Raw genomic sequence first — 144179 nt, forward strand, 5'->3', positions numbered from 1 at the left:
TTATGGCAATATTAGGGTTGTGAACGCTTTGACGAATGTGCACCCATCCGTATTGTCCATTCTCTTCATCCCAAACTTTGGCCCTGTAATAGTAACAAATCGTCGTTCTTGGCAATTTCATGGTGGTTTTAAAATTATTGTGTTTAATCCTGAAAATATTAGTGAATTTTGATGAAAATGTCTAATGCTGCAGATATTTTAAACAAATTCAACATAAAAAATTCTTAAGAAATTTTCAAAATGCATTGAAAATAAATCTTGAGAAATTAAAATGGCCATCTATATGTCAAAAAAGGTCCAAAGTATATAGAGAATGTTCGGTTGCACCATTGTCACTGAAAATTTACTCTTTCAATAAAATTAATCTTACTAATGAATTATATACTGTTTTACATTGTCCATTATGCAGTTGTTTGAGATAAACCTATAGGTAGTTTTATACATAATTTTATCTTTTGAAAAAAATTTGTTTAAAGCAATTGGTTGAAACGCACTCGTTTTTAGCTAGAAATAGCTTTTAATAGATGGAAATGCCAAAAAAATAAGAAATTAAATAATATTGTACCATTTAATAATATAATATTATCTATAGTATATTTATTGCATGTAAGATAATATAAGAAAATTAATTGTCATACAAACAAGTACAATTTAAGATGATATTACTGGTTATCTCAAAATCAGGTGCTAGTATCATGATTTGGATAAAAAGAAGAATGGGTTTCTATGAGTCAGCCGACTCATACTATATATATGCGGGCCCCCTCTTAAACCATCTTAGAAATGGATTTTTAATCTAAAATTGTAAGGATTCATGATCTAAGTTAAGATGATCATGAACATAAATAAAAAATAAAAAATAAAATGTTTGATATTTAAAATGTGATTTTTTGAAAAACATTTTACACGGTATAAACATGGCGAGCGTTTTACAACGGACTCTTACACCCGCCCACTCATGAATGATTTTTCCTAAAAAGAGCACTTTATTTCTTTTTTTTCTAAAAATCCCATGATAATATCACGCGTTTGAAAAAAGGAAGAATATCCATTTATTTTCTCTAAAAATCACTGGCTAATATCAAGCGTTTGGAGAAAAATGAAGATATTTCCTAATAGTGCGTTTCTTTATTTCTTTCTCTGTTTTTTTTGAATGCTAAGGTACGATTTCCAGTAACAAACATATAATTATGAGAAAATGATGCATTACTCAAAAATAAAAAGATAGGTGTGTTTACCTATACATATGAGCATCAATGGCCGTTGGCTCATCATTTGTGTCCACAAGGCAACCCTCACTGACCCAACAATCACCGCAGGAATCCAATTCCCATCCTTCAAGTCGCCCTTCCTATTAACATTATTCCCAAATAATTTTGTGACTCCAAGTAGATAGAGAAAAGCTAGTTATAATATCATTAACAAAATAAAGTTCATGACAAATGAAATGTCCGAGCATTTAAGATTTTAAACACGTAAGATTTCATTTTTGATAAGATAGAGATTGTTGTTGCAGATATTTTCCATATGTTGATAGTAAAAAGCAATGTTTTAAAGCTAACAGATTTCCGATCCGGATTGTCGATCTAGATAGGAATTATTTAGGACCGAACTGATTCCACGATGGTATCGTTTAGGCCCTGTTCCCACCGAAACCCGCCCCGAAATAATTGAGAGAAGATTAAGATGATAATAATGGACATTGAAGAGAAAAAAGAAAAAGAGATGAAGAATTAGAGAGGGTATCCTTCTTTACCTCTATGAATCTCCTCAATGCCTCAATTGTTTGGGCTCCCCTCTCTTTAGCCTGTTGGGGATGGGTCAATATGTTCATGCGTAGCTCGACAGACTCTGTGGGTTCCTCCAATTCTTGAATAAGACTTCCAATCCCTTCATTGGAGCCTGCCAGCCTCATTCTGACCATTTCTATTATGATCTTCACCACCATATAGGCACCTAAAAAATGCACCAATGAAAACTAGTAATATTAAATCGAGATGGTATATTATGAGATCATTTATTTTTTATACAAGGAGCTCACAATTGGTACTACCCATTAGATATTAAATTGGATGGCTTTGAGTGTGTCACAAAGTTTGAGAATTTTTTTTTTGAACTTGGAGTCTAGGGATTGACAAAAATGATTGTGACTTTCTTGTATTAAAAGTAAATGGTCTCTTTGTATATTTTTCTATTAAATCATGATAAAAAACAATAAGACCAACTTTACATGGGCTATAGAGAACATTGGCTAATTTATAAAAACTTAAATAATGGTATCTCTAAAGTTTCTTATTTATCTATGGAAAGGTATATAATGAAAACATTTCCTTTTGATACAAGGATTTCACAATAATCATTGACAGTAAGATTTGAAATCGTGTGGTTGAGGATGTGTCAATGTTTACACACAAAGTCCACAACAAAATTTCTCGAATGCTGTGAAATACTTTACTCTATTGAATTTCACATCTAATTGCTAAAAAGTGATTGTAACTTCCTTGTACAAACAATAAATAGTTTCATAACATAGGGAACAAGAGAGTAGGACAAAGTACACAGCTCCATTGCTCTCTCTCTCTCTCTTCAAGTTAGGCCAAGCCAAAAAAATGAAAGATTAAACAAGCAATCAAGTTGAAAGAAAAAAAAAAAAAGAGGTTGAAAACAAGAAGCAAGAAAGAAAATAAAATTGAGAACGTTATTTATTATTTGTTGTCCTTTTTAATTTTTTTTATCCATGTTTATGATAGAGGTCCCTCTCTATGGGGACCCCTTTTTTAAGAAAAATACTATGATATTTATTTTTTGAGCTTTATTCTTGTTCTAGGATTCAGGCTTGAGATCCAATGGTTCGTAGTTGATGATTGTAAGACTACATCTCAAATCCCATTCCTTTTGTAGAACCATATAAAAAATGCTTGTTCTTCTCTAACTTTACATTGTTTCTAGTGTTTTCGTTCTCTTTTCTTCGATTAAAAGCATTAGGAAAAATCTCAAAATATCTAGTGAGAAAAAATACACACAAGCACAATTCACGTAAATTTTAAAACTATATTGTTTTGTGAAAAATCTACAACAATATTTCGAGATTTATAAAGAAAAAAAGCAAATATTTGTCATGAACGAGGAGGAAAAAAGGTACCATCGTCGAGGAAACGGTTCTCCTTGAGTGCACCATGGCCAGTGGTCTCCATCATGAGATGCGTCTCCACGCCCGCTCTGTTGAGCTGCACCCCCTTGTCGATGACATTCCGGTAGCCGACACGATACAAGCAATGGTTGCCGCCCCTACTTGTTATGAACCGGGTCAGGGCAATGCTGGTTCGCGCGTCTGTCACTATAGTGGAGTCAGGATGTTGAGAAAGCACAATGGTCGACATGAGAGCGATGAGTCGGTCGCCGTTAATGGGGTTCCCCTTCTCATCAACCACGCCGCTCCGGTCCACATCTGTGTCGAAGACGATGCCGAGGTGGGCATGGTGCCTGAGCACTGAAGCCTTTGTTGTGGCCATGGCTACCTTGTCTTCAGGATTAGGAATGTGGTTAGGGAACATGCCATCTGGATCGAGGTTTAGGCTGCCTCCTGTGTCTGCTCCTAGTTTATCAAGGACCTCTCGGGCAAAGAAGCCCCCTGAACCATTCCCAGCGTTCACCACTATCTGCAACATAGAATCCACTGACATGGTCACAAATATTTCTATTGTTTTAAAAATACTTTAAAAATGTTATGGGTTTTGTTTTTTATTTTTTACTGTAGTTTATTTTTGGGTAATAATGAAAAAGAGTGATTTATATAGGGATCGTAAAATTTTAGGTAAAATACAAAATGCTCCACTTGCAAGTGGAAATTATAAAGAAAGTAAGTCAACCCATTTCTTCTTTTTTTTTTTTTTTTTTTCAAAATTGCCATCGATTAACCCAAATCTTGATTTTTTTTTTTTTAAAAAAAAAAAATGGGTTGACCGACCTTCTTTATAATTTTCGCATATAACCGGAGCATTTCATATTTTGCCTAAAATTTTAGGATCCATACTTAAATCACTCTTAATGAAATGCCAACCTCTTTTTTAAGAAAACCAAATGCCAAGCATTTTTTTTAGAAAACCAATAACTTTTATTCATGGTCAAAAGGCCCAAAACACTTTTCAATCTTTGCCAAAATGATAAAAAACACATTAAAAAAATCTCTTATTTTTTGAAATTTTATTTATTTTTTTGATTTTTTTTTAAATACCTAGCGGGACCACCAAAACCGCCCAAAACAAAATCGGCCGATACCCGGTTTCAATTTGACGGGCTGGTACCAAGTTGGACCGGCCGAGTTTGCAAACAATGGTTGAGAGAGAGAGACCTTGAACCCTAAGAGCGGAGTATCATAGTGGAGGGGATGGTTCACCCTCTCCTTGATAATGTTGCGAAGGTGCTCTGCATACACCCTCATGAAATCCACACTGCTCACCCTCACCCCAACCGTGCTAATTGCCCTTGGCTTCTCATTGCTACAGTAAATGGCAGCAGCCTTATCACATATCTCCTCCACGTCTTTGGAATTCAATCCACCATCAGCTGTGAAGAACTTCAGCCCATTCCTTGTGAAAGGTAAGTGAGAAGCAGTCATCTGTAATATTTCCCAACAAAATTTTGTTAAGAAAACCAGAACTTAGGGAGATAATATGGAGTATGAACAACATAAGTATTGTAATCAGGATTTAATGTTCTTGCGGTGTTGTTTTAAGCTTTGGTTAAAAAAAGCCAAGAAAAAATCAATTGGATTATTCTTAACATTAATATAAGGGTGGCAATGGGCTGGACGGCCTGGCCCGGCCTTAAACATGGCCTGGGCCACTAAATTTGTCCAGAGGATAATCTTGTGCTTAAATCCAGCCAAGTGGCTGGGGTGGGCTGAGCCTGCACTAGGGAACATGGCTGGTTTCGGCCTTTTATTTAATGAATTTTTTAAAAATGGTTGCTTTATTCTGGGTTTGGCTCAGCCCGACCCATTAATAGGGCCCAGCAAGGCTACTTAGGTCATGAGCAAGGCTGGGCCTCAAGGGTGCCAAGCCGTGCTCTAACAAGCCCTCAAGGGTGCCAAGCCGTGCTCTAGCAAGCCTTGGTCTTGCTCAAGCTCGGTGTATTGCCGCTCTTTCATTTACACCTAATAATGCCTTTAGGGAAAATACATTGTGCTCATTAGGGAGCATAGTGAAATTTAGTTCCCACTAGTGAGCATCCGTGACAAATCCAACATGAGTTGACTGTGGAGGAAGAACCATGAGGTAATCGTGTAACCGCAAGATTTAATGAAGTATGCTCCCTAGTAAGCGCAGCATACACTCCCTAAAGTATCATATCAAAAGGTATCAAGTATCATATCAAAAGATATAATTATTATCATCGGAGCTTTTTTTCAATTGTTTGACGTTCGATAATTTCAAAAAATATGTACAGATAAATATAACGTAGGACCGACCAATATCTATATATATATATATATATATATATATATATATATATATATATTTCATAAATTGAGACCTGAAAGTATAACGTGCTCTAGCAAGCCTTGGTGTTGCTCAAGCCCAGTCCCTTGCTGCTCTTTCATTTACATCTAATAATACACTCAGGGAAAATAATTTGTGCTCATTAGGGAGCATAGTGACAGTGAGACTATTTGGTCCCCCCTAGTGAGCATCCATGGCCAAAACCAAAATGAGTTGACTGTGTACCATGAGGTAATCGCATATCAAAAGATTTTATGAAGTATGCTCCCTTGTAAGCATACACTCCCAAAATTATCATTTTAAAAGATATTATTATCATCCCTATGTCCAACTTTTTGGGGTCAGCTAATTTCAAAAGATTTGTAAGGAAAACTATAATATAAAATCCAGATTCAACCCAAAAATTAAAAATATCAATATATTTCATAAATTGGACACAAACCTAGACCCAACCTGTCGAGTCCAATCTTTGGACCCATACCTGGACCTTGGGAGGGGTCTACCCGTCAGGTCCCAGGTTGGTTCGGGTCTTTTGCCACCACAACTTAATTTAAAGAAGAAAAATTTTTCTCCTGGGATTGTATACTGTGAGACCATTTATCTTTAATGTAAAGAGGTTACAAGTACTCCTAGCCATTAGATGTCTAATTGGGTGGCTTGAGGTTTGTCTCAAAGCACAAAAAATTTGTCTTTGGACTTTAAGTCTAGTCAAAGACACACTCATATCCATCTGATTTGAAATCTGACGGCCTAAAGTATTAAGACCTCCTTGTACTAAATGCAAATGATCTCTTTGTATATTTTTTTTATTTCTCCTTTACTTAAGTAAATGAAGATTAATCAAAATGCATATGACATACTAACTATTTAACATTTTACCCTTTCGTAGCCATCCCAACTTAAGACCATATGTTTTCTATAGGTATTTTGAAATTCAATCAAAAGATATTGGTAAAGTATTAATTTGTTGAGTAATTTGATAAATTTCCCTTAAGTAAAATAGCATATAACCAAAATGCCTCAATCAAGCCCTATCTAAAAACCTCACCATTTTATCTCAAACATAAAACTGATTTTTTCACCATATTAGGAACTTACCATGATGGATGCATCATAGGAAAATGAAGGAAGTATGGTGCTCATGAAGCAGGCAGGGGTGGTGGCGAGGCCAATGTCGAAGGCCTCACATCCGGCATCGCACAATCCCTCGAAGGCCGCAGAGCTCAACTCAGCGCCGGAGATGCGGGGGTCTCGCCCAAGGGAAACCCTCAAGGGGCCAGGATGGTCCTGCTTCTCCGCCACCCATAAGCCAAAGCTCTCGGCAAGAGCCCGCACTGCTTGTGGAGTCAAGTCAACCTCCTTTCCTTCCTCGCCTTCTAATGCGACACCCCTCACGTCCGAGCCATTCTGAAGCCTCCTAATTTTCGCTGCCGCTTCCTCTTTCTCTTCTCCTTTTGCTTCCTTGGCATAAACACTGGAAGTGGTGGTTGCCTCAGTTGATACCATCCGGAACGTCTTACTTCGCTGGAAAATTTGGATCCTCCGGGGTCTGATAGAGAGAAATGGAGATGATAGCACGTGCAATCTCGAACCATTTTGAAATCTGGTGATCTTAACACCATTGTTGTCATCCTCTTCTTTTGCCAATATGTTTGAGGCCTCTGTGGCCTTGATTGATAACTGCCGGAAATCTCCAGTTGGCCAGAAAATTTTAACGTCCCGGCGATGGGCCGACAAAGATGGGCGTGTAGTCCATGTGTAGTTGCATCTGAGAGACGTAGAGGTGGAGGAAGAGGAAGAAGAAGAAGACATGGTTGTGATAGTTGTCTCAATGTGGGCGTCTCATAGAAGATATAAGACGATAACACGAGGTTGATGGACCTTGTGTTCTTTACATTGAAATATCTCAAAGACCTAAGTAGTTTGGACACTACTACATCGATTATGTTGTATATATTTTGTGGTGTGAACAAAAGATGAGGGTCGAACCGTAAGATTATTGGCGGGAACGAAAGAGTTAGAAAGCCATGGGATATTTCTGTTAAGTTTGTATAGCATGCTCCCGAGGGATCATACTGTACGCTTACTCTCTTGGGCAAAATAGTTATTTGGGAGGACTCATGTGACATTTTAGCATCTACACAAGAATCAACAGTGGGTATTTTAAAAGAAAAAAAAAAACGATTTTGAGTTTCAAAAATTTGGAGGTTCTTGTTTAATCTTGAGACATTAATTTTTTTAAGTTTTTTCACAGTATACATGGAGTCCATTTACCTCTAGTAGATGGAGGTCGCAATTACTTATAACCATCCGATGTGAAATCTGATAGATTGGGTATGTCACAAAGTTGGAGAAGATTTCTTTTGAACTTTGAGCTTGTTCTATGAAATAAATGCAGTCAAGATTGATTCTGACCACCTTATACTAAAAATAAATAGTCTCATTATATATATATATATATATATTTTTTTTTTCACATAGAAAGTAAATTTTTTAACTTTCTTTTTTCTCTTTCTTCTTTTTGAGGTTGGTTGCTAGATAGAAGAGCCTACATCCAGAGAATTTGGGGTCTAAAGGTACTCCTAGCTTGGGTTTTCAAATGCTACATCCACAAAGTTTGGGGTCGCAAAAGTGCTCTTAGCTTGGGTTTTACTAGAGGGAGCAAATGGATAGTGTGCTCCCATGGGAGCACAAAATCATTTCACCTTTTCTATTGTACCCAAGGCTTCGAGGTAGGGCAAAAAAAAAATCAACGAGACATATGGAGTACTATACGCTCACTTGTGCATGGTACCACCACGGGCATATCCACCTTCCATTGCCAATGACTAATGGCAGGGATGAATGGTACTATGAAGGGTGTCCGTGGTCAAAAGCTAAGGTGAAACTCCACCCGTCATCATCGGGAATAAATGGTGGATGCATTCGTATTACACTAAACCATGCATCGGTGTTCAGTGTCATACTCCTCCAAAAATCTCTTATCGTAATCTTAGAGGTTTCTAGACGTTGCTATCATGATTTACTACATAACAAATATGCTTTCTTTCTTTTGGAAAAATTTTATACAAATGTGAGGCTTTAAACAATCAAATTAGGACACACCTCAAAAATTTTATTAGAAGAGGTTGTTTGATGCTCAAATATCCTCAAATTGATCATCTCAACCTATCGACATGAGAAAAAAATGGATTTCAAGTTTTGAAAATAGTGCATATTGTAATGCATTTTTGGACTGTCAATTTTCAAGATTTTCAAGTTTTCGTTGATCTCCTCAATCTACACTATTTTTTAAGCTATAAATATTATAATTAGTGATGAAAATATATTTTAAGGCTATTACCAAGATTTCAAGTACTCAAACGACATTTATCGATACTATTTGAAAGTGCGCTGTACTTTGATTGTTTAGAACTTCGGCTTTATACAAACCGCACCCCTTTCTTTTTTGAATTATTTGAACGGTAACAAATATGCCTCTGTCTTCAAGTATAATAGATATTAGAAAATGGCACGTGCTTTTTGTGAAAAGTGGTATAAAAACAGTACAAAACACGATTTTTCCCTCCCTTTTGTGTGCTGAAATATCAATTGTAAAAATTAAAATGAAGACTAGAAAAATGCAAGTTCTATCTAATATATAAAAATTATACAATAAGACCGTTTAATTTTGGTACAAGAAAATCATAATCTCACTTAGCCTTTGAATTTACGTTGCGATTGTTGTGCTCTGGACGCGATTGTTGTGCTCTAATATCGTTTGTTGTGCGCGGAAGCAATAAACCCGATGGGTCAATATTTGACAAATAAAGTATGATAAATAACTCATGAAATACATACCACAAGAACGTGGTTCACCCAAAAGGACTACACCAATGAAAGTTACAAGAAGATTTTGGAACAAATCTTGACAAAAACTAAAGTTGAGCAAATCCTTTTAAACCTACTGTCATTGCTCTTCCAAACGGTACTACTGCCGATCTCTCATCTCTATTCCATAGCTATACCAATGTCTAGGAAATGGGAATCGCTTCGCTACGAGAAACTAGCCTTTCAATCTTAGGGAGTCCAAAAGAGACATCATCATGTTCAAAGGAAGCTCTCTTCTCTAATAGGAAATCACATCTTATGCACATGAGCCTCTACCTCCTTCTCTCTCTAGAGGAACCACTATACCCATATGGTGACCCAAATTGTACACACCAAAATTTTCTGCACTTTCATCCCCTGTATATACTTAGGAATCCACACAAAATAGGAAGTTATTGATATAACATATATCTTAAAAAACCAAGAGATAAATCGAAGTGTCCTAATCTTTTTGGATTTCATTTCATTTAGGAAACTTATCAATAGCAATTTCAATCCTACAAAATATGGGAATATCTCAATCTCACAATTATGAGAATATCTCAATCCCACAAATATGGGAATATCTCAATCAATCCCACAAAATATGAAAATATCTTTATGTGGGTGATTTTGGATAGCACAAAATTCAACAGCGATGTACTATTGATTGTGCTTAAAGTTTAAGAATATTTTTTTTGCTAAACTTTATGATACAATCCTAGCTGTCAGATTTCACATCTAATGGTTAAAAATGATTGTTACTTTGTGTTATGAGTGGTTTTTACATAAGTATCATATCTTGTTTCCTCAATATCATGCAGCTAGAGGTATGATAAACATCTTGACCATCATGCATTTAAGTTTGGGAAATGTTTTTGTGACACTATATTTCAAGCTGAATGACTTAGAGATGGAGGACTCGAAACTTTGTGTGAGATGGATGGAGGAATCGAAATTCTGCAAAATCATAATAGATATGAAAAAATAAATTTGGTGCCAATTGTTCTCACAACATTAGTCATGACATTAATGACAAGGTCATGAATGTCTTTTAAAACATCTTATAGTTTTTCATTCTCCATTGAAATTAGATCCATTAATTTTTTTGCACTATATTTGATGTTTGACTTTTCAATTTTTATAGTATTTTATTTTTAAGTGCGGTTTAACTTGGTGAAAAGTAAGGGCGAGTCAGAGAAACCCTTTTATAGTATTGATTTATAAGAATGTGAACGATAAGCTCTATAAGCTAGTGTTTCTAAAATCGAACCGGAATGGTTGGCTCAAAAACGGTTTAATTGGTCTAACCAGTAAATTTGTCGATTTAACCATTCTAACCGGGCAAGTCTCGGGCGGTCAAAAAAGTATTGAAAAAATAAAAAGATACAAAAAAGGGTCTACTAAAATATAAGAAACATATAAAGATTGATTAAAACAAAAGAGATTCAAATAAAGTTGAAAATTAATGACAAAATGGATTTTAACGAATTGATTTTTGAATTAAAGTGAGTATTAATAACCAAAACAATTTTTAGTTTTTGCCATAATGTAAAGACTATTAAAAAATGCATTACAAACCAAATTCCTTTTTTTTGGGAATTTATACACATTTTTTTGAATTTTTTCTTTTTAAATACCGGTCGATCACCAAAACCGCCTAAAACCGGAATTGGCAAATGGCCGATTCAGATCAAACTGGGCGATTAGCGGTTAGAACGCTCGATTTTTCCAACAATGCTATAAACTCTTTGGTTCATATCAACTTGTGAGTATGAGAAATTATGCCATGATGCTTAGCTGTACAAGAGATTTTGTCTCGAGGTCTGTCCGCTAGTTGACAGCTATAGTAAACACCCAATGGCCTATATTGAATACGTGGCACTTCAGTGGTCAGGATTGGATTTAGTATTCAAATTTTTATTTCTTTTTATAAATTCAATTCATTTGAAAAATTGAGTGTCTACTCTTGAAAAATAAGCCAACTTAATAAAAATATTTAAAAAAATAAATTACCACATGAGTGTTTTGGTCAATTTATTTATTTTATAAATAATGTTTTGAATATTTTTATTAGGTGTACCTTGAAGAGAAGATTGGACGCTTTAAATTTCCAAAAATTTGAATTTTTAGAAAATGATTAAAATTCAAATATGAAATATAATTGTGACAATCAGATCAACCCATATTAAATATGGACCACTGGACTTACACTATTCTATCGGCTAGTAGGTTTATTGGATCTTTTCCCTTTAAAAAATTGTATGATGTACTATTGATTTGGATTTCATTTACATTTAGAATGTCATTAAGACTTTTATTGGTGAAGATGGAAGGAGAAGCGTTGGGTTTTTGGAGAGAAGGATTGGCTTCTTTAAAGAGATCGGTGATGATATGAGTTATGTGGAAAGAGAGGTGGATATTTTATGGGGATTGAGATGAAGATATTTCACCCGTTGGCTATGGCTGCTTCTGTGAGGTTTTTAGTGAAGAAAGAGGTGTCTTCATCTTTGTTTGATTTTGTTTTGGAAAATTGTTTCATGCGACGGGAGACTGGAAGCGCATTTCTATATTTGTAGTCCCCGAGGTAGAAAACATTCATTTTAAAGATAGATGCAAATAGGTGATTCATTTAAAAATAATTGAAACGAATGGTCCGAATGTTTTTTTAATAGAATTATTATTTTTAATTTTAAAAATTTATTTATTTTTTCATATTCATGATCGTCATATTAGAGATTATTACATCATAATCATCATAGCCTTTTCCTAAATAATTGGCATAAGCTAATGATAAGTTTTAGTAAAATTTTAAGTTGGCTGCTTACCTAACACAACTCATCCTCTTTCCCCCGGTATGATATGGGTTAAAGGAAAGTTTAAGGCCATCACCCTTCTTTGACCATGTTAAAGATTACATGTCCTTAAAAATTAGGTAAAAAAATCCATCACAAAAATAGATTTTTGGGAGGTGACTCCTTTCTACATGGACTCATACAAACCGTGTCCTTTTGTTTTTAGTGAGACAACAAAAGCGCCATGGAGTGATTCTTGGGGCCTCTTGAATGGTGGGAGGTTTTTGGGTTTGTTTTCTTCACGGAAGACGAGGGAATGTTGATTATGGTGATATTGAAAATCACCTGCATAAGAAAATTCTATATTATTGGGATTGATATTGATATTGAAGAGTTTCTATATTTATAAAGATTTATGTTTTGTAGGATGTAACATTTCTTGTTTTTCGGAGACCAAATAACACAAGATATTTCCTAAGGGAAAGTATATAATGAGACCATTTACCTTTTGTACACATTTCCTAATGGGATATGGATTCTATTTGTTATGGGATTCATAACTTTATACCTATTAAATGAGAAAGAAATGAAAAAATGTGCCCTATAGAGGTAAGGCCTCTTGCACATAGGAAGAGGAGGAGGAGGAGCATAGACCTCTTGCACATAGGAAGAGGAGGAGGAGGAGCATATGAAGGAGTCTTTAGAGAGAAAAGTGAGGTTCCAGTCAGAGAAACAATTAGCCTGCAAGGAGAGATATTTTTTTTTCTTATAGAGAAGTTGTTCTCATGAAGAATTTGGATGGTATCCTCTTTGTAGAGAGAAAATTGGTTTCTCTTTGCTCTTGCGTCTCTATCTGGTGTGTTCGGTAATAGTTCTCAGAGTATGAAAGAAGGATAAATGATAGGTGTTATTGGTCTGGAGAGTAGTTTCAAGGATTGTTCGACTGGGTATTGTCGATGATTAGTAAGATACATTTCGTATCTCAAAATCCGTGATGTAACTCTTTTCGGTATAGTGGATTTTAGTTTGCCATGCCTATGAATATAGCTATTTGGTGTGAACCACATAAATCCGAGTATTTTTTTTACAATATTTTTTTTTGTTTTATTTTTTTTGCTTATTTCAAATTTTATTTTTCTCGCTCTTTATTTGCAAAAAATCAACTCGTTGGATTTTAGAGCTTCCACACGCAACAACGTAGCCATCATTGCCTGCATAAGAGAGAGAAAGAGACAGAGAGAAGCAGACCGGGTGTTTAGGCTTTTCAGTTTTGAGAGAGAGAAGAGACGCATTTAAAGTTCGAGCTTTTGGGTCGGTCGGTGTATGGTCCGACCAACCTCGAAAATCGCTGGACATCTTCATATAGCCCTAGCCCGGCCGAAAGTTGGCCTAAACCTGATCCAAAATCTAGGCCCTGCCCGATAGCCTCTAGCCTGGGCGGGACCATTGGCACTCCAAAATGTAAGTTAGGGGCATTTACTTGAGATGTAGCTATAGAGGGAGAGAGAGAGAGGGAGGGGGAGGGTGTTATGTCCCAAGTGGTCATTGTGAGGCCAATACATGCCATGAGAGAGAGTCCGGTAAGGCACATCCTGGAGAGATGACTTCATACAATGTGTATGGGAGAGAGGGTATAGTGTATAATCTGGGAATCAAGAGACATGACCATGGCAGAGAGAGAGAGAAGATGATAGTAGAACCGAGAGATAGACTACGACCTCATGAATGTAGATATGTTTTGTGCTTTGGTATTTTTTATAGAATTATGGTAGGGTATGCATGTACATGAGTATTTTTATAATGTATTCAATGTTTTTTAACACTCAATACCCTTATCCTATTATATAACAACTTTTTTGTCTAGGGGTATTTTAGATAATTAATCAGAGATAAAATTAAAATTCTCGATCGAAAGAATATATTACTTATAAGGAATGATGACATTATTGTGATATGACTCCCATGGAGCAATGACTGCTTCTTATCATAAAAATATCCCATTTACTCCTCATAATTACGAAAAGTGTTGTCTCTTAAAAAAATTTATATTGTAAAACAAATGTATATGAGTGTCCAAAATACTTGAGTACATTAATTAAACGGTTATGTTAAGGTGCTAATACTATAGAGCATTTTACAATTGTACTCAACAAATTTTAGACACTTACATACCATTATTTTGTAATATAATATATTTTTGGTAAAGATACTTTTGGTCATTAGGAGATGTGTGATATCATTCACATGGGGTGTGACATCACCTACATAGAGCATTAAATGTTTTATGTGAGTGATGTCAAATCTATGTAGATGATATCACACACTCACATCTCTCCTAATGACCTAAAATATCATTATTAAAAAACTATTTAATGTAGAAAACAATGTTATAAAAATATCCAAAATTTGTTGAGTACAATTATAAAAGGAAAAATTGCATATATCCCCTAGCCTTGGACTTTCTACACAACCTCACCCCAACCAATTTTACTTTTGCAACTTTTACCCCAAAAAATATTTTTCTAGCAAATCCCCCCCCCCCAAAGTCAAAAAGTTATATTTATTTAGACCAAAATGCCCTTGTTAGTACAAACTTGCGTCACATCCTCGTAAAATACGCAACCAAGAGTTGACTATCGGACCGTAGTAAACGATTGTCGAACCGATGTAAAGATGTGCGGGACCGAGGTAAAGATGTGCGGGACCGAGGTAAAGACGCGCCAGACCGAAGTCATCATGTGCCGGACCGTGTAGAACAACTGCCGGACCCCATCAAAAATTTGTCAGATCGAGGGCACCTAGTGCCGGACCGCATTTCCTTTTGCCGAACCGACAACCTAGACAAAGAAACAATTGTCGGACCGCGTGCAGCTAGTGCCAGACCGCTATCCTATTGTCAGACCGAGACCACGACTGGCAAAGAGAGAGGTACTTTATCTTACAAGAGGCCATTTTGGTATTTTTTACTTTTTTTTTTTGACTTGGGTGTTTATTTGCTAAAAAAGTATGATTTGGGGTAAAAGTTGCAAAGAAAAGTTTTGTTGGGGGAAGGTTGTCTAGAAAGTACAAACTTGAGGATATCTGTACTTTTCCCATTATAAATTGCTCTGGCCCTTAATTAAATATTCACCTATACGAGTACTCTAACATATCCCTTTTTTATAAGGGTGCGGTTTGTATAAAGGCGAGGCTTTAAACAATCAAAATAAAGCCTACCTTCAAATAGTGTCGAGAATGTTTGTGATAGCCTTAAAATATATTTGTGATAGCCTTAAAATATATTTTTATATCTAATTACAAAATTTAAAGTTTAAAAAATAGTGTAGATCCAGCAGATTTATGAAAACTTGAAAATTGATGGTTTAAAAAGGTATTACAAGACACTATTTTCAAAACTTGAAATCTATTTTTTTCTCATGTCCATGCATCTTGATACCAAGCTGATCAATTTAAAAATATTTGGGCATCAAAACAACCTGTTCTAGTGAAATGTTTTATGTGCGCCCTAATTTGATTGTTTAGAGCCTCACACTTATATAAATTTTGTCCTTTTCAATATAGTGTCTCGGCACGGGGCTTCTAGTGAGTGTATGGATGCTGTGAGCGTGAATTTCTAACGAACCCACTTCCAAGTTCTAACATGCCTTGCCTTTGACGTGAGAGAATGATGAAATATGTAGGTACAAATAATATTTGAGATTGCTCTTCTTTTTTTTTTTTAGTAAAATGGAAGAGCAATCTCAATTTATTTTTTATTTTTTATAAAAAGAGCATTCTCAATAACAACGCTAATAAAATTGCTCATAGTTTTATATTTTAAAGGCCTTTTATTCATCGGTAATAACAACGTTTGATTGTTCTCACCCACATTACCATTTTCGTTGAAATCAAAATCGCATTCTAAACAAATTGACATGCTAATACCGCACATCATGTGGCTTGTTTTTATAAAATCGGATGATACGTTTTCTCTTATTAGGGCACATTTGGCACGGGTAAAACTATTTGAGTAAAAATATTTCTAAAAGGGTGCGGTTTCTATAAAGTTGCAACCTTAAACAATCCAATTAAGACGCACTTTATAATTTTATTGTAAAAAATTATTAGAATTACCTTAAAATCTATTTTCATACCTATTTAGAAAATTTAAAAATTTACAATTAGTTAAAATCAAGTATATCTATAAATATAAGAGAATCTTGAAAATAAAAGGTCTAGATAATGTGTTGCAAGATGCACTATTTTCGGGACTCAAAAACTTTTTTTTTTTTTTCATATTCATACATCTCGATGTCGAGATGATGGATTAGAGGGTTTTTTCAACATTAAAACAACATTTCCGATAGATTTTTGAGGTGCATATGTGATTCTACATTTTAAGGTTGCAACCTTATTAAAACTTTTCCCTTTTTAAAAAGCTCCTTCATGTGATTATATGTGTGATAAAGTTTCACACCAATTGGTCACACAACCAGTGTTTGAAAAGTCACCGAGTCGAACCGGACTCGCCCTGTTCGACACGTCGGCACTCCCTTGTCGGTTCCACCAAAACAACAACCAACCTGAACTGCACCGGAAAGGCCATCTCCCTAGCGACTGTTGAAAGGCCTGCAAATCATCCTCATCCTCATCTCGGTTCGACACGGGAATCGGCACCCCGTGCTGGTTCCACCAAACATCCTCATCCTCATCTCTGTTCGACACGGGAATCGGCACCCCGTGCTGGTTCCACCAAACATCCTCATCCTCATCCCTGTTCAACATGAGAATTGGCACCCCATGCCGGTTCCACCAAAACACGAAGAACCGCCCATGTCCAAACATTCTCATCCTCATCCAGGCTCGACACGGGGAATCGGCACCCCGTGCCGGTTCCACCAAACTACAAAAAACCTCGCATGTGTGCCGATTCCACCAAAATAAAAAAAACCGGTTCCACCAAACATCCTCATCCTCATCCCGGTTCGACGAGAGAATCGACACCTCATGCCGGTTCCACCAAAACACGAAGAACCGCCCATGTCCAAACATCCTCATCCTCATCCTGGCTCGACATGGGAACCGGCACCCCGTGCAGGTTCCACCAAAATACAAACAACCACCCATGTGTGCCGGTTCCACCAAAATACAAAAAACCACCCATGTGTGCTGGTTCTACCAAAACACGAAAAACCGCCCATGTCCAAACATCCTCATCCTGGCTCGACACAGGAATCGGCACCCCGTGTCGGTTCTACCAAAATACAAAAAACCGCTCATGTGTGCCGATTCCACCAAAATACAAAAAACCACCCATGTCTAAAGAGATCCGGACGGGAACCGACTGCCCATGTCTAGAGAGAACCGGACGGGTTCATAGCGATAACATGTCTAGAGAGAGCCGGACGGATTCGTAATGATAACTTGTGAAACTCGCCGAGTCACTACAGTTACACAATCGATTTCAAGTGCTAAAAATTGTTAGGCCAAAGTCTGTAATTTATTTAAAATTTAAGAGCATATTTTTATTGCCTCACGTTAAGCGCGCATGGAATCTCAGTATTGAGAAGCAGCCTGCAACGCAACCAACGCATCTAGTAATGCCCCTCCAGTATGCACACTTAGATTAAAGATGTGGGATAATTACCACATGCACGCAAAATGATTATAATATTTATACACTATTGGCTTTGGCTCTTAAATTTTTCTTATAAGTCCCGACTTCGAACCCCTTGGGCGCCATCCCTTTTTTTGTCCTCTACCACAAATTTGTCCAAACAAAATAAAGTAAAAGGAAAAAATAAAAAAATAAAAGGTTTTTTTTTAAAAAAACACCTTTTTTATCCTCTACAAAAACCAAAATAAAGTAAAAGGGACAAATAAAAAAGAAAAGGTATTTCAAAAACAAAGTATAAAAGGAAGAAAATAAAGTAAAAATAAAAAATAAAACAAGCAAAAAAAATGTAGCACAACATATTCTTATTTTTTTGGATTTGTTATTATTTGTTTAATAAAATAATTATAAAATATAAACCAACTATTTTACTTTCAATATATAATATCATAGTTAATTAGGTTGTAATAATTTGGGTTTGTTTTTAGCGGATTAGAGTTTGCCAATTCAAGATTTGTATGATGTAAATTTAATGGTTAACATAATTTCATATAGGGAAATAACATCTCAATATTCGTAAATTGATGAAAAAAATGAAAGTTAATAATGCAATAATACCCCAATTTTTTACTGGATTCCTAAAAAACAACATTTATAATGAAATTTAATAATTTTTTTGAATTTTTTTCAAAGCTTAATCCGACCGATTCAGTCGATTCCCGATCCGGATAGCCTATTCACTGATCCGGATTGATTTTTGGAGTGCCCAATCAAGGGCACCGGTTCGTTTTTTAAACCACTGGTCACAACATATTTTTTTGAGAAAAGTTTGTATAGAGCTGTAATTCCTCATATTATTTCATGGTAGACCCTCTTTCCGTTTTACTTTCAAGGAGCATAAAGAAATTCCTAAAGATTTCACCGTACCCCGTCATCTCTCATCTCCCTTTTTTATTGACTTTTTACCATAAAAATTAGCCCTAATAAATATTTTTACATCATTTCACCCCAAAAACGTTTTTAACCTTCTTTTTCTATTCCACCCATTAAAAAAGTTTATTGGTTAAAATGATACAAAAGATTTGTTGGGGCTAATTTTTATAATCAAAAGTCAATAAAAGATGGAGATAAGAGATAATGGGGTATGATGAAATCTTTAGAGGTTTTTTTTATGCCGCTTGAAAAAAAAGGAAAAGAATGTATACCATGAAATAATACGAAGAATTAGGGTTTTATATGAAATTTTTCTTTTTTTTTTTGTACTAGTTGGTTCAAACGTATTTTTTCGTACTAATTAGCAGCCAATTGATGTGAGAAAACTCCAATATTTAATCACATAAGGGAGTTTTTTTTACAGTAAAAACCTTTTGTTGAAGTATTGTTAAATGATTGGGCTAAAGAGGCTAAGAATTTATTTACCAAAAAAAACAAAAAAAACAGGGTTGTAGAGGCCTTGGCCCAGGCTGAGACTTGGCCTTGTCAAAGACGAGTTTGGCAAGGTCACATACAATGAAAGAGAAATTAAGAAGAAAAGGAAAAAGAAATAGGATTAGGCTGAGCTAGACCGGGCCAGTACTATGGGCCCCAAGCCTTGCCAACCTCAATTCTATAATTTTGTGGCCCAAGCCCTAGTTCTTTGGGGCAGAATTGGGCCACCTAGTCCGTTACCAGCCGATATGCTATGAATATTTTTTGGAGACCAAACATTTGGGGTTGCAGCATGTAGAATCTAACAATGAACTTCATACAAAAATTAAATAGGACTCTCTATGTTCCTCGAAAATACTAATGTGCCAGATTGAACAAGAGCTATCCAATTTTTGAAGGGCAAGATCTCGGTGTTGAAGAACATCCAATCCATTATGTTTCTTAAAAATATGCGTCCCAAATTTTAAATATGAAAAAATCTCTCAAGTGACACTTTCGCCCAAGGAAGTTGTTATACAATGTGCAACAAAAACATGCTATAATCGAGGTGTTTCTAAAATACTTTTTAACTATCGAGAACAATTGTATTGAATAATTGGAAAATATTATTGTGCGTCAGGGGATAGAATACTATATTTACGTCCCTTGACGCACCAAGCATCCATCTTAAAGATGGACGCAAAAAAATGGCGCCGCCACAAAGGATTAAAATAAATGGTAAAAAAAAAGTTTAAGATCCTCACCCTTCTTTAGATAAATATTAGAGATTATATATATTTAAAATATTTAATGCAAAATCCATCTCAAAAAATAAATAATAGAGAGAGAATACATACCTTCATATGAGAACGCAGACTCGTATAAACCGTGTCCTCTGACAATATCATTTCTACTCATGAAAATGAACGGCTAAAAACATGCAACGCATCTTGCATCCGTAGTAAGTGTATACTACACGGAAGTCCATTTGGATCTAGGAGAAATAGCAATATTAACGAAAGAGCGGGTCATTTCCATGACGCAGTCCGCATTAACAAACGCCTCCATACACTTCTGCACAGCGTCAACAAGAAAGTGGCTCCCATCTTGCACGAAATTTGGTGGAAAAGATTACAAAAACCCAAATACTACACTTTCTACGGACTTGTTCTAACCCTTTTTTTTTTTTTTTTCCACCTTTTTTTTTTTTAAATATATTTTATATGCAAATACGCCCAACTGAAATTTAGTGGAAAAGATTACAAAAACCCAAAGACTACACTTTATACGGACTTTTTTTTTCACTTTTTTTTTTTTTAAATATATTTTCTATGCAAATACCCCCAACTAAGATAAAAAGTAAAAAAAATGGCTAAACTACCATCCCTTGCTTTTACTTTAAAATGCCTCCCTCTCTTTTTTCTCACCAAAATAGGGGCTTTGATACTGTGCAAGTGCGGTTAGGCAGTAGGGCTCCCATTGCTGTCCGGCAGTAGGGCTCCAGTTACGGTCCGACATTAGGGCCCTCTCTCTCATCTATCTCACCAAACTAGGGGCTTTGACACTGTGTAAGTACGGTCCGGCAGTACGGCTCCAGTTGTGGTCCGGTAGTAGGGCTCTAGTTACGGTCCAACATTAGGGCTCCGACATTGTGTAAAGTACGGTTGGGCAGTTGCAAAAAGCAATCTGATAGTAGATGTTACTGGATTACAGGGTTCCAGCACTAAGTAAAGGGCCGGCAATGTGATGTGCGCTCCGACATTGTGCTATTGGGCTCTGGCACAGTCCAGGTTTCAGTCTGCTAGTTGTCTTAGGGTGGTCTGGCACTTGTGCGCTCCGGCAATGTGATGTGCGTTCTGACAATATGCTACTGGGGTCCAAAAGTCAACGTCAAATTTGGCCAAAATGATTTTAGTGTTTGAGAATGGCATTTTGTCTAAAAATAATGAATTTTTTCTCTTGAGGGTATTTGCATAGAAAGTTTGTTTCGAAAAAAAAAAAGAGAAAAAAAGTTAGATTGGTTTGTAATTTTCCCTAGAAAAAAACGAAGGAAAAAGCCTTTGGCTTTGCTTTTCCACATCAATAACAACTCCGATGTCATGGCCTTGGTGGAGTCGCCATGTTTTAAGTGAAGATATTATATTTCCTTGAGTATACTGTTTATTTACACCCTGAGATAAAACCTGTTTAAGAAGGAAAAGGTTTATATAAGGTTGCAACCTTATAATGTAGAGCTATGGATGCACCTCAAAAATCTATCGGAAAAGGTAGTTTTAATGTTGAAAAACCCTTTGATTGATCATCTCGAGATCGAGATGTATGACCATGAAAAATAAAAAGATTTTAAGTCTCAGAAATAGTGCATTTTACAACATATTATCTACACCGTCCATTTTCAATATTTTCATATGTCTATAGATCTACTTGATTTTAACCATTTTTGAAATTTAAAATTTTATAATTAGATATAAAAATAGATTTTGAGATAATTCTAAGAACATTTTACATCAAAATTATATGCCATGATAAATTTTGAAGGCGCACCTTACCTCTACAGCTACCCATGTAAGAATAATTTTAAGATACGATTTCTATGAGTCCATGGACTCATATGTATAAATGAGGTCCCCTTAATAATTCATTTTTGAAATGCACTTTACTCTTGGTTTTAGAGAATACATAATCTTCAACATGCAGATTATTAATCTGTAAAAATAAATAAATAAAAAACTAGAATGATATTTTTAGAAAAAAATATTTGAACGGTTGATTTTACTTTTGGAGGACTAATATTTATGGTGTAGATCGACACTTTCTTTGGTGGATGGTGTAGATCTCCAAGCCTGCATAATAACACTTGCGGGCTTGATGGCACCAAACAATTTTCTATAATTTTGAGACCCTAAATTTTAGGATATAAACGTTCTAACAGATAAATTAATTTTAATAAAAAATATTTTTAATTCCCTCAAAGTGCTTGAAAAAAATAATGTCTCAAGATTGAATAGAAATCATCCAATTTTTAAAGGTGAGATCTAACTGTTAAAAAACTCATATTTCAAAATTTGTTTTTGAGAAATATCATCCAGTGATTATTAGGTGATTACCAAAACTTTAGGTTAATAAAAAATCTCCCAAATAGGCCGTCTACCTGAAGGAGTAGAAGTAAACCATACTCTCGAGGGAGAGGGAGCGTGGAATACATGCCCAAAAAAAAACAAACAGCAAATTGAGAAAGTGAGAGAAGTAGAGAAAGCAGACAGAATTAAAGACAGCAGAGAGAGAGAGAGAGAGGCGGAAAGCGAGAGATACGTTTGATTGTGTTTACAAGTCACCTGTTTTTTTCACTTCTGCGATTCATGCTTCTCCCGCATATAGCAAAAGCAGTTGAAGTTTGCTTGGGCTCTACAAATTACACGGCAGGAAGCAGTTATGAGGAGAACCTGAATAGCCTCCTTCAATCCCTCAAAGCCAATGTCCCCATCTCCAGAGGCTTCAACTCCACCGCCTCAGGCACGAGCCCTGATCGAGTCTTTGGCCTTGCCCAGTGCAGTGCAGTGCAGTGCAGGGCTGACAGCACCACTGCCTAGTGCAGGGACTGCATGAACATGATCACAATCGATGCCCTGCAGCAATGTCCAAACAGGAAGAGGCGATTTTTTAGAACGATCCCTGACTCCTTCGCTACTCTGATTCCGATTTCATCGGATCAATAGACGGGAGGCGATTATACTTTTAGACCGTCCAATGTCTGTGAATTAAGACTATACTTTACCAAAAAGAAAACAAAAAAAAAAAGTGAGGTTTATTTGACTATCGCATTCAAGAAAGAAAACAAAAAAAAAAAGTAAGATTTATTTATTGGAGTATCACATCCAATGAATGACAAAGAACACTTTAAAATTAGAAGGATTTTAGAGAACACAAACTCTTATACATCTAAATTGGAGCCCCAATCACAATTTTATGGCTAACATGGTTTTTATATTGTACACGGTTTCTATGAGTCCATGGACTCACATGTAGAAATGCGGGCTCCTTAAAAGTTTATTTTTTAAATAGAATTTAATCCTAATTTTTAGGGGATATATAATCTTTAACATGTAGATTATTAATCTGTAAAAATAAATAAATTTTAAGTATCAGAATAGTATTTTTTAGAGAAAATATTTGAACAGTTGATTTTTTTCTTTTTCTTTGAAGAATTATTATTTATAGTGTAGATCTACACTTACTTTGATAGATGGTGTAGATCTCCAAGCCCGCATGGTAACAGGTACGGGCTTGGATGCACCAAACATTTATCCTTTTATATTAGGTATTTTCTAAGGAAAAAAAAGGGTGCATATAGGGTTGCAAGCTCAAAGTAAGGTGCACACTAAAAATCTAATGGAAGAGAGTATTGCAATGTTGGAAAGCTTTCTAACCAGTGTTTTAAAAAACGCGCCCGGTTCGACTCGAAAATTATGAAAAGGGGACCGGATCGCCTAAAAAATCGGAAATCGTCCGGTTCTAGAGAGAACCGGACGATTCTGTACAGTGAATCGTCGATTCACTATACGGAATCGGCGAGTCCGTATGGATATTTTTTTTTTTTTTTTTTTTTTTTTTTTTTTTTTTTTTTTTGTAATTCATGATAGATTTTTTTGTAATACTTGATCGATTTTTTTGTAATCCATGATCGAATTGTTTTTGTTTTTTTGTAATCCATGATCGAATTTTTTGGTTTTTTGTAACCCATAATAGAATTTTTTGTAATCCATGATCGAAATGTTTGTTTTTTTTTTGTAATCCATGATCGAAATGTTTGTTTTTTTTTTTATAATCCATGATTGAATTTTTTGTTTTTTGCTTTTTTTGTAACCCATGATAGAGTTTTTTGTAATCCATGATTGAATTTTTTGTAATCCATGATCGAACTGTTTTTTCTTTTTTTGTAATCCACGATTGAATTTTTTGTTTTTTTTTGTAATCCATGATCGAATTTTATGTAATCCATGATCGAATTTTATGTAATCCATGATCGAATTTTATGTAAGCCATGATCGAATTTTATGTAATCCATGATTGAATTTTTTGAAAATTTGTGATTTTTTTTTTTTTAATCCATGATCGAATTTTTTTTTGTAATTCATGATAGAATTTTTTGAAAATTTGTGATTTTTTTTTTAATCCATGATCGATTTTTTTGAAAATTTGTTATTTTTTTTTTAATCCATATTATTCAAAGAGAAAATGAGAGAGATGATGATTCTGAGGCCACCCTATCCCAGCCATATTATTCACATATCGAGTCCCAACAGCAACAGTGTAGGGATGAGCACGAAATACTGTAAATTAAATGCTGAATGGCGGTTCATGCAGGGAAAGAACATATCAATATTCGCATATTCATTCAAAAACATGAAAATTCTTAATGGAGTACCCTCATTTTTTATTGAATTCCTAAAAAAAAATATTTATAATGAATTTTAATACTTTTTTTGAATTTTTTTTAAGCTTTATACTGACCAATTCACCCGATTCCCGATCCGGATCGCCGATTCGCCGATCCGGATCGGTTTTTTGGAAGCCCGATCCGGGTCACCGATCCGTTTTTTAAACCATTGTTTCTAACTAATCATCTGGACCTCAAAATGTATGGATATAAAAGAAAAATAATTTCAAAATTAAAAAATAATGCTTTTTGTAACAAGCTATCTTAAAATTATAGTTTAAAAATGTTTAATTATTTATGGATCTGCTTGATCTGTATGTATTTTAGAACTTTATACTTCATAATCAGGATTAAAAATGGTTTTGAAGTCATCATGGTGTCTCTTATACCGAAAGTATACACTCCAATAAATTTTAGAGTACCTCATACAAACCTTGGCCTTTGTAAAGATAATCTTGTTATGAATGTTTTTTTGTGTGTGTGCAGTCTTTGCAGGGCACACTTAATAAAAAATATTTATTAAAGTAAAATAATTTGATCAAAATACTTTGAACGTTACCTGGGCATTTTGGTTTTTATCTTAAATATATTCTTTTATTTTAATTAGGTGCCTCTTGCAAGAAGGGGATGCCTCAATCACCTTATGAGATTTGTAAAAGGAAGATTAATGATCAAACACTCAAATAATCTCGAGTCATTTGATCATATACTCATTCAGCTAACTTGTGATATTATGATAGGAGTTGTGCGGCAAGCCATTACAGGTTTCCTTTTTTGAGAAAGGCAAAAGATTTATTTCCATGGGAGCATATTATCTGTTTTCTTCCTCGAGTAAAACTTAAAGTACGAGTTATTTTCGGATATGAACCTCTTCAATCCATTGATTAAAAAAAATAATGTCTCATGATTGAATGTTGACTATTCAAGTTTTTGAGGGTAAGATCTAAGCGTTTTAAAATTTAAAATTCGATTTTGGTTTTGATAACGATCATGTAGTGATTCCTCACTAGTTCCCAAAATTTCAGATTAAAAAAAAAAAAAACGTTCGGTCTTTTGCCCAAGGGAATACAGGGACATTATGCTCCTGCAGGGGCATGTTATACACCCCCTTTGCGGAAATAGGAGAGATTTGAAGTTTTTAATTGAGGAGTTTACTGGTGGTGGAAGCGTGTTGGTCAAACTCTGAACGTCGAATCCCGCAAGAGCTTCGTTACTGTTGTTCAAGGAAAAAGTATATCTGCAACACGTGTTTGATTACTGTTTACATAATAAGCATACATTATATTTAGGAAAATGTTCATGTAGGGTGTGTTTGACACATTGAGGTTTTGGGAGTGGACGGGGCTCTCCCACAAAATATAGAAGTTGGACTGAGAGGTTATCCAAAAATGAACCCATTTTAACATTAAAAAAAAGCTATATGGAAGTGGGACATTTAACTCCCACTTATAAAGCACGCCCGTATGGTTGCAACCTTAAAATGTATAATTAGTGTGTACCTGAAACATCCATCGTTAAAGGCTATTTTAAAGTTGAAAAACAATCTCATTGATCATATCGACATGGAGATGTATGAATATGAAAAAGAAAAAAAATAAGATTTTGAGTCTAAAAAATAGTTCATCTTGCAACACATTATCTGAATCATCTATTTTCAAGATTTTAATGTGTTTATAGACTTACTTGATTTGAATTATTTTTGGAATAAAAAATTTTAAAATTTGAGATGAAATAGATTTAAAGGTCATCTTAAGAATTTTGAACACCAAATTGCATCTTATGATAAAATTTGGTGTAGCACCTTACTTTGACTTCATTCCTACAAGTACATATAATTTCCCTAATATATTTTACTTGTATCTGTATGTAATGGTTACATGTATTCTGAGTACGTTTTGCATGGTTATATGTCAGTGAAGTCAGATATTTATAGTTTTGGGGTTTTACTATTGGAAATTGTTAACGGGAGAAAGAATTGTTTATTGGCGTTAGTTTTTCTTGAGAATTGTTTCCTTCCCCTGGTTTCTATGTTAATCTGCCTTGAGCTCACGTGGATGCTTTTTGGTTAAAGAGAGAGAGGAAATCAATATTGAAACCACTGGTTTTCAAGTTTATCAGATCTGATATGTGTGTTTTTTTAGAGAGTGAAAGAGAGGAGAGAGATGATACAGAGAGAGGAAATTTTACAATTTTGGGTTTTAGAGAGAGAAGTGGAAGTTTGAGAGAGAGATAGAAATAGGTGTTTTGGGAGAAACGTGAAAGGAAAACAGAAATGTTGAAGGCTTTATTTTAATTTTTGTTTGGGTAAAAAATTCATGATCAAAAGAAGTTGTTATTTTTGTTTTTGTTTCTATGTTAATTTTATCTTTTTGCTTACAACTAATATTTTCAATCTTTGAGCTTCAAGAGATACAGAAGTAAAAAATGGAGGATAAAGAGATATTTTTCCAAAAAAAAAGGTTTATCATAGTAATTGGACTAATTGTCGTACATATAATAATATTTCATTTCTAAAATTATTCATAGTAGATTTTTAAATTGTCATGAATTTAGTTTTCTATATAAAATTTCATCTATTAAAATAAAGTTTCTGCTTAGGAAAACGTGAAATTCGAAAAATATTTCATAAATTAAAATATAAATTATAGTATTATTTAGCATCCCTAAAATCCAATGTTCCGAAAAATAACCTAATTTGAACTTTACCCCACGGCGCATGAACATATTGTGATTTCTTATTTTCACATAAGGATATATAGGTTTGTGATGGAAAAATATGTTAATTCTATTATGGAATAAAATATAGTATTAATGGTTATTTATCAGGAAACATATATGGTATTTCACATAAGAATATATAGGTTTGTGCTTTTCTTTCATTTTTGAAATCCTCTAGTTTATGTTGAATTAGTTTTCTTTTCAAGGGTTACCTTCTTGAAACTCGTGGCGTAATTCTGGATGCACTAAAAGTTTTTGGCTTTATCTCTCTATTTCGTAAAAAATCTTAGAAATTTGTATTTAAAGCAATATCCTTTAAGGATAAGGAAATTTAGTACGAATAGAAAGCAATGATATAGCTTTAATTTTGAGCCTTTAATTTATTTTTGTCTATAAAGTGAGAATATCTCTCTTCTTTCCCCTCCCTCCTTCTCTCTCTTGAGGATTGCTTCCTAACTTTGTGATTTTTGCTTCTTTTTGTTTTTTTCTATTTTTAGAAGATCTACAAATAAAATCGAAATGAATCGGACCTCAAAAAAAAAGAAAAGAAAAGAAAAGATTTATTGTCTATCTCTCTTAAGAATTGCAAATAGACCTTTTAGACTTTTAGTAGTATATATTTGTTGATCTTCTTCCTCGGGTGAATATGTTCTATTATTATTCATTGAATGAAAAATCTTCGAGGTTTTTAAAAAATAATTTAACGAGTATCATTTGAAACGAAAAATATAAAATGAGACCATTTATTTTTGATACAAGGTGATCACAATTCATCTTGACCATTGCATGTAAAATTTGATGGCTGCATTTATTTCATTGACCAAACTCAAACTTCAAAAGAAATTTTTTCGAACTTTACATCACACCCAATCTGTCTGATTTCACATCAGATAGTTGTAAATTGTGACCTCATTGTATCAAAAGTAAATTGATATACAATCCCTTTCCAAAAAAATAAATTAAAAAAAATTTAAAGCCTTCACCAATATTAGAGATTATATATACGGATGCAAAATCCATCTAAAAAATAATTGATAGAGAGAGGACGCGTACCTACATGTGTTAGGTACGAATGGGCCAAGTCATATAAACCGTGTCCTTTGACAAAATCTTTTCTATCTATGAAAATGAAAATGAGTATGAAAGGCTTAAAACATGCAACGTATCTCGCATCCCTAGTAAAAGTCTATTTTGAAGGCTTCACTGTGCGCCTAAGGCCATGAAGGACACAATAGCAATATCAACGAGACAAGGGGGGGGCTTAATTGGTTGGCTCTTGATGATGATTCACAAAGCTAGGTCTTACCCTCAATATCTACAGTAACTGACTCAAGTCCGCATTAAAAAACGCAGCCAAGGTCTTCCGCGCAACCGCGTCAACACCAAAGACAATTCCTAATTACTCCCTCGCGAGTATACTGTTCATTTGTTCTCTCAAGTAAAACTCCAGTTAAGAATAGTTTTAGGACCCCAAATTCTGGAGATATAACCTTTCTAACACATGTAATAAAGCATGATTCTTAATTACACCATCTAAGTGCTTGAAAATAAATAATGTCTCAAAATTAAATGAAAAATGACTAATTTTGAGGGGGTGAAATCTGAGTGTTTGAAAACTCAAATTCTAATTTTTTTTTTTTTTAAGAATAATCATCTAGTGATTATCAAGTGGTTGAATTTTAGTTTGAATAAAAAATATCCAAGTAGGTCATATAACCGTGGGAGTCGAAATAAACTTTATTCGAGGGAGCGTCGTATGCCTTATTCAAAGAAAAGACAGCAGTGAAAGAGAACTAGAATGAGGAAATAAATAACACAGAAATAAAGAGAGGAGAGAGAGATGGGTTTGATTGTGTTTACAACTCTCCTGTTTCTTGCACTTCTGCAATTCACTCTGCTCCTGCATATAGCAGAAGCAGAAGGAAATGAACTTTGTTTGGGCTCTACAAATTACACGGCAGGAAGCAAGTATGAGGAGAACCTGAATAGCGTCCTTCAATCCCTCCAAGCCATGGTCCCCATCGGGAGAGGCTTCAACCCAACCTCCTCTGGTGTGGGCGCTGACCAAGTAGTCTATGGCCTCGCCCAGTGCAGGGGTGACACCAACGACGCTGAGTGCAGAGACTGCATGAACACGTCCACAACTAATGCCCTGCGGCTATGTCCGAACTCGAAAGAGGCGACCTTTTGGTACGATCATTGCCTCCTTCGCTACTCTGATTCCAATTTCATCGGATCAATAGACCGGTTCCGTTACTACCTTAAGAATGTAAACAATGTATCTGATCGAGAGTCCTTTAACAAGGAACTTGGTGGCCTGATGAGAAACCTGACGTCAAGGGCCATCTCTGACCCGCTACTATTCGCATCTGGGACAACTTTGTATGATCATTTTGTTACGCTTTACGGGCTGTTGCAGTGCACAAGGGATCTCGACGCCTCGAGGTGCCAGAGCTGCCTTGAAGGCGCGATAGCGCTCATCCCGAATTTCGCCAGTGGTAATGTGGGAGCTCAAGTTTTGAGTGGGAGTTGTATGCTGCGGTATGAAACATATTCATTCTTCACACATTCCCCTCCACCTCCACCTCCACCGCCACCGCCACCGCAGGCAACACCAAACTCTCCGCCGCCCCAAAATCCCACCCCTCCAGGTAAGCCAAATACTCTCTCACTTAAAATGCCACCTCCTATGCTTCACAGTGATGAATATTGGAAGAAATTCCTAGTATAGACTATAGACGTAGCATATAAACCGTGCAGTATATGCAATTTAGACCGTCCAATGCCTGTGAATTACGGTGAGGATGAATCACATCTCCATTTATGCTGCCAATTGTGGAGAAAGAGTTCATCGCTACCGTCCATTGATGATAACAAGTTTGTGGATGCCCGTTATGGGGCAAAATGGATTATTTTCCACGCAACAATAGTGCTGGTTATACATTCAAACAAAACACAAAAAAGCGAGGTTTCTTTGACTAACATGGTTTTTATTTTGGAAAAATGATTCGATAGGGCTGCAGCCCTATCAAAATAAGGAAAGCCCCAACTCATAACTCATTCGAAATTCCAATTCACGTATTGGAAAACCTTTATATGGTTCATTTTGACTTGAATATTATGGTTGTGAAAAAAAAGAAAAAGAAAGATATTAAACTCTAAAAGTAGGACGTTTATTACAACAAATTATCTAAGACAATCTATTTCACCATAAAAAGTTAGGTCCACAAATCTTTGCATATTTTTAGTGTTGGAAATTGATTTTACAGCCCTCAAAAGAGATTTCTGATAATGCTGAAAGAGCTTTCCGAATGAGGATTTATTTTATTTTTATAAAGCCTAGGCCTTATAGAAACCTCATCTTGTTATTTAATGTATTTTCTAAACTTGGAAAACTTTCTAAGTGAACATATCAAACTCAATATGTATGGATACAAAAGATTTTTTTTTTTTCAAGTTTTAAAAATAATGTATCTTGTAACAAGTTATCTAGAAAGTATAGTTTCAAAATTTTTTTAAGTGTTTATAGATTTGCTTGATCCGCACCTATTTTGGAACTTTAAATTTCATAATTAGGATATAACATGAGTTTTCAAGCCATCGTGGTGTCGAAGGTTCACACACCTACAAATATTAGAGTATAGTATGAGGTGGGTACCTTATGCAAAACTCACCCTTTGTAAAGAAATTCTCGATATGAAGTTTTTTTGTCATGTCCATTCTTTGCAGGGCACACTTAATAGAAAAATATTTATAAAATAAAATAATTGATCAAAATACTTTGAATGTTATAATACTTTGAATATTATAGAGGGCATTTTGGTTTTTATATTAAACACATTCTTTCATTTTTATTACGTGCCTCTTGCAAGATTGGGTATGCTTCAGTAGCCTTTGAAATATGTAAAAAGAAGATTAAAACTCAAATACTCTTGAGTCAACCACCTCATGAGAAATATCTAGATGAAGAAGCAACTACGTGTTGCTTTCTGCAAAAATTTGTCAAAAATAAAAGAAAAGTGAAAAAGCAAAATGCACTATGAACCACATTACAAGTAAAAAAAATGGAATATATATATATATATATATATATATATATATATATATATATATATAATAGGATAATCTATAGCTCACAACTCTTTAAATTACAAAAAAGTGTATATATGTATGCATGTAGGACGGAATTTGGAAAATTTTGATTTACAGCTAAAAAAACTCAGAAAAAATTTAAAAAAGGAAAGCTACAGTGGAGCACATAATAATAAAAAATTAGAAATCATCATCAAAGAATCAAAATTATGTATAAAGTATATAAAAACATATTGATACATTGGTTCAATAAAAAAAAATTAAGACTTTTCATTTTTTTTGTATGTCTGAGTTTATACCCAGGAGACAGTATAGCAAGGTGCCAAGTCCGAGTAACTTTGCCGGAGTTCGATTCAACTCAATTGAGTTTAAACCCTTGGTCGAAACAAATTGTTCATCATGTCATAATATATTCTGTATTTTTATCTTTTGAAATTTGAGGTCGAACATTAAAAATTCTTGACATCCATTAGCATCCATATTTATCCTTAATTTTATTGATCCAGGAGTGGAAGACATTATATTCATATGTGATTAAGAATTTAGTACATGCCATGTATTTTAAAGCTTTTATCGTTATTAATAGATGAAGTATATCTCTTATAACTGTTGCTAGTTTTTCATTGAATGGTATGCATGACTAATCGACTGAACTGTGAACACGTCTAATTTGAAGCTCATATAATAATTCAAGTGTGAAACTGTTTCATTCTTGATGCAGATGGGAAGAAAAAATCACCCACTTTAAGAATTATCACCATGGCGACAGTTATCCCTAGTGCAGTTCTTCTACTGGCCATATGCCTGTTTTGTATATGTAGAAGAAAGACTAGACAGAAAGGTAGGCAGGTAGATTGGGTTAGTTCGTGTTAAGTGATTCGAAATCCTTTACTCTTAAGTTGATCTGAAGAGAGGAGTAACTCATGATGACTGCCATAGTTCTATTCATTATTTCTTTATAGGAAGGAATGATCTATTCATTATTTCTTTATTGTTGTTTGGTTTGATAGGAAGGAATGATCGAAACGATATATCACTGTTACTTAATGGAAAAGAGACTTCAAATGATGGGGACGGAAGAGAAAGAATCGGACATGGTGGAGTGGGAGGAGATGAGAATACTTTATTCCTCTTTCATTTAGATACCATTGTAGCTTGCACTAACAATTTTTCTGAAGAAAACAAGCTGGGAGAAGGAGGATATGGTCCTGTATACAAGGTAATTTGAGAAAGTCCTATTTTGGATTATCTAGTTTTGTGATGTTTATCAATAAAGAAAGGAAGATAATTCTTCACAGGGAAATTTGCAAGATGGGAAAATGGTTGCAGTAAAACGACTTTTAAGGAGTTCAGGACAGGGTGTAGAGGAGTTCAAGAATGAAATCATGTTGATTGCCAAGCTCCAACACAGGAATCTTGTGAAGCTCCTTGGATGTTGTTTAGAAAGACAAGAAAAACTTCTGGTTTATGAATACATGCCCAACAAGAGCCTTGACAAAATCCTATTTGGTTTGAATCCTTACTCTACATTGATTTCATGGTATTCACACACATTCACATATATGCATATGAAAGGAAAAACTTCATGTGAGGCCTTGGTTTTACATTATAAGTAAAGCCATACCTCAAATTTCATCGGAAATTGTAGTTTCGGTGCTAGAAAACTCAAAGTGATCATTCATACCTTGACAAAATTTTTTGAATTGAAGCCCTAAAAATAGTATTTTTTTTGTAGCAAATTATTTGGACCATTCATTTTCAAGTGTTCACATATCCATAAGATTTGCACTAGTTTTAGAGCTTCAAATTTCATAACTAACTATATTCGACATTGAGGTTTGAGGTACTGCTTTCCTTTTTTATCATAAGACCTGGGCCTTATGCTAACTGTGTCCTATATAGAATATTGAAATAAGCATAAACATGCTTGAGAGAGAGAGAGTATATGTTATTCACATGAAAATATTGAACAGATCCGGAAAAGCGCCTACAACTAGATTGGATGAAGCGCTTCAACATCATTATGGGAATTACCAAGGGGCTTCTTTATCTCCATGAAGACTCTCGACTAAGAATTATTCATCGCGATCTCAAAGCAGGCAATATTTTGCTGGATAATGACTTAAATCCTAAAATTTCAGACTTCGGAACAGCAAGACTCTTTGGACAGGATGAAACGCAAGCCAATACCACCATTATTGTTGGAACCTAGTAAGTAAGTAGTTCATTCCTTAGTTATATTAATTTTAGGCAAATGGTTCTCCATTGTCTGAATCTTACAAATAGGTGAAACCCAGCTTCATTTCATACTCTTCCCCCCCCCCCCCCCCCCCCCTTCTCTCTCTCTCTCTCTCTCTCTCTCTCTCTCATTTGCCGCATGATTAGTTATAAGAAAAGGCACAACTGATTTCAAGTGAGAGGGAGAGGAGAAACGTTTCTTCAACAATTCCTAATCTTATAGTGTAGTATCTGATTAAGCTACTAAGTGTCGAAACTCTAAAGTAATAATTTAGGATGTAGTAGAATTTATGCATCCTTGCGTTGGACACCCTTGATTATGCATTTTATTTATTTATTCTTTTGATTGTTTAGCTCTAGTTCAACATTGTGTTACATCGCTGTTTTTCTTGTCATGTACGTATAATTTCAATTTTGTTTTTGGTAGTCCAGTGGGGCTTGGGGGCGTCCCTCCACCCTGACCACCTAACTTTGAGCTCGTTCCTACATGTACATATAATTTCCCAAATGTATTTTGCATGTATCTGTATGCAGTGGTTACATGTCTCCTGAGTATGTTCTGCACGGGCATATCTCAGTGAAGTCAGATATCTACAGTTTTGGAGTTTTGCTATTGGAAATTATCAGCGGGAGAAAGAACAATGAACGACTACCATCAGAAGAGAGTCAAGGACTGGTAGAATATGTAAATACTACATCTTCCTCATGAGCCACAAATTCTTAATTTTAAGGGAAAAATCATTTTAGGGGTCAAAACTCCTTATAAAACTATTTAGGGAGTGAAAAAATCTGTATTAGCGTTAAACTTATTTTTTTCTACTCTTCATTTCACTTAAATACTACCTCAAGAAATATTTTCAGAAACACCCAAATTGCCTATATTTAGCTCTCCCAACACCGAACAAAGAAAAACATTTCCGTAACTTGATCCACCTTGAACAAGTAGGGTACTCCCTTCATTTGGTTGGGGCCTCTTAGGTTGATCAATTTACTGTTATGCCCTTGCTTATTTGATGTTCTTTAAGGAGGTAACGTAGGAAATTTAGGTATTTTGAAAGATATTCTTCTTATTAAGCAAAATATGAATTAAAAAGTAAACCCCCTAATGTTAATTAACATGTTTTGACCCCCTTAAATAATATTTTCATTATCCTATTTTTCCTCTTTCTTGCTATAAAATGTTCAAAGGGAACTAATGGCTCAAATGATACAGGCATGGCATTTGTGGTCTGATGGGAGACCCATAGAGTTGATGGATCAATCTCTCGGTGAGACATGTCCAAGAAACCAAGTTTTGAGATGCATACATATTGGGCTTCTTTGTGTTCAAGCAGATGCAACAAATAGGCCCAATATTTCTTCAGTGGTTGCCATGTTGGGAAATGATTCTTTGAGTCTCAGTATGCCCATGGCCCCGCTTATGGTTTATGGGGATAGAAACATTACGAGGTCGGATATATCTATAAATTATACAGAAGGAAACTCCGTAAATGAGGTCTCAATAAGTGCTATCCATGGTCGATAATTGAGAGCATTGGACATTAACTTTTCAGCACTGTTATGGAACATGTTTCCGTGCTTTTTTTTTATTGAACTTTGGGTTTTTATGGTGATGCATTTTTTTGTGATTTTTTCGGCTATACGTTTGTGCTAAACTTACTGGAGGGGAGTTGAAAGAAATATGAGCACCCCTGTTCATTTCATGCTACTAAGTTGTTCCAGTAGAGAACTTTTGTATTAACTAGAATATGTGTTGCCATTTCAAAAAAAAAATTTCCACTTGCTGGCATAGGACCATGTTAACTTATGTAAAACACATAATAACGTGGAAAAATGTAGTATACCCTGTATCGTAGTGAACGGGCACTGTTACCCAACATCCACTATTCATATTTATCACAAACGGTGGATGATGCACTATCACCCAATTGTTTACTCCACTCAAAGCATCGGTGGTGAATGTTGGGTAAGAGCACCTCATACGAAATATAATATCACGATATAGCCCTCTTTTATACGCACACTAGAGAGGGAAAGCTGCTCCGTATGTGTTTTGAGTTATACGATTTAGATTTGTTTTCTCTCATCTTTAACAAATTCTCGGTCGCATTGATAGCTATCACAGGAAAAGATAAAAGTTTTAGCAATTCTGGTTGTTAATTTAGGCATTTCACCTAATTTTAGTTGATATAAATGTCGAGCATTTTTTTTAATGGGGATTGTATATTATGAAATCATTTATTTATAATAAACGGAGGTCATGATTAAACCTGCATATCAAATGTTATTCATCAAATGTTATTCAATCGCCTGAGGTACATGTCACAGGTTGGGAATGATCTTGTGTATTTTAAATGGAAAAAGTTTATATAAGGATGCAACCTTATAATGTAGAGCTACGGATGCACCTCAAAGATCATCGGGAAAGGTAGTTTTAGTGTTGAAAAACTTTTTGATTGATCATCTCGACATCGAGATGTATGACTATGAGAAATCAAAAGATTTTGTCTCAAAAATAGTACATTTTATAACATATTATCTATACCATCAATTTTCAGGACTTTCATATGTTTATGGATCTACTTGATTTTCACTATTTTTTAAAATTAAAATTTTATTAGTAGATATAAAAATAGATCTTGAGATAATCATAAGAACATTTTACATCAAAATTACATACCATAATAAAATTTGAAGGTACACCGTACCTCTACACCTACGGATGCATCCGTATGAAAACTGCACATATACAGTGTATTAGAGCCCACACATAGTTCTATGTACTACTCTCTATTGTTTGTTCTTTTACTTTTTAGCTTTAAGAATTTCCCTCGCTTCTAACCTTGCAGTCTCTGCCAAGGCAGCCAAAGGCCCACTATTGGGCCTTTGCCATGCACCTGAAGGAGGAAAAGATCCCCTCTGCAATGGTTTTTTAGCATCCAAAGAAGGAGAGAGGCTTGGAGAGATAGACAGCAATTCATAATTGGGTCTTCGGCCATGACAACCAAATTATGAAGAGAAAGTGGGAGAGTATCACGTAATTTTAAAAAAAATTACGTTAAGAAAGATAAAAAATGGATAGACATGTAATAACAGAAACTATTCGGTACATCTGTAATAACGTAAAATATAACAGATATATGTGTAATTTCTCAAAATAAAAAGAGATCTAAATGTTAAAAAACTCAATTTTTATTTTATTTTTTGAGAATAATCATCTATTAATTTTCAAGTAATTCTCAAAATTTAAGATTGAAAACAATTCTCCCAAATAGGTCTTTTGACATGGAGTAGAACTAAACTATAATATGGGAGAGCACAATGTATATGCTCTTATATGCAAGAATATAATTTTTTTATATAAAAGTAGGGTGTGCCCTTCGTTCTCTTCTTTTTTTCTTTTTTTTTTTCTTTTTCTTTTTCTTTTTCTATTTCTTTTTCTATTTCTTTTTTTTTTTTTTTTTTTTCTTTTTTACATAATTTTGGTTGGGAACAAAGGGGAATCATTTCCAAGAGCGAGTCTGCTTTACCAAAACGCGTCACGGATAGGGGCACACACGCTAGCTCTTACATGAATCAAATGACACATCAAAAGTCAAAAGTCTTTGTGACGACTTATCTCTTCATCAATCAAGACCAAGAGCTCAAAAGTCAAAAGTCTTTGTGACGACTTATCTCTTCATCAATCAAGACCAAGAGCTCTGCAGCTCTTTCCATCCAAAAAAAAATAGAGAGAGAGAGAGAAGACAGATTAAAAACAGCAAATAAATTGATGCAGAGATTAGAGACAGACCAAATTAAGAGATAGAGAGCGAGAGCAAAAAAGTAGAGAGAGAGAATAAAGACAGAAAAAAAAAGGAGATAAGAGAGATTAGAAACAGCAAATAAATAGAGAGAGATGCGTTTGATTGTGTTTACTACTCTCTTGCCTCTTTCACTTCTGCAATTCACTCTGCTCCTGCATATAGCAGAAGCAGAAGTATATGAACTTTGTTTGGGCTCTACAAATTACACGGCAGGAAGCAGGTATGAGGAGAACCTGAATAGCCTTCTTCAATCCCTCAAAGCGGATGTCCCCATCTCGAGAGGCTTCAACGCAACCGCCTCCGGCACCAGCTCTCCCCGAGTCTATGGCCTCGCCCAGTGCAGGGGTGACACCACCACCGCCAAGTGCAGAGACTGCATGTACACGTCCACAACTGATGCCCAGCAGCTATGTCCGAACAGGAAAGAGGCAATATTTTGGTACGACGAGTGCCTCCTTCGCTACTCTGATTCCGATTTCATCGGATCAATAACCCAGAATCGATTATACCTTTGGAATATATACAATGCGACGGATCCAGAGTCCTTTAACAAGGAACTTGCTGGTTTAATGAGGAACCTGTCGTCGAGGGCTATCTCTGACGCACTACTATACGCATCCGGGAACACTGTGTACGATAATTTCGTAACGATTCACGGTCTGTTGCAGTGCACGAGGGATCTCGATGCCACAGAGTGTAGGAGGTGCCTTGAAGGCGCCATTGGCGATATCCCGAGTTGCTGCGATGGTCGAGTTGGAGGTCGAGTTTTGGGCGGGAGTTGTTTTTTGCGTTACGAAACATATTCATTCTTCACGCCCTCCCCTCCACCGCCACAGGCCACGCCAAACTTGCCGCTGCCTCCACCACCGTCTGAAGATCCCAGGCCCGCTGGTAAGAAAATACTCTCAGTGAACATGTCCCTGCTTGACTCTCTAGTAATTTCATAACATAATACTGTCATAAACAGGGAAAGTTGTATCTCCGACACTTTAGTTGCACTCTGTGCTTTCCAATCCCAACCAGAACTTAAAAAAGCCATTGACCATTTAAAAAAAACCAAAAAAGGGTAAAAGCAATGTTATCAGATCGAAGCTTTCGTATTTTAACAAAATGGGTAGGAGCAATGTTATCAAATTCGCCCAAAGAGGTCGAAGCTTTCGAAATACGCATAAATTGAAGAGAAGCAAGTCTCGTACTACCGGTTCGGTCAGATTCGGCATGCTTTGATCAGATTCAAGTATGCGCTTTGATCAGATTCAAGTATGCTTTGGATTTACTTTGGGTCTGCTTCAGCTAGCAAAAAAAAACAAAAAAAAGTTATATAAAAATATTTTTATTTTTTAATTATTTTTCATTTATATATATAATTTATTTATAATAAATAAATAAAACATCCAAAGTCTTCTTCTGAATGGGCCTATGCGCCGAATTGCTTCATTTTTCTCACTTCGCATAAAAAGATTCTAAAGCGAATCCGACAACGGTGGGTACGAGTCTTCTTCCCCACTGAATTACCAAAAAAAAAATATGAAGTAGTTAGGAATTATGAAGTATAGATGTAGCATATAAACATTACAGTATATGCATTTTCCACTATCCAATGGCAGTGAACAACGGTGGGGATGAATCGCATCTCCGTTTGAGCTGGTAATTGTAGAGAATGATTTCATCGTTTCCGTCCATTCACGATCACAGTTTGTGGATGGTCCTCAGGGAGCAAAATGGCTATATTTTCCCGTTTTCATGCATCACTAGACTTTCCCAAAAAGAAAACAAAAAAAAGTAATTAGGGTCCATTTTGTTGACTATCGCATTCATGAAGGTGGTCCCAAAAAAATATTTATTTATTTGGTTGGGTATGAACATTCATGTAAGAACTCCTTCAAAAGTACGAAAACTTTATACAGTCAAACTTTTACGCGTGGTCCTGCCCACCCATTTGAATTGGCGCCACCATCACAATTTACTTTGGGTGAGGTTTGTACATGGTTCTCTCTTTTACTACAGGGGTAGGGCAAACATATAAAATTTGCTTAGAGATATTTTTTCATTGTCAAAATCGTGATGATTGTTTGAAAATATATTTTTATCCCTATTTTGGTTTCAAAAATAATACAAACGTCGATAAATACTTAAAATCTTGAAAATAGATTGTCAACATAAATTTTTAAAAGATGCACTCATTTTTAGACTTTAAATTTTTTTTTTTTGTTGTGTCCATATATCTTGAGGTCAAAATGATCAGCTGCAAGGTTTTCCAACATCGGAACACTCTCTTTTGTAGGATTTTTGTGGTCTACCTTACTTCAATAGTATAAGGTTGCAACCATATATAAACTTTTTCTTCTATTTTATGTCGTTTCGAGTCCTTTAGAACTTGGACAATGCATCCAAACTTTCACCCACAGATTTATGTTGTATTGCTAGATGAACAATTATTCAGATTGGGTATGGATTTGAATTGACGATTCAAAAAATATTAAAAAATAAATTAAATTAAATCAAAATTAAATTAAAGATTCATAGCATCTGAATATAGAGGGGAACCTACACAAATACGAATTTAGCAAAAAATAAAAAACATATCTAATAAGAACGTTTTAGGGGGAATTCAGGACCCATACCGTCCAAAACAAGTTTGACCCTAATCAATTCTCATCTACATTGGTGATTCAGATAAAAAATTATGTGGTTTTAAAACATTGGTCTTTTCTAAAGATAAACTTGATATGAAATCTTTTGTTCTGTCCAATTTAGCATTTTAAAACCCAGTGATTTTTTATCCGGATGGCCATTGGTCAAGATCAAGCCATGTCTAGGGCGGTATGGGTCCTAGCCCAATTCTCCCGTCCCTTTACATAATCTTCTTCACATTTTTAAGCATATTTAATGTTTCTTTTAAGTCCCACCACCTATATACTTCTATTTAAATTTTATTTTATTATTAATGTTTTCTTGATCACATATTTAGGCTTATCTAGGCTTGATCCAGATCGCCAAGCCTACAATTTGGCATAGATCTGTGGGTGAACAATTCGTCTCGACGATCCAAGTGTCTAAACACTAGTACATTCTTTGGAGGGGCACACTTAGTGATTAAGAGGAATAGTAAAATAAGTTGACCAAAATGGGCATTTTAGCTTTGGATGCGGTTAGCATGCAGCCAAGCCCACACTTGTAGAAATGTAGGCCCCTTAATAAATTTGTTTGTGAAATAAAATCCTATCTTAATTTTCTATAGCAATTTTATCGAACATTGTGACACACCCAAGCTATCGGATTTCACATCGGATGATTATGAGTAATCACAAATCCTCATTACAGAATCAAAATCAGTATTTCGAGGCTCGGCCGAGGCCACTTGGACTCAGCCTATTAGCTCGGCCTCGTCCTAAGGGTGAGGCGAGTTTATCCGAGTAGGTTATACCAATTTTTAGATAGTAAAAGTGTATTGGCGTGCATTTGTGCGTTCTTTTTACATTGGGGTTCGATTCCCTCAAAGGTAAGGCACTTTTCTTTTTTTTTTCTTTTGTTTTCGGTTTTTCTTTTTTTTTGAGAGGGGGGGTTAAATGGAGAGCATATGCGCGTGCTTTTTGAATAGTGTGTTCATAGAGAGCAACATACAAAAGCTAGATGAGTCGACCAATACAACACTCAAAGCCTTATTTATTATATTTCGTCTTCATTGTCAATTCTTTTTTAAGTGAACATGATTGGAGCGAGTTAGTCAGACTTGGCCGAGAAACTCCAAGTACTATGACCAAGTCGTGTCTCAAAACACTGATCAAACTAATAAAGTTTATATGAACATATCTATACATTGATTTAGTTAAAAAATGAAAAAATATGATTCTTTTTTTTATATGTCGAAGTTTGATATGGGTTGAAACGGATTGTGCTTATCCAGCATCTCGTATCATATGTAGTTTTTCAATCATTTAAAATTTCAAGTAGAACTTCACAAATTCTTGGCATCTATCAGCATTCACATTTACCTTACAATTTCACTGGATCAAGGAGTCAAACAATCATTTTCTCTTGGATTGATCTATGATAAGAATTTAGTACATGCTATATATTTTCAGTTTATCTTTGTCCATAGATGAAGCGTATCTCATATCACTCTTGCTAGTTTTTCCTTGAGTAGAATGTATGACTAATTGATTCAACTGCAAATACATGTCTGATTTGAAGAAAAAATGATTCAAGTGTAAAATGGTTTTATTCTTGATGCAGATGAAAAGAAAAAATCATCCACATCAAGCATTATCATTATCGCGACAGTTATTCCAAGTGCAGTTCTTTTACTAGCCATATGCCTGTTTTGTATATATAGAAGAAAGACGAGACAAAAAGGTAGGCAGGTTTGTTGGATTAGTTCATTTGAAGTGATTTGAACTCCTTCATTCTTTAGTTAATCTCAAGAGAGGAGTAACTGGTGATAAATACCATGGTTCTATTCATTATTTCTTTAATGCTGTTTGATTTGATAGGAAGGAATGATCAAAGCCATGTATCACTTAATCAGAACGAGAGATCAAATACTGGGGACAGAAGAGAACAAATCGGACATGGTGGTGTCGGAGGAGATGAAAATACGTCATTGCTTTTTCATTTAGATACCATTGTAGCATGCACTGACAATTTTTCTGATGCAAATAAGTTGGGAGAAGGGGGGTATGGTCCTGTATACAAGGTAAACTTGCTTCTTTGAGAAAGTCCTTCGCAGATTAGCTAGTTTTGTGATTTTCGTCAATAAAGAAAGGAAGATAATTCTTCACAGGGGAAGTTGCAAGATGGGAAAATGGTTGCAGTGAAACGCCTTTCAAAGAATTCAGGACAGGGCTTAGAGGAGTTCAAGAATGAAGTCATCTTGATTGCCAAACTCCAACATAGGAATCTTGTGAGGCTCCTTGGATTTTGTTTCGAAAGACAGGAAAAACTTTTGGTTTATGAATACATGCCCAAAAAGAGCCTTGACACCATCTTATTTGGTTTGTATCCAAACTCTACATTGATTTTATGATGTTCATGCGTACATTTGCATGTATAAGAGGAAAAACTTAATGTAAGGCCTAGGCTTTAAAGTTGTACCTCATATTTCATCGGAAATTGCAGTTTCGGCACTAGAAAACCCTCAAAGTGATCATCCGCAACTTAAAATATAATAGATCGGAAACCATAAAAAAGGTATGTTTTTGTGACAAATTATTTGGACTATCCATTTTCAAATGTTCACATATCCACTAGATTTGTGCTAATTTTGGGAAATTACATTTTGTAGCGGGGTTTTGAGTTATTGCTTTCCATTCCCATCATAAGACTTGGGCTTTATGCTAACCGCATCCCAGGCTTTATGCTAACAACATCCTATTTAAAATGTTGAAATAAGCATATATATGATTGAGACACAGAGACAACATGATTGAGTCAGAGACAACAAGCATCTGTTATTCACATGAAAATATTATGCAGATCCAGAAAAGAGCCCACAACTAGATTGGATGAAGCGCTTCAACATCATTGTGGGTATTGCCAAGGGACTTCTTTATCTCCATGAAGACTCTCGACTAAGAATTATTCACCGCGATCTCAAGGCTGCCAATATTTTGTTGGATAGCGATTTAAATCCTAAAATTTCAGACTTTGGAACAGCAAGACTTTTTGGAGGGGATGAAACTCAAGCCAACACCATCAATATTGTTGGAACATAGTAAGTAATTCATTCCTTTGTAATCTTAGTATTCAAGCAAATGGGTTCCCCATTAACTCAATCTCAGCTCTCTCTCTCTCTCTCTCTCTCTCTCTCTCTCTCTCTCTCTCTCTCTCTCTCTCTCTCTCTCTCTCTCTCTCTCTCTCTCTCTCATTTACTTGCATATCATTAGTTGTAAGGAACAATTGATCTCAAGTGAGAGAGAGCAGGGTGGAAAAGAGAGGTTGAGAGAGGTTTGGGACACAGTGTTAAGTGAAGACATTGTTTTCTGTATCCTTGCATTGCACACCCTTGATTAAGCATTTTATTCATTCTTCATTTCCTTATTAGTTTTTCTTCAGCATTGTGTTCGATTGCCTCTCTTCTTGTCATGTACATATAATTTCTTTTTTTTGCTTTTTTTTTTGGTAGTTCAGTTGGGGTTTGAAGTCCTACTTATAATTGGAATAGGTCTCAACATATCATGTTGGGCCACCCTGACGAACTAGCCTTTGGCTCATTCCTACATGTACACATAATTTTTCTAATATTTTTTACTTGTATCCATATGCAGTGGTTACATGCCGGTCGAGTACATTTTGCAGGGGATTATCTCAGTCAAAACAGATATCTATAGTTTTGGAGTTTTGCTATTGGAAATTGTTTGCGGGAGAAAGAACAATGAGCCATTGGAAGGGAGTCAAGGACTAGTAGAATACGTAAATACAACATCTCTTCTGCCTGAGCCACAATTTCTTAACGTTCAGGAGAAATAACATTTTAGGGTGTCAAAACTCCTTATAAAATAAGGGAGTGAAAAGATTTTAATTACCACTAAAGTTTTCTTTTTCCCATATTTTTCATTTCACTCAAATACCATGTCAAGAAATATTTTTAAAAATGCCCAAATTGTTCCTATTCAGTAATTTGATCCACTTTAGACAAGTAGGGCCCTCCTGTCATATGGTTGGGACCTCTTGGGCCGGTCAATATTCTGAAGTGCCCTTGCTTATTTGAGGTTCAGAAACTTGAATATGAACAATTCTAAGATTTTGTTTTTTAGTTTTTAAGGAGGAATGAAAATTAAAAAGCAAGTCATCTAATGTCAATTGGCATATTTTGAACCTTTAAGATTTTTAAGGGGTTTTAACCCCTTAAATAATATTCTCTTTATATTCGATTTTTTGTTTTTCTATTTTTTTTTTTTTTTTTTCCTATTGCATATTAGACAACATAAACTAATGGCTCAAATGACACAGGCATGGCGGTTGTGGCATGACGGGAGACCCATAGAGTTGATGGATCCATCTCTTGGTGAGACATGCCCAAGAAATCAAGTTTTGAGATGCATTCACATTGGGCTTCTTTGTGTTCAAGCAGATGCAACAGAAAGACCCCCTATTTCTTCAGTGGTTGTCATGTTCGGAAGTGATTCTTCGAGTCTCAGCTTGCCCATGCCCCCACCTATGGTGTTTGATGATGGAACCAGTACAAGCTCAGATGTATCTGCAAATTACAGAGAAGGCAACTCTGTAAATGAGGTCTCAATTACTGACTTCGACGGTCGCTAATCGTAAGCATTCGACATTAACTTTTCAATAATGTAATAGAATATGTCTCCTTGCTTTTTGTTTAAAATTTGAATTTATGGTGATACTCTTTTTGTGAGTTTTCAAGGTAAGTTTTGTAATATATTTGTTAAACTTATTAGAGAGGAGATGAAACAAATGTGAACACCACTCTCTATTTGGTACTACTAATTTGTTCCAGCAGGAAACTTTTGTATTAAATGGAAGTGGTTTATGCATCTCAAAAAAACTTTTCCATTTCTCAACATAGACCCACATTAACTTGATGTAAAACACATAATAACGAGGGAAAACACACGGTAGCTGGCATTATGTGGAAAGAGACCCTCTTACCCCGCATCCTCACCCTATATATATATATATATATATATATATATATATATATATATATATATAATTGTTCTCAACGTTTATAAGCGAAAATGAACAGTGATTTCGTCTACCCTCATCACCATCTAAATTTCATCGCATGGTCACAGTTATCCGGTGGTGTTTTAATTTTTCAGTTTTTTTTTGTACAAATCCAAGTTACTTGAAATTTAGAGCATATGTACATTTTAGTGAGGCGCACTTAATAAAATTATTAAGAAAATAATTTAAAAAATATAAATTGAAAAACATAAATCAAAGTACTCCAAAAAATTTACGCACACTTAGAAACACTCATGAGTGAATTTCTACAGTATAACTCTAATGACTTGTCATTACCTAAAATCTATAATACAGCTACAACTGTCTGGATGTGGTTTAATTAAATAATTTTTTTACAAATCAGACACATCTGAAATTTAAATCATGTGTACATTCAAATTTTTTAAGTAAATGAAAACTTAAAATTTAATAGGAAAATAGGAATTCATGGAAAAATAAGAACTACTGAGTTATAATAAGAATTTTATCTCATTATATGGAAGAAATAAATTGCAAACTAGGAGAGAACAAAATTAGTTATGAATTATCAAATAACATTTAGTGAACATATAAACAACTATGAAGGGACTATTGTAGTACAATATAATTAAATAAAAATAAAATAAATTATTTTCATTTACGTCATATTTTGTAAAAAAATTTGTTATTAATTTTCATAACTCAAGTATTACGCACCACACATGTCATTAGCCAGTTAAAATGTAAATTGCCACATGAGTGGCGCTTGTGAGACATTATTAAAGCACCCTCTTCACTTGAAAATCATCTAAGCAAACATATTTTTAATCCGTATGAGGTATAAAAGTTTTAGTTTGCAAAACATGCACACAACTGCGGAATAATTATTGGGAAAGTGTTCTTTGCTACCACTCAACTTTCCAACAACTTACTTGCACCTCCGGAACGGTTGTTGCCTAACTATGAGAAATCCAACGGCTGTGTTGTGCTGCCCAACAATGGGAAATCCAAGTGCTAGAACGAAACTATTAAATTTCAAGTAGTTCTCAAAATTTTAGATTGAAAATAATCCTCACAACTAGGTCTTCCGACGAAAGGAGTAGAACTAAAACTATGCACCCAAGGGAGCATAGTTTATATATTCTTATATTTAGGAATATCATTATATTCTTATATTATTCATTTCCATAAATAAAGATGTGGTATGGCTCTTGATAGAGCAGAGCTGTAGATCAGGATTCTAATGTCTTGACTCCAAATAGTTTGAAAAAAAGCTAAAAAGATTTCCACACCAAAAAATGCACCCCATAAAACATAGGATGTGGTTTGTATAGAGTCGAGGCTCTAAATAATCAGAGTAGAGCACACCTTCAAATAGTGTCGAGAAATATGGTTTCAATATTGGAAATATTTATGATAGCCTTAAACTATATTTTTATCTCTAATGATAAATTTTAAAACTTTTAGATCGAGCAAATCTATAAAAATATTGAAAATTGATGGTACAAAAAATACGTTACAAGATGCATTATTTCCAAAATTTGAAATCTATTTTTTTCTTATGTCCATGTATCTTGAAGTCGAAATGACTAATTTGAAAATATTTAAGCATTAAAATAATCGATTCTAATGAAATTTTTGAGATAGACTTTAATTCGAATGTTTAGAGCCTAGTCTCTCTATAAACTAAACTTTTTCCTAAAACGTGTGCAAGACACAATAGCAATATTTACAAGAGCTAGCTAGCATGCTTTACCAAAAAGCGTGAGTACAAGGGGGCACAATCCCAAATTCTTAAACGAATTCAAATAGCAAATCAAAAGTCAAAGTCTTTGCGACGACTTATCTCTACCTCAATCGAACAAAAGCTCTTTCCATCCACAAAAATTCATAGGGAGAGAGATTAAAAACAGCAAAATAAATAAATTGGGACCGGGTTGTTATGCGTCCAAGCCCACAAATGTAGAAATGCTGACCGCTTAATCAATTTTAATATGAAAAAAAATAAATTTAAAAAATTAAAAATATTAAGCAAACATTTGAAACGTCAGTTTTTTGTTACTTTTAGAAGGAACACGGCATGCATCCATTTTAAAGACGAATGTTTTACATCTTTTTTACTCCATACATACATACATAAAAAAGCGATCCAGCCCGCATGAAACAATTTTACAATAAATTGATACATATATTAGAGACACAGAGCATATAAAGAGAGAGAACAAATAAGTAAAGAGAGATTAAAGACAGAGTGCAAATAAACAGAAAGAGAGGAGAGATCCGAAACAGCTAAGAAATAGAGAGAGAGAGATGCGTTTATTTGTGTTCATAACTCTCCTATTCAGTTCAATGCTGCAATTCACGCTTCTCCGGCATCTAGCAAAAGCAGCTGAACTTTGCTTGGGCTCTACAAATTACACGGCAGGAAGCAGGTATGAGGAGAACCTGAAAAGCCTCCTTCAATCCCTGAAAGCCAATGCCTCCATCTCGAGGGGTTTCAACTCCACCACCTCGGGCACGAGCCCTGACCAAGTCTATGGCCTTGCCCAGTGCAGGGCTGACACCACCACCGCCGAGTGCAGCGATTGCATGAACAGAACCACAACCGATGCCCTGCAATTATGTCCCAACAGGAAACAGGCGATCTTTTGGGACGATCAGTGCATCCTTCGCTACTCTGATTCCAATTTCATCGGATCAATAAACCGGAATCGATTATACCTTTGGAATGTAAACAATGCCTCTGATCGAGACTCCTTTAACCTGGAACTTGGTGGCCTGATGAGGAACATGACATCGAGAGCTGTCTCTGACCCGCTACTCCTCTATGCATCCGGGAAGACTGTGTACGATAATTTTGTAACGATTTATGGGCTGTTGCAGTGCACGAGGGATCTCGATGATGCAGAGTGTAGGAACTGCCTTGAAAGCGTGATTGCCGACATCCCCAGCTGCTGCAATGGTCATGTCATATCGGAGCCCAAGTTTTGAGCGGGAGTTGAGTTGCATACTGCGGTATGAAACATATTCATTCTTCACACCCTCCCCTCCACCGCCACCACTGCCAATGCCAAACTCACCGCCGCCACCCGCTACGACAAACGCTCTGCAGCTACCACCGCCACCGGCTACGACAAACTCTCTGCAGCTACCACGGCCTGAAAATCCCACCCCTCGAGTTAAGCGAATATTCTCTCACTTCAAATGCCACCTCATATGCTTCACTGTGATGAATATTGGAAGAAATTCCTAGCATAGACTATAGATGTAGCATATAAACCGTGCAGTATATGCAATTTAGACCGTCCAATGCCTGTGAATTACGGTGAGGATGAATCACATCTCCATTTATGCTGGCAATTGTGGAGAAAGAGTTCATCGCTACCGTCCATTGATGATAACAAGTTTGTGCATGCCCGTTATGGGGCAAAATGGATATATTTTCCACGTAACAATAGTGCAGGTTTATTTGAATATCGCAATCAAGAAAGAAAACAAAGAAAGTAAGATTTATTTTGTTGAGTATCACATCCCATTGAATGACAAAGAACAAATATTTTAGAGGGGAAAAACTTTTACGCATCTAAATTGGCGCCTCAATCACAATTTTATGGCTAACATGGTTTTTATTTCGGAAAATGATTCGATAGGGCTGCAGCCCTATCAAAATAAGGAAATCCCCAACTCATAACTCATTGGAAATTCCAATTCACGCATTGGAAAACCTTTATATGGTTCATTTTGACTTGAATATTATGGTTGTGAAAAAAAAAAAAAAAAAAGGATTTCAAACTCTAAAAGTAACAAGTTTATTACAACAAATTATCTAAGACCATCTATTTCACCATAAAAAGTTGTGTCCACAAATCTTTGCATATTTTTAGTGTTGGAAATTTATTTTACAGCCATCAAAGAGATTTCAAATGATGCCGAAAGAGCTTTCCGAATGAGAATTTGAGGTGAGGATTTATTTTATTTCTATAAAGCCTAGGCCTTATAGAAACCTCATCTTGTTATTTAATGTATTTTCTAAAGTTGGAAAACTTTCTAAGTGAACATATCAACCTCAAGATGAATGGATACAAATGATTTTTTTTTTTTTTTTTTTTTTTTAAAAATGCATCTTGTAACAAGTTATCTAAAAAGTATAGTTTCAAAATTTTTAAGTGTTTATAGATTTGCTTGATCTGCACCTATTTTGAAACTTTAAATTTCATAATTAGTATAGAACATGAGTTTTCAAGCCATCGTGGTGTCGAAGGTTCACACACCTAGAAATTTTAGAGTATAGTATGAGGTGGGTACCTTATGCAAAACTCACCCTTTGTAAAAAACTCACCTTATGCAAAACTCACTGATCTTTAGAGTTTCTATGTTGTCACCAAACCTATATATATATATATATATATATATATATATATATATATATATATAATGGGATAATCTATAGCTCACAACTCTTTAAATTACAAAGAAGTGTATATATGTATGTAGGACGGAATTTGGAAAATTTTGATTTACAGCTAAAAAAACTCAGAAAAAATTAAAAAAAAGGAAAGGTACAGTGGAGCACATAATAATAAAAAATTAGAAATCATCATCAAAGAATCAAAATTATATATAAAGTATATAATAATTTGCATCAATGGTCTTATCCTGCACTTTTGCTTTTTAATACATGGTCAATTAAAATCCTCTTCAAAATTTCCATCATGCTGAATAAATAAGTCATCAGAAGTTCAGCAAAAGAGTTTTAATCATGATGTTACTGCAATAGTATATTGAATGCATGGGTTCTTTGAAAATTTGCAACACACGTATTCTTGCGGTTTATCTTTTTGAAAAAAAGAATGGTTAATCATACTAATTAGACTAACTGTCCTAGACATAATAATATTTCATATTTTTAAAATTATTAGTATTTTTTACTAAAATATTCATGAATTTAATTTTCTATATATAATTTCATTTATTAAAATATTATGAAATAAATTTTTTTATCAGGAAAACATGAAATTAGTAAGATATTTTAATTTAATATCCCTAAAATCCAGTGTTCTAAAAAATACGCAAACTTGAACTTTACCTGAGGCACAGGAACACGTTGTGATTTCTTCTTTTCTATAAAAGGATTTTTCATGATTTTTTTTGTTTTGTATTCTTTTATGCGATATAATATAATTTTATGAAATATATTATTGAGGCTGTGCTGATATATTATTGTAATATAATAAAAAAAGATATCATTATATTATGTAACATAATATAGTGTTAGAAGTTACCTATCAGGAAAAATATATGGTATTTCATAGAATAATATATAGGTCTACGCTTTTGTTTCATTTTTTAATTCCTCTGGTTAATTTTGAATAATATTTCATGGCAGGGGTTAGCTTCTAGAACTCGTAGTTTAATTCTGGATGCATTAAAAATATATGGCTTTATCTCCTACTTTCTTTAAAAAATACTTAGAAATTTGTATTTAAAGCAATATCCTTTAAGGAGAAGAAAAACTATTATAAATAGAAAGCAATGATATCTAGAAGGTTTAGTCCTTAATTTATTTTTGTCTGTAAAGTAGTAAGACTATCCCCATGTTGAGCGTTTGAGAGTGTTTTGCTTTTTTACCAACAAAAGGACAGGCTCGAAAACAAGAAGCAACAACTAGCCCAGGGCGGTGCTAACGTGCTTCGAAAACAAGAAGCAATGACTAGCCTAGCGTGGTGCTAACGTGCATTCATTTTCTTGCAAAAAACAACAGGTAGCCTCCCACGGTCCTGCGGAGGACGTAGAGGCCGCACTGTCGTTGTTGGAGTGACAAACCATATCCATGCTTTCAATCAATTAACGTGCTATGATAGCTATAATTTTGAGTCTTTAATTTATTTTTGTCTATAAAGTGAGATTATCTCCCCCCAACCCCCTCCCGTTTTTTTTTTTTTTTTTCCTCTCTCTCTAGGATTGATGCTTCATGCTTCCTAACCTCATGATTTTTCTTCGTGTTGTATTTTTCTATTTTCAGAAGATCTACAAATAAAATCAAAATCAATTGGTATGAATATGACATCAAAAAACAAAGGGGAGAAAAATGATTCATTGTCTACGTCTCTTAAGAATGCAATTAGACCTTTTAGTACTATACATTTGTTTGTCTTCTTCCTCCAGTAAATTTGTTTTATTATTAATCATTGAATTAAAAACCTTGCAGGTGCCTAAAAAATAACCAAACGAGTATTTTTGGAAAAAATGTTATAAGAATTTTGAACCATTCAAAATTTGAGCTGCCTAGTTTTTATAGGAAATGCTCGTCCTGTAAATTTTAAGTGGATCACAATGTATTAGTTCCAAAACCTGTGTGCTCCAATTGGTTCACATTGTAAAATTACCCTCTTAGATATAACATTCATATATTATTTAAATTTAATTTTGCTGGTTGATAAGTAATATTGCTTATTTCTTAAATAATTCTAGAAATAAAATTTTATTTATGAATTTCCATCTAATAGAAGAAATATTGTGAAATAAAGTCTCTTTCTAGGAAAGGCACGTCTATGAAGAAACCCACTAAATTTATGCTTTAAATAAGTTAAATATTTATCAATAGAAATTCGTGGGTTCCATCTAATTACAATTCAAAAAGACTCCGGATCAAGCACATGATCACAAGAAATCCTATTCGAAAACTCTGAAAACTAAATGATATTTTCCCTAATTTAAGTATTTTTTATTTATGTATAATAGTCGACGAGAACTAATGTCTCAAATGAATAGAAACATGGTAGATGTGGCATGACAGAGACCTATAGAGTTGATGGATCCATCTCTTAGTGAGACATGCCCCAAGAAACCAATTTTGAGATTCATTCAGCTTCTTTGCATCCAAGAAGATGTAACAGATAGTCCTCCAATTTCTCCAATTGTTAAGAATTGATTCTTCATGTCTCAGATTGCCCATTCCACCACCTATGGCTTATGATGATAGAACCATTACAACATCATATGTATCAATAAATTACACTAAAAGCGTTTTTATAAAAGAGATCTTATCATGTATTTTTGGGTCTATCCTTTGTTTTTTTTTAGCTTCCCAATTATACTTATCATACCTCCTAACAGGTATTGTACAGGATCTGCGTCACACATGGCCAATCCACCTAAGTCTACTCCAGCTCATCTTATCGTCTATTAGTACCATACCTAAATTTTTTTGAATCTATAAATGATAACTCAGTTACTCAATTCCATGGTTGCTAATTGTAGGCATTCGACATTAACTTTTCAATAGAGCATGTCTCATTTGTTTTAAATTTGAAGCTCACTTTGTGATTTTTTGGGTTGAGCTTTATGATATATTTGCTTAACTATAAGAAGAAAGAAAATAAATGTGAGCACGCTTGTTTATGTGGTGCTACTAAGTTTTTCTTTCCTTTTCTAGGGTTTATCTAGTGTTAAAAACTTCTATATTAAATGGAAAAGCATACTGCATCACAATAACACTAATTGTCTCGCCTTAACTTAGTGTGAAAACAATACAAGGGATTGTCTATAAAGAGACTATTATCTTTTGTACAAAGGCGTCACAATCACTTTTGTCCCTTAAAGTTTAAAATGGGTGGCTGTAAGAGTGTCATTAAATAAACACAAAATTATAAAAAAAATCTTCAAACTTCGATACTTATTCTAAACCATCCAATTAGACATCTAATAAGTGGAAGTAGTTGTGACCTCCTTGCAGGAAAGATAAATGGTCTCTTTATAGACAACCCCAATATACAATAGCTATAATGTATAGAATCATAAACTCTTACCCAATGTCCACCTTCCACATTATGAACTATTGCCACTGTAATCTTACGAAGCGTAGCATGCAGTCCCTAATAACAATAGCCCTTGAGTACTTTATTGAAATTTGAAACATGTGATCGTCCAAAGGTGATTTTCACATGCAGCATGTGCGATTAACTTTCATACAGAATTGCATATTTCTCGAAATTGTTATTTCATACTGCTTCTGTGGTGCATTTCTTCTATTTACTCCAATAGGTTAAACTCAATCTAGGAGTAATTTTTATACAATCAGAGGATTATGAATCACTCATGCCAAATAGGATGAATCAGTGCTATCAACTCTAGGTGAAGTAGAGAATTGCTTATAATGAACAAGATTTTTCACCTAAAAACAATTGTAACTAACGGTCCAAGTGTTTTCTTAATATAATTATTATTTATAGTTTTTAAATTATTTTTTCATATTCATGATCTCCATGTTAAAGATTACATATTCTCTAAAAAGTAGTATCAAATTATATTTTAAAAATATATTTATTGCCAAATCCAAATTTCTACATGTACAGGCTTGGCCGCACGCTAATCACGTCCTTTTCTTATTCAACGGTTGCTAGTGGAATAGGCATCCACTTGTTACTAACTAATTCAGCATTGCATTAAATTGTGAGATTGTATACAATGAGACCATTTACTTTTGGTACAGGGAGATCACAATTACTTACAACCATTCGATGTGAAATCTGATAGCTTGGATGCCTCACAAAGTTCAAAAAAGTTTATTTTGAATTTTCAGCTTGGTTAATGAAATGCTACCACCCAATTTCACATTCAATGGTCAATTTTAATTGTGATCACCTTGTATCAATGGTAAATAGACTTATTACATACTTTTCCTTAAATTTTATTCCCCAAAATTTGAGCATGTATCCTTTTCAACGAAGCAACTAGCCTAAAAACAAAGAGAGAGAGAGGAAGGGAGAGAGAGAAATCAAATAGTCTTATGTGCTTAAAAAAAGAACATCCTAAAATTGAAGTAACCGGGCGGTTTGCTCGGAACATGTCGAGTAAACCAAAACCGGCCACTGGCGGAGCAGGTTTTGGTGGTCGGCCTGGTAATTTAAAAAAATCAAAATAAATATATAAAATACCAAAAAAAGTGATTTTTTTGTAATTTGTATTTCAATGTTTATTTTGACAAAGATAGGAATGTGTTTTGTCCATGAATACTTACTTTTTGCATTTTGCCTCTTTTTTTTTTCTAAACTATCCCTAAGTACAAATCAATTTTTTAAAATACATTTTTTTTACTACTTTTCAAATTCATTTGGATATGTTTCATTTAATTATACTTTAAATATATATTTCATATTTTAAAATTAGAATTTATTTCTATTGTAGTTTTGAATATTACAGGATTTACTTAAAGGGTGTGGTTAGTATAAAGCCGAGGGTCTAAACAATCAAAGTACAATGCAGCTTCAAATAATATCAAGAAATGTGGTTTCAATCCTAGAAATCTTTGTAACAGCCTTAAAATATATTTTCATCTCTAATTGTAAGAGTCAAAGCTGAAAAAAAATTGTAGATCGAGTAGATCTATGAAAATTTGAAAATATTTAAAACAGACGGTCTAAAAATGTATTACAAGACTCACTATTTCAAAAACTTGAAATATATTTTTTTCTAATGTCAATACATCTTGAGCCCGAGATGATCAATTTGAGGATATTTGAGAATAAAAAATTAGGGGTGAGAATTGATCCGATCTGAATTCAAAACCCAGAATTCTGACCCTTCGGATCTGGGTATCGACCCCAAATTTGGATCCAAATCCAGATCCTCCTAGATTCGAACCCGAATAGACCCGTTCTCACCCTAATCAAAACAAAATTTTGGAGGTGTGCCTTGATTTGATTGTTTAGAGCCTCGCACTTATATAAGCTTTTTCCGCACTTAAAAGATGAAACACTTTAAAATTTGTTGTATTAATAAAATATAAAAGTTCATCTTTCGTAGAAAATGATGTTAAAATTTTTAAATTTAATTTTGGTCATGCATACTTCTTTTTTAATATAATATTATTAAAATTATTATTTATGACAGATTTTTTGTAATCAAAATTTTCAACAGCCAATATACATTGCAATTTAAAAAATGGACATTTAAATTTTATCACAACTGGTGTCCAGCATTAAAATTTATAATTTTTATTAACAAAAATTCACATTAAAATTTGTAATTGCTTCTTAACAAAAACTATAATTCCAACTTAAGTTAAAAATGGAGCTCAAAATTATGAAATTTACTTAAATTATACAATTAATATTTAACCTTTTAAAAGTAGTTTTAGTAACTAAATTTTATTTATTCGAAATAAAATTGCCCAAATCAACACTGTAGGGTGACTTAATAAATTATATTTAAATATATAATTATTTTAATTAAAGGGAATACATAGAATTATGCAAGCTTTCAATTATCTGTCAATTACTTTAGGTCATCAAAATAGGAGCTAAACCCAAAATTAAAAAATAAAAGGTATTGTCTTAAATTATATAATTCACGAAATGATTTCATCATAAAGACTTATTCTCCTAGAAAAATAAAATTATCTTTGCGTAAACTTAGATGTAATTTGATAGTATATGAACGAATATTTTTATCAATGAAGTTCTTACAATATAGGTTGATATATACTTATGCACGCATATGTATGTGTATGTATTGAGAGAGAGCAGGGGTCTAGAGAGAGTATTAAAGTGTGCACTTTTTAGAGAGAGAGTGTTTGATAGAGTGGGAGAGGGAGGGAGAGGGAGAGAGTTTAAGATAGACATAGGGGTGAGAATTTGAACATGGACTCTAATTAAAAACAAATTTACAAATAGTTTAGCAATACCACAATAAAAAAAACTTTTAGTTTTTAACTTTTAACCTATTCACCATGACCATTTAAGCTCTATAATAAAACAATCTATACAGTTTATGTAAAATCTGCATTCATATTAACTTCTCTAAAATAAATTTTATACAGTTTGAGTGAATAGGAAAACATAATGCGACCGCAAAAATGATGCATATTGTACTGCTCTAAAAAGTAGTTTACTTAAAATTAATAAAAGCACAAAAAATATGAAGGGGGTTTAGGCAAGGGCTTGAACCGGTTCTAATAATTTATCGGAACTAATTCGATCTCATCCGATTGCCAAACTTCACCTACACTTTTCAATTTAGATTGGAGGGTTTAGAATACTACTTAGGGGAGTTGCCACCAATCTTTGATAAGCATCCAAATGGAGTTGATGATCCTATTTTCAACAATAAATGAGATTTTGTAAATAAGCAAAAACTTCAATAAAGAAAACCTCCAAGGAGAATCATTAGTGAACTTCGCCCATTGTTTCTATTTATAAGGTTTAAATAATTTTTTCCTAAAATTTTCAAATTTTAATTTATTTGAATTAATCTTAGAATTTTTTGTTTTACTGTAAAACAAAATTTCTTAAAAGCAATAGAATATATAACTTGATTTTCAAAATTATTTTATTGCAGCTTATATATATGTATATTTAAATTAGATATATTTTTAATTCATAAATATCTTTAAATTATTATTTATAAATTATAAGGCATAATTTATAAATGGGTGCGGTTTGTATAGAGCCTAGGCTCTAAACAATCAAATTAGAGCCTATCTCCAAATAGCATCAAGAAATGCGGTTTCAATATTGGAAATCTTTGTGATAGCTTTAAAATATATTTTCATATCTATTTATGAAGTTCAAAGCTTCAAAAATAGTGTAGATCGACATATCTATGATATTTTGAAAATTGAGCCCAACTCCAAATAGCATCAAGAAATGCGATTTCAATATTGGAAATCTTTGTGATAGCTTTAAAATATATTTTCATATCTCTTTATGAAGTTCAAAGCTTCAAAAATAGTGTAGATCGACATATCTATGATATTCTGAAAATTGACGGTCCAAAAATGCGTTACAAAACACACTATTTTCAAAACTTGCAATCCATTTTTTTCTTATGTCCATGCATCTTGATGTTGAGATGATCAATTTGAAGATATTCAGTCTCTTCTAATGAAATTTTTGAGGTAGTTTAAAATTTGATTGTTTAGAGCCTCGGCTCTATATAAACTTTTCCCTTTATAAATATATATTGATAACTTCGAACTTCTCAATATTCAAATTATTTTAATATGTAGTAAATATAATTTACTCTAAGCAATATTTTACTCATAATTTAATATGTTTATTGAAAACATTTTATTTTTTTAAAAAAAAATGATTCAAATCATGTGTGGAGCACAGGCAAGTTGCTAGTACTCTTAAAGAGCATTTGTGTAGGAAATATATATGATAAAACTTTATGATCATAATCATTATTGACCGTTAGATATGAAATTGAATTATTGAGGTTGTGTCATAGATCGGGGAGAAAGTCCATAATAAAAAATTTTGTATGTTATAACACACTTCATCGGTCAGATTTTGAATCCAGCAACTAAGAGTAATTGTCATCCAGATGGTAGTAAAAATGAATAGTCTTATTGCATACAAATCACTTTGTCAAACCCTAATATCTCTTCTAAACAATCATATTTTGCCAAAAGATATTCTACTCCCGTGGGAGTAGAATGTCCATTTATTTCCTTCCGCAAAACCCCGCTTAGTATTAACTTTAGGACTCCAAAATTTGAGGATGGAATCTCTTCAACTCATGGATTAACTTCAATAAAAAGATTTCTTAATTGTACCCTCTATGCGCTTGAAAAAAATAATAGCTCTGAATTGAACAGAAATCATTGAATTTTTAAATGATGAGATGTAAGCGTTAAAAAACTCAATTTTTATTTTATTTTTTGAGAATAATCATCTATTAATTTTCAAGTAGTTCTCAAAATTTTAGATTGAAAAAATCCTCTCAAGTAGGTCATTTGACATAGGGAGTAGAACTAAACTATGCTCCCGAGGGAACATTGTATATATGCTCTTATGTTTAACAAAATTATTTCTATATATATAAAATAAAAAAAAGTATGGCTCTCGATAGAACTAGAATGATAGATCGAGATCCGCGCAGCTGACCCCAAATAGTTGGAAAAATGATCATCAATTGAAAAGAATTTTTTTGGATTTTAAAAGATAATGATTTTAAACTTTATCTTCTTTATTTTTATTATTTTTTGGATAATTCATTTTAATTCTTTTGAAAGCATCAAATTTTATAGTCTAACTGCCAATTTCCTTAAAAATTCATTATGGTGGCAGTCAAGATTATAAATCCGTGAAAGTTTTGCTCTAAATCAATTTCTAAGATGAATCTTTGAAGGAGACCTAATTTGAATAAATCAATTTTTATATTTCGAGGCGTTACCATATGATTCTAGAATAATTAGCTGGAAATGACAAGATAGAGACACAGTTGAGAATGTAGTTTTGAAGAAAGCAACGAGAAGGAAAATTTGAAGAGAAAAATAAGAAACAAGAGAAATGGCTCGTATTCAAATGAAAATTTAGAAAAATCTCTTGAACTTCCAACTAAATGAAACTAAACAAAATAAAAATGGCATAAAGAGAAAGGTATGAACAATTGAGAAAGATGGGTGGAAGGATATGCAATAGAGTGATCTCCTTTTGTTTTCCTAAGCAATGGAATGCATGACTAATCGACTGAGCTGTGAATACGTGTCTAATTCGAAACACAGAGAATAGTTGATGTGTGAAATGGTTTCATTGTTGATGCAGGTGGCAAGAAAGACTCATCAACATTAACGATTATCGTTATGGCGACAATTATTTCATATGCAGTTCTTTCACTGGCCATATGCCTGTTTTGTATGTCTCGAAGAAAGACTAGACAAAAGGTAGGCAGTTACATTGGATTAGTTCATGCGAAGCGATTCGAAATCCTTGACTCTTTAATTGATCTCAAGAGAGGAGTAACTCATGATAAATACCATAGTTCTATTCATTATTTCTTTATTGCTGTTTGATTTTGATAGGAAATAATGAACGAAGCCCTATATCACTGTTACATAATCGGAAAGAGAGATCGAATAATGGGGACAGAAGCCAACAAATCAGACATGGTAGTGTGGGAGGAAATTAAAATACGTCATTGCTCTTTCAATTAGATACCATTGTAGCATACACTAACAATTTTTCAGAAGAAAATAAGTTGGGAGAAGGGGGATATGGTCCTGTATACAAGGTAATGTTGCTCCTTAGAGGAAGTCCTTTGTGTATAATCTAGTTATTTGATGTTTTATCAATAAAGATAAAAAGATTCTTCACAGGGGAAGTTGCAAGATGGGCAAATGGTCGCAGTAAAACGACTTTTAAGGAGTTCAAGACAGGGAGTAGAGGAGTTCAAGAATGAAATCATATTGATTGACAAACTCCAGCACAGGAATCTTGTAAGGCTCATTGGATGTTGTTTACAAAGACATGAAAAACTTCTTGTCTATGAATACATGCCCAACAAGAGCCTTAACACCATCCTATTTGGTTTGAATCCTTACTCTACATTTATTTAATGTCAAAGTTACACTAATTGAGAAACGGATTGTTCCCGTCTTGTGGCATCCATCTTTCTCTGCAATTCACATGCACATATTTGCATATAAAAGGAAAAACTTATTGTAAGGCCTTGGCTTTATAATAAAAGTAAAGTCATTCCTCAAATTTCATCAGGATTGCAATTTTAGCGCTAGAAAACCAAAAGTGATCATCTGCACCTTGATAATCATAGAGATGAAAGGAAAACAAATAATGAATTTGAGGCCCTAAAAATAGTGTGTTTTTGTTGCGAATTATTTGCACCATCCATTTTCAATTGTTCACATCTCTGCTAGATTTGACCTAGTTTTTTGAGCTTCAAATTTCGCGATTAACCAGACCTACATTCTATAATGGGGTTTTGAAGTATTGCTTTCCTTTTTCATCATAAGACCCGGGCCTTATGCTAACTTCATCCTATATAAAGTGTTCAAATAAGCATACATATTCTTACGAGAGAGAGAGAGTGTATGTTATTCACATGAAAATATTGAGCAGATCCGGAAAAGCGCCTACAACTAGATTGGATGAAGCGCTTCAAGATCATTGTGGGAATCGCTAGGGGGCTTCTTTATCTCCATGAAGACTCTCGACTAAGAATTATTCGTCCCGATCTCAAAGCTGGCAATATTTTGCTGGATAATGATTTAAATCCTAAAATTTCAGACTTTGGAACAGCAAGACGTTTTGGAGAGGATGAAACTCGAGCCAATACCTGTATTATTGTTGGAACATAGTAAGTAATTCATTCCTTAGTTATCTTAATTTTAAGGCAAATGGTTCTCCATTATCTTAATCTTACAAATAGGTGAAACACAACTTCATTTCATTCTCTCTCTCTTTCTCTCTCTTATATTTACTTGCATCATGATTAGTTGTAAGCAAAGGCACAATTGATCTCGAGTGAGAGAGGGAGACGTGAAAATGAGGCCCCAAGGGGGGTGGAGTGGTTTGGGTCTTTGGGACGCAGTGTCAAGTCAAGATATTGTTTTCTTCAGCAATTCATATTCTTATAGTGCAGTATCTTATTGAACTATTAAGAGTTCCTAGTAGTTTAGGATGCAGTAGAATTTCATCACTGCATTGCATACCCTTGATTAAGCATTTTATTCATTTCTTTTTTTGATTATTTAGTACTAGTTCAACATTTTAGATTGCTTTTCTTCTTATATATATATATATATATATTTTATTATTATTTTCTAACAGATCAGTGGGGCTTGGGGCACATCCATAATAAGAATAGAACTCAAGAAATCATGTTGGGTGCCCTGACCCCCGAGCCTTGAGCTCGTTCCTACATGAACACATAATTTCCCTAATGTGTTTTACTTGTATCTATCTGCAGTGGTTACATGCCTCTCGAGTACATTTTGCACGGGCATATCTCAGTGAAGACAGACATCTATAGTTTTGGAGTCTGGAAATTATTAGCGGGAGAAAATGCAATGAGCCACAACCATCAGAAGAGAGTGATGGACTAGTAGAATACGTAAATACAACATCTACTCCAAAGGAACCACAATTTCTTAATTTTCATGGAAAATATCATTCTCAATTAACATTAAAGTTTTTTTTTTCCTACTTCTCATTTCACTCCAATACCTTCATAAGAAATATCTTCATAAGTGCCCAAATTGTTCCTATTCAGGTTTCCCAACCCCAAACAAACAAGGGCATTTCAATAACTTGATCCACCTTGAACAAGTAGGACATTCCCTCTATTTTGTTGGAGCCTCTTAAGTCGATCAATTTACTGAAGTGTCCTTGCTTGTTTGATGTTCATAACCTTGAATATAGTCAATTTAGGTATTTTGAAAGATATTCTTTGAGGAGGTATTTGAGTGAAGTATAAATTTAAAAGTAAAACCTATAATGTTAATCAACATGTTTTGACCTTTTATGATTTTGTAAGGTGCTTTGACCCCTTAAATAATATTGTCCTTATCTTATTTTAGCTCTTTATTGCTTTGACCCGTAGAGTTGATGGATCCATCTCTTGGTGAGACATGCCCAACAAACCAAGTTTTGAGATGCATTCACATTGGGCTTCTTTGTGTTCAAGCAGATGCAACAGATAGGCCTCCTCTTTCTTCAGTGGTTGTCATGTTGGGAAGGGATTCTTCTAGTCTCAGCTTGCCCAAGCCCCCATATATGGTTTATGCGGATAGAACCATTACAAGCTCTGTAAATGAGGCCTCAATAACTGATATCCATGGTCGCTAAATGCTCCATTAACTTGTCAACCGTATATTGGAACGTCTCCTCGCTTTTTGTTTGGAAAATTATTTCATCCGGGCTAGACTGCATTTCTGCAATATGGGGTCCCAAAGTATAAAGCACCAATATTAAAGATGAATGCAAATAGGCATCTAAAAACAATTGAAACTAACGGTCCAAATGTTTTCTTAATAAAATTATTTTTCTAATTTTTAAAATTTATTTATTTATTCATATCCATGATATCCATGTTAGAGATTACATGTATTTAAAACTAAGTCCAAAAATCCATCCCAAAAATAGATTTTTAAGAGGTGACCCATTTCCACAAGGACTCATAGAAACCGTATCCTTTTGTTTAAACTTTGGGTTTTATATTGATACTTTTTTTGTTAGTTTTAGGGGTGAGTTTTGCAATATATTTGCTAAACTTACTAGAGGGGAGTCGAAAGAAATGTGAGGACCCCGGTTCATTTCATGCTACTAAGTGGTTCCAGTAGAAAACTTTTGTATTAAATAGAAAATGTGTTGCCATTTCAAAAAAAAAAGTTCCACTTATTGGCATAGGACCATGTTAACTTATGTAAAACAATTAATAACATGGGAAAATGTAGTATACCCTTTATTGTAGTGAACGGGCACTGTTACCCAACATTCACTATTCGTATTTATCACAAACGGTGAATGATGCACGCACTATCACCCAATTCTTTACTCCACTCAAAGCATCGGTGGTGAATGTTGGGTAAGAACACCTCATACGAAATATAATATCACGATATAACCCTCTTTTATACACACACTAGCGAGGGACAGCTGCTCTGTATGTGTTTTGAGTTATACGATTTAGATTTATTTTCTCTACAAATTCTCTGTCGCATTTGTAGCTATCCCAAGAAAAGATGAAAGTTTTAGCAATTCTGGTTGTTAATTTAGGCATTTAACCTAATTTTAGTTGATATAAATGTCTTGAATTTTTTTAATGGGGATTGTATATTATGAAATTATTTATTTATAATAAACGGAGGTCACAATTAAACCTGCATATCAAATGTTATTCAATCGCCTGAGGTACATGTCACAGGTGGGGAATGATCTTGTGTATTTTAAATGGAAAAAGTTTATATAAGGATGCAACCTTATAATGTAGAGCTACGGATGCTCAAAGATCATCAGGAAAGGTAGTTTTAGTGTTGAAAAACGTTTTGATTGATCATCTCGACATCGAGATGTATGACTATGAGAAATCAAAAGATTTTGTCTCAGAAATAGTACATTTTATAACATATTATCTACACGATCAATTTTCAAGATTTTCATATGTTTATAGATCTACTTGATTTTCACTATTTTTTAAATTTAAAATTTTATAAGTAGATATAAAAATAGATTTTGAGATAATCTTAAGAACATTTTACATCAAAATTACATACCATAATAAAATTTGAAGGTGCACCGTTACCTCTACACCTACGGATGCATCCGTACGCAAACTGCACATATACAGTGTATTAGAGCCCACACACAGTTATATGTACTACCCTTGATTGTTTGTTCTTTTACTTTTTAGCTTTAAGAATTTCCCTGGCTTCTAACCATGCAGTCTCTGCCAAGGCAGCCAAAGGCCTACTATTGGGCCTTTGCCATGCACTTGAAGGAGGAAAAGAAGCCCTCTGCAATGGTTTTTTAGCACCCAAAGGATGAGAGAGGGTTGGAGAGATGGACAGCAATTCACAATTGAGTCTTCGGTCATGGCAACCAAATTAGGAAGAGGAAGTGGGAGAGAATCACGGGAGAGTTTTCGTGGGGAGGGAGAAGGCGCAAGAAAGTAAAAGAATAATAATCAAAACGTATTAAAGTTAAGGGAAATTATTGAATCAAAAGGTATTAAAGTTAAAGGAAAGTATAGAATAAGACCATTTACCATCAGATGTGAAATTGAGTAGCTACAATTATTCCATTGACCAAGCTTAAACTTCAAAATAAATTTATTCGAACTTTGTGACACATCCAAGATATCAAATTTCACATCAAATGCTTGTAAGGAATTGTGACTACCTAATTGGTCTTGTCATATACAATCCCTATTTGAAAATTTATCGGATGGGTTAAAATTTAAGATTGATGATTCAAAAGTCACATACACACTAACAAAGTGCATTGAAAATATACTGGTTGCAACTTTATATAAACTTTTTCTTTGATATAAACAGGTCACAATCATTATTTACCATTAGATGTGAAACTGGATTATTGAGGCTATGTCATAGATTGGGCATAAAGTTCAAAATACAATTTTTTAAATGTTGTGACACTTTAGTCAGTTAGTTGTCGCATCCAATGACTAAGAATAATTGTGACCCTTATTGTAGCTAAAATGATTTATACAAATCACTTTGTTAAACCCTAATATCTTACTTGAACAATAAAATTTAGCCTAAAGATATTCTACTCCCATGGGAGTAGAATGTCCATTTTCACCATTGGGCAAAACCCCCCCTAGTATTAATTTTTGGACTCCAAAATTTGAGAATGTATTCTCTTCAACCCATGACTTCAATAAATTTTTTTCCAAATTGTACCCTCTTCACAAAAACAATAATGGCACTAAATTGAACAGAGATCGTGCAATTTTTAGATGATGAGATTTAAGTGTTAAAAAAAGTGTTGTTTAATTATCCAAAAATAAAAGAGAAAATTACATACATATATATTATATTTGTGTTATTACAGATGCACCAAAAAGTTTACGTTATTATGTGTCTGTCTGTTTTTTACGTTTCATAATGCAATTTTTTAAAAAAGATGACTTTATCCTTTTTTGGGTGTTCAACATCAGAATTGAAGGGTTTTTTACATGTTCAACATCCGAAAATAGCCTGAAAGTTTAATTTTCACATTCCGCAGGCACATTTTCGGATGTTAAAAATCCGAAAATGTGCTATTTTTTGATGTCCAACATCCGAAATTATTTTCAGATGTTAAACATGTGAAAATGTGCTATTGTCAAATATTCAACATCCAAAAATATGCCTGCGAAATTCCAGAAGGTTTCTTTCGCAGGCACATTTTCGGAACATCAGAAATGTGCTATTTTTGGATGTCCAACATCCAGAAATATCACATTTATGACTGCGAACGTTAAACTTTCGATTATTTTCCCTTCAATTCGGATGTTGAATACCCGAAAAAGGGTAAAGTCATTTTTTTTTTTAAAATTACGTTAAGAAAGGTAAAAAAAAGATAGACATGTAATAACGGAAACTATTCGGTACATCCGTAATAACGTAAAATTATATATATATATATATATATATATATATATATATATATATATATATATATATATATGTAATTTTTCCAAAATAAAAAGAGATCTAAATGTTAAAAAACTAAATTTTTATTTTATTTTTCGAGAATAATCATATATTAATTTTCAAGTAGTTCTCAAAAAAAAAATTTGTCCCAAATAGGTCTTTTGACAGGGAGTAGAACTAAAATATACTCTAGGAGAGCACAATGTATATGCTCTTATATTTAAGAGTATAATTTCTTTATATAAAAGTAGGGTGTGCCCTTATTTTATATTTTTTATTTTATTTTATTTTTTTTTTAATTAATGTATTTATTATATAATTTTGGTGGGAAACACAACTCACCTACCTATTGGTGTTAATGATAGGAATGGACTGTTGGTGTTAATAGTAGGTATAAAACCCACATCATGGTGACCAGGTGTGGATGCTACCACCACAACCTTAATCTTTTTTTTGTAAATAAGGTATGGCCCTTGATATATTAGAATGGTAGCACAAGAATTCTATGCCGCACCGCGCACGTTCCCTAATTTTTACACGAAATCAAATGACAAATCAAAGTCAAAGTCTTTGTGACGACATATCTCTACGTCAATGAAGGACCAAGAGCTCTGCAATTCCTTCCGTCCACAATAAATTGAGAGAGGGAGAGGACAGATTAAAAACAGCAAATAAATTGATACAGAGATTAGAGACAGAGAGCATATTAAGAGAGAGAGAGAGAAAGCAAATAAATAGAGATAGGAGAGATCAGAAACAGCAAATAAATAGAGAGAGATGCGTTTGATTGCGTTTACAACTCCCCTGTTTCTTTCACTTCTGTCATTCACGCTTCTCCCGCATAGAGCAAAAGCAGCTGAACAATGCTTGGGCTCAAATTACACGGCAGGAAGCAGGTATGAGGAGAATCTGAAAAGCCTCCTTCAATCCCTCAAAGCCAATGCCCCCATCTCGAGGGGTTTCAACTCCACCACCTCGGGCACGAGCCCTGACCAAGCCTATGGCCTTGCCCAGTGCAGGGGTGACACCACCACTGCCGAATGCGAAGATTGCATGAACAGGACCACAACCGACGCCCTGCAAGTATGTCCCAATAGGAAAGAGGCGATCTTTTGGTACGATCACTGCATCCTTCGCTACTCTGATTCCAATTTCATGGGAACAATAGACGGGATTCGATTATACCTTTGGCCTTTAAACAATGCCACTGATCGAGACTCCTTCAACCTGGAACTTGGTGGTCTGATGAGGAACCTGACATCGAGAGCTGTCTCTGACCCGCTACTCTACGCATCCGGGAAGACTATGTACGATAATTTTGGAACGATTTACGGGCTGTTGCTGTGCACGAGGGATCTCGATGCTGCGCAGTGTCAGAACTGCCTTGAAAAGGCCATTGCCGACATCAAAAAATGCTGCGATGGTCATGCCGGAGGTAATGTTTTGAGCGGGAGTTGTATACTGCGGTATGAAACATATCCATTCTTCACACCCTCCCCTCCACCGCCACCACAGCCAATGCCAAACTCGCCGCCGCCACCGGCTACGCCAAACTCTCTGCAGCCACCACAGCCTGAAAATTCCACCTCTCCAGGTAAGAGAATACTCTCTCAGTTCAAACGGCTCTTTGAATTTTGGTAGGGATTGCGTAGTGTAGCATGTAGCATACAAACTGTAAAGGATAGGCATTTTCCACCGTCCAATGACAGTGAATTACGGTGGGAATGGATCACCTATCCGTTTGAGCTGGTAATTGTAGAGAATGATTTCAACGTTTCCGTCCATTCATGATCACAGTTTGTGGATGGTCCTCAGGGAGCAAAATGGGTATATTTTCCGGTTTTCAGGCATCACTAGACTTTCTCATAATGAAAACCAAAAAAAGTAATTAGGGTCTATTTTGTTGACTATCGCATTCATGAAGGTGGACCCAAAAAATTATTTATTAATTTTTTTGGTTGAGTATGAACATTCATGTAATAACTCTGTCAAAAGTAACCAAAACTTTATACAGTCAAACTTTTACGCGTGGTCCTGCCCACCCATTTGAATTGGCGCCACCATCACAATTCACTTTGGGTGAGATGTGTACTTGGTTCTCTCTTTTACTACAGGGGTTGGGCAAACATATAAAATTTGCTTAGAGATATTTTTTCACTGTCAAAATCGTGATGATTTTTTTAAAATATATTTTTATCCCTACTTTGAAGTTTCAAAAATAATACACATGTCCATAAATAATTAAAAATCTTGAAAATAGACTGTCAATATAAAGTTTTACAATATGCACTAATTTTTAGATTTTAAATTTTTTTTTTTTCGTCACATCCATACATCTTGACGTTAAGATGATCAGCTGCAAGATTTTCCAACATCGAAACATTCTCTTTTGTATGATTTTTGTGGTCTATCTTACTTCAATAGTATAAGGTTGCAACCATATATAAACTATTTCTTTCTATTTTATGTCTTTTCTTATCCTTTAAAACTTGGACAATGCATCGAAACTTTCACCCACGGATTTATGTTGTATTGCTAGATGAACAATTATTCAGATTGGGTTTGGATTTGAATTGACGATTCAAACAATATTAAAAAAATAAATAAATTAAATCAAAATTAAATTAAACATTCATAGGATCCGAATATAGAGGGGAACCTACACAAATACTAATTTAACAAAAAAAAAAACATATGTAAGAAGGTTTTAGGGAGAAACCCAAACCATCCAAAACATGTTTGATCCTAATCAATTCCCATCTACATTGGTGATTTGGATAAAAAATTGTATGGTTTTAAAACAGTGGTCTTTTCTAAACTTGATATAAAATCTTTTGTTCTGTCCAATTTAGCATTTTAAAACCCAGTGATTTTTTATCCGGATTGCCATTGGTCAAGATCAAGCCATGTCTAGGGCGGTATGGGTCCTAGCTCAGTTCCCCCCTCCCTTTACATAATCTTCTTCACATTTTTAAGCATATTTAATGTTTTTTTTAAGTTCTGCCACCTATATACTTCTATTTAAATTTTGTTTTATTATTAATATTTTCTTGATCACATATTCAGGCGTATCTAGACCTGATCCAGATCGCCAATCCTACATTTTGGCATAGATATGTGGGTCAACAATTGGCCTCGACGATCCAAGTCTCTAAACACTAGTACATTCTTTGGAGGGATACACTTAGTGATTAAGAAAAAGAGTAAAATAAGTTGACCAAAATGGGCATTTTAGTTTTGGATGCGGTTAGCATGCAGCCAAGCCCACACATGTAGAAATGTGGGCCCCTTAATAATTTTTTTTGTGAAATAAAATCCTATCCTAATTTTCTATATCAATTTTATTTAACTTTGTGACACACCCAAGCTATCGGATTTCACATCGGATGATTATGAGTAATTGTGACCTCCCTATGCCCATTGTAAATAGTCTCATTATATAAAATCCCATTTTATATAAGAGGATGGAATTATTGATTTGTAGCTAGAAACTATTCAGAAAAATCCAACAAAAGGACTAGCGCTTATAATAAGAAGAATCACAAATCCGCATTACAGAATCAAAATCAGTGTTTCGAGGCTCGACCGAGGCCACTTGGACTCAGCCTAGTAGCTCGGCCTCGCCCTAAGGGTGAGGTGAGTTTTATCACAGTAGGTTTACTAATTTTGAGATAATAAAAGTGTATTGGAGTGCATATGTGCGTTTTTTTTACAGTGATTGGGGTTCGATTCCCTCCAAGGTAAGGCACTTTTCTTTTTTCTTTTTTTCTTAACTTTTGTATTTTTTTTTTTTTTTGAGAGGAGGGGTTAAATGGATAGCATATGCGCGTGCTTTTTGAATAGTGAGTTCATAGAGAGCAACATACAAAAGCTAGATGAGTCAACCAATACAACACTCAAAGCCTTATGCTAAAGTAAGGCGGGTTATCATATTTATTATATTTCTTCTTCGTTGTCATTTCTGTTTTAAGTGAACATGACTGGAGCAAGTTAGTCAGACTTGGCCGAGAAACTCCAAGTACTATAGCCAAGTCGTGTCTCAAAACACTGATCAAACTAATAAAGTTTATATAAACATATTTATACATTGATTTAGTTAAAAAATGAAAAAATATGGTTCTTTTTTTATATGTCGGAGTTTGATATTGGTTGAAACGGATTGTGCTTATCCAGCATCTTGTATCATAGGTAGTTTTTCAATCTTTTAAAATCTCAAGTAGAACTTCAGAAATTCTTGGCATCCATCAAGTGTAAAATGGTTTTATTCTTGATGCAGATGAAAAGAAAAAATCATCCACATCAAGCATTATCGTTATCGCGACAGTTATTCCAAGTGCAGTTCTGTTACTAGCCATATGCCTGTTTTGTATATGTAGAAGAAAGACTACACGAAAAGGTAGGCAGGTTTGTTGGATTAGTTCATTTGAAGTTATTTGAACTCCTTCATTCTTTAGTTGATCTCAAGAGAGGAGGAACTCGTCATAAATACCATAGTTCTATTGATTATTTCTTTGTTGTTGTTTGGTTTGATAGGAAGGAATGATCGAAGCCATGTAACACTTAATCAAAACGAAAGATCAAATACTGGGGGCAGAAGTGAACAAATCGAACATGGTGGTGTGGGAGGAGATGAAAATACGTCATTGCTCTTTCATTTAGATACCATTGTAGTGTGCACTGACAATTTTTCTAATGCAAATAAGTTGGGAGAAGGGGGGTATGGTCCTGTATACAAGGTAAACTTGCTTCTTTGAAAAAGTCCTTCGCAGATTAGCTAGTTTTGTGATGTTCGTCAATAAAGAAGGATGATAATTCTTCACAGGGGAAGTTGCAAAATGGGAAAATGGTTGCAGTGAAACGACTTTCAAAGAGTTCAAGACAGGGCTTAGAGGAGTTCAAGAATGAAGTCATCTTGATTGCCAAACTCCAACATAGGAATCTTGTGAGGCTCCTTGGATTTTGTTTCGAAAGACAGGAAAAACTTCTGGTTTATGAATACATGCCCAAAAAGAGCCTTGACACCATCTTATTTGGTTTGTATCCAAACTCTACATTGATTTTATGATGTTCATGCGCACATTTGCATGTATAAGAGGAAAAACTTAATGTAAGGCCTAGGCTATAAAGTTGTACCTCATATTTCATCGGAAATTGCAGTTTCGGCACTAGAAAACCCTCAAAGTGACAATTACAACTATGAAATAAAATATAATAGATCGGAAGCCCTAAAAATGGTGTGTTTTTGTGACAAATTATTTGGACCATCCATTTTAAAATGTTTACATATCCACTAGATTTGTGCTAATTTTGGGAAATTACATTTTGTAGCGGGGTTTTGAGGTACTTTTGAGGTACTGCTTTCCTTTCCCATCATAAGACTTGGGATTTATGCTAACCGCATCCCAGGCTTTATGCTAACTGCATCCTATATAAAATGTTAGACATAAGCATATATATGATTGAGACACAGAGACAACATGATTGAGACGCAGAAACAACAAGCATATGTTATTCACATGAAAATATTATGCAGATCCAGAAAAGCGCCCACAACTAGATTGGATGAAGCGCTTCAACATCATTGTGGGTATTGCCAAGGGGCTTCTTTATCTCCATGAAGACTCTCGACTAAGAATTATTCATCGCGATCTCAAGGCTGCCAATATTTTGCTGGATAGTGATTTCAATTCTAAAATTTCAGACTTTGGAACAGCAAGACTTTTTGGAGGGGATGAAACTCAAGCCAACACCATCAATATTGTTGGAACATAGTAAGTAATTCATTCCTTTGTAATCTTAGTATTCAGGCAAATGGGTTCCCGATTATCTCTCTCTCTCTCTCTCTCTCTCTCTCTCTCTCTCTCTCCTCATTTACTTGCCTCATTAGTTGTAAGGAACAATTGATCTCAAGTGAAAGAGAGCAGGGCGGAAAAGAGAGGTTTGGGACACAGTGTTAAGTGAAGACATTGTTTTTTGTATCCTTGCTTTGCACACCCTTGATTAAGCATTTTATTCGTTTCTTCATTTGCTTATTAGTTTTTCTTCAGCATTGTGTTTGGTTGGCTTTCTTCTTGGCATGTACATATAATTTCTTTTTTTTGCTTTTTTTTTTGGTAGTTTAGTGGGGGTTTGGGGTCTTACTTATAATTGGAATAGATCTCAACATATCATGTTGGGCCACCCTGACGAACTAGCCTTTGGCTCATTCCTACATGTACACATAATTTGTCTAATATTTTTTACTTGTATCCATATGCAGTGGTTACATGCCGCTCGAGTACATTTTGAAGGGGATTATCTCAGTCAAAACAGATATCTATAGTTTTGGAGTTTTGCTATTGGAAATTGTTTGCGGGAGAAAGAACAATGAGCCATTGGAAGGGAGTCGAGGACTAGTAGAATACGTAAATACAACATCTCTTCTGCATGAGCCACAATTTCTTAACGTTCAGGGGAAATAACATTTTAGGGTGTCCAAACTCCTTATAAAATAAGGGAGTGAAAAGATCTCAATTGCCATTAAAGTTTTTCTTTTTCCCATATTTTTCATTTCACTCAAATTCCATGTCAAGAAATATCTTCAAAAATGCCCAAATTGTTCCTATTCAGTAATTTGATCCACCTTAGACAAGTAGGGCACTCCTGTCATATGGTTGGGACCTCTTGGGCCGGTCAATATGCTGAAGTGCCCTTGCTTATTTGAGGTTCAGAAACTTGAACATGAACAATTTTAAGATTTTGTTTTTTTGTTTTGAAGGAGGAATGAAAATTAAAAAGTAAGTCATCTAATGTCAATTGGCATATTTTGACCCTTTAAGATTTTTAAGGGGTTTTAACCCTTAAATAATATTCTCTTTATCTTCGTTTTTTTGTTTTTCTATTATTACTTTTTTGTTCTTTCCTTTTGCATACTAGACAACATAAACTAATGGCTCCAATGACACAGGCATGGCGGTTGTGGCACGATGGGAGACCCATAGAGATGATGGATCCAACTCTTGGTGAGACATGCCCAAGAAATCAAGTTTTGAGATGCATTCACATTGGGCTTCTTTGTATTCAAGCAGATGCATCGGAAAGGCCCCCTATTTCTTCAGTGGTTGTCATGCTCGGAAGTGATTCTTCGAGTCTCAGCTTGCCCATGCCCCCACCTATGGTGTTTGATGATAGAACCAGTACAAGGTCAGATGAATCTGCAAATTACAGAGAAGGCAACTCTGTAAATGAGGTCTCAATTACTGACTTCGATGGTCGCTAATCGTAAGCATTTGACATTAATTTTTCAATAATGTAATAGAATATGTCTCCTTGCTTTTTAAAAAAAATTTGAATTTATGGTGATACTTTTTTTGTGAGTTTTATGGGTAAGTTTTGTAATATATTTGCTAAACTTATTAGAGAGGAGATGAAACAAATGTGAACACCACTCTCTATTTGGTACTACTAAGTTGTTCCAGTAGGAAACTTTTGCAATAAATGGAAATGGTTTATGCATCTCAAAAACACTTTTTCCATTTCTCAACATAGATCCACATTAACTTAATGTAAAACATATAATAACGAGGGACAACACAAGGTAGTTGGCATTATATGGAATGAGACCCTCTTATCCCGCATCCTCACCATCCAAACTTTATCGCATGGTCACAGTAATCTGGTGGTGTTTCAATTTTCAATTTTTTTTCTAAATATCCAAGTTATTTGAAATTTAGAGCATGCGTAGATCTCAGTGAGGCGCACCTAATAAAAATAAAAAGAAAATAATTTGAAAAATATAAATTGAAAAAAATAAATCAAAATACTCCCAAAAGTTTACGAACACTTACAAACACTCATGAGTGAATTTCTACAGTATATCACTAATGACTTGTCATTACCTAAAATCTATAATACGGTTACAACAGTTTGGTTGTGGTTTAATTTGAATAATTTTTTTACAAATCAGACACATCTGAAATTTGGATCATGTGTACATCCAATTTTTTTAAGTAAATGAAAACTTAAAACTTAATAGGAAAATAGGAATTCATGGAAAAATAAGAACTACTGAATTATAATAAATACTTTATTTCATTATATGGAAGAAATAAACTGCAAACCAGGAGGGAACAAAATTAGTTATGAATTATCAAATAACATTTAGTGAACGTATAAACAACTATTTAGGGACTATTGTACTACAATATAATTAAATAAAAATAAAATAAATTATTTTTATTTACGTCATATTTTGTAAAATAATTTTGTTATTAATTTTCATAAACACCACACATGTCATTAGCCAGTTAAAATGTAAATTGCCACATGAGTGGCACTTGTGAGACATTATTAAAGCACCCTCTTCACTTGAAAATCATCTAAGCAAGCATATTTTTAATCCGTACGAGGTATAACAGATTTAGTTTGCAAAACATGCCTACATTTGCGGAAAATATATAGGGAAAGTGTTCTATGGTACCACTCAACTTTCCTACAACTTACTTGCACCTCCGGAGCGGTTGTTGGCTCACTATGAGAAATCCAACGCCTGTGTTGTGCTGCCCAACAATGGGAAATCCAAGTGCTAGAACTAAACTATTAATTTTCAAGTAGTTCTCGAAATTTTAGATTGAAAATAATCCTCATGACTAGGTCTTCCGACAAAAGGAGTAGAACTAAACTATGCACCCAAAGGAGCATAGTTTATATATTCTTATATTTAGGAATATCATTATATTTTTATATTAATCATTTTCATATATAAAGATGTGGTATGGCTCTTGATAGAGTCGAGTTGTAGATCAAGATTCTAATGTCTTGATTCCAAATAGTTTGAAAAAAGGTTAAAAAGATTTCCACACCGGAAAATGTACCCCATAAAACATAGGATGTGGTTTGTATAGAGTCGAGGCTCTAAATAATCAACATAGAGCACACCTTCAAAGAGTGTCGAGAAATATGGTTTCCTTCAATGGTTTAAAAAGCGGATCGGTGACCCGGATCGGGCACCTCAAAAACCGATCCGGATCAGCGAATCGGCGATCCGGATTGAGAATTGGCTAAATCGGTTAGATAAAAGCTTCAAACAAATCTGAAAAAAATATTAAAATTCATTATAAATATTGTTTTTTAGGAATTCAATAGGAAATGAGGGTACTCCGCTAAGAATTTTCATTTTTTTGTATGAATATGCGAATATTGATATGTTCTTTTCCTACATGAACTACTATTTACCATTTAATTTACATCACATAAAAGGATAAACTTAGAATTATCATGGAATAAGTATATCAACATACATGGACTACAATAAAGCATACAATTAGTAACATATGATCTAAAAATAAAATGGCAAACGACGTCGTTCTTCTTCTTGGTCACGTGGTTGCCATTGATTGAATTTGTTTGACAATTCATTGATTCGATCTAAAAACGAATCATCGATATTAGCAGGCGTCTGACTATACCCAAATCCCTGAGTGTTAGTGTTCTGTTGTGTTCCCAATCCAAAATCCCTGAAGCTTGTCCATCCTTCATGCTCACCTACATTGTCGTGCTCATCCCTACCCTATTGCAGTTGGGACTCGATATGTGAATAATATGGCTGGGATAGGGTGACCTCAGAATCATCTCCTCTCTCATTTTCTCTTAGACCCCCTTCCCACTCTCCATCATTAGGTGCAATATCAACTACATCTCCGATGAATTGTGGATATGTTGGCTGACTTCTTCCTCTTTCATGCTGTTCATCACCTTCTTCAAGATCTTCATCACCGATAACCTCAAGGAACGCTCTCTTGTACAACACTAGCTCCTCCTCTTCTACTACCCATTGGTTTGCTGTGTCTGTGACAAATATTGTGTCTAAGTCTATCGGCCCATAATCTTCAAGCTTTCTTCTTATTTGTCGCTCTCGGAGGTTTAAGTTGTAATGAATGTAGACTAGTTTATGCAGCTTCTCCGAAGGGAGTCGATTCCTCCTAGTAGTGTGCAGTCATTGAAATGTACTCCAGTTGCGCTCACAGCCAGTAGCAGAATATGTTTGGGAGAGCACCTTGATTGCTATCCTCTTTAAGTGAGCTGCATCAGTACCATATATCTCCCACCATTCAACTGAATTAAAATGTAAAAAACATTGTAAGGGTAAGAACAATTCATAAGATTAAATATATGAATGAACAAAATATTAGCTAGAGAATAAGCTGGATCCATCTTAGTTCGAGAATTCCTAGCAAGTCTAGTTCTGAAGGATCCTATAGCATCCCTATACTAGAACAAATATATTTCGTTTTAGTGCATTATTCCTCACAAATATAACAACTTAATGAAGTTACATTAAATAATACCTCTTGTATTGCTGCTACTTGGTTTCGATGGCTTCTCTCCAACCTTGCAATAATGTATCTGACCCCGTCCTTAATCTTGTAGAGATGTTCAAGTGTCAAATAGAAAAATTTTGGGTTGAAGTAGTAATTTAGAAAATATATAGATAGGAAAATGTCATTTACAATTTCATAAAAAAATTATTTAAAATGAAACATTCTAATGATATAAATATATATTTACCAGCGTAATGAATTGGACATCCAAATTTGGTGTTCCACATCCTTTCTATAATCTCGATCACTTTGCTAGCAAAACTACATTTCTCCCCAATAGCTGATTTCACCCTCTCGATACCTTCATAAAGGATGCCCATGGTAGCTTTCTGGTCAGCATCCACCATTCTTAACACCGTGATCAAAAGTGCAGTGGCCTCTACGACACGGGAACATCGAAGCCAGAACCTCTTATTTGAGACTATGTCGTCCACTTTTATACCGGCACTGGACTTCGAGAGGCGGTCATTTAACCACTCTTCACAGGTAAACAATCTCTTTGATGCACCTTCATATTCCCCAATGGAGTCCACAGTTAAGTAATCGGTCGCAAAGCGGGTTATAGCAATTCGGATTATCTCTTTTTTCTTAGAGTGTTCTCTAAACAAAAATAAAATTTTAGAGTGGTTGTATATAAATCTCGACACCAACCTTGCTTCCTCTAGAGTCTCTTTCATAATTTTGATCTCACCGATCTCCTCTAACATAAGATCGATGCTGTGTGCAGCACACGGGGTCCATACTAGATACTTCCTCTTATCCATCAACTTGCTGCCCGTAGAAACACATGCACGCGTATTGTCCGTGATAAACTGGACTACATTCTTATCTCCCACCACCTCCACTATCTGATCATATAGTCATACATAGAAGTTTGCATCCTTCTTCGTCCCTGATACGTATTTGCTAGACAAAAAAGCTGTACCTTTTGGGGAATAGGCTAAGAAGTTTAAAAACTCATTTTTGTTAATTTTATTCAACCTACCATCGCTCATGAGAGTAATGTATGTCCTTAGCCAACTCGGTTTATATTTTTCAATCCACTTTGTAACTTCTTCTACCTCTTCATCTAATATTGGCCCACTGAGCTCCTATGCCATTGGGGGTTTTACACCGGGCCCGGCTCTCTAGATTGCACTGACCATAGGTGGAAAATATAGGCTATTGGCCGCATCAAAGGGAATCCCTTTATCGTAGAACCATTTACCAACATATCTCCCCAACATGTTTTTTATACCTTTAACCATGCCATTTAGGGTCATCTATTGTGACTTAGGCTTTGAGAGAAATGGGTTTATACGACAATGACCTGCAATACTGGCACTCTTAGATAAGCTAAGAACTATTTCTTCAAAGTTTGATTCTTGTTGACACATACTGCCACGAACCCCTCTATACATATTTGAGCTGGGCCCGCCATGCATGTCTAAACTGGGCCCGCCATACATGTCTGACCTATACCCACCATGCATGTCTGAGCTAGACCCACTATACATGCCTATGTGATAACCACTGGGCATTCTAAACCCACGTTCCCTCTGATATTGTTCATGTAAACTCATTATTGTGGCCATCTCCAGGTCATTATTATATTGCTCTTCTAGGTCATTACTATATTGCTCTTCTGAATCATTCCTGCTTGATGGCGTATATAAACTAGCTATCTCCTCATTCATCCTGCGTTTGGCAATTTTTTTACCTTTGTTAGCCTTAAGAAATGCCGCCATCTATTTTTTTTACATTACTAAGGACACTATTGCATATAGAAACATCTCCCTATACCCCTGCCAAGTATTGCTTGAACCTATGTACCCCACTACTTTATCACTCTTTGGCAGTAATTACAAATAATTTGATCTTTTTTATTGGGATCAAGTCTGACCCCATGTTGCCATGCAGGGTCTTCTGCAAATCTTGACATGATTCAACTGTTTTATGATGTAAAAAGTTAAAAATTAACCTGACAATTCAACAAGAAAAATAATTACCATGTGTAGTGATAATATGTTAGGGTAGTTCATGTAGTTATATTTGTTGTTATTTGTTATTGCAAAATACTTCTATTGACAATAAAATTTTGTACATATCAATTACAAACATACAGGATAATATAATACAAAATGCAAGCTCCAAACATGGCTACACCTCAATTATCAAGAACATACATTTTTTACATTAAAAATTTAATAATAAAATTGAAAAAATGCAAGATAATATAATTGTCATACATGCCACGATTTTTTTACAATGATATTCACTTTAATTCCTCACGATAATACAATTTAACAACATGTATTTTTTGCGTTCAAAATTTTAAAAATTGAAAATACATTTTTAATGCAAAACTACATTAAAAATATAATACAGTTTTGCTTTAGAAATATAATAACATGTATGTTTTTGCATAAATATTCTATCAACATGCGATTTTTTCAACAAAAACTTTAACGATAAAAATTAAATATATGGTTTAATTCCTCATGATAATCAAAACCTGGTCACTATTTTCACATCTTTTCGGAAAATAACGATTTTTCAAAAAAAATCTATCATGTACTAAAAAAAAAACAAATAAAAAAAATTCTTCACAGAGCCACCTAACATTAGTCATTACAACTCAAAAATGCATTAACAACAAATTAAAAAAATACAGTTTTGCATTAAAAATATAAAAACATGCAATTTTTTTCATAAATAATCTATCAAAAAACAATTTTTTCAGCAAAAGCTTTAAAAATAAAAATTAAAAATATGGTTTTATACCTCATGATAATCAAAACCTGGTCACTATTTTCACATCTTTTCGGAAAATCACGATTTTTCAAAAAAATCTATCATGTAAAAAAAACAAAAAAACAAATAAAAATTATTCTTCACAGAGCCACCTAACATCAGTCATTCCAACTCAAAAATGCATTAACAACAAATTAAAAAAATACAGTTTTGCATTAAAAATATAATAACATGCATTTTTTTGCATAAATAATCTATCAACATACAACTTTTTCAATAAAAACTTTAACAATAAAAATTAAAAATATGGTTTAATACCTCATGATAATCAAAACCTGGTCACAACTTTCACATCTTTTAGGAAAATCATTATTTTTCAAAAAATTCGATCATGGATAAAATTTAAAAAAAAAGTACAGCAAACTCAAACAATAAAAATTAAAAATATGGTTTAATACCTCGTGATAATCAAAACCTTGTCACGATTTTCACATCTTTTCGGAAAATCACAAATTTTCAAAAAATTCGATCATGGATTACAAAAAAATAAAAAATAAATAAATAAAAATTAAAATAAATCTGTTCTTCACAAAGCCACCTTACATCAGCCATTTCAACTAAAAAATCCACCTCTAAATGAATAAATTACATCCAATTGAGTATATGTTTTGATAAACAACACTATAAAAAATCAAAACCCTAAATTATGAACACATTATCATCAATAAATCAAATCAATTCGATTAAATTGAGCAAAAAAAAAAAAACGCAGTCCTTCACAGATAACAGTCATTGAATCTAAAAAATGAAGCTTAAATTGAATAAATCAGATCAAATTGAATATATCTGATTATAAACAAGATTATAACGATTAAAAACCCTAGAATCTAACACATTATTTCTAATCTATCGTGAACAATAGATCGAAAGACGGAAAAAAACAAAAAAAAAAATAGCAGAAATTGTTTTTCATAGACATCACTGTGTTCTTCTAAAAACTCAGGCTGTAATTGAGTAAATTAAATAAAATTGAATATGGTAAATGATAACAGACACAATAAAGATTTAAAACCCTACAAATTTAACTGATTATTTTCAAAATATGGACTGAAATTGATCAAATGGAGGAAAAAAAAAAAAGACACAGAGTTCTTACCTGGTTTAGTGAACCCATGGCTTCAATCTCCAAATTAATCTGTTTTTCTCAAAGATAATCACAAATTCGTAACAGAAATTTTTAATGAACACATTTACGATCAATATGCCTCAAACTTTTCACAGATTCATGCCCTATTTGGCATGAAATAAAAGGAAAAGCGGAAACCCTAAAACCCGCAACTTTTATGATAAAAAAACATGAAGTTTTCCTCCATTTAATGCATGAAAAGGCTGGAAAAAGCTGCATAAAGCCTGAATATTCGATCACATGGCAAAAAAAAGAAGAAAAATGATAAAAAAAAAAGACAAAATTTGAAGAAACCCGTGAAGAACAACACTGTGCAGCCAGTGTTCTTCATGGGACTCGTCGATTCGGTACAGTGAATCGGCGATTCACTGTACAGAATCACCTGGTTCTCTCTGAAATCGAGCGATTCTGTGTAAAATGCCGGAACCGGCACGACCTGTGTCGATTCCCGAATCGAACCGGGTCCGGTTCGACTCGGCATTTTTTAAAATACTGATTTCAATTCTGGAAATATTTGTGATAGCCTTAAAATATATTTGTATCTCTAATTATAAATTTTAAAGCTTCAAAAATAGTGTAGATCGAGCAATATATGAAAACTTGAAAATCTTGAAAATTGATGGTCCAAAAAATGCGTTACAAGATGCAATATTTCCAAAACTTGAAATCCACTTTTTTTTTCTTATGTCCATGTATCTTGAAGTCGAGATGACCAATTTGAAAATATTTAGACATTAAAACAATCTATTCTAATGAAATTTTTGAGATAGACTTTAGTTCGAATGTTTAGAGCCTGGTCTCAATATAAACTAAACTTTTTAAAAAAACGTGTGCAAGACGCAATATCAAGACTGAAAGGAGTTATTTTCAAGAGCTAGCTAGCATGCTTTACCAAAACGCGTGAGTACAAGGGGCACAATCCCAAATTCTTAAACGAATTCAAATAGCAAATCAAAAGTCAAAGTCTTTGCGACGATTATCTCTACGTCAATGGAACAAAAGCTCTTTCCATCCACAAAAATTCATAGGGAGAGAGATTAAAAACAGCAAAATAAATAAATTGGGACCTGGTTGTTATGCGTCCAAGCCCACAAACGTAGAAATGCGGACCGCTTAATCAATTTTAATATGAAAAAAAAAAAAATTTAAAAAATTAAAAATATTAGGCAAACATTTGGAACGTTAGTTTTTTTTACTTTTAGAAAGAACACGGCATGCATCCATTCTAAAGACGAATGTTTTACATCTTTTTTTCCATACATAAAAAAGCGATCCAGCCCGCATGAAACAATTTTGCAATAAATTGATACATATATTAGAGACACAGAGCATATAAAGAGAGAGAACAAATAAGTAAAGAGAGATTAGAGACAGTGCAAATAAATAGAAAGAGAGGAGAGATCCGACACAGCAAAGAAATAGAGAGAGAGAGATGCGTTTATTTGTCTTCATAACTCTCCTATTCATTTCAATGCTGCAATTCACGCTTCTCCGGCATCTAGCAAAAGCAGCTGAACTTTGCTTGGGCTCTACAAAATACACGGCATGAAGCAGTTATGAAGAGAACCTGAAAAGCCTCCTTCAATCCCTCAAAGCCAATGCCTCCATCTCGAGGGGTTTCAACTCCACCACCTCGGGCACGAGCCCTGACCAAGTCTATGTCCTTGCCCAGTGCAGGGCTGACACCACCACCGCCGAGTGCAGAGATTGCATGAACAGGACCACAACCGACGCCCTGCAGTTACGTCCAACCAGGAAAGAGGCGATCGTTTGGGACGATCAGTGCATCCTTCGCTACTCTGATTCCAATTTCATCGGATCAATAAACACGAATCGATTATACCTTTCGAATGTAAACAATGCCTCTGATCGAGACTCCTTTAACCTGGAACTTGGTGGTCTGATGAGGAACCTGACATCGAGAGCTGTCTCTGACCCGCTACTCCTCTATGCATCCGGGAAGACTGTGTACGATAATTTTGTAACGATTTATGGGCTGTTGCAGTGCACGAGGGATCTCGATGATGCAGAGTGTAGGAACTGCCTTGAAAGCTTGATTGCCGACATCCCCAGCTGCTGCAATGGTCATGTCATGTCGGAGCTCAAGTTTTGAGCGGGAGTTGAGTTGTATACTGCGGTATGAAACATATTCATTCTTCACACCCGCCCCTCCACCGCCACCACTGCCAATGCCAAACTCACCGCCGCCACCGGCTACGACAAACGCTCTGCAGCTACCACCGCCACCGGCTACGACAAACTCTCTGCATCTACCACCGCCTGAAAATCCTACCCCTCTAGGTAAGCGAATACTCTCTCACGTCAAACGGCATCTCCTCTGAATATTGAAAGGGATTGCTTAGTGTAGCATGTAGCATACAAACTGTAAAGCATAGGCATTTTCCACCGTCCAATGACAGTGAATTACGGTGAAAATGAATCATTCTCTCCGTTTGAGCTGGTAATTGTGGAGAATGGGTTCGTCGTTACCGTCCATTCATGATCACAGTTTGTGGATGGCCCTCAGGGATCACAATGGGTGCATTTTCCAGTTTTCATGCATCACTAGACTAGTGCAGGGTATACTTTCCCATATAGAAAACAAACAAAAACAGGGTATACTTTCCCAGATACAAAACAAACAAAAACAATAATTACGGTCTATTTTGTGGACTCTTGCATTCACGTAAGTGACCCAACAGTTACGAAAACAAACAAAAACGATAAGGAAAAAGTTTATATAAGGTTGGAACCTTACCTCTACAACTACGGATCCACCAGAAAAATCCATCCGAAGATATAGTTTTAAAGATGAAAAACCCTTTGATTCATGATATATGACCATGAAAAATAAAAAAGTTTTAAATCTCAAAAATAATATATTTTATGACATATTATCTACATCGTCCATTTTCAAGACTTTTATATGTTTATCGATCTATTTGATTTTAACTATTTTTTAAATTTAAAATTTTATAATTAGATATAAAAATAAATTTTGAGATAATCTTAAAAATATTTTACATGAAAATTATATACTATGATAAAATTTGAAGGTGCACCTTACCTCTAGAGCTACGGATGCATTTGTATGCCAACTGCATCCAAACCATAATACTTTCATCCCCATATAAAAAGTTTATATAAAGATGCAACCTTATAATGTAGGGCTACGAATGCACCTAAAAAATCCATCGGAAAAGGTAGTTTTAATATTGAAAAACTTTTGATTGATTATCTCGACGTCGAGATGTATGACCATGAAAAATAAAAAGATTTTAAATCTCAAAAATAATACATTTTCCAACATATTATCTACACCATTCATTTTACAGATTTTTATATGTTTATAGATCTACTCGATTTTAACTATTTTTTAAATTTAAAATTTTATTATTAGATATAAAAATAAATTTTAAGATAATTTTAAAAATATTTTATATCAACATTTTATATTATGATAAAATTTGAAAATGCACCTTATGGTAACACCTACGGATGCGTCCGTACGCCAACGGCAGCCTTTATTTTTTTGTTGAGTATGAACGTTCAATGGATGACAAAGCACACTTTCGAAAGTACGAAAACCTTGTAAAGACGAACTTTTTACGTGTGGTCGTACCCACCCATTTGGTTTGACGCCACCATCAGAATTTACGTTGGGTGAGGTTTGCACACTTTTTACTATATGGGTAGGGTGAACATCTAAAATTTGGTTGGAGGTATTCTTTTATCCTCAAAATCTTGGTCATTGTTTGATAATATATTTCTATCCCTATTTTGAAGTTTTAAAAATAATACATATTAAACAAGTCAATGAAGACCTAAAATTCTTGAAAATAGACAATTCAGATAATTTTTTACAAGATGCATTATATTTTAGACTTTGAATTCTTTTTTTCCGTCATGTCCACACATATTGAGGTCAAGATGATCAGATATTGCATTCTCAAACATCGAAACACTCACTTCTGCAAGACTCTTACCTTACTTCAATAGTTTAATGTTGCAACCTTATATAAACTTTTTTCTTTTATTTTATGTATTTTCCAGTGTTTTAAAACTTGGACAATGGATCGAATCTTTCACTCACATATTTATGTTGTATCGCAAGATGAACAATTTTCCAGATTGGGTCTAGATCCGAATTGGTGATCCAAAAAATGTTAAAAAATAATTAAAATCAAATCAAAATTAAATTAAAGGTTTATAGGATCTAAATATAGAGGGGAACCTACACAAATACTAAATAAGCATAAAAAAGAAAAAATATATAAGAGGGTCTTAGGGGGAATTGGGTCAGGACCCATACCATCCAAAACTAGCTCGGTCCTGATCGATTCCCATCTAAATTAATGATTTAAATCAGAAATCGTATGGTTTTAAAACATTGGTCGTTTCTAAAGATAATCTTGATATGAAATCTTTTGTTCTGTCCATTTTAGCATTTTAAAACCCAGTGATTTCTTATCCAAATGGCCATTGGTCAAGACCAAGCCATGTCTAGGACAGTATGGGTCTCAAACCAGTTCCCCTCCCCTTACAAAATCTTCTACACTTTTTTAAGAATATTTAATGTTTTCTTAAGTCCTCTCTATATAGCCACCTATAAACTCCTATTTAAATTTTAATTTACTTCATTTATTTTTTAACATTTTCTAGATCGCTGATTCAAGCTTATCTAGACCTAATCTAGATCGTCAATCCTACAATTTGGCATGGATCTGTAGGTGAGCAATTCGCCTAAACGATCCAAGTATCTAAACACTAGTACATTCTTTGCCGGGGTACACTTAATGATTAATAATAATAATAAAATAAGTTGACTAAAATGGGCATTTTAGTTTTGGATGTGGTTAGCATGCGGCCAAGCCTGCACATGTAGAAATGTGGGCCCCTTAATTAATTTTTTTTTGAAATAAAATTCGACCTAATTTTTAGATAATATATAATCTTAAATGTGGAGATCATGAATATGAAAAAATAAATAAATTTTGAAAACTTGAATAATAATTCTATTAAAAGAACATTTGGATGGTTAGTTTCGATTGTTTTTAGATGAATCACTTATTTGCATCTATCTTTAAAATAGATGCGTTATACCTTTGGACCGCATATTGTACAAATGCGGTCCAACATATTGTTCTTTAGTTTTGCATTAACTACATTCTTTTATTTAGATGCATGTGCTTTTTGAATTTATTGGGGTTTGCTTTCCCCAAGGTAAGACAGTTTTTTATTTTTTAAGGGTTCAAGAGCTTGAAATTTATATATTATAAAAAAGGGGCTAGTGGAAAGTGGGAATCGAACCCATTAGCTCTTGAACTTTTTAAACTACTTTTGGAATCGAACTCATGAGCTCTTTATCTTGAACTTTTTAAACTGCTTTTGTCGGCCAAAAGCAACATACAAAAGCTAGATGAGGCAACCGATACAACTCTCAAAGCTTTATGCTTAAGTGAGGGATACTCGGCCAAGAAACTCCAAGTACTTTTGGTGAGGTCGTGTTTCAAAACACTGATCAAACGTATAATTGCTAACTTATAATTGCTACTGCATTATGGGAAAATAAATAAGTAAAAGAAAAAAAAAAAAAGACGACTATTCCGGTGAGCTAGCCTGCTTTACCAAAACGCGTCATTAAATCAATTGACAAATGAAAGTGAAAGTCTTTGGCACGACTTCTCTCCTCTCTACGTCAATAAAAGGACCAGGAGCTCTGCACCTCTTTCCATCCACGAAACAGCAAATAAAATTGATGCAGAGAAGACGGAGCAAATAAATAGAGAGAAGTTCAGAGACAGAGCAAATAAATAGAGAGAGGGAGAAAGATAGGAGAGTTCAGAAACAGGAAATAAAAAGGGAGAGATGCGTTTGATTGTGTTTACAACTCTCTTGTTTCTTTCACTACTGGAATTCACGCTTCTCCCGCATGTAACAAAAGCACAAGCAGCTCAACATTGCGTGGGCTCAAATTACACGGCAGGAAGCAGGTATGAGGAGAACCTGAAAAGCCTCCTTCAATCCCTCCAAGCCAATGTTCCCATCTCGACAGGCTTCAACTCCACCACCTCCGGCACGAGCCCTGACCGAGTCTATGGCCTCGCCCTGTGCAGGGGTGACACCACCACCGCCCAGTGCAGAGACTGCATGGACATGTCCACCACCGATGCCCTGCGGCTATGTCCGAACAAAAAAGAGGCAATACTTTGGTACAATAATTGTCTCCTTCGCTATTCTGATTCCAGTTTCTTCGGATCGATAGAAGGGATTCTAATATACCTTTCAAATATAAACAATGCAACTAATCAAGAGTCCTTTAACAAGGAACTGGGTGTTCTGATGAGAAACCTAACAACTAGGGCCATCTCTGATCCGAGACTATACGCATCTGGGACGATTATGTATGATAATTTTGTTACGATTTACGGGCTGTTGCAGTGCACAAGGGATCTGGACGCCACGAAGTGCCTGAGCTGCCTTGAGAGCAGAATTGGCCATATCCAGACATGCTGCAATGGCCGAGTTGGAGGTCAAGTTTTGAGTGGGAGTTGTATATTGCGTTTCGAAACAGAGTCATTCTTCACACCCTCCCCTCCACCGCCGCCACCACCACCTCCTGAAGATCCCGCCCCTCCAGGTACTCTCTCAGTTCAATCGGCATCTCTCTGCTTCACTCTGTGAATATTGGAACATATTGTAGCACCTGGCTTCCGATTTCATCTAACACATTCAAAAACCACTTACTATTTAAAAAACCACTAACGATTTAAAACAACGGGCATGGGCTCGTCTCTATTAATTTACCCAAAAAAAAAAAAAAGAGGAAAGGTTTCTATATTTCAAATTCTGAATGTTGAATCCTGCAAGACTTTCTTCACTAAAATTGTCGTTGCAGATGTAGTTTCTATAAAGCGTATGAAGAAAAGTATTGCCTCGCCTCAAATCTTCATCCAGAAAGCACATTGGGCATCAAAAGTCTCTCTAATGGTTCCAAAATCAATTTATAACATTGACTATAAAATTTAAAGATCAATAAATCATACAAATCTTAAAAATAGACGGTCTAGATAGCATGTTACAAGCTATACTATTTTAAAGGTTAGTAATCCTAATTTATTTTTGGCATTCATAATGGTCAATGTCAAATGATCGGTTTTACCTTTCCCCATAAAGCCTAGGCAATTTTTAACCTTTTCCTATTATATTTAGGATGCAATTTCTACGAGGCCCGAGCCTTATGAAAAAAAAGAAGTAAATACTTTGCACAAAACCTCATTCAACAGGGTTATATGTACATATATATTTATTATTCACCCTTTAAAATATGAGAAAGTTTTCTACATTTTCCTTCGTACTTATACAAGACATATACTTCCCCTAATCCCTTAATCCAGCCATCTGATCTGAATGTAAGGTCGAGAAGGACCAATCACAACATCACGCCTCTACACTGCTTTATTTATAATTCTTTCCATAAAACATTTTGACACTAAATTTGCTGCGTCCACTCCTCTCCTAGACTCGCACGTGCAAAAAATACAAAAAAAATTCTCGATCATATAACACTACCAAAATATCCTTACAATTTTTATGGGCATTTTTATATTTTTATTTTATCATAAATATTTTTTTTTTTTTAGGTGATCTCTATTGAGTTGATATTTTGTAACCACTAAAAATTTGTTAAAAATAAAAAAGTTTAAAAGCAAACTACACTGCAAACAATATTCAAGTATGAAAAAGATGAAAAATCTAAATTGGAAAGTATATAATGAGACCATTTACCTTTGGTACAAGATACTCATAATGAATCTTGACCGTTGGATGTGAAATTATACGGATGCATTTATTCATTGACCAAGCTCAATGTTCAAAAGGAATTTTATCGATGATTTTGAGTAATTGTGATTTAACATCAGATGATTTAACATCAGATGATTTTGAGTAATTGTGATATGCCTATACCAAAAGTAAATGGTCTCATTATATATAATCTCATTTTATATAAAGTGGACGGAATTTGAAATTTTTTTATTTGTAGCTAGAAACTACTCAAAAAAATCCAAAAAAAAGAAACAATAGAAAACTAGTGCTTATAATAAGAAAAATCACAAATCCTCATTACATAATCAAAATTAGTGTTTCGAGATTCAGCCGAGGCTACTTGGACTCAGCCTAGTTGCTCGCCTCGCGAGGTGAGTTTTATCCAAGTAGGTTGTACCAATTTTTATATAGTACATTTATATATATATATATATATATATATATATATATATATATATATATATATATATATATATATATATGACATTTTTATGTTGTGAACTCATAAATAGTGTATTGGAGAGCATATGCGTATTCTTTTTACTGCACGCGCTTTTTTAAGTTACTGGGTTTTGCTTCCCCCAAGGGAAGACTTTTTATTTTTTAAGGCCCAAAGAGGCTGAAAATTATATATTAAAAAAATGAATAGCGAGGTCATAGAAAGCTAGATGAGCCGACCAATACAACTCTTGAAGTCTTATGTTAAAGTGAAACAGATTATAATATTTATTGTTTTTCTTTTTTAAGTGAAAAGCGAGTTAATTAAATTCAACCGGAAAAATTCTAAGTACTATGGCCAAGTCGTGTTTCAAAACACTGATAAAACTTATAAAGTTTATATAAACGTATTTACTCATTGATTTAGTTAAAACAAAAAAATATATGATTCTTTTTTTATATGTCGGAGTTCGATATTGGTTGAAACCAATGATTTAAAAAACGGATAGGTGATCGGGATCGGGCACCTCAAAAACCGATCCGGAACGACGAATCGGCGATCCGGATCGAGAATCGGCTGAATCAATCGGATTAAAGCTTCAAAAAAATCAGAAAAAATTATTAAAATTCATGATAAATGTTGTTTTTTAGGAATCCAATAAAAAATTAGGGTACTACATTATTAACTTTCATTTTTTTTATCAATTTGTGAATATTGAGATGTTTTTGCCCTATATAAATTTATTTTAACTATTAAATTTGCATCACATAAAAGAAAAATCATAGAATTATCATGGATAAAATATTTATATATGGATGATTATAAAGAGTACACTAATCAATGAAAGAATGGCCATTAAAATCTCGTTTTGGCGAAAAACCCTAACCCGCTAAAAAAACCCAAACTATTACAGCCTAACAAACTATAATCCAAAATTATTACAACCTCACTAATTATAATATTATATACTGAAATTATAATTATTAGTTTATATTTTATAATTATTTTATTAGACAAATAATAACAAATTAAAAATATTTTATAATATTATCTAATTTAAAATGTATTATTGACAACTGTAAGAAAAATAGTATATTACATGATTTATAATGTAAAAATTCATAAATAAAATAAAAGATTTGGTTATCAATGTAAAACTTAATAAAATGCATACAAATTTTAGAAATAACACTTCAATTTTTCAAAAATTTATTTTTTTAGGTTTCTATAATAAATTTAGTAAAAGATATTGTTAGTAGAAAGATGGAGAATAAGCTTTTTATTTTTATTTTTTTTATACGTTTCATATTATTTACAAAAATAATTATATCACTATATACAACAAAAATTAACGGTTATATAAAACATTAATTTTTTTATTTTTCATTTTTTTATGTCTTTTATATTATTTACAAAAATATTTATATTTATACCAACCACTATATACACAACAAAAATGCAACACATGCCCAAGGGGATTCAAATGCAACACATGCCCAAGGGGGTGCCCAAGGGGATTCGACCTTGGGAGGTCAAGTAAAAAATTCAAAGTCATAACCATCAAGCCATCTAACTACATGTGATTATAAATTACTGATTAATAGATTATATTTACATTTCGTTTTCATTTAATGATATTTGGGAATTATCCCACATCGAAAGATGGGTATTCAAATTTGATATATAAATACCTCTGCAATATGAATTATAAAATGTGTATAAAAATATTAGGGCAACCTCGCATGTGCTTGTGGACACACGTGGGCACCTGTGAGTGTATGTGGGGCACGTTCGCACGTGTGCCCGGATACACGTGTGTGCGTGGGGCATGCTCGCACGTGCGCCTGGATACACTTGTGTGCATGGGGCACGTGCGCCTGGATACACGTGTGTGCGTGGGGCATGCTCGCACGTGCGCCTGGATACACGTGTGTGCATGGGGCACGCTCGCACGTGCTCCCGGATACACGTGTGTGCGTGTGAGTGTGCGTGGCGCACGCTCGCACGTGCGCTCGGACACACGTGTGTGCGTGTGAGTGTGCGTGGCGCACGCTCGCACGTGCGCTCGGACACGTGTGCACGTGTGAGTGTGGGTGAGGCACGCTCGCACGTGCGCTCAGACACCCGTGTGCGCGTGTGAGTGTGCTGAGGCACGTTCGCACGTGCGTGTCATGTGTGAACCGGGCTGAACCGTATGGGAACCGACGGTTCCACTGTAGAACCCGGGCTGAACCGGATGGGAAGCGGTGGTTCCACTCTAGAACCGGGCTGAACCGGATGGGAACCAACGGTTCCACTCTAGAGCCGGGCGGTTCAAGGTTTTCGATTGGAACCGGCACGGGCACGCGTGTTTCCGAGTCAAACCGGGCGAGTCCGGTTCGACTCGCCGTTTTTTAAAACACTGGTTGAAACGGATTGTTCTTATCCAGCATCTCGTATCATATGTAGTTTTGCAATCATTTAAAATCTCAAGTAGAACTTCAGAAATTCTTGGCATCCATCAGCATTCACATTTACCTTTCAATTTCACTGGATCAAGGACTCAAACAATCATTTTCTCTTGGATTGATCTATGATAAGAATTTAGGACATGCTAAATATTTTCAGTTTATCTTTGTCCATAGATGAAGCGTATCTCATATCACTCTTGCTAGTTTTTCCTTGAGTAGAATGTATGACTAATTGATTCAACTGCAAATACATGTCTGATTTGAAGAAAAAATGATTCAAGTGTAAAATGGTTTTATTCTTGATGCAGATGAAAAGAAAAAATCATCCACATCAAGCATTATCATTATCGCGACAGTTATTCCAAGTGCAGCTCTTTTACTAGCCATATGCCTGTTTTGTATATATAGAAGAAAGACAAGACAAAAAGGTAGGCAGGTTTGTTGGATTAGTTCATTTGAAGTGATTTGAACTCCTTCATTCTTTAGTTAATCTCAAGAGAGGAGTAACTGGTGATAAATACCATGGTTCTATTCATTATTTCTTTAATGATGTTTGATTTGATAGGAAGGAATGATCAAAGCCATGTATCACTTAATCAGAACGAGAGATCAAATACTGGGGACAGAAGAGAACAAATCGAACATGGTGGTGTCGGAGGAGATGAAAATACGTCATTGCTTTTTCATTTAGATACCATTGTAGCATGCACTGACAATTTTTCTGATGCAAATAAGTTGGGAGAAGGGGGGTATGGTCCTGTATACAAGGTAAACTTGCTTCTTTGAGAAAGTCCTTCGCAGATTAGCTAGTTTTGTGATTTTCGTCAATAAAGAAAGGAAGATAATTCTTCACAGGGGAAGTTGCAAGATGGGAAAATGGTTGCAGTGAAACGACTTTCAAAGAATTCAGGACAGGGCTTAGAGGAGTTCAAGAATGAAGTCATCTTGATTGCCAAACTCCAACATAGGAATCTTGTGAGGCTCCTTGGATTTTGTTTCGAAAGACGGGAAAAACTTTTGGTTTATGAATACATGCCCAAAAAGAGCCTTGACACCATCTTATTTGGTTTGTATCCAAACTCTACATTGATTTTATGATGTTCATGCGTATATTTGCATGTATAAGAGGAAAAACTTAATGTAAGGCCTAGGCTTTAAATTTGTACCTCATATTTCATCGGAAATTGCAGTTTCGGCACTAGAAAACCCTCAAAGTGATCACCCGCAACCTTGACAATTTCAACTATGAAAGAAAATATAATAGATTGGAAGCCTTAAAACTGGTGTATTTTTGTGACAAATTATTTGGACCATCCATTTTCAAATGTTCACATATCCACTAGATTTGTGTTAATTTTGGGAAATTACATTTTGTAGCGGGGTTTTGAGTTACTGCTTTCCTTTCCCATCAGAAGACTTGGGATTTAAGCTAACCGCATCCCATGCTTTATGCTAACTGCGTCCTATATAAAATGTTGAAATAAGCATACATATGATTGAGACACAGAGACAACAAGCATATATTATTCACATGAAAAATATTGTGCAGATCCAGAAAAGCGCCAACAACTAGATTGGATGAAGCGCTTCAACATCATTGTGGGTATTGCCAAGGGGCTTCTTTATCTCCATGAAGACTCTCGACTAAGAATTATTCATCGCGATCTCAAGGCTGGCAATATTTTGCTGGATAATGATTTAAATCCTAAAATTTCAGACTTCGGAACAGCAAGACTTTTTGGAGGGGATGAAACTCAAGCCAATACCATCAATATTGTTGGAACATAGTAAGTAATCCATTCCTTTGTAATCTTAGTATTCAGGCAAACGGGCTCCCCATTATCTCAATCTAAGAAATTGTTGAAACCCAGCTCTCTCTCTCTCTCTCATTTACTTGCATCGTGATTAGTTGTAAGAAAGAATTGATCTCAAGTGAGAGAACGCAGGGGGGAAAGAGAGGGTGAGAGAGGTTTGGGACCCAGTGTTAAGTGAAGACATTGTTTTCTTCAGCGATTCAGTGTAGTGTCTTATTTTAGGATGTAGTAAAATTTCTGCATTCTCGCATTGCACACCCTTGATTAAGCATTTTATTCGTTTCTTCATTTGCTTATTTAGTTTTTCTTCAACATTGTGTTTGATTGCCTTTCTTCTTGTCATGTACATAGAATTTCTTTTTTCTTCACTTTGTTTTAAGTTCAGTGGGGATATGGGTCCCTACCCATAGTTGGAATAGAACTGAACCCTGATCACCTAGCCTTTAGCTCATTCCTACATGTACATATAATTTGCCTAATATTTTTTACTTGTATCCATATGCAGTGGTTACATGCCTCCCGAGTACATTTTGCAAGGGCATATCTCAGTGAAGACGGATATCTATAGTTTTGGAGTTTTGGTATTGGAAATTGTTTGCGGGAGAAAGAACAACCAGCCATCAGAAGGGAGTCAAGGACTAGTAGAATACGTAAACACAACATCTCTTCTACAAGGGCCACAATTTCTTAACTTGCAGGGGAAATATCATTTTAGGATGTCAAAATTCCTTATAAAACCATTAAGGGTGTCAATTAGTATTAGAGTTCTTTTTTCCCATACTATCATTTCACTCAATTTAGTATCAAAGTTCTTTTATCCCCATACCATCATTTCACTCAATTAGTATTAAAGTTCTTTTTTCCCCATACTATCATTTCACTCAAATACTGTCTCAATAAATATCTTCAAAAATGCCCAAATGGTTCCCATTCAGTGTCCCCAACCCCAAACAAGCAAGGGCATTCAGAAATTTGATCCACCTTGAACAAGTAGGGTACTCCCGTCATTCGGTTGGGGCCTCTTGGGTCGGTCAATTTGCTGAAGTTCCCTTGTTTATTTGAGGTTCAGAAACTTGAACATGGACAACAGAAACTAATGGTTCAAATGATACAGGCATGGCGGTTGTGGCGTGATGGGAGACCCATAGAGTTGATGGATCTATTTCTCGGTGAGACATGCCCAGGAAACCAAGTTCTGAGATGCATTCACATTGGGCTTCTTTGTGTTCAAGCAGATGCTGCAGAGAGGCCCCCTATTTCTTCAGTAGTTGCCATGTTGGGAAGTGATTCTTCGAGTCTTAGCTTGCCGATGCCCCCACCTATGGTTTTTGATGATAGAACCGTTACAGGGTCGGATGTATCTGCAAATTACACAGAAGACAACTCTGTAAATGAGGTCTCAATTACTACCTTCGATGGTCGCTAATCTTAAGCATTTGACATTAACTTTTCAACAGTGTGATAGAATGTCTCCTTGCTTTTTGTTTAAAATTTAGATTTTATGGTTATATTCTTTTTGTGAGTTTTTGAGTTTTTTTTAATATACCTTCTAAACTTATAAGGGAGAAGTTGAAACAAATGCTAGCAGCCTTGCGCATTTGGTGCTATTAAGTTTTTACTGCTTAAAAATTTTGATTTAAATGAAAATAGTGTTTGCATCTCAAAAACACTTTTTCCGCTTCTCAACATAGGCCCACATTAACTTAATATCAAAGACATAATTGTGAATGTATATTTACTTTCTATTATTGCTTGTACATATTAGACAAGTGATTCATGATGTACATTACTTTGTAGCCCCATAAATTTAAGGTCTTCTATGCAATTCTATAGATCTGAAAAATACAATTTCTCCTTCGTAGGGGCAGAGTCAGGTCTGGGTCCATCCTAGACGCGATTATGCTGTCGTGGCCTGGTAACAATCAACTGAAATACCGCTCTTTTGAAATCTGAGTACCACTTTATAATACCGGCCTGCAATACAACCCGCTTTCTCACAAGCACCCTAGATATTGAAACTGCCATCAGTCAAAACCGCCTTCTGTCAGATTTGTTAAATAAATAATAAATAAAAAACCTTATGTCAGATTTGTATTCATCTTTTATCAAAACCACATCAAAAAAAACAAAAAAACTACTCTGCAAAACTGCTCATTGAAGTCCAAAACCACAAAATAACTTTCCTCAAACTGTACCAGTCTAAAACCACTTTGAAACAGTTAAACCACTCTCAAACCGTAAGACCACACTGAAATAAAAAACCACTCTTAAACCACAAAACCACTTTGAAACTACAAAACCACTTTGAAACTGTACGGCTAGATCTGCAACGGCTGCCCATAAACCCTAGTATGGAGCCAGATACCATCACAGATCTGATTTCATCACTTTTTCGGTGGGTTGATTTGTTTTCATCACTTTTTCGGTGGGTTGTTGAAGGTTCCTCGTATTGATTTGAGGACCGTTCGGAGATCTCCACCTGATCTGAAGCACTCTCTGTCATAATACATATCGATTTGTTCCTCTATCATGTCATTATGTTCCTTGCATCTGTTGCCACTTTAATTTTGTTTGAGTTGTTTCTTTTGCTTCCTTGTCGTTCCTGTTTTTTTTTTGTGGTTTCTCTCTCTACACATGGTGTAACGTCTCTCTTACTCTCTCTTACAAAAGGGTGTGGTTTCCATAAGGTTGCAACCTTAAACAATTCATTTAAGGCGCACTTCCAAATTTTATCACAGCATATATTTTTGATGTAAAAATATTGTTAAAATTATCTCAAAATGTATTTTCATATCTAATTATAAAATTTTAAACTCAAAAAATGATTAAAATCAGGTAGATATATAAACATATGAAAATCTTGAAAATGGATGGTCTAGAAAATATGTTGGAAGATGCATCTTTTTTGGGACTCAAAATCCTTTCTTTTTCATAGTCATACATCTAGACATCGAGATTATCAATTAGAAGGTTTTTCAATATTAAAACAACACTTTTCCGATGGATTTTTGAGGTCGATCCGTGATTCTACATTTTAAGGTGGCAACCATTTATAGACTTTTCCCCTTACAAAAAAACCCTTTCTCATCAACTTTTTTTTTTTTTTTTACCCCACCCTCTTTGCCCCCCTGCAGTTCTCGTTGGAGGGCGACAGAATGCGATTCCGTGATCCAGAGGTAGCGAATGCCACTCAAGTCAAAGTGCGCTCATCGCTTTAGAAAAGAGGTAATCTAAGCAAACCACGATAATAGAGAAAACTCTAATCACAAACATGCTAGATCTGAGCAAATTAAAACTGAAATTATATTTATACAAATACAACTAAGAGTATTACAATCGTTCAGGGCACCAAAGGCCCAAAATACAACAAATACATATTTTCAACACAAACAAAACCATGGTCCACGACCAACAAAACACATACAATCAAAAGGGTCTCCTTGGAAGATGCAGGTCTTCGACCACCAGAACGATCACCCAACCGATTGTTCTTGTCTTGTAGCTTCTACTCTACAAAGATAAAAAGTAAAAGAATGAGCTATAAAGCCCAATAAGTAGAATCAGATTCCATGTTTCACTACTATATCCGGCAAGGAGTCATGAGTAATTCTTTTCAGAGATAAGCAATAATAATCACACAGGCATTATTGAAAACACCTATCTGTCACATCTCATCAAAGTATCATAACGAATCACAAAAGCTACAAATTTGAACCAATACTATTGTGCATCAATATTAACATGTATTTAAACCAACTCACTCGCTAAATCACCTACTCCCAAAGTAGAGGCCATAGTCATTATGCCAAGCCAATCTCATTGCTTATGACCTCTACCATCCCTCAGGAGGGAAGGCAATGACAAGTGGGCATCCAACTTCGTAATGCCTTCACACACGCACACACACAATCCCCAGCGTGCTTTTGGAGTTTTCGATAGGCGGTTACCTTGCAAGACACTGTTATTACACAGAAATTTGGGGGGTGCGACCCTCCCATCACTCACTCTTCCTAACTCCCTTCCTATCATTGAGGAGTCAGGGAAACTGCTGGCACCAGCTGGCAATGCAATACGCTCAAAGCACACCACTGGATCATAGATCACTTAACACCTCATGGTCATGCAATACGCTTAAAGCATGCTAATCGTTACAAATCACAAAACATGTCAATCAGTCACATATCACAATAAGACATCACGATATCACATATCTCAATATGGTCATACAATACGCTCAAAGCATGCCAATCAGTCACATATCACAATAACACATCATGATATCACATCTCTCAGTATGGTGATGCAATACGCTCAAAGTATGTCAATCAGTCCCATATCACAATAACATATATCACGGTATCACATATCTCAACATGGTCATGCAATACGCTCAAAGCATGCTACTCAGTCACATATTACAATAACACATATCACGGTATCACATATCTCAGTATGGTCATGCAATATGCTCAAAGCATACCAATCAGTCACAATAGGACACACATCATAACAAAGCGTGTCACAACATCATGCACATTCATTTTCACATAGCACTTATCACTTGCACTTATCACTTGCACTTATCATATGCACTCACCGCGTCATCACATACCACAATTGGATGATCTATCATATTTGTAGTCTGATAGATCTGAGTCAGGCATATTCAATAAGCACTCACTCATTCATTAGCATTCATGTCTTTCATAAACATGCCTCATGAGCATCCGTTGTTTTGCAAGCAGTAGCATTCACTATTTCATAAGCATAACTGATTTCAACTATGCATAGTCAATAATATTTCATGAGAACATTTCATTTTACATCATAGGTATGTCATATTTCAATCATACTTATACTTAGTCAAGTATTCACTGATTTGTCATTGAGAATTGATTTGGGGCTAAATCAGGGGCGTTTTGGTCGACTAATTAACCATTACAACAAAATGGAAAGATTATGAAATTTTCTACATTCATAACAATGACATTGCTCTAGAAAAATAAACACTGCTTCTAAATCATAAAAAATCTTGATATGCTTCCGAAACCAATTTTATAATAGACAAACGTATCTTACAAATGGGTTGGTTTGAAAGCATTTAAACTTCATTTGGTCAGTCAAAAGCTCGTGCCATCAGAGGTCAATTTTTAAATTCTACTGAATTCTGCTAACAATGACATATCCCTCTTCACGAATGTATAACTTTCAATCTAAAAGAAATTTCGAAATAATTTCAACATGCAACTTTTAGTACACACATGGATCTTTAAGATGGTAATGGTTTGGGAGCATTTAGGCTTCGTTTGGTTAGTCAAAACTCGTGACAACAAAGATAACAGTTGTGAAATCCAGTGAAATCTGTTAACATTGACATATTTGCACAATTTGAAGTATAACTCATCATTTATGAAGAATTTGGACAAGGTTAAAATATAAACATCATAGTAGACACATGTATTAATCAAATGACAGTGACTTGGGAGTATTTGGACGTCATTTGACTGGTCAAAAGTGCATTTCAAAAATACGCATTTTCCTGGAATTTCGCAGCTTAAATGTGGCACACTACCAAAAGCACTTTGTAGCCTCCAATTCATGAGGAATCACAATATGAAACCTTCTCACCTAGAATTATAATCACTTAAGTATCATCCCACAAATTTTCCAAGGACAATAAGAGGGATTCAGTTGCCCAAGGTGTCATGCAATGAAGGCCCCAATTTTCTTGGAAAACAGGGCCCCCCCTTCTAACATAAGTTTTGCAACATACAACCACATGCCCCTGATAATTTCATCAAAATCTGTCTAGAACTTCATGCATTACACATTCATGCTTATATTTACAATCACACACTTATAACCTTACTTGGATTTCATGCTTAAATGAACTAACCAAAAACATCCATCACAAAACATGGAAGCATGGATATGAATCTACTCCATCACAAAACATGGAAGCATGGATATGAATCTACTTACTTGCAGCAAGGTTCTAAGTCCCCCACTCAGCTTCTCTTCAAGGTTAAGTCTTCACGGGTGGTTCTCAAGCTTGGAGGCTCAAAGGCCTAAGGGGTAGACGTGGGGGAGAGAGAGAAAGTGCAAACTCTTGAGAGAGTGATTGAAAGGGTATTTATAAGCAAAAAGAGGGGAGGGGCAGCAAACACATGCCAAGTGGCAGCAAGAGTAACAAGTGTCTTGAACATGGTGTCCAAGTGGCTGACAACTAGCCACAAGTGGCTCACATGCGGGCTTACATGGGCCACATGACCATATACTCATAGCAAAACACCCCCGACAGTAACATGTACGGCATGACCCCTCTTGCTACACGCACGACGGTAGCCCTCTCTCTCCTTCTTCTTCTTTCACTGCCGCGTGCCTTCCACTACCCCGCACCTTTCACAGTCGCGCGCTCTCTTACTATCACGCACACTCTCATTGTCATACGCACTCTTACTGCTGTGCACACTCTTACTACCACTCGCACTTTCACTGCCACGTGCACTCTCACTACGTGCGCACTCTTACTGTCGCGCGCACTCTTACTGCCACGCACACTCTCACTGCCACGCGCACTCTTACTTCTTCTATTCCGTCAGACACACTATTAGGCCAGGAAAAATCTTGGTCGTCACATTATCCCTCCTTTAAAAAAGATTTTGTCATCAAAATCATATACTTGATCATCACATAAATGGGGTTTTGAGATGGGCACTCTACTCGAACAACCTACTAAGGCACAAGCACACGACCAACCTAGGGCCCGGAGGGCACCAAACTGCTAAACATCTAAAAGAATCATATCTAGGGGTGAAACTCAACTTCCCAAATGTTACCCCAGTACTTAAACTCTAAGCCGGCCACCAAAAAGGCACGCATAACCACTAAGGTATGATCAAAAGGCGCAGATTCAATACTTAGGTGGCATAGAAAAAAAAAATGAGGCTACAACAAAGTAGTAAAACAATCAGGGTCAAGCTGAATTCTAATTTCTCCTTCCATAAATAAAGATCTTACCTTGAATTTCTAATGTGGAAGTCTTCGCCTCCTGCTCCACAAGTGCAAACACCCTACCTTGAGTCTTTGGATTGGGATCATCCCTCATCATGGAGCAGTTCCTAATCAGATTTCCTGGCTTGTCGCACTTGAAGCATGCCTTCATTTTCAACCAGCACTCGGAAGCCGCATGACCACACTTCTCTCAAAAGTCACAGTGTACTGGCTGGTTTTGCTTAACATTGCCTATAAAAGTCTTTTGGGCTTTACCATTTCCCCGATCTCCTCTTTCTTTGAAATCTCTAGGAGGCGGGGGCCTCTTCTTCAGCTTCTCTCTCCTCTGTTTTCCAGAACTGTAGCTCCGGTTTGAGAAACTGTTTGAGTATCCTATATACCTCCTTAGATCATGAAATTTTGTGGGCAAGTACCTCTTTTAGTCTATTTTAAAAAAGAAAAGACATATTGTCAATGCCCCTTTTGGTTTGAAAGTTATTACTCATTTGCTGAAGCATGTCAGATTTGTGAAATGAAATTCCAAGGATTTAATGTGTTTTTGTGTAGAGCTTTTAAATGGCCAAAACATATCATAATGAGGTAAAACCACTTTTAAATGATATCTAAATGAGTCTATTTTGAAACTGGTTATGGAATCATGATAAAATTCCCTATAGTTTGAAAGTTATGCCCAATTTCTATGTGGATGTCACACTGGGTTTTCTGCTGTAAAAACATGAACTTTCCAGATTTTTGCTTATATGAGTAAAGTCCCTCACATATGGTCCCTTCCATAAGGCATTTACTATTGTAATACTCCATCTCTCTCCAAAGAAGCAAAACTGAAAAAATCAGAAGAATCATATTCTTTTCAATCGGCTCTTGGATACATGAAGCTAGCATGTCCTAAGAAGAAGAAACTCATTCATGTTGATACTACTGATACAAGCCAATCATCAGACGGATGCATCTCACACTCCTCGGCCATAATCCAAGCAAGTAATACTGACCCATCTATGGATACACTTACTCTAGAGCAATCAAAGTCTATACCCTCACATTCTAGTCTGGGCTCTGCATCCACTACATCCTTTTCAGGTAATCCTTTTTAGACAAACTCGTTTTCACTTCATGGTTGATTGACTCAGGAGCATCTTGTCCATCCCGGTTGACTGTAAGTCCTTATCTGATATTGTATATACTGTTGATGGAATTGCTATGAAAATTTCCAAAACCAACTCAACTTCTAACCCTTTTGCTAAATTAAGTGGTTCTGATGTCTACCATGTTCCTTCCATCGTTATGAATTTACTCTCAGTTAGACAAATTACTCATTTAAATTGTAATGTTATATTTTCTCCATCTGGTTGTTCCATACAACATTGACAATCAGGGAATCTGATTGGGACTGGGCATAAGGTCGGAGATCTATATTATCTAGACTACCTACATATGCCACCAACTCCTTCAATCTATGATGTGTCAACTAATGATACCATTTCTTTGTGGCATCGACACCTTAGTCATATATCTATTTCTCGATTACAGTTTTATTTTCTCATGATGTTCTTAGTTCATGTTGTAGATAAAAACTTTATTGATATCAAACATTGTGAAACTAGTAAGCTTGTAAAATCCCCATGCTATTCCTTTCAGTCGAAGTATCTCTATTTCATCCTCTATGTTTGATATTGTTCATACTGATGTTTGGGGGCCAACTCCTTTTCTATCCAAAGGGGGATCACGATATTTTGTAACATTTATTGATGATAACACTAGATATACTTGGGTTTTTTTTTTTAACAATCGCACTGAGCTTTATAAAATTTTCACTCAATTTTATTCATATGTTGGAACTCAATTTTCCACCAAAATCAAAGCCCTACGCTCAGATTCAAGAGAGGAATACATAAGTGCGATACTTTCAAAATTTTCTCTCTGACAAAAATGTTCAACAGCAAAAGGCTTGTCCCTATACTCCTGAGCAAAATATCATCGCAGAGCGTAAAAATCATCATATTTTAAAAACTACAATGACACTTATTCTATCTACTTCTGTCCCCAATGTGTTTTGAGCAGAAACTGTTCGTACTGCAGTTTATCTTATCAATATTATGTCATCATCTGTTTTATACAATCAACTTTTGCAAAATTGTTCACTGCCCACCTAATTATTCTCATATTCGTATTTTCAATTGCACTTGTTTTGTGTTATTACCTTTAACTGAGAGAGACAAGTTGTCTCCCAAGGTTGTTTCATGGGCTATCCTGATCATCAAAAAGGATATATATGTTATGATTCCATCACCAAAAGACTCTTGGTATCTAGACATGTTGTGTGTTTCCAAACATGTTCCTTTTTTTAAAGGCACATATGATAATTCATCTTCTGATAATTCTTTTTTTGTTCCTTCTTATGATTTTGTCTCAACCTCTTCTACACGCTCTAATTATATCTTTGTAATTGAAGACTAGGAAGAAGATCGTTCCACTTCTGCTGCAAGTCTTTATTAAACCCTTGCAAGTGGCACTCTCTGGTATTAGATGTAGCACCTATGTTTCTGTCCCACCTGCATATTTTGTTGATTATGCGACCTTCTTACCTCAGCACCAAGCGTTTCTTACTATTGTTCATTCCTACTCTGAACCCCGGACTTACAAGGATGCTGCAAGTCAATCTCTGTGGTAACAAGCCATGCAAGATGAGTTAGACGCCCTGGATCGAATGCATTCTTGGGATCTTATTTCTGCTCGAAAACGAAGACAGTTGTTGGATGCCTATGAGTATATAAAATCAAAACGGAAGCATATGGCGGTATTGAATAGTATAAGGCTCGTCTTGTGGTAAAAGGATACAACCTACAATATGACATTGACTTTGCATCAACTTTTGCACCAGTGGCCCATATGACTATTGTCCGGACATTGATCTCTATGGCATCTATTCGACAACGGCCTCTATATCAGTTAGATGTCAAAAATATATTTCTCAATGGTGACCTTGACGAGGAAGTATATATGAAGTTACCTCCAATAATTATTGATCTCCAACACAGAGTGTGTAAAACTTTGGAGAGCCCTATATGAACTCAAACAAGCACCCCGTGCTTGGTTTGAGAAATTTTGCTATGCAGTTGTATCTGCAGGATTTCAACAAAGTCATTATGATTATGTGCTCTTTGTATCTGAAACTCTTAATGAACGAGCTCTTTTGTTACTTTACGTGGATGATATGATAATATCTAGTGATGATTCGAGCACTATTCATAAGATCAAACAAAAACTCAATCGAATAATATGAAATGAAAGATTTTGGGTTCTTGCATTATTTTCATGGATTAGAAGTTGCTTATTCCCCTTGTGGTTATCTGTTATCTTAGCTCAAGTATACTTCAAAAATTGTTTCACAATCTCGATTGATTGATTACACTAAGAAGGTCGATAACCCTACTGAATTGAATCTCAAACTTAGAGTTACAGGTGATGAACTCCTTCCTGATCCAACATTTTACAAACATTTGGTTGGGAAACTAATATATCTCACGTTTACAAACAATTGTGCGTTCATGAAATTCTGGGTTCTTAGAAATATAAATGGCACTTTTATTGTCACAATAGAGTGGTGTGGGAGTGGCAATAGGGAAACCCATGTCTGTGAGTAACCAATGAAGCCAAACAACTTCAATGGTAGTTTGTGTCATGGCCCTATATTCAACTAATTGTTTATATATAACTGGGCATATATAAAATTGGGAATAGTCCATCCCTCATCAACTGTGATAAAAATGAACGGTGGATATTGGATAAGAGTGTCCCATTGACACTAGTAGTGGATATTTGGTATGAGTATCACATTCCATGCGACGCTAGCTAATGTGTATTTTCCCTTGTTATTATTGTGAAAGAGAAACTGCATTTCTCATATCTATAAAAATTGTATACAATACCCTAAATTTATAGATTTACAAAGTAACATACATCATGAATCACTTACTGAATATGTTCAAGCAAGAATAGAAAGTAAATATACATACTCACCCTCAAACTCGAGATGATTTGCAAGAAACCATGGAGAGTTTGGACATAAACTGAGAGAATTGAAGCGCATTATGAGTTTTGGTGAAGTAGTCAACAAGTTGTGCGGAAGAGGGTACAAAGAGAAGAGAAATTGTGCATGCTAGGTATTCTTGTCAGTAAGAAATTTTCTCGAACTTTGTGACACATTCAAGCTATCAAATTTCACATCAAATGGTTGTAAAAAATTGTGACCACCTTGTATCAAAGGTAAATAGTCTCATTGTATACAATCCCAAAAAAATAAAGAATGATAAAACATTGGTTGCGCCTATCTAAGGATGCCCTTGGGCGTTTGTCTAGTAGCAGAACTTTCATAGTGTACCGAATTGGATAGGATGGATTCGAAGCAAAAGTGAATTGCACGAATTCATTCGTGTTAACGAAAAAAGTTTGTATAAGGTATCAATCTTATGCTGTATGAGTAATGTGTACGTTAAAATTCCACTAGAAAAGATTTTCCCATACTGGAAAACCCTCAAATCGATCATCTCGACCTCGAGATTCACAGACATGAAAAAATTGAATTAGTCCTAAAATAGTTCGTCTTCTAACACATTTATCTGGACCGTCTATTTTCAAATGTTTATAGATATGCTTTAATGTCACCATTTCCAAAACTTTAAATTTCATAATTGGGGGCAACAATAGATTTTCATATCATCGTACGTCTTTGCGGCACCGAAATTGCAATATTGGCATAGTTTTGATGTGCACCTTACTTCAATAGTACAAGGATGACGCCTTATACAAACCTCACTCAAACTTAAATAAGAGAGAGTCATTCAAGTTAATATTTGGCCGTTGGGCTCATATATAGTTGTTAGCTAATGGGCTCACATCAGCATTTCCCCATAAATAAAACATGGTGAATGAGCTACCTCTAATAGACTGTCCAAATTAATGTTGTTAGATTTGCATCACAATCTTTTTCGGTTTGGTAAGAAAAATGAAACAATTCGGTGTTTCAACTTATTTGTGAGAAGACTTCAGATTTTTTTAAAAACAATTAATATAAATGAATTTGATATATACATAAAAAAAATATAAAATAATGAAAATTTTAAAATAAAAATTTAATTTTTTTTTATATTGATATTCCTTTGTTTCGACCAAAGTGGCCGAAGCTTCGGTAATTGGGTATTGGTTGGTTCTGGTTTTGGTAATCCAACTGGGTATTTAAGAAAAAAATTAAAAATTGTATAAAATCCAAAAAATAAGTTATTTGTTAATAATACGTTTTTTACTTGTTTTTATCATTTTGGCAAAGTTTGAAAAATGTTTGGTCATGTATACTTATTTTTATATTTTCTCTTCGTTTTTCTTAAAAAAAAAAAGAAAAAAATACCATTGGACACAAATGAATTTTTAAAATTTATTTTTATCTAATTTTCAACTTCATGTAGATGTGCTTTGTTTAATCATGCTTTAAATACATATTTTTCATATTTTCTTATATTTTTATTTTTTATGATTGTTTTGACTAATCGGGATTTGCCTGATTAGGCTGGTTGAATCGGCCAGTTTACCGGTTACTCGGAATCAGTCCTTGGCCGGGTTTTTAGGCCGGTTCCATTTTTTAAACATTGGAGAGATGCTTGTTTCTTGTGAAGAGGCGGTTCCCCTATAGATTTTGGGTCTTATCCCTTTTGTAGAGAGAAAGTCTGTTTATTATTGCTCTTGCATGTCTATCCAGATTGTTTGGTAACAGTTGCTAGATGAAAGAGTAGGAAGATCATCAAGTGAGAGTGGTTTCAAGAGTTGCTTTTGTTGATGGCTAGTAAAATATTTTTTGTATCTTAAAATCAATGATGTAACTCTTATCAGTATAGTGGATGTCAGTTTACCATGCCTAGAGCCTTTTGAGGTGAATCACATCCTTTTATTCTTTTTGCATTATTTATTTCATACTTTATTTTTTCTTAAGTATTGCCAGTACTATATTTCTCGATCTCCATTTGCCAAAAATCAACCCGTTGAGCTCTAGAGTTTCTGCCCACAATAACATGTGGTTCTAGTGGCTGGTCGTTACAATGTGTGATCTTAAGTTCTATTTCCCTGATGGGTAGATGGATCTTTCCTCACTGAACTACCCCAAAGAAATGCCCTAAAAAATGCGAGTCAATGGCTATGATATATTTCCCATGTCATCCATAGAAAATAACTGGTGATCTCGGCAGTGTTGAAGGTTATGAGCTCGTTGGCAAGATAAAGGGGAATTTTCAGGGGTTAATTGATGTGGTCTAAAGCAACAATATATCATGCACCAGTTTTTGGGAATTAAAATATATTTTGTATCAATTGAATGTTTTGGGGAATCAAACTATATTTATGGGGACAAGTCAGAAGCGAAATAATGCAAAAATGTGCTCATGAGTGTTTGTAATTGTTTATATATAACTGGGTATATATAAAATTGGGAATAATCCATCCCTCATCAACTGTGATAAAAATGAACGGTGGATGTTGGATAAAAGTGTCCCATTGCCACTAGTAGTGGATGCTGGGTATGAGTATCCCATTCCACATGACGCCAGCTACTGTGTATTGTCCCTCATTATTATTGTGAAAGAGAAACTGTATTTCTCAGTTCTATAAAAATTGTATACAATACCCTAAATTTATAGGACTACAAAGTAACGTATATCATGAATAACTTGCTTAATATGTTCAAGCAAGAATAGAAAGTAAATATACATTCACACTCACCGTCAAACTCGAGTTGATTTGCAATAAACCATGGAGAGTTTGGAATAAACTGAGAGAATTGAGGCGCATTATGAGTTTTGGTGAAGAAGTCGGCAAGTTGTGCGAATTAGGGTACAAAGGGAAGAGAAATTGTGCCTGCTAGGTATTCTTGTCGGCAAGTTGCGCTAGCTATCCAATTTCACATTTCATGGTCAAGATTAATGTGACCACCTTGTATCAAAGATAAATGGACTCATTCTATATTTTTCATATTTTTTTAAGATTTTGATGCTATTAATGAAGGAAAAAGTTTCCATACTTCCCTTACTGTACAGAAGATACATACTTCCGCACCTATTTAGTTGCCAATTTAGATAAAGTGAACAATTGACAATTTGATCTAGATCTAACGTCTCAGAGAATTTTATTTAGCTTTTTTATACAAATTATATCAATGTAAAATTTAGTATGTATCATCCTCTTAATGGGGCGCTCCTAAAAATAAATTTTAAAAAAATATTTTCAATAAAATACAATGACCAAAATAGCCTTAACAATTTCAATGGTATTTTGTTATTTTATTTTATTGAGAATATTAATTTTATATTTTTTACAGGTGTAAGTGTAAGAGAGGAGTGGACACCCAAATTTTGATGTCAACATCATTTGTATAAAAAAATTAAAAATAAAATAGTTTAGCGATATGATATTGTGATTGGGATCGTCTCAGCCGTCCATTTATAATGGACAGTTGGATAGAGGGAAATATATAAGTTTTATAAAATAGAAGAAGTATAGAAGTTTGCCCATTAAAAGATTGTTTTAGACTTTAGCACGTGGCATTTATTGGTGTGACATATTACCAATTTACCTTTATTCCTCTTAAAAAAGCTCAGCATCTAGCCGATCTTAAATAGTTGAGAAAAGGTTCCGAAAAAAAAGCTCACATCTCTAGTTTACCTTTTTCCATCACTCATTTGCTAAAACAAGGAAGCTCTCTTCATGGCTTTGCAGGAAGGAATTATTCTGTGCTCGGTCTAAGTCTTTTAGGATTTAATGGAAGGATGTGCATCAAACAGCAGGTACCACTATCGAAACCATCAAGTTTTCTTCAAATGGGAAATGCATATGAATGGGTAAATGGTTATTACGTGTCACGGTTCTTGTATACGTACATGGATAAAGAAGACACGCAAAAATTTTGATGGGTAGTTTATAATTCCAAAATTTTTCAGTTTATGAATTTGATGCTTCATTTTGTAGTTTGTTTTTTATCATTTTATTTTGCAGTTTTCATTATTTTTTTGCATCTCTAAATGCTTCATTTTTTAGTTTTTATTTTTCAACATTATAATATTAAAATTTATCGGTTTATATAATTACGTTTATTTCTTAAAAGGTGAAAGATTGTATTCGTTTGATGTTTTTTCATTTTCTGAAATGATGCTTTTATTTCAAGTTTCTTTTTGCTTTTTATGCATGGAGATAATTAATGGGCTTCTTATTACACTTAAAAAAAAAAAAACCGATAAGTAATGGGTTCTTATTTATTTGTTCTACTATTGTAGAAAAGTGAAAGAAGGATACAGTCTCAAAACAAATTGCACTTGGTATCTCACAACTAAGATTTCTTTAATATTAGTGTTCTATTAAGAAGAAATAGTGTGATTATCGGGTCTTGAAGTATCTAAATGTTTTTATCATGTTTGGAGCTTTTTTCAATTATTTGGAGTCAACCAACCAATAATTGATGTCTCAATTTAAGAGGGAGAAGGAAGGGGTAAGAGCAAGAGAACATAAAGATGAAAGGTCAAAGAGAGAGAGAATGGGAGAAATAACGAGGGGAAGGGGAAAACATGTTGGAGAAAAAAAATGGGTGGAGTAAACATAGGTAAAATACATCTCAGAGGTAAAGGGATCATTTGTTCGTCTAAAAAGTCCCACTTAAAAATGGGTGGCCAAATCAAAGATTAGAATTCAAGAGGCCTAAATTCCTAAAAAAATCAAAGGTTGATTTTTCAAAAGCCTTTTTTTTATCTGTACTCCAAGTAAAAAGAGCAATTTTTTTTATTTTATTTTTTTTCCGCCCAACGCACATTGTAATGGACCGACATATATGTTAATGAACCGGTCCAACACAAATTATGTCGGACTAGCTCCAGCCCTTATTAAAGTCAGTCAAGCACATATTGTGTCGGGCCAACTTCATTTTCAAAATAAAATCGAACCAGTACAATGTATGCGAAACCGATTTCAATAGGAACAAGCCACTCTGCCACACATTAGTGCCAGGCCAGCTTCAAAATTGACAAAAAACAATGTACTTAAGAGAGGGGTATTTTCATAATAAAAAGAAAAAAATTAGATTTTTTACTCAGAGGATGCAAAAAAAAAAAAAAAATGTTTGGGATATGTGATGTGGTATCAAAAGTTTTAGAAGAGGTGGGGGTATCTATAATTTTGCCATAATACTAATGGTGGGGTCTAATTATTAGATTTTTTCTTTTTTAGAGAAAGGATTCTAATGCTTCTCTTACTGTATGGAAGATATATATTAAACCTCCCACCCCACTCTCATCTAGCTGTCCTATTTTGATGAAGTGAGCCACTGACCGTTACATATAGGTCCAACGCTTCTTAGTATTTTATTTTTAACTTTTTTTTACAAATTATACGAATGTGAAATTTGGTATGTGCCATCATCTAAATGAGGAGCACCTAAAAAAATATTAAAAAGATATTTTTAATAAAATAAAATAACCAAAATACCTTAGAACGTTTTAGGGTATTTAGGTCATTTTATTCTATTGAGAATTTTTTTATATATACTTTTTTATAGGTGCCAGTTTAATTAAGGAGTGGACGCCCAAAATTTAGAGTCAAAATATTTTGTATAAACAAAATAGAGTTCAGGTGTGTATTGTAATTAGGGTCATCTCAATCATCCATTCAAAAAAAATGGTTGGATAGAGGAAGTATATAAGTTTTATACATTAAAAGAAGTATAGAATGCATGCCAATTTTTGTATTCGAGTAACTGTTATTCGATGACCTACTAAATTTCCAATTTAGACCTTTATGTATTTCGTTCCCCTATAACTCGAGCTTATAATTAATAAAATTCATGTCTTAATGTTAAAAAAAAAAAAAAAAAATTGCTAATTTAGAAGAGGACTCTTGTGGATCCAATTCTAGTGTGGGACGTGGCCCTTGTGTATCCCAATGCGATGTACCACTTGCGACTTTTTCTGTGTTAATTATTGTGTAGTCCGCATGCATTTTTAATGCTTGAAAGACGACTGAGAGTTGCCAGGGATTGGTGGTCAGGGTAGCCCTAATGTGACATTCATAGATGGGTGCAGTTTGCATTCGGATGCATCCATAGGTGTAGGGATAAGCTCCACTTTCAAATTTTATTATAGTATGTAATTTTGATGTAAAATATTGTTAGGGTTATCTCAAAATTTATTTTTATATTTAATTATAAAATTTTAAATTTTAAAAATAATTAAAAGCAAGTAGATCAATAAACATATGAAAATCTTGAAAATAAATGATGTAGAAAATATATTGTAACGTACACTATTTCTTAGACTTAAAAATCTTTTTATTTTTCATAGTCATACATCAAAGGGTTTTCAACATTTGAACTACTTTTTCCGATGGATTTTTAAGGGGCATATGTAGTTCAATCATTTGGGAGTAATTTCTACAATCCAAAGACTAATCTCAATAAAAATAAAAATTCAAAATAATATCTCTTTGGCTAAAAAAAACTAATGCATCAAGATTGAATAAAGAACTGTCTAATTTTTTAAAAGCTAGAACTAATTGTCACAAAATTCAAATTTCAATTTTTACTTTTAAAAGAATCATCTAGTAATTCTTATGTGGTTCTCAAAATTTTATACTGAAAATCTTCTGTTTTGAGCAAGGGAGTAAACGCACAATAATAGTTCTATAGAAACATAGTATACATATTCATCTTGAAAATGAGCAATTCAAATAAAAAGTTATAAGATGTAATATTTTTTAAGGCATTAAATCATTTTTATTTATAGGGATTATACACATTGAGACTATTTATTTTTGATATAAGGAGGTCATAATTACTACAACCATTCGATATGAAATCCGATTACCAGGGTGCGTAACAAAGTTCGAAAAAAAATTAAAAAAAATCTATAATTGCATCAATCTCATTCTACATATTAATTCCGACGGCCATGTACATAAATTGTTTCATCATATATTTCTTCTTATTTATATTCATACACCTCGAGGTGGAAATGACCAAAAGGGAAGATTTTCGTTGTGCCAAACAACCCTTCTTGGTAGATTTTTGAGGGTGCACCATGCTTCCATAGTATAAAATTTACTAAAAGTTTCGAGTGTAAAATTAACTCGTTATATAAAGTTGTTGAGCTCCAGCTGCAATGCATTCAGATACGTATTCTCTCTCTCCCCTCTCACATCAGCACGAAACTCTAGAGCCTCCATGTGTCATGTACGATGTACCATACCTCCCATTACTGCATATATGGTCAGCATTTAAGTTAAGCCAACAACCAAGGGTCCAGATTTTCTCCTTCATTTCACAATCCAAAGTCTTTCTTTATATCTACTCGTCCCCAACCCAACCAAACCAAAGAAAGTCTCTCCTCTGAATTTCATTAGGCATTATTAAACACACAATAGTCCCTTTTTCTGTGAAAAAATGGTGAATGCTTTGATGGGTTTGGGTGGTCTGCTCTTTCTTTTGGTGATTTTGAATGGGGTGGTTGTTAATGGAGAAAGGGTGAAGCTTTTTGTATTTGGGGACTCAACAGTGGATTGTGGCACCAACAATTACATAAATACCAGCATGGAAAACCAGGCAAATTACTTCCCTTATGGTGACAATGGCTTCTTTGGTCACCCAACTGGTCGATTCTCAGATGGTAGAGTGGCTCCAGACTTCATAGGTATCCAATCTTTTTATCCTTCATCTGATATACTTTTTTTAAAAAATATATATATATTATTTTAGTTTGGTCTATAATTTTTTTTGGGATAATTCAGTGAGAAATAGAGGCCCTAACCGTTTTTTTAAATGGTCAAGTTTTTGAAACTGTGGACTGGAATGCACGATGTAGATATAAGGAAAGACTTTGGATTGTAAATGGGTGGTAGATGCCGAAGGATTCTTTATATCTACTCATTACCAGGCATGTTATAACAATCCTTCCGCATCTACCTCCCATCATAACATCGGATGGTTGAAGAACCTCTTCATATCCATGTATGATGCAAAAAATTTGTATAGTATCCGACGGCTATTCTTTTTTATGGGCTTTACTCCATGAAGTACATGAGAAGCATGTAGTTATGGAGGTCTCCATCATATATTTCTAAAGATGGAGTTTCTATTAAGGCCTAGACTCTATGAAATCAAATGAAGCCTCCTCTTAAATCCGGAAAGCACTTTTGGCCACCTAAATCTCTATAATGGCTTTAAACTCAATCTCTAATTTGGGACTCAAAAAAGCCTATAGGATCTTTGAAAAGTTATTTTTAGGGAAAAATGAACGGTCTAGATGGTTTATTAAGATATACACCATTTTTTAGAATTTAAAATCCTATTTTTTTTCACAACCATAATGTTTAAGTCAAGATAATCAATGTAAAGGTTTATCAATGTTTGAATTACAACTTTTGGTGAATCATTAGATGAGGCTTTACTTTTCTTTTTCTTTTTTTTTGAGCAAATAAAAAATTGTGTTAGATCCACCTCAAAGAGGTGGATAGCCTTAACCGCGAGTATTCGGTAACCGCTATCCACCTCAAGGCTGGCTTTTCCGGTCCCTATAAGGGGAGATGCCAACCATCTCTCCTTAAACGAACACGGGGCTTTACTTATTTTGATGGGGCTGCAGCCCTATCAATCCATTTTCCTATTTTTCACTTAAAGGTGACAAATGGATCAAGTGATCCACCATTTTCCACTTAAGGGGAGAAACGCCTCATCTCCACCATACTTCATCACGTAATATACTGTTTATGTACTATATGTAGTATGATATAAGTTCATTTATTTTATTTAAAATAAAATTTACCAAAATTCCTCTCGTTCTTCTGGTTCCTTACCCTAATAGGTGCAACTTCAGAATTGCCAAAAAAAAAAAAAAAAAGTTAGAGGAGGCACATTGATAAAATAAAATATAATAGGTTAACTTTGCAGTGATAAATGGGATCATTTGACCACTCTGATGATTTTGTAATTTATTTCCAAGTAATAAAGTGAATGCCTTAATAGAAAACAGGGATTTCTTTTGGGTTTTCAATTTTAACTAACAAATGGTTCATTCTTCAAATTCTCCATTGGCTCTAGGAAACTGCCTGAATATCACCAATTATCCTTGAAAGTTGAAAGAAAAATCAGTGTTGCATACCATTAGTCGGGGCAAATATTCGGCCCATGCCTGATCCGGGTACTCGGCCCGAGTCTGAGTAACTTGGTCCGAGTAGTGCCTAGTATTGTAGTAGCAAAAAAAAAAAAGGTCAAAAAATTATAAAAAATAAAAAATCCAAAACCTAGGAAATATATGTTTAAAGTAAGATTAAGCAAAACACTTCAAATTGTAGTTAAAAAAAGTAATAAAAAAACAGATTTTAAAAATTTAACTTGAGAATGAGGGGTAATTGTTTAAAGGGTGTGGTTTGTATAGAGCCTAGGCTCTAAACAATCAAATTAGAGCCTACCTTCAAATAGTATCGAGAAATGTGGTTTCAATACTGGAAATCACTGTGATAGTCTTAAAATATATTTTCATATTTATTTATAAAGTTTAAATCTTTAAAAATAATGTAGATCAATAGATCCATGAAAACTTGAAAATCTTGAAAATTGACGATCAAAAAATACCTTATAAAATACACTATTTTCAAAACTTGAAATCCATTTTTTTCTCAGGTCCATGTATCTTGATGTCGAGATGATCAATTTGAGGTATTTAAGCATCAAAACAACCTCTTCTAGAAAAAATTTTGAGGTAGGCCCAAATTTGATTGGTTAGAGTCTCGGCTCTATATAAACTTTTCCCTTTTTAAATAATATACAAAAATATGAAAAATATTAAAATAAGTATTTATGGCTAAAACTCTTCCTAATCTTTGCCAAAATCATAGAAAACATAAAAATATGTCTCAATAATAAATTCCTTATTTGTAAAAAAAATTATGAATTTTTTAATATCCTCGAGTGGGACTCTAGCAAGCGACAAATATTTTCTTCTCATATTTGAAAAAATAAACTTTGCTCATATTTTCTTCTTTTCTTTTTTTTTTTTTTTTCACGTAATATTTTCAGCTGAACTTGCAAATTTGCCTCTCATTCCACCATACTTACAAAAGAAGGTGGATCATTCAAATGGAGCCAACTTTGCATCCGGAGGAGCAGGAGTTCTCAAAGGGACAAATGAAGGACTGGTACCCTTTACTTATTTCGTTTTCTTCTTTTCAATATATATTCTTTCGAGTAAAGTAAAAACCCCATATAGATATCAAGATCGCTAAGCCTATCTATATATAAGTAGAGCTGTGCCGGCAAACCAATAGTCCAGAAGGTAGAAAAATATACTCATGTGGTTTGTGTTAGGCCGAGGCTCCAAACAATCAAAGTAAAGTGCATCTTCAAATAGTGTCGAAAAATGTGGTTTAAATGCTAGAAATCTTTGTTATAGCCTTGAATATATTTTTATATGTAATTATAAAAGTTAAAGCTTTAAAAATAGTGTACATCGAGCAGATCTATTAAAAATTAAAAATCTTGAAAATTGACGGTCTAAAAATGCATTACATGATACACTATTTCCAAAACTTGAAATCTATTTTTTTTCTCATGTCCATGCATCTTGGGGTCAAGATGATTAATTTGAGAATATTTGGGCATCAAAATAATCTTCCTAGTGAAATTTTTTAGTTGCACCCTAATTTGATTTATTAGAGCATTACACTTATGTAAACTCTTTCCTTTATAGAATTTACTTTTTGAGATTCATTTTACTAAGCTACCTCCTTAAAAGAATTGTTCCAACATTTCCAAATTCCACCTGCTCTAGGTTGGGACTGAAGGTGTTTCAGTAATGAGCAAGCTTTGTATGCTTCCCCTACAACATAAAACTTACATACTTTCCCTTATCAAATCCTCTATTTTGAATAGAGGGCTAAGATTGTTTCAATCACAATGTCACGCCTCTACACTATTTTATTTTTTTAAAAAATTATATATAATATTTTGACACCAAATTTTGGGCGTCTAATTCTCTACTAAACTCGCACTGGTAAAAAATATTAAAAACTATTCCCAACAAAATAAAATAACCAAAATATTTTGAAAGATTTAAGAGGTATTTTAGTTATTATATTTTATCAAAAATTTACTTTAAATATTTTTTTATAGGTAAGCCCCAATGAGAAGATGGCACCTACCAAATTTTATATTCATACTTTTTGTATAAAAAATTAAAAATAAAATACTTTGAAGCGTTGGATCTAGGATCAAACGTTGAATGGCTCATTTGATCAAAATTGGATAGCTAGATAGTAAAAGAAACATAGATCTTCTATATCCTAAGGGAAGTAGAGAAACCTTTCGCTTCAATAATTGAGCCCATTGAAGTTGCTCAAGTTAAATTATAAATGTACCCCTCATTGTATAGGGATGAGAATACTAAATTATCAAATGATAAAAATATCCATGATTTCTTGTTGTTTACCCTGAATATCGAGGGATAATTTTCATTTGATTGTTTGATTTGCCAACACTAAATGACTAGGGGTACTCTTATAGTTTTGCTTGAGCTACTTAAGTAGGTTAAAATTACTTAAATGCCCATGATTGTTTAGAGTTCTCAAGTCTGAACAAAATAACTTGGGACTTTTTCATCCTGTTTTCAAAGGCACGTGCTTAATTTTGAATATGATCTTTGAGCCTTTAAAGATGTTGTACGATAGGTAAATCCCTTTAAAAATATTTTCCTCTTTTGTTTTTTAAAACTTTTTTTTTGGTGTATAGCGTCCTTTCACAAAAATTCCATTTTAACCCATAATTTTGTGGTTTATAAGTGTTTTCTCTCTTCTCGCTGGACATGTCAATCACATTTACCCTTTTACCCTTTACCCCAATAATTTCATGTAACCTAGCTTTTGGCACCCCTTATTAATTGCCATCGATTGAAAGCACGTGCTTGAAGCAAAAAGTAATTTTTTTTTTCTCAGAAAAACCATATGCCTTTAGAAATAGCAAAAACCATTAGGATGCCTTAAAAAAAGTTTTAACTCTTAATCTATTTTAAAAAATGGGTAGAGGTTAGCTTTCCCACTGAATTACCCAAAAAAAACATATGCCTTTAAAAATAACAAAAACCATTGGGATGCAAGCCCGAGAAATTGTGATAAAGAAGGGATAAAATGGTTATTATTGGCTTAAAATTGTAAAACTTGGAATCTAAACATCGACAACAGACTATAATATTACCATTTAAGAAAGGCTATTAGGATGCAAGCCTTTAGAAATTATTATAAACATCTACAATAGACTATATTACCCCACTTATACCTTAAAAAAGTTTAACTCCTAATCTATTTTAAAAAATAAGTAGAGGCCCCACTGAATTACCCAAAAAAAGCATATGCCTTTAGAAATAGCAAAAACCATTACGATGCGAGCCTTGAGAAATTGTTATAAAAAAGGGATAAAATGGTCATTATTGGATTAAAATTGTAAAAGTTGGGATCCAAACATCGACAATAGACTATATTACCATTTAGGAAAAACCATTAGGATGCAAGCCCCGAGAAATTATTATAAAGAAGGGATAAAATGGTTATTATTGGATTAAAATTGTAAAAAATAGAATCTAAACATCGACAACAATAGACTATATTACCATTTATTTTTAATTCAAGTATGTCACAATCATTTAGGGCCAATTCCAACCATTTAGATAAGGAAGGCAACGGGCTAGGAGTTGGTCTTGGCCTGGACTTTGTCCCCATATAACTGGCAGGCCGGGTCAAAAAAAAATAAAAAAGGGAAAAAAATAAAAAATAAAAAAAGTCAGGCCAAACCAATATTAGCCATCACTCAGCCCTCGGGTCACAATTTATGGTCTAGGCCCTACGTTTCTACGGCCGCCTAGCCCATTGCCAACCTTAACATTTAGAGTAAGTCACAAAGTTCCTAAAAAATATTTTGTTGACCTTTGAGCTCGAGGCACCCGGTGTCATATCTGTCCTCTTTATACCAAAAGTAAATGGCATTATTATGTACTTTTTCGAATCAATGTTAAAAAAATTAGGTTGTGGACCTGGAAACGCAAGTGGCACAATTCATGGATCTTGTAGAGAGATACAAGATAAAATTAGGGCACTTCGAAGCAAAACAAATGGTCTCAAATGCAGTTTATTACGTAAGCATAGGAAGCAACGACTATTTGGTGGGATACCTTCCAGATTCCGAAGCTCAACAGTTATATACTGGGGATGAATTCAGGGACTTCGTAATCGGCAATTTATCGGCACAAATCCAGGTAAGTCCTTTCATATGCATTTCTATTTCTTACTTTTGTGAGAATTATAAAAAAAACTATTTCCCCATAAATTTATAGTAACATTAACTGAGTTATCGATTTTTTTGAAAATTTGTCAAAAAAACCACATTTTAGTATCAAAATTTAAAAATATTTTCTATATTTTATATTTTTTTCTTTAGACCTACCTTTTAAGAGTGCGTATAATATTTTAATTTTGCTTTTTTTTATATATTGGTTTAAGCTCAAGTTATAGGGTACGTGATGCAGATAAAAACAAAAACAGGTTGATTCAAAATCTTTTTTTATTTTTTGCCCCTAAAAAAAACACATAACATAATCCTGACTCCTAAAATAGATATAATTTCTAATAATTAACCCAAAAAAAAAAAAAACAACAAGTTGATTCAAGATCTAATTTTGTTTTTTTTATTTTTAATTTTTTGGTTGATTCTTAGGGATTATATCTATTTTAGGATCCAGGGTTATGTTATGTGTTTTTTAGGGGAAAATTAAAATAAAATAAAATTAGATTTTGAATCAACGTGTTTTTTATCTGCATCAGTATGGTACTTCTCATTGTCACTCATCTATACAAAATATAAAAAATAATTCAATAATATCTTATAAATTCAGGGGCATTTGGTTATTTTATTTCCTACAAGTTATTTTTTATATGTTTTTACAGGTATGTGATGACCAGAAGTATGGAGAGAGTGTGTGTGTGTGAGTGGGTGTGGGTGTGTATGTGTGTTTTTGCGCCTATTCTGAACTTTTAATGTTTTGCGCTAAATTAGTTAAGGGCGATTTGGTTCGCACTGTACTCATGCAGTGAACTTAAATATTTTCTTTTTCTTTTTCTTTTTTTTCCTTCGTTTTTTGAACGTTAAGTAAGCAGTGAACTTATTAGTTGACAAACTACTCATGGTAAATTATTAAATTCAGATATTTTACTTAAAAATGTTCATTGAAAAGGAATATGCACGATTTTTATTTTTTAAAGTAGGCAAAATCTAAGAGAAACATACACCTTTCTCTCAACATAGAGTAGAGATAAAGAGAGATATTATTTGGCCACATAATGCTTACAACTTACCTATTACTCAATTTTTTTCAACATAGAATTACATTTATGAGACCTTTTATCGTTTTTGTAACAGATATTATACAATTGTGGGGCAAGAAAATTCCTACTTTCATCAGTGGCTGATCTAGGATGTTTGCCTGGCATACGTGCACTAACTAATGGAACATGCCTAGAGTCTGCCACTTTTCTCAGTGTATCACACAATACAGCTCTTGAGAAACTCTTAACAAACCTAACCTCCATATTATTGGATTTTAAGTACATCGTCTTCGATCTCTTTGAGTTTCTGACAGTAAGGACTGAAAACCCGCAAAAATATGGTAAGTATTTTCGGTCGTATCTCTTTCTGGTTTTATGTTTATGTTGGGGGCCTATTTGTCTACTTCTCCTTATCCTTTAGTTTCATGTCACATATTCCACTTGAATTTATGTTCTGCCATATAACTGTTTTTTCAATATTCAAACCAGATATAAGTGGACAAATTATTTGATGGTCTGGGGAATATCTGTTGTTCTGATTTTTTTTATTCTCTTTTGTCATGATTTTCTGTTTAAACTCCTAGGGTTTTTACGCCCCAGTAATTGTAGAGAAAGCTTGATTTATCTATGGTGTTCATAACATTCACATACAGTCAATTTGGTCTTTGTTTTGCTCTCAAAAGTTTTAACGAAATGCTAAAATTGTAGAAATAGCCTTGACATTCTGTCCCCTAATTATAAACTCGCATTCCAAAGGAAAAAGTTTGCAACCTTAAAATTAACATATAGAAGTAAAGGTGCATCTCAAAAATCTATCATCAAAAGTTGTTTAGATGTTGGAAAATCCTCTAATTGATCATCTCGACATCAAGATGCATGAATATGAAAAGAAAAAAAGATTTTGAACCCGTGAAATAGTGTAGCTTGCAACACATTATCCAAATCATCTATTTTCAAGATTGTCATGTGTTTATAAATCTTCTTGATTTGAACTACTTTTAGAGTTTAAAATTTTATAAATCAGATATGAAAATAGATTATCAAGTCATCCTAAGAATTATTTACATCAAAATTACATTTATGATAAAATCTAGAGGTGCGCCTTACTTGGATTGTTTAAGGTTGCAACCTTATACAAAACACACCCAATTCTAAAACTATAAACTCTAATTCCAAAACAATTGTTTCATCTCTAATGCTCTTCTTACCAAGAAGGTTGTACTGAATTAAATATCTCCTCTTCTTTCTTTCTTTGTTTTTTTCTGTTTTTTTGTCCTTTTAACATTTAGGATGGGAAATGGGGTTGGAAGAAATTGCTTCATATCTATTATTACTCCTATTTGCATGTGTGCCTCCTATTCCTCTCGGACCCTTTGTAGGAATTTCTCTTCACCTTGGGCTTTCTTCTCAGAAAACCACTCTCAGCATATAAATAAAAACCAGATTAGCTAACACTCAATTTTCCAATGCAATAGGATTTATTGAGGCACTCGAAGCCTGTTGTGGAACCGGGCCCTTTCGAGGGCTTGACACATGCGGGGGCAAGAATGGTGTTGCCGAATACCATCTATGCCCCGATTCAGCCGTGCACATGTGGTTTGATGCTTACCATTGTACAGAGAGCGTACACAGGCAAGTTGGACAAACATTGTGGGAAGGCACGGACAATGTCGTAAAGCCTCTCCCTCTTAAGGTCTTCTTCGACGACGAGGCTCTACATGTGTATCTGGAACAGCCAGGAAAAGAGATGATAGCACAAACCATAGGATGCAGTTCCCAGTAAATTATGTGACTATGATATCCTCTGTAGTTTATATGAGGCCCTCTTGTTTTAAATTAGATTTTGAATATTCAGGACCATGGAAGTTGGTACAAAGGTACCGTTAAGCTTTTCATATATCTGTATTATATATTATCAAAAGAACACGGTTTTCGTGAGTCAGCAGACTCACCTATTACAGTGCAGTCCCTTGTCTATCTGATGTCCATCTCTAAGATGGAAGTCGGCCAACTCACCAAACACTTTTCCTTATCAAAATATGCGTTTTCTTGTATATGTTTGACTATATACTTGTATTTCAAAATATGCATAAAATATATGATATTTTTAACTGTTTGGTTGACAAAATAAAAAATCATTAATCCTTTTTTATTAGTCACGTATTGAGCACCATTGCTTGTGCTCTTTTTCCTATTAAAGATGGACAATGCACAACAATATTAGATGTGAATGTCAATGAGTAATGGAAGCTCCAATAGTTTAGAGAGAGAGAGAGGAGATTCTATTCATGTATAAAATGATTCAATCAAGGATCGGTACCCTCATTTATTTCCTTTTATTTAATTTTTTTTAGCTTTTTATTATGGAAATGTGATCATTTATTTTTTATACAATGAGATCACAACTACCATTCACTTTTAGATGTGAAATCGGGTGGTTGGGAATGTTTTATTGACTAGACACAATATCTAAAATAAATTTTTTGGAATTTATTTACCCAAAAAAAAAAAAATAGAATTTGTAACACACTTCAATCCTTTAAATATCACTTCTAACTTCTAATGGCTAAAATGGTTGTAACCTTTTTGTACCAAAAATAAATAGTTTCAGTATACAGTCCTGCTCCATTTTCCTAAGTGATTTCGCATTGCGAAGCATTTGGCATCCCCCTTTCATTATCGTCTTTTGAAGGCACCTAATTGGTAGCAAGGGTTTTGAATACTAATTTAATTTTAAGTATACACTTTGACCAAATTTTAGTTTGGTTGCATGGGAAGAGAGAAACAACAAGAGATACCACTCCTCAAAGAGAAAGAAAACTCCTCGATCTCGATACCCTTTTCTTTTTTTATCTTCTTTTTTTTGTGGGTAGTTCAGTGATAGGAAACGAATTTGATTTGTCGCACTGCTAAATATCAGTTGCTAACAACTGGAGTTCAAGCCTAATTCCTACTTAACCTAGATTAGAGAGAGAATATTATCAAGGTATGCATACGTTAGGGATGTTAAGAGGATTTGAATAACTGCCATGGTCACTATCTCCCTCAACATGTTGGGTTTTGTGTGAGTTGCTGCCGAACATGTTCGAGTTTGAGAAGTCCCAACACCTAATAAATACAGTATTTCATAGAGTATTGATGCCAAGACAAGGGAAGACTGAACCTCCGAGGCCACAGAGATTTAGGATTTGGTTATGTTGTTCAAACCCTGCAGCTTGTTATGAACAAGAAGGGCCATGAACGCATGATAGCGGATAGCAGACCTCAAGTCGACCTGAACAATGAACTTGGAGACATTGATGTGAACGCCCTCAATTCGTTGACTGTTTTGAGACTCGGCCGAGGCAACTCGTGTAAATATAGTTTTGATGTGCAACTTACTTCACTAATATAAGGTTGACATCTTGTACAAACTTCATCTATATCAAGGATAACATGATGCACATGTATAGGCGGCACATAACCGACATATGCCGGAGCATATGTCTGTTACTCGATGTGATGGACCTGCATAAGTTAACACTTATTTGTAGGCAGAATAATGATACGGATACAGAGTTTGGTCATTGACAAAAAAAAAAAAAGGGGAGGGTTTGGGCAGGGTATATACCTCCCAAAGCGCCTCTTTAGGAAGATCTTCACAGTTATAAGGTCATTAAAATCGAAATCTATTTTTTTATTTTGAAGATTGCAATGTACTTTGTGGATTCTTTTGGTGAAAGTTGTATATTGTGCTTTTGAAGAATTAAATTTTTATCTCATGAACCTTCTGTCTTTCAATGTTATGTACTTGTGAAGTACATTTAGACAATTAGGCCTTTACTATTGGGTGCAGTTTGTATAGAGCCTAGGCACTAAACAATCAAATTAGAGCCTACCTTCAAACAGTATCAAGAAATGTGCTTTCAATACTGAAAATTTTTGAGATAGCCTTAAAATATATTTTCATATTTATTTATTAAGTTTAAAGCTTCAAAAATAGCGTAAATTGGCAAATATATGAAAACTTGAATAAAGTATTCTAAAACTTGAAATCCATTTTTTTCTCATGTCTATGCGTCTTGATGTTGAGATGATCAATTTAAAAATATTTAATTATCAAAACAACCTCTTCTAATGAAATTTTGAAGTAGGCTCAAATTTGATTGTTTAGAGCCTCGGCTCGATATAAGCTTTTCCTTTTACTATTTGGCATTTTGGGTTTTGACTATATACTACAATCTACTTAATTGCTAGATGCTAAACTTTGTACAATAGATATTCTTATGTATTTTATTTAAGGAAAAAGTTTGTATAAGGTTGCAACCTTATACTGTTGAGGAAAGGTGCATCTAAAAAATGCTACAGTGGAGAGTGTTCCCACATAGAAGAACCTTCCAACTGATCATCTAGACCTTTAGATGAATGGACATGAAGAAACAAAGAGAATTCCAAGTTCAAAAATTAGGATATCTAGTAAAAAGTCATTTGGACCCATCTGTTTTTAAGATTTTCAAGTGTTTATTAATTTGCTCCATCCGTACTATTTTTTAAATTTTAAATTTTTTAACTAAATTTAAAAAGAGATTTTGAAGGCATCATAAGATTTTCGATGTCAAAATGATATCTCTAAGTCAATTTTATACGTGCACCTAACCTCTACGGTCTAAGGAAGCAACGTTATACAAACTTCACCCTTTATTTAATTCAATGAATGTGAGTCTACATTGGAATGTGCCCATATTGAGATGATATGACTCCTAAAATGTTTTATAACCATAGAAAGAGAAAAAACCAACACAAATGGGAACAAATTCACTCAGGATTGCATATAGTTGAACTATGGCATATATCAATAGGCAGGGAGAGGGAGGAGTTCCAAGAACTTTAAGTTTCCTGTTTCATTTACATTAAAATCGTATAAACAAGGTTGAGCACTGTTGATTTGGGTTGAAAGACTTGTTCACATAGAAGAACAGAAAGTAAACCTTAGAACCTATGAGAGCATATGTACCTTGAATATGAATGCTGGGATCTGGCTCTAGTTGCTCGTGGTCACATTGAATCCTTCAAGAGAGGGTTCCCAATCTCTTGAGCAACGAATAAGTTTAAGCAGCACCAGCGTTCTAAAACTCGGCCGAGATTACTTGAAAACGCCGCCGCGATTACTCGGCCTCGCCCAAAAAAAAAAAAATAACCCTGGCTGTTACTTTTTGAAATCTGTACTATTTTTATTTGACTTAGAGTCCTCAAAAAATAAAAATAAATAAATAAATAGCCCCAAAAAAAGTCCGTACCATTTTTATTTCACTTAAGAGTCCTCAAAAATAGAGAGGACCAAATATAGACTGGGCGGCATAACCCACTTGCAAGAAGTTGTTTGACCGCAAAACTAGCCTACTAATTTTATATATCAGACTTTTATATTCATTTTTAAAAAAAAGTGAGCTGGATTGAGTAACTTGCCCCGAATAAATCACCTCGAATCGAGGCCTGAGTACTTTGACCAAGTCGATTTTTTAAATACTGAGCAGCACTATCCCCCTAAGAGGCCCATAAAATCTTCATAAAATCTTCGAAAGCCTCTCTAGCTTTTAGCAAACAGAATTTACTTATATAAATCATTTAATAAGAAAAAACCTTTACGCAAAATATCACTAGAAGAGGTTGCATTGTTGTTCAAATACCATCAAATTGATCATCTCGACATCAAGATTCATAAACATGAGAAAAAAAAATGGATTTCAAGTTTTGGAAATAGTGCATCTTGTAATGTATTTTTTTACTGTCAATTTTCAAGATTTTCAAGTTTTCATAGATATGCTCAATTATTACTATTTTTTAAGCTTGAAATTTTATAATTAGATATGAAAATATATTTTAAGGCTATCATAAAGATTTCCAGTGGTGGAACTACATTTCTTGACATTATTTGAAAGTGCACTTTACTTTGATTTTTTAGAGCCTCGGCTATATACAGACCGCACCCAAAAAAGAATGAAAAATTTAAAGCCCCCAAAATAGAGGAGGGTGGACCGATGTAGCTAGCCGCCTTTGGGAGAATAAAATGTTTTTGAAAATTTTACTAAAGGTTGTAGTTTCTATAAGGCTGCAACCTTAAACAATCGAATTAAGGCGCACCTGAAAATTTATTTTCATATCTAATTAAAAAAGTTTAAACTTAAAAGATGGTTAAAATCAAGTAGATCTATAAACATGCGAAAATCTTGAAAATGGACCATCTAGATAATATATTGCAAGATGCACTATTCTCGGGACTCAATTACTTTTTTATATAAATTCATACATCTCGATTTCGAGATGATCAATTAGAAGGTTTTTTAACATTAAAACAATATTTCCTATAGATTTTTTAAGTCCATCTATAATTCTACATTTCGAGGTTGCAACTTTATGTAAAAACCCTTTTTTTACGCATCTTTCTCCAATACTTTTAATACTCTATGAACCTGAATATTGTTTTCTTTTGTTATTATCCCTAAAATAAAAAAGGTGTTTCGTTTTAGACCAAAGTGCCCCCCTTTGACACATCTTTAATCACCTTTTTTTTTTTTTTTTAATGTGCTAGACGGAAAAATGAGTCTGGTCCGATACACAAAATGTGTCGGACCGATCCGGGACATTGATTTCACAGTGCTTGAGTGCCATACCAACACTTTGAAAATGTAATATAAAGGGGAGATAAGATAAATTTAGTACTTTTTTTTTACTAGGGGGAAGTGAGAGAAAACGGTACTGAGGTTTTCGAGTGTTCTAAAATGTTGTGGGGAGGATGATGATATCTAGAAAGTTGAGTAAGGGGGATTTCAATGATTTTCGCAATGATTTCCCGAAAATTCATTAGTTAATGCTTTCAGCGATAAAATTAGGGGTCGATTGTGAGTTAGGTCAACCCATCAAGTGACCCGAGTCCGGGTTTGGAAGCAAATTTTAGACCCAATGGGTTGGATCCAGGTCCATATGACCTAGATGTAACTGGGCTCAGCTCTGCATATTGGTTCATCATAGACCTACAAAGTCGAGTCCGGTCTAGGTTGGGGTCGACCCGACCCAACCTAAACCAACCCAATATTTATATATAGAAAGAGTTTATATAAGGTTGACACTGTAAAATATATTATTAAGGCGCAAATCTAAAATCCTTCAAAGAAAAGGTTGTTTTGATGTTAGAAAATATCAAATTGATCATCTCGACACTGAGATGTATAGATATTAAGAAAAAAAGAGATTTCAAGTCTTAAAAATAATACATCTTGTAACACATCATCTAGACAATCCATTTTCACAATTTTCACGTGTTTATAAAACTGTTTCATTAGAGATACAATTAGATTTTCCAACCATCCTAAGAATTTTCGAGACTAAAATTACTTATTGTGATATAGTTTGGAGGCACACCTTACTTTGATTTTTTTCTGGTTACAACCTTATGCGAACATTTTTATATAATGTACAGATATATGCAAAAAAAAATTATATTTATAATAATGAAATTTAGTTTTCTTTTGTCGAGACCCATACCAATCCAAGCGCGTAGTGCGGCTCCAGGACCAATGACCAGGAAATGATACAGGACCGGGTTGCGTCTAGGTTTAGCTAAGACTAAGTCGGTTCAAGTCTGGGTCACAGAAATCAGATCTGACCCAACCCATTAATACCCCTGAATAAAATATAGCAAGACCTGAATAAAATATAGCAAAAATAGAATGTTCGGCCTATAAATGTTGGTTCAATGTGTTACAGTAGGTTTAAGGTACTATTTGAGAAGGTGTAAACTGTAAGCCAACATCCATGTTAAGCCCAAAATTGGGGGCAATGTATATAGGAGCCAAAATAATAATTTCTTATCAAAGACGTGTAGGCTCGATGAATGGGCAGGTCAATAAATCCATTTGAAGAATTGGTTTAAAATTTGATCATGTATTATTCTATACTATACTATGCGAGAGCATATTGTCCATCTACTCCCATGGAATACCTACTAGGGAGAACTTTTGATTCTAAAATTTTAAAAAACTATTTAAAAATCGTTAGATGATTATTTTTAAAAGAGAAAATTTGAATTTGATGCTGTCTAGCCACTAGATTTCATATTGGACCGGCGCTATTCAATACTGAGATCTTATCTTTTTCAAGTGCATAGCGAGTGCGATTTGGAATTTTTCTTTTTCAGGCTGATCTATGAATTGAAGAGGTTACATCTCTAATATTTAACATCCTAAAATTAATATTATACTTCATTTTGTCGGAGGGAGTAAGGGAGTATAAAATCTTTTGGCTTAAAATTTTGGGGATGGCAGAAAACCATTTTTACCCAACAATAAGACAGGCATAAATTTCATCCATACTATTGGATACTTAATGATAAAAAATAAAGGATAACATTTCTCCCATAATTTGGTCAAAAATTGACATTTCATAGCTTACTGAGCTTTCTTAGAATGATCAAGGTTGAATCCTTCATATCCTGGTGAAGATTAGATTCTTTATTTATTTTTTCTAAAGAATTTGTTATTGATTAGACAATGGTCAGTTACATTTGTTTGTCGATATACAAAATGGTCACCGAGGATTACATAGGTTAAAAGTTGTTGGATGAAGTTTCCATAAGGCCTAGGCTTTATGAAAACGAGATATAACCTCACCTCAAATTCTTGTTTGAAAAGCACTTTCGGCAACAGAATTCTTCATGGTGGCTATAAAATCATTTTTCAACACGGACAATATAATTTGGATCTCAAAAAATGGTACAACTCTTGTCGATATGCGAACACTTATTTTTAGGGCAAATTAGACGGTCTAGATAATTGTTACAATATATGATATTTTTAAAACTTGAAGTCCTTCTCTCTTTTTTTTTTCAACTATAATATTCAAGCTCAAAGGTTTTCCAATGGTTCAATTGCAAATTTGGATGAGTTATGAAGTGAGGTTTCACTTAGTTTGAGAGCCCTATCAAACCATTTTCCTTGGCCACCAATTCTACTTCAGAGATACTTTCTTAGGCCAATCTTTGTTTTTCTTTCCTTTAAACATTTTTGAAGGAGATTTGTCGCCCCCCTGAAATGTTTTAACTCTTTTTTCTTTTTTTTGATATATTAACAATAGGAATGAAGGGTGGAGTGTTATGTTCAGACATCAGCCCCCCTAACCACCGATGCCCCAACCCTGCTGTAATTGCCGGGGATTTCGCCGATCTGTGAAAATCTCGAATCCCCTTCCGCAATCAGCAGCGTAGTCCTGTCTGACATTAACTTCAGTCCTTGCAACAATGCATTGCTTATTACAAGGTCCTCAGAAAGTGCAGAACGTTAAACTTTTAGCACCTCACTTTTGACAATAATCCAAAAAATTGGAAAAATAAAATAAAAAGTTAGATCTTCACATATTCAGTGAAGATTAAAAGCTTGAACTGGTGGTCCCAAATCAATGGATTCCTCATTGTCGTACCACGTGAACAACAAACTTTATAATAATACAAACTCACAAGCACAAAGGAAGATCAGTCCAATTGGCAGCGTCAGGGGAAGAGCGTGACACTGTGTTATAAGCTCTTCCCAAATTGGAATAAACTCTACAAATATCTTTTTTTTTTTCTTTTTTTGGACAAGCACTAACCTTTTATTAAATCACAAGAAAATTGCAGTACAATAATCAAAATAAAGCATCAGAAACTATCGATGACTCCAAACATGCACCCCTCTTCGCCAACCTATCCACAACTTCATCCGTCTCTCTGTATACATGATTAAAAGTCACCGACCACTGTGATGTAATATCCAAAATCTGCATCCATAAAGATCCTAGGCGACACATGTATCATGATGTGAGGTAAAAGTATGGAGACAACTCAAGCCATAGTGTAAATCAACTTGAGACAACTCAAGCCATAGTGTAAATCAACTTGGGTACCGAGTAGCAATGTGTAGCATGATTATCTCTAATTAATTTTTATATGACTTCCTCTACAAAATTTATACAAAATTTGAACATTAAAGGAGATGTTTATGTCTGAAAATCTCATATCTCTCTTTTTTTATACCGTGTACAAAAATGTCATGTTTGAAAGATCAATTTTGACATTAATATTTCAAATACATGTGTCTGTGTCAGAAACGAAAACCATGTAACTGTTGTAGAATAGGATGAAAGCCACCAGTGGTCAAATTTTCAAATCAAAAGGCCATGCAAATAAATATCTTCTTGCAATGAGTCTTCTTTTTGAATGACTCACATTAAGGGCATGAGCCCTTAGTGTCTAGAATTTGCTTTTAATTAGAGATTAATTATAGTGAAAGTATAAAATAAGACTATTTATCTTTCATACAAAGTGGTCACAATAATTTTGACCATTGGATGTGAAGTTGGGTGGTTGTAATTATTCTCTTCACCAAGCTTAAACTTAAAAAGAAATTTTTTTGAACTTTGTAACATATCCAAACAATCAAATTTTACATCAAATGATTGTAAGGAATTCTGATTTTTCCATACAATAATAACATACAATAATAACATAGGTGAATAACTATTTATATGTACTATGCAGGCCCAATTATCCTTGCCGTCGATTCATGGTCAATATTTTGCTTCATATCATCCTAACCACTCAAAATATTGCTTCTTTCCCAAGGCTTCACATGTATTATTGCCCATCAACAATTATGCTTCCTTTGTCTCTCATCAGAACCAAATCTTTGGGCCTTCTTCGAATCGACCTTTTAAAAAAAAATGAGATCTAGATTGTTACCATAAAATAAATAAAGGGTGCGGTTTGTATAATGTTGAGGCTCTAAACAATTAAAGCAAAGTACACCTTTAAATAATGTAGAGAAATGTGGTTTCAATACTATAAATCTTTATGATAACCTTAAAATTTATTTTTATCTCTAATTATAAAATTTAAAACTTCAAAAATAGTACAGATCGAGCAGATCTATGAAACTTGAAATTCTTGAAAATTGACGGTCCAAAAATACATTACAAGATACACTATTTTCAAAACTTGGAATCCATTTTTTTTTCCTCATAAATAAATAAAATGGGTTTCTTTAATATTTTATAGAGGATCAAATGGTCAATGAAATTCTAATTTGAAAAAAAGAAATAAGCTTTCTATTTAAAGAAAACTATCTAGCGGCACATGCATTGTACAAAGCTCTAATTTGCGAACGTTAATCGTTTTCTCATAGTTTGGTTTAGTATTTAGTTCATTTGTTTTAGTTTTAATCGTTTGTCCCAATATAAAATTAAAAGAAATTTTCATTTTCAACTATTTCTAAAATATTGTCTATTTAGAAGTTTTATTTTATTATTGCCTATTTAGAAGTTTTATTTTATTATTGCCTATTTAGAAGTCTTATTTTATTATTTTTCATTTTTAAAATTACAATAAATTATTTTATTCAAGAATTATTAATAATTTCAAATATTACATTACATATTCGTAGAAATAATCTATTTAAAGAAGGGTGTGGTTTTAGTAAGGTTGCAACCTGAAACAATCCATTTAAAGCGCACCTTCAAATTTTATCATAGCATATAATTTTGATGTAAAATATTCTTAAGATTATCTCAAAATATATTTTCAATTCTAATTATAAAATTTTAAACTAAAAAAATGATTAAAATCAAGAAGATTTATAAACGTGTCAAAATCTTGAAAATGGACGGTCTAGCGGCACATGCATTGTACAAAGCTCTAATATGTGAACTTTAATTGTTTTCTCATTTTTTGGCTTAGTATTTAGTTCTTTTATTTTATTTTTATTTTTTTTTCACAAGATGAAATTAAATGTAATTTTCCACTATTTCTAAAATATTGCCTATTTAGAGGTTTTATTTTATTAATATTTGAAATTACAAGAAATTATTTGATTCAAGAATTAGTAATAATTTTAAATATTACATTTGATATTCTTAAAAAGACTAGAGGATGGGAATCCTACTTTCTCTATACTTTTGAGAAGGAAAGCATAGAAATTAGCTGGAGTTGAAAATATAGCTGAATTCATTGTATGCTCTCAAAAATAGATCTAGGTTTCTCAAGTATATTTAAAAGAGATTTTATAAATTGAAGGAGAAAAAGAGTCATGAAAAGGAATTCAAGTCACATTAAGTTTTATTTTATTATTTTTAATATTTGAAAGTACAAGATTTTATTTGATTCAATAAAATAATTTTAAATATTACATTTGATATTCTTTGAAAGACTGGAGGATGGGAATCCTACTTTTTCTATACTTCTGACAGGGAAAGTATAGTACTTAGTTGGAGTTGAAAATAGAGCTGAATTCATTGTATGCTCTCACAAAGATAGATCTAGGTTTCTTAAGTATATTTGCAAGAGATTTTATGAATTGAAGGAGAAAAGGAGTCATAAAAAGGAATTCAAGTCACATATTTATTCTCACTTCGCAATCAAAAAGAAAGAACAAATATAATATAAAGTGCAAATATCTCAATACATCCTCTTTTCATACTTCATTTCTAATAGATTCATTGTTTCAAAACATTTCATTTTTTAATAGATCCATTGTTTCAAAACATATATTGCGGCATAGATATCTCATGCATTATATCTTCTAACCCTCTAAACTAATTTTACTCGTATTTTTAACCCAAACAAAAGTTCAAAAGATGGGGTAAAGTTGTCTAGGCTAATTATAAACCCCTTAGATCAATTATATCTTTTTAACTTTTGTTTAGGTTAAAAAGATGGAGTAAAGTTGATCTAGGGAGTTAAAATATATAATACATAAGGTCTTTATACAACAAGATATGTTTTGAAACCTTGGATTTGTTAGAAATAAAACTTAAAAAGAATGTGTATGGAGACATTTTCCGTAATAAAAACCTCTCGGTGGTGAAGAGAATTATCACCGTCCAAGATGTTTGGACATGGAATGGCTAGGCCTATAGAATGGTATAAGCCGAACTATTTAAAATGAATCTCATAGACCTTGGCACCTGGAATTGCGTGTTAGAATTTCCTTTGAAGAAAAAAGTAAGAGATTAATAGGCTCTCAAGTTTTGAGCACATGTACCCGCATCTAGATGCCTCGAGAAAGTTTATATATGCCCTAAAAATGTAAGCCAAAACATGTCTGTCATTTTAAGTGATTGTCCTGATCACGTCATGTCGTTCAATCTGGGTTGTCCAGCCCACCATGCTCCATCTGCCTAGTGCTTCAGAGTGTGTGTGGATGTGTAGTGCCTCAGAGTGTGTGTGTTTTTGTGTGTGTGGATGTGTGTATGTATATGTGTATGTCTATGTTTGCATGCGTTTATGTGTGTGTAAACTTGATTTGTGAGTCAGCAGGTTTATGTGTGCGTAAACTTGATTTGTGAGCCAGCAGGCCTATGCTATAGTACAGGGCAAATGAGTCACATTTAACAATTTGGGAAGCCTTGAACAAACGGGTGTGATGGCATTTTCATCATTTTCTTTTATTTTTTGTGGACGATGTTTTACTAGCTTTCTTGTGCGTCTAGATTTCATGCCACCTCTCTACAGAGCTTCAACTCAAATGAATTAACAAAAAAAAATACCCTAGAAATAAGAAGATGCTCAGACATGTTAACCGCTTTGATTAGATTGAATCTAAGACGTCATAATTATATTCTTCAACAAGCCAACTTACCTACAAAATCATTTATAGTATTCAACAAAACAACCCACCTACAAAATCATTTTTCATATATATATATATATATATATATATATATATATATATATATATATATATATATGAAAAAATATATAATGATATTGTTTATCTTTGATACAAAGTGGTCACAATAATCTTGACTATTGGATGTGAAATTGGGTGGTTGCATTTATTTCATTGATCAAGCTCAAAGTTCAAAAGAAATTTTCTCGAACTTTGTAAATCAACCAAACAATTAGATTTCACATCGAATGGTTGTAAGTAATTGTGACCTCCCTGTATATGGTAAGTGTTTTTATTGTATACAATTTATATATATATATATATATATATATATATATATATATATATATATATATATATATATATATATATAATGCTGAGATTAACTAACTAATTCATATGAACATATGAGCCCAACGGCCCAAATTGAATCTATGAATCTAATGGTCACGACTTCATTTCGTATTTGAATTTTAATTGTTTTTCTAAGAATCTAAATAATTTGAAATTTTAGACGTGTGTTCTTTAAAAATAAAACAATCTAATAAAAATATAAAAAAATAATTTACAATAAATAAATTGATCAAAATACCCCTGAAATGTTTCAGAGGTATTTTGATAAATTTAATTTTTATGAATTATTTCTTAAATATTTTCATTAGGTGCGACTTGATGACAATAATGGACGTCTAAAATTTCAAGTCGTTTGGATTTATAGAAAAAAAAAATTAAAATTCAAACAAGAAATGAGGTCGTGACCTTCAGATCGGCCTAGATTGAATCTGCATCGTTGGCTTCATATGTTCATATGAGCTAGTGAGCTAATCTCACAATTTTCCTATACATATATGTGTGTGTGTGTGTGTGTGTGTGAAGATACTACAAACGCCTATAGGCAAAATGAACATTGATTTCGCCTACCCCTCATCACCGTCCAAAGTTCATCGTACGGTCACGATTATCTGATAGTGTTTTATTTTTTATTTGTTTTCATATATTATAATGACCTGAAATTTGAAACATGTGTTCATAAAAAATAGGCGAATCTACGAAAAATATCAAAAAAAATATTTTACATAAAACATTTGACCAAAATACCCCCGAAAAGTTTTGGGGGTATTTTGGTCATTGTTTGCTAATTATTATTTTTTATATTTTTGTTAGGTGCGCCTTACTAAAATGTACACACATTCCAAATTTCAGGTCATTCCGATTTGTAAAAAGAATGAAAAATGAAACACTACCGGACAATCGTGACTGTACGATGAACTTTGGACGGTGATGAAGGTAGGCGAAATCACTGTTCATTTTCACTTATAGGCGTTGGGAAGGTTTTTTCATATATATATATATATATATATATATATATATATATATATATATACATTCATACATGGGTGTGGTTTGTATAGAGCCGAAGCTCTAAACAATCAAAGTAAAGTGCAGCCTCAAATAGTGTTGAGAAATGCCGTTTAAATACTATAAATTCTGGTGATAGCCTTAAAATGTATTTTATTCTTTAATTATAAAATGAAAAGCTTCATCTATGAAAATTGATGATCCAAAAATGCATTACGGGATGCCCTATTTTCAAAACTTGAAATCCATTTTTTCCTCATGTCCATGCATCTTGATGTCGAGATGATCAATTTGAGGATATTTGGGCATCAAAACAATAGCTTCTAGTGAAATTTTTGAGGTGGGCTCTAATTCGATTGCTTAGAGCTGCAGCTTTACATAAAATTTTTCCTACACACACTCCTGAAACTGCATATGTGTATTTTAGATTATTTTTATCATCCAAATTATCATTTTTATATTTTATTTAGGTGAGCCTGGCTAAGGCGTACATACTTACAAAATTTTATATCATTATGATATATAATAATTATTAAAATTCAAACACTATCAGACATTTGTGACCATGTGATGAACTTTAGAGAGTAATAAACTGTAGGTGAAATATTGTAGAACTTCACTTTTGGATGTTATATATATATATATATATATATATATATATATATATATATATATATATATATATATATATATATATATATATATATATATATATATATATATATATATGATTGTGACCTCCTTGTACAAAAAGTAAATATATGTCAAGGTATTTATAAGATAAAATTGTAAAAGCCACACAAAAAGAGACTTTCTAGACAACCTACCCCCAACCAAGTTTTTTTTTACAACTTTTACCCTATATTGAATTTTCCTAACAAATACCCCCCAAATAAAAAAAGTCATATTTTATTTACAAAAATGCCCATAATCATGACCGCCCTCATTTTGTGTCAGACCTCATACCCAAAGTGTCGGACCACCCCTATTTTGTGCCGGACCATATGTTTTTTTGAGGTAATACAATATGTTTTTTTGAGGTAATACAATGGGGATGATGACCCCTTTGCCTTTTTTTGAAATCGATAGTGGTTTTTTAATGCGTTAGGTGAGAATAGAAATCCAGACCTAAGCTGAAGCACAAGTGATTCTACCACCACAACCCCAATCCCATTCTCACTGGACCGCATGCTTTCTAGAAGTAAATTGTCAGACCTCCCCCATTTTGTGTTGAACCGCATGTTTTCCATAATTATTTTTGTCTGTATTTTACCATTTTTTTAGTTAAAGGTATGTCCTAAAAAAATTAAATTTAGGGTAAAAATTGCTAAAAAAAACCTTGATCGGGAGAAATTGTCCAGACAGTATGGTTTTGGAAGGGTTTTTGTAATTTCCCCTATTTGCAATTCTATGATGTCAATGAGATCAATGGACTTCGAGCCATTCCCCAAAACTTAAGCATTTAATTTTAGGATATAAGCTTGATACCTTCAATGAAATAATGGAGCAAGTCAACTCGAATGTCCAAACAAGTCCCTCCATCACACTCTTCCTCGCTCTCTCTCTCTCTCTCTCTAAGTCTTTCTCTCTCCATCCCAATAAGGAACATGCATCTCTCTCTCTAAAATCAGAGATGAGAGACGAAATTTTGGTTTTCCATCAATCCGTTAACTAGGTAAAAAGTGGGTCGATCATCTGACCCAAACTTCTTAGAGAGAGAGAGAAAGAGTAGAGAGAGAAAGTGTGAAACTAAAAGGCTTTTTCTATGTCAATGATTGAGCGTAGAAATAGTGTTAAGTGAATCCTAGTGGACATCTTTGTCTCTCCCAATTCACAACCTAATCATTGTCATGCGCCACACCCCACGCCTACAATTATCAAATACCACTCCCCCACAATTATGAATAGCTCTTTGCCTGCCTCCCCACGAATGTACCCAAACCTAAAGACAATTTCATATATACCCTCTATAATAATAATAATAATTTAGTGTTTGAAAATTGGTGAAGGAAGCATTATTTGGTTTTGGACAAATTTCTCCCTTGAGCTGGTTTTTTTTTTTTTTAAGATGAAGTTTTTATAAGACATAGCTTTTACGAAAACGAAATAAAACCTCTCCCCAAATCCTTGTCCGGAAAGCAGTTTTGGCAATAGAAACATCCATGATGACTATAAAATTAATTTCTGATACTGGCAATAAAATTTGAAACTCAAAAAATGATAGAAATATCATGGATTCTTTAATACTTATTTTTACGGTGAAATGGATGGTCTGGATAATTTATTACAATATATATTATTTTAAGAGCTTGAAATCCTTTTTTTTTTTTTCACAACCATAATGCTCAAGATGATTGATATAAAAGTTTTTCAATACTTGAATTGCAATTTTCTATGAGTTATGAGGTGAGGCTTTACTTATTTTGATAAGGTTACGGCTCTATCATACTATTTTCCTATGTGGAATGCTCAAAATAGTCTTATCTTTTCTTCTTTTTTGTATTGAGGGCCTGTACTATGCTCTCTTGGAAACATAGTTTACTTCTAATCTCTTAGACATACTTGAGAGGATTTTTTCGATTTGGACTTTGGGGTCTACTTAAAAATTGCTAGATGGTTATTAAAAAAAAATTAAATTGAAGTTTTCCAAACACTTGGTTCTCACCATCCAAAAACTACATGGCCTCCATTCAATATGTCATGTGAATAGAGGGTACAGTAGGGAAAATTTTGTTTATTGAAGTTAATATATGATTTGAAAATATTACATCCCAAAATTTGGGGTCTTAAAATTATTTCTAGATGAAGTTTTAACCGAGGGAGTAAATAGGCATTCTACTCCCATGAAAGTAAAATATCTTTTGGATTTTGTAATTTCTTTCGCCCCTGGTTCTCTAGAAAGAATAAATTTGTTATTAGAAACTTTTTTGAGAAAAGTATTTAATTCTGAACTTTCGCACTGTTGTATTGGCCTATTCTTTCCATAATGATTGTCTTTTTTGCCCCTTTTAAGGTTTTTTTGACGGGCACGATAGCGTTCAAACTTTGAGTATCATTGCATTTGCCTTATACGCTAATCTCAAATCTAAGAGACCCACCAAAGCCCAGCATATTGAAGGTGGGTTGTTGTTCATTTTTAGAAGCATTTTGGGTCGAAATCTTAGAGAAAAAATTATATGAAAAATGGATGACAAAAGTAACCTCATTACTGACCACAAGTGTCACGTTTGGTTTGCATCAAAATATTTCCCACATGAAAAAAAATTTTAGGTGGTTAGGTGAGGGAATATTTTCGTACCAAGTAGCTGCAATTGGTGTGAAAAGATGCACTGAGATCAAATAGTGTAAAATTATTCTTACATCGAACCACACGAGAGAATTCTTTCATGTGAAAATATTTTTCGTGAAATTTTTTTACACGAAAAAATATGCAAACAAAATCTATTCACCAAGTAGCTGTCAACTAATGTGAAACGATGCACTAAGAATAAATGGTATGAAAATATTCATACACCTAACCACATGAGAGAATTCTTTTTTTTTTTTCACAATCCACATGAGAGAATTATTTCACGTAAAAATATTTGACATAAATTTATTTTTACAGGAAACAAACGTGCAATCGAATTCTAAATGTATCTAAAAACCTAAGCTTTTAAGGTTTTTGGATGGGTCTTCTTAAGCTAAGGTGGCTTCTTCTTAATTGGGAGAACCACAAACACCCTTTCGTTATTAGTGTTGTTCGTTGGGTCCAATATGGTAACATGCAACGCATTTTGTCTGTTCTCGCTTTGTTTGTTTGATAGTCACCGCCTAAGAAGACCAAGGAAAAATAAAAGAGCACAATATAAAATTGACTTCAGGTGTGAGGGAATCTCCTCAAGGGTTTGAGGGGAATATGCTTGAAAGATTGCCAAGGGATCCCATCATAGTTCCTAGCAGCCTGGCAACGTGCCGAGCCCGGGTCACGCAGCCCTAGCCCGACCTTGGTTCTTGCACGGATCAAAGGGGCTGAGCCCTATCTAGACTGGGGCGAGTTAGGCCAGGCCTTATAGATCTAAAGTGAACAAAAAAAGGGCAAAAAGGAAAGAACAAAAATATAGAGGGTCGGGTCGGGTCGGGTTAGGCTAACCCTAGCCCGTGTCCAGCCCTACCTGCTAAATGTTGTAACACATTGCTAGCTCTAGTTCCTCGAGCCACAGTTTGAAAAGTATGCAATAGGACTATTTATCTTTGGTATAAATAAGTCGTAATCACCCTTAAATGCTAAATATAGAACTAATTTTATAGGTATGCCCTTGACTAAGGTTAAAGTCTCGAAAAACAAAAAATCTCAAGTTTTGCAATACACTCTAAGCTATCTAATTTCATATCTGATAAATAAATATGATTGTGACTTTCTTACACAATATGTAGATGTAAGAAAAAAAAAGTATACAAAACGGCTATTTACTTTTAATACAATGATGTCAGCATCATTCTTATCTGTGAGATTTCAAATTAGGTGGTTGTAAGTACATAATTGACCGGACTCAAAGTTCATAAAAAAAAAAATCTCGAACATTATAATACACCACAAGCCATCTAAAGGCTAAGAGCAATTGTGACCTCCAGAATACACCACAAGCCATCTTACGGCTTCTCACCGAAAAAACCTGTATTTTTTGAGTTTACATGCGGCCGCCTCACGAGAGTGACACGTGGCACAAGTGAACCTGTATTTTTTTAATTTACATGCGGCCGCCTCGCGGGAGTGACACATGGCACACATGGCTGCTTCACGGGAGTAACACATGGCCACACATGGTAACTCACCTCACATCTATCCCTTTACTTTCCTATACGCGCAATTGAGTGTCTATTACACATGACTTTATAGAGAACCAAGCAACACTCATCCTTCGATGTGGGATAATTCCCACAAAAAATCATTAAAGCAGGATGATTGAATATATATTATTATAGAAGTTAATAGAATCACGTGAGGCAATGTAGCCGTGTTAGTTGACAACATCGATTTTTCGGTAGACGTCTTGAGTTCGAACCCCTTAGTGCACAACAAATTTTTTTTTGAGTTCAAACCCTACAACAAATTTTTTTTTGAGTTCGAACCCCTTAGCGCACAACAAAAAAATACAAAAAAAATTTTGTTGTCAAAAAACCCCTTAGTGTACAACAAAAAAATACAAAAAAAATTTGTTGTCAAAAAAATAAACGAAGGCAGAAAATACTATTGTAAAAAAATTGAAAAAATATAAAATAAAAAGCTTTTCAAGATAAAGATAAAAAAGATAAAACAACAATTTTTTTTTTTTTTTGTAAAAAAAATATAATTTGTTGTCAAAAAAATAAACAAAGGCAGAAAATATTGTTGTAAAAAAATAGAAAAATATAAAATAAAAAGCTTTTCAAGATAAAGATAAAAAAGTTAATACAACATTTTTTTATTTTTCTTGTAAACAAAATACAAGGTAATATAAAAAAATATTTATTGCAAAAAAGTAAAACAAAAGGCATACAAAAATAAAATGTACTTGGCAGCATCATTGTTTTATTTTTCTTGTAAAAAATAAATAAACACTAATATAACAAGCAAAAAAAAATGTAGCACAACATCTTCTTCTTTTGTCAAAAAAAAAAAAACAAAGATAATCAACAAGTATCATATTTTTCTTGTAAAAAAAATAAAAGATAACACAATAAGTATTTCTTGTCAAAAAAATAAAAGGTATTTCTTCATACAACCTAGGAATAAATAGTCTAATTATATTTTTTATTTTTATAACATGATGATCTTTAACATAAATTTAGTAATATTAATTTAAAGATAGGATTCATATAATGAGGCCATTTGAAATCTTTCTCTTTCTATAAACAATCTCTTCCCCTAATTTATTCTATAAACCTAAAAAATTAAAGAAAATTGGTACGCATTCTAATAATTTCTACATTAATAACCAAATCTTTTATTTTATTTATTAATTTTTGTATTATAAATCATGTAGTATATTATTTTTCTTACAGTTGTGAATAATATATTTGAAATTAGATGATATTATAAAATATTTTGGATTTGTTATTATTTATATAATAAAATAATTATAAAATATTTTTGGTATATAATATTATAGTTAGTTATGTTGTAATAATTTGGGTGTTTTTAGCGGATTAAGGTTTTATACTAATTCGAGATTTTAGTGGCCAAATTTTCATCGATTTAATCAACTCTTTATTGTAGTCTATATATGATTATATATTTAATCCATGATAATTCTATGATTTTTTTTGTGTGATGTAAATTTAATGGTCAACATAAGTTCATACAGGGAAAGAACATCTCAATATTCATAAATTGATGAAAACAATGACAGTTAATAATGTAGTACTCTCATTTCTTATTGGGTTCATAAAAAACAACATTTATAATGAATTTTAATATATTTTTTTGAATTTTTTAAAAGCTTAATCCGAACAATTCGATACGATTTTCGACCCAAATCGTCGATTCACCGATCCATATCAATTTTTAGAATACCCGATCCGAGTCACCGATCTATTTTTTAGACCACTAACTAAGAGCAATTAGTGACTTCCTCGTAAGAAGTCCAATAATACACAATCCCAAATATATACCGGCTTGGGTGTATATTTCCCAAGTTTTGCTTCTAGTTTACTTCGAAAAAATTAAGGGACATTTAAACGGATTTAAGATCAATCATTGACCTTCTTTTAAAAACTATATCAGCAAATTGCGGCATCTTACGTGTGTATACTTAGACATAAATTATTTCTAGGTGAGGCCATGACTGCGTCACCCCTATTTTATTATCATTCACTTAGAAAAGCTATTGACAAAGTCCAAAATACCCTTGTTAAGAAAATAATTCTTAGGTGGGCTGCTCAAGCATTTTAAGTTTGGCTCAAACTACCCTAACCAATGCTGCCTTTTGCCTTTGATCCAGTGACTCAAAGCGCCAGTTTGATAACGTGGACTTCCAGCCTCAGAAATCAAATGTTCCAATTTACTATCACACTTATTTTTGTTAACAAGAAGTCGTTAAAGGATAGTGATTTTAGAGCACAATTGATGCGCACACATGAAATAATTTTTTTATGCGGTTAAGTGTAGGAATATTTTCACACAAGATCCCAATGTATTTTTTAATACCAATTGGGAACTAATTGATGTGAAAATATTCTAACCACTACTCACATGAAGGAATTTTTTCACATATTTTTCAAGTGAACCAAGTGTGCCCTTAAGAAATTCTAGATTCTCACAAAATGTGAGCTTGTAGCCTCCATCCCCATCATGGAAGTTCGCTTGTCTTTAATTTAAGAAGTTTGCCCTCTCACATCTTTATCTCGTATTCTCTTCTCTGTCTCTTGAAACTTGTGTCTCTTTGTTACTCGGCGCCATTCTTCTCTTTCTTTCTTCACGCCATTGGCCTATCTTATATCTCAGTTTCTCTTTTCTCAAGCTCTCGATGATCACTCTCCTCACACCCTAGCCGCATTTTCATCTTTCTCTCCTCACCTTCGCTATCCCACCCTCTTCTCTCGCTCCTAAACATTGCTGTCTCTTCTCTCTGATCCCTGAATATTGCCGTTCTGTTTTTTCTTGAGCGCTTTCTTCTCTCTCCTCTCGAGTTCTTTATCCCTCTTGTTTTGAGCTCTCTCTCTCTCTCTTTGTATGAATTCATGAAGCTTGATCTCTGTGAAACTTTGTTATATTATATTCAAGCCAGATATATACATTCAATTTTATTTTATTTTGACAAGAAACTCCATAGGTAAAAGTGTTCAATAATATTTAGATAAGTAATCAAACAAGTATTCCAAAACTTCCAAATATCTACAATTATAACTTTCAAAGAAGCAGAACTTCGAAACCTCAGCTTCTAATTACCAGTAGTGTCCAACTAATCCACAAGTAGGGTGTTTTAATATGGACAGGTTTTGGTGCATCTTTTATGCACTTTATTCAAACCTACAAGTAGAGGGGTTAATATGGACAAGACTTTTCTAAAGCTCTTAACTCTTTGGAAAATCTTAGTGATATATTGTTTACCTAAAATTTTATGGGTTGATGATCACACTCACTATAATCATTATAATCATGAATACGAGAACAACAATGAAGTTTAAATTTCAAGAATAAATTATTATAATGTTTGGTCTGAACTATTGAGTCTGACTGTTCAAATATCACATAATGAAGCTACCCCAGACGCTCGAAAGCTCCTCGCCTCCTTTTGCCGAAAGAGTAGGCAAGTGATCGAACATGTCTATCTGATCAGGAAGACTATCCCCGGCACTTCCCCTACCACCTCCACATTTTCTTTGAGCTGAAAACACTGCATTATAATAAAACCTGTACCAAACTTTCCCATCTCTTTGGTATTTTACTTAACCTGTGCTATTTTTTGTGTGATGCACCATGCACGCCAAGAGAGAGAGAGAGAGAGAGAGAGAGAGAGAGAACCAGTCATTTTCCACTTTACATGAGGAGGAAACCTTCACTTTATGGAACAGCATAAGCAATCTATTTTCTATGTGCATCAATGGAAACTATAGAATATAAATGTAAACTCAGTTTGAATATGATTATAAAGTTGAGGGTTGGAGGTATGCTACCCCATACTTTATGAGTAGCATCCCACTTCTCTCATCTTCCTATGACTACGACACTTTTCGAATGCCCACTTCCAAATTCCAAAATTTGTAAACATTCAATGAATCTTTATAATATTCAACACATCCCACCTTAACTTGATTCTTTTTTCTCTCTCTTTTTTTAGCCTTGACTTAAATTCATCCAAAACTAAACTTTTTGAGGTAATTATCCAAGATTGAAAACAAGGTTTGTAACTTTTTCCTTATGAAATTCCATTCTATGAATTGCATGAAGCGCCCGAAATCTTAGAAAATTCACCGAATTCACCCCGAAAATTCTATGCTTTGACCAAAACGTATTTTTTGGGGATTGACAAAATAAGAACTGGAAATATTCCAAAGTTGAATATTGAACTTAAAATTTCACAATTAACAGTGAATTTGTCTAAAGTAAAAAGGAACGGAGTACAAAAGACAACAACACCAAATCTCACTATCATGACCGGGTCAGATATGCCATGTGGAACACCGATCATGTTTTAGCTGATCTAGCCTAAAGTGTGAAATTGAATATAGTTGTTTAACAAGTTTTGGAAGAAGAATGGGACCGATCTGACAAAATAAATTGGATAATTTTTTTTATAATATATTTTATATTTTTTAACTATTATTAGTATTTCTCTTGACACTTTTTTTTAAAACCTCATCAAACTGAACCAACTAGATATTTGATTGGTATAGTAACATGCCATGAAAGCTAGGTGAGTACAAATTGCACAAATTTTGCCCTAAAATTGCGGTGAGTAACCACCAATTTTTCAACATAAATTCGTCAATTATTGGTAAATAAGGGATTTCATAGCTTTCTAAGCCAATTAAATCGTGTAAACACGCCGAGACATTCGCCGATATTTCACCGCCTCCACGTCACCGCGTATGTGGATCCGCACGTGCTACAGGCCGCCCACAGCAACGGGACCGGCCTCCTCTTCAATCGATGCCGTCCATCCAACGGACGCGTCGAGCGCAGATTCTCACAAGTGTGGACCCCCTCTCGAGCACGTGCGAATACAGATTTGATTAATAGGACTTCCTCTGACGCGTTCTCGACCCTCCTCTCTCCGGAATTTGTTTCTCTCTCTAAGGATTCCACCCCCTCCTCAATTATTGCCACCTGTCGACGTCGGAGTCGGCAGGAGAGGTAGCGCACGGCATGACACGTGGATCATCCTGCGGGCCCAACCGGGACGGACGCATTAATTTTTTCGGGCCCGGGCCTCGTGCCACATGGCACACCTGTCGGCCGAGGCCCCGCTTGTTTCACGTGCCGGAGATGCAATGCCAACGTACTTTCACACGTTAAAATGCCCTTTGCGATGCCACCTCCGCCCAATGGGAACCCGACACGCGTCAGGAGTGGCCCCGGTGCCCTCTGGGTTTCGCTCAGGCCGTGAGAGCTACTGTTATGCGCCAAAACAAAAAGGAAACAAGGGTATTTCGGTCATTTCCTTATGTTGAGAAACAGGGTTATTATCGTCATTTTTCAGTGTTTCTCAGGGGACAAGGGCACTTTAGCCATTTTCGAGCCCGTAAACAGGCATTATCGTCACTTGATTTCTTTTGTAGGGAATAGGGGCATTTTCGTCATTTTCCCATCACCCACACAAATTAGACACATTTTGGACACTTTGCAATTAATTCACAGCATTTCACATGAACACGGACGGTTCCGTCGTTTTCTGCAGTTAAAAAGGGACGAGGGCAGTTTAGTCAATTTTAAGTACCTCACTTAGAGCAGGGCCGTTTTCGTCATTTTCAAGCATTAAAAAGGAGCACGGGTCTCTCCGTCTTTTTCCTGCGATTATGGATAGAGGGGCTGTTCGGTCATTTTCAGTGCGCAAGAAGCAGGGTCGTTCTTGTAATATCTAGAAATATACGGGGGTTAGACGCGCCATTTTGAGAAAATTCAGGTAACCAATCAGAAAGGGCCTCGTTTTTATTTCAAAATGACATAAAATCTAAAATTCACCGCTTTTAAAAATTTTCCCACTTTTTTGTTGCTATTTTTAGCAGTGTTTTCTGGAGCTATAAGTTTCATTTCCAATTCCGCTTCCATTCATTACACATTTTGTTATTGCCCTTTTTATCCGAAAATAGTACTTTTTCTGCCTCGAATTTATTACCGAACTACCCTCGCCCATTAATTGTTATTTTATATTCTGTTAATGGAGGGAGGGAAAATCCTCACTGGAAGAATCTTTGGGCTCACGAGGTTCCTTTTGGCCTTCTATATAATCGTACGAAATTTCCCCTAGTTTACTTGATATATCCACATTGCCCCTATTGCTTTTTAAGACGGTTCATTCCAAAAATGGCCCTGGTGCCACAGGATAATATACAAGAACAGCCAATGCCTTCAAAGAAGTGTTACAAGACATGCCTTACAAGGTTGAAATTTGGAACCTGATAATCAAATTTATGGTTTCCTATGTTTGAGGATTTGATCTGGTCGTATTTATAGACGTGCCATTAGATTTACTGAAACTATCAAAGGTGCCCCCTTGAGATACTGGACAATTCTAAACATTAACAATGGCTTCAAGTTCTAGCTAGGTGTTAAACAAGGTCGTTTTTCTTCCTTTTTGACAAGAAAAAAGAGGTGCTTAAAAAACAGAGAGATTTTTTTTCATTTTTTTGAATCAACGGCGAACAGGCAATAACACTCGCTATAACTAGGAACACCATCTAGATTACATGATACTTTCATCGACGATGTCTTTTGTCGGTGCAACATCCAGGGTTCGAATCCTTACCATTGACCTTGCCAGAAAAGGAATAGCATGGCAAAGTGTATGTTATGCGCGCGAGGGCAAGTGTTTTTGTGCTGGCTCTAATGAATGTTCAGCAATTAACAAGTGTCGGAGGGCGTATACAACTTTGTGCTCTAATATTGGTCATTCGACGCTTGTGCATTCTGAATGCTCGCGAATCTCTGAAATGAGAACATATGTTTTCTTGATGGATGTTAAGCATACAGCGAGTAATTCGTAAAACCATAAATGTGTCATAACTTCTCTTTGGAATGTCCATATATTTGTCTGACTCGAATAATTCCACAATCATTTTGTCGGAACCACGACAAATGAAGATAATTCGATGATGATTAAGCTAAAATTAGTTCATTCTTTCTGCCTGAATTTGCCAACATTTGTTCACTAGGCAATCCACTTAATCATTCTCAAGATACGATTTGAAAAGAGACCATTGTGAAATTAAAAGGTACATACACAACAACAAATCTATTAGAGCAGGGTATTTTGGATATTAA

At 34.2% G+C, this 144179-nt stretch overlaps 6 protein-coding genes, 1 long non-coding RNA gene and 1 other non-coding gene across 14 annotated transcripts in view; 5 read left to right on the forward strand and 3 right to left on the reverse strand.

Moving 5' to 3' along the window:
- Window positions 1-7326, reverse strand: part of LOC18428740 (phosphoglucomutase, putative / glucose phosphomutase) — an 8071-nt gene extending 745 nt beyond the window's left edge. Inside the window, exons 1-6 of the mRNA XM_006838040.4 lie at window positions 6600-7326; window positions 4352-4618; window positions 3143-3659; window positions 1757-1956; window positions 1239-1351; window positions 1-83 (exon numbers count right to left, since the gene is read on the reverse strand). The exon at window positions 1-83 is cut by the window's left edge and continues 58 nt beyond it. Coding sequence (XP_006838103.1) covers window positions 1-83; window positions 1239-1351; window positions 1757-1956; window positions 3143-3659; window positions 4352-4618; window positions 6600-7313 — 1894 coding nt within the window. The 5' untranslated portion in view covers window positions 7314-7326. The remainder of the gene's footprint in view (window positions 84-1238; window positions 1352-1756; window positions 1957-3142; window positions 3660-4351; window positions 4619-6599) is intronic.
- Window positions 7327-9315: 1989 nt separating this feature from the next.
- LOC148778960 (uncharacterized) lies at window positions 9316-22965 on the reverse strand. Of its 3 annotated transcripts, none has more exons than XR_016048130.1 (3): window positions 22481-22965; window positions 20003-20219; window positions 9316-9737 (listed from the first exon to the last, which is right to left on the reverse strand). It is a non-coding gene; the product is annotated as an uncharacterized LOC148778960 (long non-coding RNA). The 3 variants fall into 3 exon arrangements; XR_016048129.1 differs by lacking the exon at window positions 9316-9737 and adding an exon at window positions 16553-17568 and having other exon boundaries at window positions 22481-22849; XR_016048131.1 differs by lacking the exons at window positions 9316-9737; window positions 20003-20219 and adding an exon at window positions 14690-14982 and having other exon boundaries at window positions 22481-22799.
- A 6102-nt stretch (window positions 22966-29067) lies between these two features.
- Window positions 29068-35338, forward strand: LOC148778961 (cysteine-rich receptor-like protein kinase 10). 4 transcript variants are annotated; one of them, XR_016048126.1, is made up of 7 exons: window positions 29068-29951; window positions 32114-32233; window positions 32403-32611; window positions 32691-32901; window positions 33366-33607; window positions 34165-34315; window positions 34844-35338. XR_016048126.1 is itself a non-coding variant. In XM_088856497.1 (7 exons), exons 1-7 carry the CDS (start codon window positions 29141-29143, stop codon window positions 35153-35155), a joined length of 2052 nt encoding a protein of 683 aa, XP_088712623.1. In that variant the 5' UTR covers window positions 29068-29140; the 3' UTR covers window positions 35156-35338. The 4 variants fall into 4 exon arrangements, 2 of the variants coding, with proteins under 2 accessions (XP_088712623.1, XP_088712624.1); XM_088856497.1 differs by having other exon boundaries at window positions 33366-33603; XR_016048127.1 differs by lacking the exon at window positions 32114-32233.
- A 2086-nt stretch (window positions 35339-37424) lies between these two features.
- On the forward strand, window positions 37425-44946 carry LOC18428737 (cysteine-rich receptor-like protein kinase 10). Of its 2 annotated transcripts, XR_016048128.1 has the most exons (8): window positions 37425-38327; window positions 41673-41792; window positions 41930-42132; window positions 42220-42430; window positions 42555-42626; window positions 42912-43149; window positions 43703-43847; window positions 44388-44946. XR_016048128.1 is itself a non-coding variant. In XM_020663948.2 (7 exons), the coding sequence occupies exons 1-7, from the start codon at window positions 37529-37531 to the stop codon at window positions 44697-44699; spliced, it is 2028 nt and encodes a 675-aa protein (XP_020519607.2). In that variant the 5' UTR covers window positions 37425-37528; the 3' UTR covers window positions 44700-44946. The 2 variants fall into 2 exon arrangements, 1 of the variants encoding a protein (XP_020519607.2); XM_020663948.2 differs by lacking the exon at window positions 42555-42626.
- A 2430-nt stretch (window positions 44947-47376) lies between these two features.
- On the forward strand, window positions 47377-61696 carry LOC110006792 (cysteine-rich receptor-like protein kinase 10). Its single transcript, XM_088855318.1, is given in 8 exon segments — window positions 47377-48097; window positions 58658-58747; window positions 59027-59123; window positions 59209-59419; window positions 59969-60206; window positions 60819-60886; window positions 60889-60993; window positions 61449-61696. Coding segments are annotated over 8 exon segments (1737 nt in total). The 5' UTR covers window positions 47377-47417.
- Window positions 61697-65710: 4014 nt separating this feature from the next.
- LOC18428730 (uncharacterized) lies at window positions 65711-93393 on the forward strand. Its single transcript, XM_088855319.1, has 15 exons — window positions 65711-66601; window positions 69284-69403; window positions 69541-69743; window positions 69830-70040; window positions 70541-70778; window positions 71267-71411; window positions 71954-72263; window positions 81358-81585; window positions 85229-85924; window positions 90309-90428; window positions 90566-90768; window positions 90856-91066; window positions 91550-91787; window positions 92320-92464; window positions 92929-93393. Exons 1-15 carry the CDS (start codon window positions 65785-65787, stop codon window positions 93238-93240), a joined length of 4197 nt encoding a protein of 1398 aa, XP_088711445.1. The 5' UTR covers window positions 65711-65784; the 3' UTR covers window positions 93241-93393.
- A 16613-nt stretch (window positions 93394-110006) lies between these two features.
- Window positions 110007-119171, forward strand: LOC18428729 (GDSL lipase). Its single transcript, XM_006838029.4, has 5 exons — window positions 110007-110533; window positions 112918-113036; window positions 115910-116140; window positions 117301-117547; window positions 118682-119171. The coding sequence occupies exons 1-5, from the start codon at window positions 110287-110289 to the stop codon at window positions 118987-118989; spliced, it is 1152 nt and encodes a 383-aa protein (XP_006838092.1). The 5' UTR covers window positions 110007-110286; the 3' UTR covers window positions 118990-119171.
- On the reverse strand, window positions 111319-111454 carry LOC148778962 (U6atac minor spliceosomal RNA). The gene has a single exon (XR_016048696.1). It is a non-coding gene; the product is annotated as a U6atac minor spliceosomal RNA (small nuclear RNA).
- Window positions 119172-144179: the final 25008 nt, after the last annotated feature.

Source organism: Amborella trichopoda, chromosome 13 (genome assembly GCF_054954075.1).
Source record: "Amborella trichopoda isolate Santa Cruz 75 chromosome 13, AtrichopodaSantaCruz75HAP2 v2.0, whole genome shotgun sequence".
Taxonomy (NCBI): Eukaryota; Viridiplantae; Streptophyta; class Magnoliopsida; order Amborellales; family Amborellaceae; genus Amborella; species Amborella trichopoda.

Excerpts from the sequence above, each read along its gene's own strand:
- LOC148778961 (XM_088856497.1), top strand. The coding sequence starts at position 29,141 with ATGGGTTTGATTGTGTTTACAACTCTCCTGTTTCTTGCACTTCTGCAA. Across the intron at positions 32,902-33,365 it reads CCTTGACAAAATCCTATTTG|ATCCGGAAAAGCGCCTACAA; the intron begins GTTTGAATCCTT and ends AATATTGAACAG. Across the intron at positions 33,604-34,164 it reads ACCATTATTGTTGGAACCTA|TGGTTACATGTCTCCTGAGT; the intron begins GTAAGTAAGTAG and ends ATCTGTATGCAG.
- LOC18428737 (XM_020663948.2), top strand. The coding sequence starts at position 37,529 with ATGCGTTTGATTGTGTTTACTACTCTCTTGCCTCTTTCACTTCTGCAA. Across the intron at positions 42,431-42,911 it reads CCTTGACACCATCTTATTTG|ATCCAGAAAAGAGCCCACAA; the intron begins GTTTGTATCCAA and ends AATATTATGCAG. Across the intron at positions 43,848-44,387 it reads GTCAAGGACTAGTAGAATAC|GCATGGCGGTTGTGGCATGA; the intron begins GTAAATACAACA and ends CAAATGACACAG.
- LOC18428730 (XM_088855319.1), top strand. The coding sequence starts at position 65,785 with ATGCGTTTGATTGCGTTTACAACTCCCCTGTTTCTTTCACTTCTGTCA. Across the intron at positions 91,067-91,549 it reads CCTTGACACCATCTTATTTG|ATCCAGAAAAGCGCCAACAA; the intron begins GTTTGTATCCAA and ends AATATTGTGCAG. Across the intron at positions 91,788-92,319 it reads ATCAATATTGTTGGAACATA|TGGTTACATGCCTCCCGAGT; the intron begins GTAAGTAATCCA and ends ATCCATATGCAG.
- LOC18428729 (XM_006838029.4), top strand. The coding sequence starts at position 110,287 with ATGGTGAATGCTTTGATGGGTTTGGGTGGTCTGCTCTTTCTTTTGGTG. Across the intron at positions 116,141-117,300 it reads ATTTATCGGCACAAATCCAG|ATATTATACAATTGTGGGGC; the intron begins GTAAGTCCTTTC and ends TTTTTGTAACAG. Across the intron at positions 117,548-118,681 it reads TGAAAACCCGCAAAAATATG|GATTTATTGAGGCACTCGAA; the intron begins GTAAGTATTTTC and ends CCAATGCAATAG.